General features: G+C 36.4%; 4 protein-coding genes and 1 long non-coding RNA gene across 7 annotated transcripts; 3 read left to right on the top strand and 2 right to left on the bottom strand.

Annotated features, from left to right (window-relative positions):
* Window positions 1–11,366: 11,366 nt before the first annotated feature.
* LOC124848050 (uncharacterized) lies at window positions 11,367–12,075 on the bottom strand. Its single transcript, XM_088107641.1, has 3 exons — window positions 12,058–12,075; window positions 11,651–12,007; window positions 11,367–11,552 (listed from the first exon to the last, which is right to left on the bottom strand). The coding sequence occupies exons 1-3, from the start codon at window positions 12,073–12,075 to the stop codon at window positions 11,367–11,369; spliced, it is 561 nt and encodes a 186-aa protein (XP_087963767.1).
* Window positions 12,076–34,430: 22,355 nt separating this feature from the next.
* LOC148203537 (uncharacterized) lies at window positions 34,431–37,604 on the bottom strand. The gene has a single exon (XM_088108002.1). The coding sequence runs from the start codon at window positions 36,837–36,839 to the stop codon at window positions 34,431–34,433; it is 2,409 nt and encodes an 802-aa protein (XP_087964128.1). The 5' UTR covers window positions 36,840–37,604.
* A 4,590-nt stretch (window positions 37,605–42,194) lies between these two features.
* On the top strand, window positions 42,195–45,288 carry LOC148203538 (uncharacterized). 2 transcript variants are annotated; one of them, XR_015784220.1, is made up of 4 exons: window positions 42,195–42,530; window positions 42,675–42,770; window positions 43,112–43,342; window positions 44,890–45,288. It is a non-coding gene; the product is annotated as an uncharacterized LOC148203538 (long non-coding RNA). The 2 variants fall into 2 exon arrangements; XR_015784221.1 differs by lacking the exon at window positions 43,112–43,342.
* A 13,507-nt stretch (window positions 45,289–58,795) lies between these two features.
* LOC148203539 (uncharacterized) lies at window positions 58,796–111,873 on the top strand. Its single transcript, XM_088107642.1, has 5 exons — window positions 58,796–59,265; window positions 69,005–69,077; window positions 85,453–85,782; window positions 85,876–87,104; window positions 111,468–111,873. Exons 1-5 carry the CDS (start codon window positions 58,796–58,798, stop codon window positions 111,871–111,873), a joined length of 2,508 nt encoding a protein of 835 aa, XP_087963768.1.
* An 18,635-nt stretch (window positions 111,874–130,508) lies between these two features.
* Window positions 130,509–136,546, top strand: LOC124819816 (UDP-rhamnose/UDP-galactose transporter 6-like). Of its 2 annotated transcripts, none has more exons than XM_047291402.2 (6): window positions 130,509–130,698; window positions 131,560–131,784; window positions 132,879–133,063; window positions 133,157–133,357; window positions 133,727–133,888; window positions 135,942–136,546. In XM_047291402.2, the coding sequence occupies exons 2-6, from the start codon at window positions 131,655–131,657 to the stop codon at window positions 136,263–136,265; spliced, it is 1,002 nt and encodes a 333-aa protein (XP_047147358.1). In that variant the 5' UTR covers window positions 130,509–130,698; window positions 131,560–131,654; the 3' UTR covers window positions 136,266–136,546. The 2 variants fall into 2 exon arrangements, with proteins under 2 accessions (XP_047147358.1, XP_047147359.1); XM_047291403.2 differs by lacking the exon at window positions 130,509–130,698 and adding an exon at window positions 130,721–130,875.
* The last annotated feature ends 7,633 nt before the right edge of the window (window positions 136,547–144,179 follow it).

Genomic DNA, 144,179 nt, shown 5'->3' on the forward strand with positions numbered 1-144,179 from the left:
CAAACAGCTCAACTACACCACCAGTTTTAAGTTTTATGGAGTCAATTGACAAATTATTGATGAAAATGACTTTAAAACAACAATTTGAAGCTTAAACACGACACAAGGAAGTTAATGCAAGATTTCCAGCATGATCTATATGCCAGAACAGATTTTAAAACAAAAAAAAAACTAGACTCAAACAAGACAATGCAGATCAGTCAACTGCAACTTTGATACTATTGGAGTGTTCACAAGATGCCACCAAGCTATTTGCTTCAGCAATTCATGGCTTAAGTGGTGTGCACCTGATACTAACTCATTCAAGCATTTTATCACCAAAATAATATGTATTGGCCATGACAATAAACGCAAATCAAAATACACATCAACAGTACGTTAAATCTGAGATTACGGTCAGTTTTGCATGCACCCGAGCTCACAATGAAGGTATCATAGCTCATATCGTGTATAGCCATTGATCATATATTCCAGAATCTCAGAAAAAACTCAACACAGCTTTGAACACAAAATTTATGACATTTTAAGCAATTAAACATGACTGTAAACATGACAGAATATGATTCATCAATGAAAATGACTCAACAAAAATTTGGACCGATTAAGATGATGAAAGACACAACCAAAACAAGGTTAGCATACAAGAAATGACTCAAGCAGAAACCTAATGAACAGATCAAGACCAAAAACACATGAATCAACACAAGACAGAAAAGGAATCATAATGAACAACACGAATATTGAAGAGATTCAACACGAATGAATAAGATCAAGACAGAATCGAAACAACTCGTGAATTTCATACAACGCAAGAAACTTAAACTCAGATCAGAGACGCGAATCAATGGAGAGATACTTAGCTTTCGAAGCGTGGAGACCCTGAGCTCTGATTACCACTTGATAGGCGACGACTTGAGCTGAATCGGAAGACGACGTGAAATCTGGATTCGGTCGAGATGAAAATCCGAGAAGCAGCGGAAGAACCCAATTTACTCGAGAACCCTAGGATTTGGAGTCAAAGATGAACAGCCATGAACATACCATAGATTCGAGGTTTGTTCGGTTGAAAACTTAGGGTTTGAAGCGGAAGCAGATTTGAAGGGTGGAGACGAAGATCTGACCGATGGAAATGAAGGAAATCTGAGAAATAACCTAGAGACGAAAGAAAACCTAGGCTCCTGATGATGTTCGGTGAAGGTTCAGCGATGATGAGGATGAGGTTTGTGGTTGAAGAGCTTCCGAGAGAGAAAACTTAGGTGCGGACGCGAACTGAGGATATGGAAGCTATGCTGATGGAATCTCGTGATGAAAAAGGTACGCGTGGCAGTAGACCGGATGCAAGCCACGAGGAAGCTAGCAATTAGTGAGAGTGGCGTGAGATGGATGGTATGGAGGAGAGAGAATCTGATAATGGAAAATGAGAGAATGATAACGTGAGATGGAAGGTGGCTAGAGGAGATCCTTTGGGATTCTCTAGCTTTGACTTTCAAGGGAATTAATTTCTGGAGTTCTCTCTACAGAAAGTTTAATTCATTATTCTCAAAAGTATCTTACAAGAGGTGGTGGCATGTCTATATATAGGACTAAAAGTTCCTCCTATCCAGCACATGCCTAACACCTTTTACACATGCTTTTAATAAAAGTAAAAGAAATACTACACTAAACTAATTAGCCTTGGTCCCCGCGTATCAGGGGTTGTGATAACAGTTGAAAAACTTTTATTTTTATACTTAAAATTGACTTCAATTACAACCTTTATGACTTAGAAATTAGCTTGAACTCATGATTTTGTTGAATTGTTGGAAATAACAGAGGTGGACAGGTTTTATGCTTGATTTCCTTGTTTTTTTAGGTTTAGAGATGAATTTGATGAAAGAAGTGAAGTAAGAAAGAGATAGAGACATAAAAGGACACAAAAAGTGAAAAACAAGAGAATCAACAAGTACCGCTCAACGCCAATTACCGCTGAGGGGAAGAATTGACAAGCGCTACTACCGCTGAGCGACACTTTTCTGGGCTTGGGCCTACTTTTCTGTATTTTTTAGAATAGTATATAAGCTTTAGGACGTCCTAGGGTTTGTATCTTTGGCTGGAACAAAGCAGAAACACACTTTTCACCCCTTGGGGGTAGAATTGGAGATGGTGACAGCTCTCGTCTTCTCTTTCTCAAGTTTTTCTATCTCTTCCATTCTTTCATTCCATTGTTCATCTAGTTCTTCCATGACGATGGAGAACGAAACTTATTTTGTTGTTGGGGGATTAATGTAAATCCTTAGAAACTCTGTTGTATTGAATTTGTTCTTCAAGATCATTTTTATGATACATGCTTTCTTTCATTAATAGTTAGGGTTTTTCCTCTTTGCTCAAAGCATGCATTGTTTAACTCATTCGATGTCATGATTATTGGTTTTGTCGATATGGACACATATGGGGAAATCTAGATCTGGGGAGTCTCTCACATCAGTATATTACAAACCTAGACATAGGAGTATGATAGTTGGTTGCCTTTAAGCTTCTGCTCACTATAATGCATGATTAATTGCTAGGGAGACAACACATTGTAAACTAGTGATTATGATTAGGATTTCTTCGCCGAGACATCGGGTTTAAAGTAATTTAGAAAGTGGCATTAACATGAATGAAAAAAATGATGAATTCCTAAATACAAGAGAGTGGATAGGATGAAATTGATAAACACCAACAACATATTCATCCATATATTTCAATTCACGTATTTTTTTTCTTCTTGCCCATTGATCATCACATGCATACATATTTACTTTTCAGTATTTTGCATTGGAAACTTACAACAATTTGTTCACAAGTCTTAATTCATCAATAAATCACATAGCTGTCTAGGTCGTGAGTCCTTTGGGACAACGATACTTGGTCTTACCAGGTTTATTACTTGATACGATTCGGTTACACTTGCCGAGGGTTAACAAGTTTTTGACTCCGTTTTCGGGATTGAAGATTTGTTCATCATCTTACCATTTTATATTACTTGTGCGATTCGGTACACTTGTCGATCCATCAATAGACCCATACGGGGAATGTGTTGAAAGAAAGAGTTTTTGAATGTGTTGAACCATTGTATTGATTGGTGGAAGACTGAGTTACATCTTGTTTGCTTGAGGACAAGCAAAGTTCTAAGTTTGGAGTTGTGATAACGGTTGAAAAACCGTTATTTTTATATTTAATTTTGACCTTAAAAACACCCTCTATGACTTAGAAACTAGCTTGAAATAATGCTTTTTCTTAGTGGAAATAAGAGAGTTGGATGGGTTTATGCTTGTTTTTCCTTGTTTTGACAGGAATTAAGATGAATTGGATGAAGAAGTTGAAGTAGTAAGGAGTTGGACTCAAGAAAGGAAGGAAAATTGCACAAAAGAAGAATCGCAATCACCGCTCAGCGCCATTTTCACCGTTGGGCGCAAAGCTTGTTGTTGAGTTCTCTGTTTAACTCTTAAGCGCCATCGCTGAGGGCTAATCCAAATATCACAGTCATCGCTAGGCGACATTTCTACCGTTGAGTGTCAGAGTCTGCTGTTAAGTGCACTGTTTCACTATGAGTGTCGCACTTACCGCTGAGCGTTATCTATTTGGGCTTGGGCCAGTTTTCTGTTATTTTTATAAACTATATAAGAGTTTAGTCGACCTAGGGTTGATATCTTTGGACAGAAAGAGGCGAAAATACACTTCTTTCACCCCTTGGAGGCGGATTTTGGATGCGGAAGCTCCGATCTTCAACTTTTAGGCTTCTATCTGTCATTCTTTTCATTCTTTTCATCTAGTTTCACCATGTCTATGGTGAACTAAACCTCCATTATTGTTGGGTAAAGGATGTAATCCTTTGAAACTCTCATGTATTGAATTGATTCTTGATTATATATGCTTTACTTCATTAATTGTTAGGGTTTTTCCTCTATACTCTGTGCATGCTTTGTTTAACTCATTCGATTGCATGATCATCTCTGTTATCAATATGGACAAATATAGGTAAATCTAGAACTGGGGAAATTCTCCCGAAAGCAATATTACCTAGACATAGGAATAGGAGAATTGGTTTCCTTTAAGCTTCTGTGCGAATGTAATGCATTATTAATTGCTAGGGAGAGAAGACATTGTGAACTAGTAATTAGGATTAGGCTTTCTTCACCGAGACATCGGGTTTATGGTAAATTAGAAAGTTGCATTAACATTAATGAAGAAAGATGAATTCATAAATACATGAGAGTGGATAGGATAAGTCAGAAACCCCAACAACATAATCATTCCATATTTTACATCAATCACCTTTGCATCTTTCAATCCTATTGATCAACACTTGCATTCATGTTTATTTTCCGCAATATAAACACAATGATTTCGTTTACAAGTCTTATTTAATCAAGAAATGACATAACTGTTTAGGCCGTGAGTCTCTAGGGAAATGATACTTGGTCTTACAATTTATTATTACCTGATACGATTCGGTACACTTGCTGAAGTGTTAACAAGTTTTTGGCGCCGTTGCCGGGGACTCGTGGTTTAACTATTCTATTCATGTGATTATTGATTATTTTTGACTTGATTTTTATTTTATTTTTGTTTTGTTTTGTTTTTTAAAAGTGCCTTTTAGGGTTTGTTTTCTTGTGTATGCAGGGTATAATTCGAACTAGAAGTTAGAAAACAACTGAACCTCTTATTGAGGATTGGACTGGAGTAGAAGGAGAAGGAGAATTCGAACATCTAGAGAATTATTTCCTTCTCTAGAGACACTTTTACAACCCTCACCACAAAGATCTTACCAGAGCACAGAAGAGATGGCTGGAAAAAATAATGGTAGATGCACTCTAGCGGATTACACCATTTTTGTTGGCCCTCATTGATAACGGTTGAAAAACCGTTATTTTTATACTTAATTTTGACATTAAAAACAACCTTTATGACTTAGAAACTAGCTTGAAATCATACTTTTTCTTAAGTTTTGGAAATAGGAGAGTTGGATGGGTTTTATGCTTGGTTTTCCTTGTTTTCGCAGGAATTAAGATGAATTAGATGAAATAAGTTGAAGTAGTAAGGAGCTGGATTGAGGAAAGGAAGTAAAAGTGTAAAAAAGAACAACTGAATTCACCGCTCAGCGCAACTTTCACCACTGAGCGGTGTTCTGAAGCACCGCAGTCACCGTTGAGGGCCAAAACTGCAGCTGAGCGTCATTCCGAAGAATCACACTTACCGCTGAGCGCCATTTAATTGGGCTTGTGCCTATTTTTTGTAATTTTTAATAAACTATATAGGGGTTTAGTCGACCTAGGGTTGGGATCTTTGGATAGAAAGAGGCGAAATCACACTTTCTTCACCCTTTGGAGGAGGACTTTGGATGCGGATGCTCCTTTCTTCAAATTCTAGGGTTATATCTTTCATTCCTTCATTGTTTTTCAACTAGTTTCACCATGTCTTTGGTGAACTAAACCTCCATTGTTGTTCTTTAATCTATATGCTTTCTTTCATTAATTGTTAGGGTTTTTCTTCTATACTCTATGCATACTTTGTTTAAGTCATTCAATTGCATGATCATTTGTATGGACACATATAAGTAAATCTATAACTTAATAAATTCTCCCAAGAGCAATATTGCCTATACATAGTGATGGACGAACGCCCGAGAAGATGACGATAGAAGCTTTGAGAGCTCGATTCGGACTCCTCGAAGCTTCTCCGACGAAGAAGGATGCAGCGGAATGTTGAGGAACTCGAAATCGAAGAATGACTCGAATGAAATCTAAGGAAACCGGGAGTAAACACAACGAAACCCTAGAATCTAGGGTTTAATCGGTGCAAGTTGAAGGTATGGAGGATGAAGATGGTTTGTTCGGTGAGAAACACTATGAGGACGAAGAACTCTATCTTGACTGATTTAATCGGTGGAACAAGGAAATGAACGGAGGAAAAGAGGGATAATCGGTGGAAAGTGACTTACAATCGGTGAAAATGGAGGAGAAAGGCAGATCTGTGGTTGGAGGATGGTTAGAGCCAAGGAAGAGAGCTCTCGAGAACGAGTGAGATGCCTCTCTTGCTCGAGAGAGAATGATCAGCAGTTGTGTAAAATGAGGATGCGGATTGGGAGAATGCGTGGATGCGAAGTGCTGATGAAAGGAATGAAGACGTGGCTGGCGCGAGAAGCTGATGTAACGAGGAGCTGACGCGTGCACGAGATGTGGCGGTGAGAAGTCAGCGTGGAGGATGAAAGAGAGAAAGCACCGTGGAATTTTGGAGAAATGGAAGAATGAGAGTGTGCTTGGAAGGTGGCTAGAGGGAGTCTTTGGACTCTCTAGCCTATCACTTTCAAGAGAGAATAATTTCTGATTTCAGAAAATTCAATTCTCATTAATCTCAAAAGTCCCCATTACAATAGAGAAGCTGGGTATTTATAGTAACCCATGCTCCTTACAAGCTAACCTATGAAAGGTAAAAATATAAAGAAGGACTACGTCGGGAAGGATTACATCATATAAGTAAATCTAGAACTTAATAAATTCTCCCAAGAGCAATATTGCCTAGACATAGGGATAGGAGGATTGGTTGCCTTTAAGCTTTTGTGCGAATGTAATGCATGAATAATTGCTAGGTAGACAATACATTGTAAACTAGTGATTAGGAGTAGGCTTTCTTTATCGAGACATCGGGTTTAAGGTAAATAGAAAGTGACATTAACATTAATGAAGAAAGATGAATTCTTGAATACATGAGAGTGGATAGGATGAATCGGAAACCCCAACAACATTATCATTCCATATTTTACATCAATCACTTTTGCTTCTTTCGATCCAATTGATCAACACATGCATTCATATTTATTTTTCAGTATTTGTATTTAAACCTACAAGATTTCATTTACAAGTCCAATTTAATCAACAAATCACATAACTGTTTAGGTCGTGAGTCCTTTGGGAAACGATACTCTGTCTTACCATTTTATTATTACTTGATACGATTCGGTACACTTGCCGAGGATTAACAAGATGCTGCACAGGATGCTTGATATACAGGTGATTGTACACAAACTTGTGAACAGATGCATGATGTTATGATTCTGGTTATGATGCTAAGCAGGATGTGTATTTGATGTATGTGGAACATGAATTAACTTGTGTGAGGTTTTGAACTCAAGAGTATTTGTTTGAATGATTGCTATTATTTTGAAAGCATGAATGAATTTACCCAGGTTTCTGTGATTTAATCAATTGCTTGCATGTTCATATGATCAAGGCCATTTATTGTTATCCCTTTTTAGCTAATGCATGATTTTAACCCAGTAAAAGAGAGCACAAGGTGTTTTATCCTTTGAACCTGTAGCCTTGAACATGATATGAAAACCCTTTTTGAAAATCTTCACCTTGAGTTAAGTTGAGAATATTTGTTGTATTGATAAAGGTTCAAGTTTGCGGTTGTTGGGAAATTTGAAAAGGGAAAATAAATAAGCATTGAAGTGTTGAGCAAATGAAAAACAAAAGAAAAAGGAAAGAAAAAGAAAAAAAAGAAAATCTCAATGCAAGGGAAAGTTGGGAGGAAGTGAGAATGGTTGTGAATGAATCTCCTAACTCAAGGCAAACAAATTTTCTTCTTAATCCAGCCACATTACAAGCCATAGAAAAGTCCTTGTGATGATGCTTGCTTGTGAATGTGTTTGATTGTGGTTAAATGAAAGGCAAACTTGATCCATGTGACATTGTGATAGTAGAGTGAATGAGTGACCTCTATATACACTTGTGTGATTGAATGAAAGACTTTATCTGGTGAGGAATGATTCCATGAGTGATGACAAATTTATGAACACCGAAAAACGGCACCACAAACTTGTTTAACAATCGGCAAGTGTGACCGAATCGTATCAAGTAATAAAACTAGGTAAGACCAAGTATCGTTTTCCCAAAGGACTCACGGCCTAGTTAGCTATATGATTTGTTGATTATTTAAGACTTGTTAACAATTGATTGTAGGGTTTAAATGCAAAAGACAGTAATTAAACATGTATGCATGAATGTTGATCAATGGAAAAGAGGAAAACAAACACTTTAATGAATTAAATGGATGAGTATGTTGTTGGGGTTATCAATTTCATCTTATCCACTCTCATATGCTTTTAGGAATTCATCATTCTTATCATCAATTGCTAATGCCACTCTCTAAATCACCTTGCAAGAAGGCCTATCCTTAATTACGAGTTCATACAATTCCTAGCATTCCTAGTAATTAGTTCTGAAGTGCAGGAGCTTAAAGGCAACCAATATGCTATTGGGAGAAATTCCCCGGATCTAGACTTCACCATACGTTCCCATATCGACAAAATCAATAATCATGGCAATGAATGAGTTAAACAAAGCAAGCATTAAGCAAGGAGGAAAATCCCTAACTAAAGATGAAAGAAAGCATATATCTTAAAATAAGATGTTAAAACACAAATTCCATATATGAGAGTTTCACAAGACTACATTGATTCCCCAAGAACAATACAAGGTTTAGTTCACCATATTCATGGTGAAACTAGATGAACAATAATGAATGAAAGAAAGATAGAACCCTAGAAAGAGGAGGAGGTAGCCTGAGCATCCAAGATCTTCCTTCAAGGGGTGGAAAAGAGAGTGTTTGCTTCGTCTCAGCCAAAGATACAAACCCTAGGACGACCTAAAGCTTATATATTATTCTAAAATATACAGAAAAGTAGGCCCAAGAGGAGGTAGCCTGAGCATCCAAGATGTTCCTTCAAGGGGTGGAAAAGAGAGTGTTTGCTTCGTCTCAGCCAAAGATACAAACCCTAGGACGACCTAAAGCTTATATACTATTCTAAAATATACATAAAATTAGGCCCAAGCCCAAAATAGTGCCGCTCAGCGGTAAACTACAGCTCAGCGGTAAGTGCGTGAGTTGTTTTCCTCCCCTCAGCGGATCCACCGTGATTGCCTGAGTGCCGCTCAACGGTAAACTGCCGCTGAGCGGCAGTTGCGGCTTCTCCTTTTGCACTTTTTTTATGTCTTTTCTGATTCCATCTCTATCCTTCTTCACTTCTTTCACCAAATTCACCTTAAAACCTGCATAAAACACTGAAATCAAGCATAAACTTGTCCAGCTCTCTTATTTCTAAAAATATACCCAAAAGCATGATTTCAAGCTAGTTTCTAAGTGTTAAAGGTTGCTTTTAGTATCAATTTTAAGCATGAAAATAACAGTTTTTCAACTGTTATCAATGAGCACTTGATTACATCTATGTTTAGTTAATTGATCATTCATGAGAATAGCATCTGTTGGAGAGTATGTGATTATGTGAACACCATGATGAGTAGTTGTGAATTAAGGCATGTGTGCACCTTGATTAAATTCTATTTGATGAGCTGATTTGAATATGTTAAACCATTGTATTAATTGGTGGAAGACTGAGCTACATCTTGTTTGCTTGAGGGCAAATAAAGTTCTAAGTTTGGGGTTGTGATAACGGTTGAAAAGCTGTTATTTTTATACTTAATTTTGACCTTAGAAACAACCTTTATGACTTAGAAACTAGCTTGATATCATACTTTTGCTTAACTTTTGGAAATAACAGAGTTGGATGGGTTTTATGCTTGATTTTCCGTGTTTTGACAGGAATTAAGATGAATTGGATGAAAAAAGTTGAAGTAGCAAGGAGTTGGACTCTGGAAAGGAAGGAACAGTGCACAAAAGAAGAACCATTGCCACCGATCAGCGCCATTTGCACCGCTGAGCACCAATCTGGCTGATGAGTACACTGTCTCACGCTTAAGCGCTACTGTTGAGGGTCAATTCAAGTATCGCACCTACCGCTAAGAAGTATTTTTACCGTTGAGCGCCAAACTGTGCTGTTGAATACACTATTTCGCACCTGAGCGTCAACGCTGAAAGAATGAAAAATAGTCTGAGTCCAACTTCTGACTATTTCACTTCTTTCAGTCAATTCATCTTAAAACCTGCAAAACAAGGAAAACCAAGCATAAAACCCATCCAACTCTCTTATTTCCAAAACATAATCAAAAGCATGATTCCAAGCTAGTTTCTAAGTCATAAAGGTTGTTTTTGATGTCAAAATTAAGTATAAAAATAACAGTTTTTCAACTGCTCTCACAACCCCAACTTAAAATTTTGCTTGGCCTCAAGCAAACAAGATGTAACTCAATCTTCCACCAATCCATACAATGGTTCACCACATTCAAAACTCCTTCTTTCAAGATAAGTAATTACTCAAATCAGCTCAACACAAAGAATTCAGTCAAGATGCACACATGCTTTAGTGTTCACATAATCACATATTATCCAACAAATGTTATTCTCATGAATGATCAATCAACTAAGCATAGATGTAATCAAGTGCTCATGGAATCTTTCCTCACCAGATAAAGTGTTTCACTCAAACACACTAGTGTATAAGAGGTAATTCCTTCACTTTACTATCACAATGTCACACGAATTAACTTTTCCTTTCATTTAACCACAATCAAACACATTCACAAGCAAGTATCATCACAAGGACTTTTCTATGGCTTATAATGTGGCTGGGCTAACAAGAAAATTGGTTTTTCTGGATCACAAAATCCTTGAGTTAAGTGAATCATCTAAACACAACCATTCTTCCTTCTTCCCAGCTTTCTTTTGCATTGAGCCTTTCTCTTTTTCTTTCTTTTCTTTCCTTTTTATTTTACTTTTCATATGCTTAGCTCAATGTTTTTCATATTCCCTTTTTAGACTTCCCAACAACCCCAAACTTGAACATTTATCAATACCATAAGATATTTTCAACTCAACTCAAGGTAAAGCTTTTCAAAAAGGGTTTTCTAACATGTTCAAAGCTAAGGGTTCAAAGGATAGAACACATTGTGCTCTCTTTTATTGGGCTAAAATCATGCATTTGGCTTATAAAAGGTTACCAACAAATGGCCTTGATCATATCATACAAACAAGCAAGTGATTCAATGATAAAAACCTGGGCAAAATCATTCATGCCTTCAATCTAATAACATTCAATCACAAAAATTATGGAGTTCAAAACCTCACATATAGGCTCATTCAACATTCCACATACACATCCTGTTTAACATCATAATCACAATCACAACATCATGCATTTGTTCACATAGCTTGTGAACAATCACCTGTATATGAGCATATAGTGCACAATCTCAACATCAATCAATATCCAAGCATCATCAAGCAATACTCATCATGCATAACAAGCAAACCATCATAGCAGATAAAGTTTCAAACTGAGTACATGACACACTATTCTAATAACATAAGCAAATAAGTAAAAGAGTTTAGAACACTGGGATGCCTCCCAGTAAGCGCTTATTTAACGTCACGAGCCTTACCCAATAAGCTCAAGGATCAACCAACTTCATCACTGTGGATAAACGCTCCACTTCTCCTCCCAGATAATGCTTGAGATGTTGACCATTCACTACCCAACTTCTCTGTGGATCACTAGCAACTGGATCAATCAATTCAATTGCTCCATGTGGACGCACACTTTTCACTATGAATGGTCCTAACCATTTTGACTTAAACTTTTAAGAAAAAAGCTTCAATCGTGAATTGAACAATAGCAGCTGCTGCACTGGATTAAAGACTTTTTTAATCAACTTCCTGTCATATAGAATTTTACCTTTTCTTTGTAATTACTGGATGAATCATATGCATGCAACCACATCTCTTCAAGCTCCAGCATCTGCCTTCTACGCTTGTGCTGAGTTTTAGAAGGATCAAAATTCAAAAATTTAAGAGCCCGCAAAGCTCTATGCTCCATCTCCACTGGCAAATGACATGCTTTCCCATAAACTAGTTGATAAGGTGATAAACCCATTGATGTCTTCATTTCAGTCCTGTATGCCCAGAGAGCATCATCCAATTTTTGTGACCAGTCGTTTCTTGATGCAGCAACTGTTTTCTCCAAGATCCTCTTGATCGCTCTGTTAGACACCTCAGCTTGCCCATTGGTCTGTGGGTGATAAGGTGCAGCTACCTTATGTCTCACACCATAATGTTTGAGTACTTTTGCGAGCTGATAATTACATAAATGAGATCCTCCATCACTAACAAGAAAATTGTACCTCCTGATTGGAATCAATTTTTCTTCTGCTCTTGATTATTTCATTTTCAATTATTCACTGTAATTTTGTTTTCTATATTCTGATTCTGTTCCAATATTCTGCAATTTAATGTTTTCTATTTTTCTATATTTTGTTTTTACTGTTTCTGTATTACTGCAATTTCTGTTTCTAAAATTTTGTATTTTCTGTATTGCTGTTATTATGTACTGTTGTAATTTCATTTTCTGTATTTACTATTTTCTGTATTTACTATTTTCTGTGTTTTCATTTTTTCTATTTTCGTTTTCTGTACTGAAGTTTTCTGTTTCAGATTTGTTTCTATTGATTTATCTTGCTGAAATTTCGTTTTTACTGTAGCATTTTCGTGTTTACTGTTTTAATTTCGTTTTCATGCATTATAATACGTTTTGCTACATCTAATTTCGTTTAATGGAAGTTTAAATCTATTTTGGTTGGAAACTAGGAAGATTACAATGGTTCCTTGAGATTTCTGCACCATTAATTGGTATTTTACTGTTCTTGCCTTGTATCATGTTTAATCTGATTTGAGCTTGCAATTAGGTACACCCTTAGTTGCCAAATTGTATTTAATCTCCTCTTAGTTGATTCGAGTCATAGATGCTTAATCTGTGGTAGCGTTAAATTGATTGAATGTGTGCACTGCGTTTGCTTAATTCGCTTTTATGAAAACTAAATTGATCTTCGCTTAGTTGATTAATTTGTGTGGGATTAGGGGTGAGAGTAGTGTATAATTGTTGTTAATCTGGGATTGGAAACATGGTAATTGAACTAGTGACCAACTGTTTTTAATCAACGTTTTATTTTCATCTGTGTTATTAATCTGTAATTCAAAAACATTCACAACGCCCCCCACTACGTGTTCGACCTATTACCTGAACCACATTTGATCCTTGAGAGATGACCTACGAGTCACTTCCTAGTCTATATTGCATTCTTAATTGCACATCAAATTTGTATGGGGTGCGACCCCCGTCAAATTTTGGCGCTGTTGTCGGAGACCAACGGTTCGGTCTTAGGTCTTTTGTTGTGTTATTGTGTGTTGTGTTTTGTCTTGTGTTGTGAGTGTGCTGTGTTGAGTTTTAGGATATTTAATTAGTCGTGTTTAGGTTTACCTCTTTTAGCATTTTTTGTGTGTTTAGGTTTTTATCATTTTGGTATTCTGTGCATTTAGTTGTTGTTTCTGGAAATTTTAAAATCTATAAATAGTGGTTTTCCTCCATGTTATGCTTCTTTATGTTTGGTGTAATCCTTGCTTGTAGTGGAAGTCCGGGTCTGAGACAAGTTTTGCACTAGAATAGAGGAGATGACAGATTCTCAAAATTGGACATATAAGCTGATCAAGAGGCACCTCAAGGAGTTTTGTTGGGTGTGCTCATCCATGAGGCCTGCTGGTGTTTCAGAGGAGGTAGTGTTGATGAGAGTGTTTCCAATGTCCCTTCAAGGTACAACAAGAGACTGGTTCCTATACCAGTATCCTTTTGATAGTTGATAGGAAACACAACAGATATTCCTCAACAAGTTCTTTCCAACAGCAAAGGTAGTCAGCATTAGGAGGGAGATCATTGCCATTGAGCAGTTTTAAGAAGAAAGCCTGGCAGATTATTGGGACAGGTTTAACAGGCTCTGCATAGCTTGTCCAAAGCACCAAATTTACGAGCATTTGCTCTTGATTTACTTCTATGAAGGGCTCCTGGGCAATAAAAGGATATTTGTGGATGCAGCTGTTGGTGGATCTTTGCTAGACAGAACTCCAACAAAGGCAAAGAAGCTGCTCTGCAAGCTAGCTTATGAAAATCCAATAGAGGGAGAAAAGGAAGAACCTGAGCAGGTTTACTCTAAACTTGAAATCCCTATTCATGTATCTGAGGTTCAAGTAAATTTTAATGCTTTTGAATTGGTAAAACTTGAACCCATAAAGCTTGTTCTGGATTCTGATATTGATATGCCTGTGCACACTCATGTTTTGGATTCATTATTCCCTATAGAGCACATTGACATACCTGATGTTCACTATCCTTGCACTGATCTTGTTTTATATGATAGCCTTGAGGATGCAGTTGATGACTTGGAGATTGGTAATAAAATTTTCAATGAGCAAAAACAGGTTTATTCTAAACCTGAGATTCCAATCACTTTACCTGATTTGCCTATACATTTAAATGCATGTGATTTGCTGCACACTAATTCTATAGGGTTTATGACTGAAACTGATACAAATTTGATTGACCATTCTAAAATTTTTGATTCAATATCAACCATTGAACCCATTGGTATAAATGTTGTTTTGAATGTACATGATTTCCGTGATGAAATTTTGAATGATAATAGCCTTGAACTGACCTTTGATTCTATTGATCATGCATATGTCAATATTGATTTTGAGGTAGAAACTGTGCAATCTGATAACTTTATAGAGTTCAGGCTGAACTTTGATCTAACACAGTTTTCTGAGAATTTTGAATGTGATTGTGAATGTGGTTCTTGCTCCATTTGTACTGAGATAAATTTTGTGATGCAAATAGATTCCAAAGTCCAGACAGATGCTACTAACTATGAACTTGATCTTTGTGCAGAATTAAAGAAAGCAAGGAATGCTGAAAACATTAAGGCAACTATTTAGGAGGAAAGAAGTGCAGAAATCTTGGAGAGGTCTCTATTCCAGTGTCACACACTCCACAACTGCCAGTGGAAGGAGAGCTACTAATGTAACAATTTTGCTTGGAGAAGAAAGAAGAAACATCTTGCTTTGGATGATAGGGCAGTACTGATGAAGCAGTTCCTCCTCAAAACTTCCTTGTTGGATCCAATGGTGGAGAACATTTCCCTGATAATCCAAAATTGGCAACTTCCACCTTGACTCAGGGGAGTTTTCTTTTTCCCTTCTCCTCCTTTCCACACTTTTATTGCACTTGTCCATGATCTGTTGACTTGTTCTGATTTCTGATCTTATGCTTATGACACATTGAGGACAATGTGTAGTTTAAGTGTGGTCTAATTGGGGACATTTTGATTTTCCTTTATTACTTTTTGTTTTCTTTGATTAAATTTTTTTCTTTTCTAGGTTGTTTTTGTAGTGTCTTGTGTACAGTTTTGCATGATTCTCTTCATTTATGGATTTTGTTTAAGTTGTAGACTCGTCTTTCGCTTCACTTGATTGATACTTATGGTTTGAAATTCTTGCTTTTCTTTGCTTGGAAAGATGATTATGATGTTTAAGAGGGTGATTTGATTGTGACAGTAATACACTGTGTGAGGTTTGAGCTACTTTATGTTCTTTCTTGTGTGATATATTGATAACAGTTGAAAAACTGTTATTTTCATGCTTAAAATTGATACTAAAAGCAACCTTTAATACTTAGAAACTAGTTTGGAATCATGCTTTTGTTCATATTTTTAGAAATAAGAGAGCTGGACAGGTTTATGCTTCATTTCAGTGTTTTATGCAGGTTTTAAGGTGAATATGGTGAAAGAACTGAAGAAGGATAGAGATGGAATCAGAAAAGAACTCAAAAAGTGCAAAAGGAGAAGTCACAACTACCGCTGAGCGGCAGTTTACCGCTGAGCGGCACTCTTGAAACCCCGTTGGCTCCGTTGAGGGGTGAAAAGGCCGCTTAGGGAAAGAATCAACTCACGCACTTACCGCTGAGCGGCACTATTTTGGGCTTGGGCCTAATTTTCTGTATATTTTAGAATAGTATATAAGCTTTAGGACGTCCTAGGGTTTGTATCTCTGGCTGAGACAAAGCAAACACTCACTTTTCCCACCCCTAGGAGGAAGATCTTGGATGCTGAGGCTACCTGCTCATCCTTCTAGGGTTCTATCTTTCATTCTTTCATTATTGTTCATCTAGTTTCACCATGAATATGGTGAACTAAACCTTGTATTGTTGTTGGGGAATCAATGTAATCTTGTGAAACTCTTATATATGAAATTTGCGTTTAAACATCTTATTTGAGATATATGCTTTCTTTCATCATTAGTTAGGGTTTTTCCTCTTTGCTCAAAACATGCATTGTTTAACTCATTCAATGCCATGATTATTGATTTTGTCGATATGGGAACGTACGGAGAAATCTAGATCCGGGGAAAATCTCCAAATAGCATATTGGTTGCCTTTAAGCTTCTGTGCTTCAGAATTAATTATTAGGGATGCTAGGAATTGTATGGACTCGTAATTAAGGATGGGCCTTCTTGCAAGGTGATTTAGAGAGTGGCATTAGCATTGATGAAAAAGAATGATGAATTCCTAAAAGTATATGAGAGTGGATAAGATGAAATTGATAACCCCAACAACATACTCATCCATCTAATTTATTAAAGTGTTTGTATTCCTCTTTTCCATTGATCAAATTCATGCATACATGTTTAATTATTGTCTTTTGCATTTAAAACCTACAATCAATTGTTCACAAGTCTTAAATAATCAACAAATCATATAACTAACTAGGCCGTGAGTCCTTTCGGAGAACGATACTTGGTCTTACCGAGTTTTATTACTTGATACGATTCGGTCACACTTGCCGAGGATTAAACAAGTTTTTTGCACCGTTTTTTGGTGTTCATAAATTTGTCATCATATATCTCTTCATTGCTTGCACATATGTCTTGTCTTTATTCTTTTTAATGATTGTTGATTGATATGCATGTTTGGAAGTGATAAAGGCAAATTTTTTTTCTTGAGCCTCTCTAGCCAAATAAGCCTACCCTATTTTGATCCTTTGATAACCCTTTGTTCTTTGTTTTCAGGATCATTAATTAACTTTATGTGAAAAACCATGATTACCTTTACCTTAGGGAATTTTGGAGCTTTTGAATTGTTTTGGGAACAAGTGTGGTCTTCTTGGGGATTTTGATGAATTGGCTAGTTGGTTCCTCTTCTTGTTTTGTTTTTGTAAATATGCATACATCTTGTCTCTTACAGTTGTGTTCTAAAAAAAGAGAGAGAAAAGAAAAGAGACAAGACAAGAAAAGAACGACAAATACAAAAAAATAAAAAATAATTTTTTTTTTGTTGAATAGTGGAGTTAAGAAGAGGATTGAATTAGAGGTTTTGGGCTAAATTGATTGTGATTTCACTTGTTCCACATTGCTCTTCTATTTCTTTTAGTTTGTAGCTTCTTATCCATATGTTATCCTCCATTGTCCTTGGCCCTATTACAGCCATAAAAGATCTTTTGATTTGAACATGCATATGCTTTGAGTGTTGATATAAGAGGTTTTCCAAGTCTGTTTGTTGCTTGCCTTCTTGAGTACATTGAAATGACATTGTTTACCCTAGACACTTGAGAGATAAAGTGATAATGCATTTGTGAGGTTTTGTTGTTTTTGATTCACCTCTTGAGCTGATTGATTAATTTACCATGTCTTGAATTACTTGGATGATTTCCATGAGTATCTGCTTCCTTTGATTATTTGTCTGATGGATGTTGTCTACTCATTTTCTCTTTCCAGGATTCATTGAGGATTGTGTAAACCTGTTTGATTTCTTGTGTGTCTTTTTGTTTCGGTGTGCGGATGTTGTCACTCTCTTGTGTCTTTTGAATTGTTCCTTGTTCTGCGTCTTGATTTTGACCAGGAGTGCAAAAGACTAAGTGTGGTCTATTTTGATGAATCATTATTTTCTACTATTCACTTAGCTTTTCGCACCGAATTATATGAGTGAATTGTGTTTAATTCTGAATTATTGTCTCATTTTCACAATTTGTGTTTAATTTGACTAATAATTCTTATTTTAATTAATTTGAATTATTTGAGCTTAATTATTCCTATTATTATTTTCAGGGTAATTTTGAAATTTTATTTTGGGACTTAAAGAAAGATGTCACATCATTTATATTGTAATTTTTGTTATTTTATTTCATTGTAATTTGCATTTGAATTCCATTTCAATGTAATTTGGGACAAATTAGAAATTAGGCAAAAATTGGAAGGGCAAAGTTGGAATATGGTTTTATAAGAACCAAAAATTAGATTGGGAAAGGCATCCTCTTCCTTTCACTTGCTCGACGTTGCTGAAATATAGAAAGGGGGCAACTTTCTTCTTCTCCCCAATTTTTGGGGACGTTCCAAGGGCTTTGTGGTTGGATGTTTAGGTTCTAATTTTGTTTTCCTCTTCTTTGTTGTAATGAATTCATCTACAATTTCACTTTAATTCACACTCTGATTTCATTTTCTGCTGCTGAAATTCCAGATCTGTTTTACTATTTTTGTTCTCCTGTGATTCAAATTCTGCTGCTGTAATTTAATTTCTGTTGTAATTTAATTTCTGTATTTTGTTTTTCTACAATTTAATTTCTGCTGTTGTTTTTCTTTTGCTGTTGATTATTTCATTTTCAATTATTCACTATAATTTCATTTTTTGTACTCTGCTGCAGTAATCCTGATTTTGTTCCTATATTCTGCAATTTACTGTTTTCTTTTTTTTCTGTATTATGTTTTTACTTTTTTTGTATTACTACAATTTGTGTTTCTGAAGTTCTTTATTTTCTATATTGCCGATATTATGTACTCCTGTAATTTCATTTTCTTTATTTATTGTTTTCTGTATTTTCGTTTTCTGTACTGTAGTTTTCTGTTCCAGATTTGTTTTTATTGTTTTATGTTGCTGAAATTTCGGTTTTACTGTAGCAGTTTCGTTCTTACTGTTTTAATTTTGTTTTAATGCATTATAATATGTTTTGCTGCATCTAATTTCGTTTAATGGAAGTTTAAATCTGTTTTGGTTGGAAACTAGGAAGATTACAATGGTTCCTTGGGATTTCTGCACTATTAATTGGTATTTTACTGTTATTGCCGTGTATCATGTTTAATCTTATTTGAGCTTGCATTTAGGTACACCCTTAGTTACCTAATTGTATTTAATCTCCTCTTAGTTGATTTGAGTCATAGACGCTTAATTTGTGGTAGCGTTAAATTGATTGAATGCGTGCACTCGTTTGCTTAATTCGCTTTTATGAAAACTAAATTGATCTTCGCTTAGTTGATTAATTTATGTTGGATTAGTGACCAACTCTTTTTAATCAACGTTTTATTTTCATCTGTGTTGTTAATTTGTAATTCAAAAACATTCACAGCCCCCGCCCACTACGTGTTCGACCTATTACCTGAACCACATTTGATCCTTGAGAGACGACCTAGGATTCACTTCCTAGTCTATACTGCATTCTTAATTGCACATCAAATTTGTATGGGTGCGACCCATCACTAAGTCATAAAGGTTGTTTTTAATATCAAAATTAAGTATAAAAATAACGGTTTTTCAACTGTTATCACTTATTACATGCTTTGTTTAACTCATTCATAGCATGATGTATGAATTGGATAAGTGTCGGGAGGTTCCTTACAATTCAAGTTCTTGTTGAATTCTCCCAAGAGTAATATTGCTCAGGGATGAGGGTATGATTCTTGGTCGTCTTAAAGCTCTTGATCTTCACATTTAATTACTAGGAATGCTAGGAATTGCATGAACTGGTGATTAAGGACAGGCTTCTTCGTTGAGGAATTGGGTTTAAGTGATTTAGTGAGTGACATTGACATTAATGCATGAGAGGGAACTTGGTGAAATCTAACCCCAACAACATATTCATCTCATATTAAACAACATCCGTTCATTATGCTATTCTGCTATTGATCAAACTGCATTCATATTTAATTTTGTCTTTGCATTTGAAACAAATGATCTCGTTTTCTTTAAGTCTTAATTAATTGAGCTATCACACGACTTTCTAGTTCCAAGAGTCCTTTGGGATACGATACTTGGTCTTACCATTTTATATTACTTGTGCGATTCGGTACACTTGCCGATCCATCAACAAGTTTTTGATGCCGTTGCCGGGGACTCTTGGTTTAAACAATTCTATTTGTGTGATTCTTTATTAACTTTGACTTTGTTTTTGTTTTTATTTTTGTTTAATTTTTAATTTGTGTCTAGTGTCATTTATTTTTGTTTTTGTGCTAACAAAGTTTTCAAGGATTTTGAGTCTAGTGATTACAGGATGCAATTTGGACCAGGTACTTTCAACCCCTGGTGGAAACAAAGTCAATATGGATAAGCTGCCGGACAACAACAATGGCAGCAACAACCCTCTCTTTCAGAAAGAATGGCTAAGATGGATGACACACTTCAACAGTTAATGCAGATGTCTGATTCTCATCATAAAAGCACTCAAGCAGCATTCACAAGGATAGGGAGCCAGCTTGGTCACATAATTCAGAAGCTGGATAATCTTGGGAGTAACTTGAAAGTTAACTCCAGAGAGGAATGCAAAGTTGTTGTTACTAGAAGTGGCAAAATTGTAGATGAGGGAAAAACAGAGAGAAAAGAAAAAGAGAGGTTGAGTGAAAAAGAAAAAAATGAAGATGAGAAAGAAAAAGAAGAGAGTGAGAGAAAAGAGAAAGAGAGAGAAGAGAAGAAAAAAAGAGAGGAAGAAGATAAAAAAAAAGAAAGAATTATATGAAAAACCCCTTCCTTACCCAAAGAATTATTCTAGGAAGGAAAAAGAAAGTTTGAGCGCTTCATGGAGATCTTCAAGAAATTGGAGATCAATATACCGTTCTCCGAAGCTTTGCAACACATGCCCTCATATGCCAAATTTCTGAAGGAGCTCCTCACTAAGAAAATGATGTACATTGAATTTTAAGGAAACTGCAGTGCTATCATACAAAAGCTTCTACCTCCCAAGTTGAAAGATCTAGGAAGCTTCACCGTTCCTTTCACTATAGGGAATATCTCTGTTGCAAAGGCACTTATTGATTTGGGAGCCAATATCAATCTCATGCCTGGATAATTTGAGGGAGTCAAAAGAAGTCCCTTTACATAAGATGGAAGAGATCAACACAAAAGAAAAAGTCAAGGAAAGCAAATTGGAGCTGAAGATGTTACCACCACACTTGAAGTATGTGTTCTTAGAAGAAGGTGGGAATAAACCAGTCATCATCGGAAATTCTCTCTCTCCCAAAGAAGAAGAAAAGTTGGTCGAGATACTAAAAGCAAACAAAGGAGGTATTGGATGGTCAATCTCAGATCTCAAAGGCATAAGTCCAACATATTGCATGCACAAAATATTTATGGAAGATGATTACAAACCAGTTGCCCAACCATAGAGGAGGTTAAATCTAGTGATGAAGGAGGAGGTGAGGAAAGAAGTGTTAAAGTTACTTGAGGCTGGAATTATTTACCCTATTCCTGACAGTGCATGGGTAAGTCCAGTACAGGTGGTGCCAAAGAAAGGTGGGATGACAGTTATTTATAATGAAAAAAATTAGCTAATACCTACAAGGACTATTACTGGATGGAGGATGTGTATTGACTACAGAAAGTTGAACAATGCTACTAGGAAGGATCACTTTCCCCTTCCTTTCATGGATCAGATGCTGGAAAGATTGAGAGGTCATACTTTCTATTGTTTTCTGGATGGATATTCTGGATATAGTCAAATTGTGGTAGACCCAAAGGACCAAGAAAAGACGACTTTCACTTGCCCATTTGGAGTTTTTGCTTACAAAAAAATGTCGTTTGGGTTATGTAATGCTCCAGCTACTTTTCAGAGGTGCATGTAGGCAATCTTTTCAAACTTAATAGAAAAATGTATTGAGGTCATTATGGATGATTTTTCCTTGTTTGGAAATTCCTTTCATGAGTGTTTGTCTAACTTGGATGTTGTACTTAAAAGATGCACCCAATCCAATCTTGTTCTCAATTGGGAAAAATTTCACTTTATGGTAACATAAGGTATTTCTTTTGGGTCATAAAATTTCCTCCAAGGTAATTGAAGTTGACAAAGCCAAAGTGGAGGTCATTAAAAAACTTTCACCACCAGCCAATGTGAAGGGAATCAGAAGCTTTTTGGGTCATGCTGACTTTTATAGAAGATTCATCAAAGACTTCTCAAAGATTGCCAAACCACTAAGCAGCCTCCTTGTTAAGGACACACCATTTGTGATGGATGGTAAGTGCCTTAAGGCGTTTGATGTTTTGTAGCAGAAATTAAATTACAGCAGCAAAATTTGAATCACAGCAGAACAGTAACAGTAAAACAGATCTGGAATTTCAGCAACAGAAAATGAAATCAAACTGTGAATTGAAGTGAAATTGTAGATAAATTCATTACAACAAAGAAGAGGAAAACAAAGTTAGAACCTAAACATCCAGCTACAAAGCCCTTGGAACGTCCCCAAAAATTGGGGAGAAGAAGAAAGTTGCCCCCTTTCTACATTCAGCAACGTCGAGCAAGTGAAAGGAAGAGGATGCCTTTCCCAATCTAATTTTTGGTTCTTATAAACCCATATTCCAACTTTGCCCTTCCAATTTTGGCCTAATTTCTAATTTGTCCCAAATTACATTGAATGGAATTCAAATGCAAATTACAATGAAATAAAATAACAAAAATTACAATATAAATGATGTGGCATATTTCTTTAAGTCCCAAAATAAAATTTCAAAATTGCCCTGAAAATAATAATAGGAATAATTAAGCTCAAATAATTCAAATTAATTAAAATAAGAATTATTAGTCAAATTAAACCCAAATAGTGAAAATGAGACAATAATTGAGAATTAAACAAAATTCACTCATATAATTCGGTGCGAAAAGCTAATTTAATAGTAGAAAATAATGATTCATCACATAGAAACTAGCTTGGAATCATGTTTTTGCTTAAGTTTTGGAAATAAGAGAGTTGGATGTGTTTTATGCTTGGTTTTCCTTGTTTTGGCAAGAATTAAAGATGAATTAGATGAAAGAAGTTGAAGTAGTAAGGAGCTGGACTCAGGAAAGGAAGTAAAAGTGCACAAAAGAAGAGCCACACCGCTGAGCGTAACCTTTACCGCTGAGCGGCATTCTGAAGCACCGCAGTCACCGCTAAGGGTTAAAACTGCCATTGAGCGTCATTCTGAAGAACCGCACTTACTGCTGAGCGCCAAACTGCTCCTGAGCTCCATTTAATTGGGCTTGGGCATATATTTTGTAAGTTTTAATAAACTATATAAGGGTTTAGTCGACCTAAGGTTAGTATCGTTGGACAGAAAGAGGCGAAATTACACTCCTTCCACCCCTTGGAGGCGAATTTTGGATATTAAGGCTCCGATCTTCAACTTCTAGGGTTCTATCTTTCATTCTTTTCATTATTTTCATCTAGTTTTATCACATCTATGGTGAACTAAACCTCCATTGTTGTTGGGGAACCGATGTAATCCTTTGAAACTCTCATGTATTGAATTGGTTATATATTTTATATGCTTTGCTTCATTAATTGTTAGGGTTTTTCTTCTAGGCTCTATGCATGCTTTGTTTAACTCATTCAATTACATGATCATTGATGTTATCTATATGGACACATATCACTAGTGCAGAAAGGGCTTTAGACGTCTGTTCTTTTGGCTTTTTGACGTCCGACCTGCACCCGACGTCTTTGTGGCTGACGTTAGTCAGACGTCTGTTGTGTCAGGCCGGATGTCTATATAGACGTCTATTCTGACGCAAATGGATGTCTATATAGATGTCTATTCTGGCACAACCAGACGTCTATATAGACGTCTGGTTGTGCCAGAACAGATGTCTATATGGCTGAATGGGTTGTTTAGGGTTTACGGGTTTGGACGTCGGTTTCTGCACTGCCAGACGTCTATAGACGTCTGTTTGTGCACTAACCGACGTCTAATGGGCGGTTTTTTTTTAAAAATGAATTTATTTTTGCATTAAAACCACACCTGAAAAGCATAAAATTGTCCCAGAACAATATATAGTATAGTATATTTGCGTTTCATATAAAGAAAGTTCTACTTAATGTACAAAATAATCCAATACCAAAACTATCAATATATAAACTTATAAAACTAAAATTAATCCATGTTCAACAATAAATAAAACTGTTCCTAACTCCATCTTTGCAGAAGATAAGCTGTCCACTCCTGCCTTATTTGCCTAATCGTTTCCTCTGGTATAGGACATGTACTCTTGAAGTGCTGCAAAATTGAAGAAAGATTCATTATGGTTTCATATATGTTTAAAACTGAATTTGATTTGTAATGTCTTCAAGGTATGCATCATTACCTCATTCCAATCATCTGTAATGGCAGCTCGAATGATGGTCTTAATCCAACACATGACATAGAAGCCACATTCCCATGAATCCTACTACTGGTTACACTAAATGAATTATAACTATAAATGACAATCAACCTTTGGATATAAAATTTGAACTAGTTGACCTCGAGATTTACGAATAACTCTGTACAGATTAAAAACACAAAGTAAAATTATCATAACTATATTTATCATGAAAGTTTAAGGTGAACATCAAATTCCAAGTCATTTCTGGAGAAACACTTACCCTTGAAGCATGGTCCTCAAGTCATTTCTCATCTTCCTATGCAACGAACAAAACCATATAATTTTACATTGTTTGGGAATGATGACCATCAGCTGCCAGTGCGACCTATCACAAAGGACAAATAGTTATTTAACTAAGTAATTAAGGAAACTTTAATAATGAACTTTTACATATAACAACACCTACCCATCAATGTATGGCACAAGGTATACGTCTCTTTTTGACTCATCCATCCATGTTTGCAAATAATGTTGTCTGTTTTGAAGTGTGTTACCAGAAAGTTGAATGGTCTGAGGTTCAACAAATCCGTACATGGAAGACCGACCTTGGTCTACAACGATTGTGTCCATGTACCTAAATGATCAAAGTTAAGTTGTTAGAAAGTATAGGAATCAAACAAAAAGACATATGGAAGACAAAATTAACTATCTTACATGCACCACAATTGAATGATGGAAATATTCAACATCCTGTCTCCCCCAATCACCTCCAATGCATCAGGCAATGTGATATATACTGGCACATGGGGGGGCAGACCAAATACTCTCAAATGCCAGTATAGTTCTAATGGTGCTCTCTTCAACCTGGGTAATCTTGTCATTAGCTTTGATAGAGGATCATCCTCTGCTTCAGCCATGTCATCATCTTCATGTATGACTTTGTCATGAATCGGCTGCTTCTAAGGACGTGTGAACTGAAGATAACAATTTCATCAAAGAGTTATCAACAAATATTTTTAAACTTAACATAGAAATACTAATAACAAAGACATTATACCTGTGGAGTAGCGATGTTTGACATGATCAATGCTCCAAGCTAGGCTATAAATGAGCCTATGGCCTCCCCCACAAAATTAATTTCAGGAGTGGGTACAGGCACCTGAGCCTGGGGATCCCGAATCTCGTCAATCGTCACATGCACGTGGTTGGGTAATTTGGGAACACCATGAATAGTGACCCCTCCCTCAAGCACTCGTCCGACAGCCACATGATGGACAAATTTGTAAGCACCAAAATATGATGTCACAAACTTGTTTCACAATCGGCAAGTATGACCGAATCGTTCAAGTAATAAAACTTGGTAAGACCAAGTATCGTTCTTCCCAAAGGACTCACGGCCTAGTTTAGTTATGTGGTTTCTTGATTAACTAAGACTTACAAACGAAATATTTGAGTTTAAAATGCAAGACAGAAAATAAACATGTATGCATGAATTTTGATCAATGGCAAAGACAAAAGATAAACACTTTCAATGAATATATTAATGAATATGTTGTTGGGGGTCAATTTCATCTCATCCACTCTCATATATTTTAGGAATTCATCATTCAAATCATCATTGTTAATGCCACTCACTAATGTACCATTCTAGATGGCTTCTCCCTAATCAAATAGTTCATACAATTCCTAGCATTCCTAATGATTAGTTCATTACCGCAGGAGCTTAAGGCAACCAATATAATATTGTCAGTAAAATATTGGGAGAAATTCCCCGGATCTAGATTTCCCCGTACGTGTCCGTATCAACAAAACCAATAATCATGCATTAGAATGAGTTAAACAATGCAAGCATTGAGCAAAGAGGAAAAACCCTAACTAATGATGAAAGAAAGCATATGTCTTAATTCAAAGATGTACTCAACAGATTCCATATATGAGAGCTTCAAGAGATTACATTGATTCCCCAACAAACATACAAGGTTTAGTTCACCATATTCATGGTGAACCTAGATGAATAACAATGAAAGTATGAAAGAATAAACCCAATAAAGGTGAAGAGGTAGCCTGAGCATCCAAGATCCTCCTTCAAAGGGGTGAAAGAGAGAGTGTTTGCCTCGTTTCTGCCAAAGATCCCTAACTAAAGGACGTGCAAGCCCTTATATACTAATCTAGAGTTACAAAAGATTACAAAAGCCCAAGCCCAAAAAGTGCCGCTCAGCGCCATTTACCGCTCAGCGGTGGTTACGCGTCTTCTTTCTTCCCCTCAGCGGCCATTTGCCCCTCAGCGGTTCCAACGCCACCTCTTGAGTGCCGCTCAGCGGTAGAATACCGCTGAGCGGTGCCTTCGTCTTCTCTTTTTGCACTCTTTCTTATCTTTTCTAATGTCATCTCTCTCATTCTTCACTTCTTTCACCAAATTCACCTCAAAACCTGCACAAAAACACTTAAATCAAGCATAAACCTGTCCAGCTCTCTTATTTCTGAAAATATAAACAAAATGCATGATTTCAAGCTAGTTTCTAAGTCTAAAGGTTGCTTTTAGTATCACTTTTAAGCATGAAAATAACAGTTTTTCAACTGTTATCACAACCCCAAACTTAGAACTTTGCTTGTCCTCAAGCAAACAAAATGTAACTCCATCTCCAACCAATTCATATGATGGTTCACTCATTCAAAATCCTCTTTTCAAGATAAGTAATAACTTCACTCAAACTTATGACCAAGAGTTAATTCAAGATGTGCACATGCTTTAGTGTTCACAAAGTCATTTAAGTTCCAACAAATGCTATTTTTCATGAATGATCAATCAATTAAGCATGGATGTTCATGTGCTTATGGAATCTTTCCTTACTAGGTAAAGTGTTTCACTCAACACACAAGTGTATAAGAGGTAAAGTGTTTCACTCATTCACTCCACTATCACAATGTCACATGAATCAACTTTGCCTTTCATTTAACCACAATCAAATACATTCACAAGCATGCATCATCACAAGGACTTTTCAATGGCTTATAATGTGGCTGGGCTAACAAGAAAATTGGTTTTTCTGGATCACAAAATCCTTGAGTTAAGAGAATCATAACAACACAATCTTCTTATTCATTCCCAACTTTCTTTTGCCTTTGCTTTTGCATTTGCATTGAGCTTTGCTTCTTTTTCTTTTCTTTTCTTTGCATATTCTTACTTTTTAGCTCTTAGCTCAATGCTTTTTCCTTTTTCATGTTTCCCCAATAACCCCAAACTTGAACATTTAACAATACCACACAAGATCTTCTACTTAACTCAAGGTAAAGATTTTCAATCAAGGGTGTTCAGTGTATATTTAAGGCTAAGGGTTCAAAGGATAGAACACAACGTGTTCTCTTTTAGAGGGCTAACTTTATGAATTTGGCCAATAAAAAAGGGTTTCAACAACACGGCCTTTGATCATATGATGCAAAACAAGCAATTGATTCAATCATAGAAAACCTGGGCAAAGTCATTCATGCTTTCAAAGTAATAGCATTCAACAATAACAACTCTGGAGCTCAAAACCTCACATATAAGCTCATTCACATTTGACATGCACATCCTGTTTAATTTCACAATCACAATCATGATATTATGCATTTGTTCACAAAGCTTGTGAATCACCTGTATAAGCATTTTAATGTGCACATCATCTCAACATCAATCAATCAATAAGCATCATCAAGCATTACTTATCACACAATCACAGTTAATAGCAAACCATCATAACAAATCAGGTGTTCAATAGAGTACATCAAACCCTAATCTAAAAACAAAAACAAATAAGTTCAGAAAACTTAAACCACAAAAGCATAATCATATGATAGCATTCATCAGTAAATGCTATCTCAGCTCCTCATCAGTCTGAGCTGTCCTCTGTATCTTCCTCTTCTTCCTCATCATCATCATCATCAAACGCATCCTCCTCCTCAGCTTCATCTTCTTCCATATCTCTAGCTGAAGCTTCAGCTGCTCCAGCTCCTTCTCCATGTACTGGTTCTTCTGGCCAAGCTACTACATTATGGAATTCATCCATAGTCCACCTGTGTGCTGGAGGGGTATCATACATCCCCACTATCATCTCAGCCGTGGCCACCTGCCCTCTGTGGATGGACTGCAACTGAGCACCTATAAGAGACATATACATGTCCCTCATCTGGAATGGTTCTGCCTCATGAGTATCAGCAGAAGTCCTGCTCTATGCTGGCCTTCTCTCTCTACGAGCCTGGCGTGGTGGCACTGGCTGGGCTGCCTCCTCACCTCCACAGTACTGTCTGTAATAGGCCTCATCTATAGCTTTTCTTGGCCTCTCAAATGGTGGAACAGAAGTGTCCACCCCAGCTAGCTTGCAAAGGTGAGTGATCAAAGAAGGATGTCCCAGTGGTGCTTTGTTGTTTGAAGTGTTAGCACACACACTAATCTCATCAGCTATCACCTGCCCAATATTAACATTCAAGTTTCTGATAGCACAGTAGATGAAGAGTGCCCTGCTGAGAGTAATATCTGACACATGTGAACATGGCTGAATGTTGGCATGAGAAAATGCCATCCAATACTTTGCAAGAGGAGTCAAATCTGTCCTCCTAATATTAACCACTGAGCCAGATCTATTCCTTTGGAAGTGTCCTCCAGGTATGCACAATACTCTCTCAACATCCTCAAAGTCAGCACCTTCCTCCATGCTAAGAGCAAACTGGCATTGCTCACCAGCCCACACAGTATCCAGAAAGTTATTGATGGAGTCAGGATCATATCTAATAGCATGGCCTCTAACATAGCCCAAATAATTCTCAGCTGGATAATCACCAATCTTCTTTGCATTGGTGTAGAATTCTTTCACCACAGCTATGTTGGCAGGTGATGGATAAGTGGCTAGCTTCCCCCAATCATTCCCTAACACTTGCTCTCCAAATTGAGGAGCAAAGTTAGGTATCATTCCAACCTTTCTCTCCATTAGAAGTCTCCTGTCCTGAACCACCCTAAAGTGCTTCTCATGTTTCCTAGAGAGGAACCTGCCATTATGGGGCTGCTCTGGTTCCTTTTCCTTTCTCTTGGTTGCCATGGTTTTCAATCTCTTTCCTGAAGAGGATGCCATTCCTGCATTCAAACATAAATCCAAAACCACAGAACATGATGTTAATCATTAGTAAACACAAAACAAAACTCCTTTTGAAGCTAAACCACCGCTGAGGGCCAGAATTTCCCCTCAGCGCCACCAGTGCCACATTCAAACACGCAACAAACCAGAAAAAGCAAATCTGGCAGAGTGCCGCTCAGCGGTAAATGCCGCTCAGCGGTGATCTGCAGATTTTTGCAAATCTTGTTTTTAAACTGTCCTAACTCCACCCAAATGCAATTTTCAGTTTTCCAGTTCATAATCAAGCAGTTTAATCGGTTCAAACATCAAATATATCATCAAATCATGCATAGAAATCAAAACCCCTAAATATTCATGCTTTGACAATCACAGTCAATTTCAAGAACCCTAGAATGAACAAAATGCATTTTACTTACTTGGGTGGAGATGCTAGATGATATGAGAATGCTTCCAAACTAGAATGCTCTCTTCCAACCCCAAACTTTGATAGCACACTAGTGTAAAAGTGAGTGGAAGAGAAATTTTCTAAAGAGGGAAGAGTAAAAAGATGTGGGAAACCTAAGAGAAGGTGTGTGGAAGTGTTTGTGCAGAGAGAAGTCTGGAAATAAACCCTAAAACGCAGCTTGGGGTATAAAAATACCCTAATGGGCTCGGGTCCCGCTAAGGGGAACTAAAGCCCAGTCTGCGAGAGTACCGCTCAGCGGTAATTGCCGCTCAGCGGCACTTTCTTGATGTGCTCCTCTCCTTCTTTTCTTGACCTACGTGCCTTCCCTACATGTCCCTCATAGGTTCCCTGCAATTCAATGTTAAAAATGCTTATGCAAACCCTAACTAAAATAAACAAACAAAAACAATCAATCAACTGGGTTGCCTCCCAGGTAGCGCTTGTTTAACGTCACGAGCCTGACCCAAATTCCACCAACACCCATCAGTAGGTGTTTCCAACTTACCAGCACCCATCAGTAGGTGCAAAATTTTCTCACCAACACCCATCAGTAGGTGTTACAAACCTAACATCCTTCAGTAGATGCTGGATCCAACAAAAATATTTACAAAACTAATGTTCACAAATTAAAAATTACAAAACCAAATCAAAAGTTTTTAAATTCACTGGGTTGCCTCCCAGCAAGCGCTCTTTTAATGTCATTAGCTTGACCCAGTAAAGCTCAAGTTCCTTCTTCTTTTTCTTCTTCTTCCTACTGAACTTCTTCAGAAATTTGATCAAACCAGGAACCTGTTGCAATGTCTCAATCATAGGAACTTTAATCTCCAATTTCTTGAAGATTTCCATAAAGCACTTAAATTTCTTTTCCTTCCTATGATTCTTCTTTAGATGAGGATGTGATTTTTCATGTGATTTCTTCTTCTTTCCTCTCATCTTCTTTTTCTTCCTTTTTCTCTCCCTAAATTTTCTCTTTTTCTCTTCTTTTATTTTTTTCTTCCTTTCTCTTTTTCTCCTCAACTTCTTTATCTTCACACAAATTTTCTTTCTCTCTTTTCTCTCAACCAATTCTTTTTCTTTTTCTTCATCTTTATCTTTCTCACTCAACTCTTCTTTCTCTTTTCTCTCTACCCTTTCCTCATCTCCCTCTAATTTTTCCTCATCAAGAATCTTGTCACTTTCAGTGATAATGACTTTCCCTTCCTCCTTAAGGTTAACATCAGTATTAACATCATCATTTAATATCTGACTAATGTGACGAAGTTGCATCTCCATTCTTTTACATGATTCTTCAATGCTTTTCTGAGTAGAGTCGGAATTTTTCAAAAATCGTTGAAGGGTGTCCTCCAACCTATCCAAACTTCCTGATAGAAAGGGTTGTTGCTGCCATTGTTGTTGTGGTTGGTTCTCAAATTGTCCAGCAGCTTGCCAAAATTGGCTTTGATCCATGCTTGAGTGAGGTTCCCACCATTGGTTGAGATTACTTTGGTAGAATTGAGTGCCCCTATAGTTAAACTCTTGACCAAATTGCATTCTGCAGACATTAGGCACAAAACCCTAAAAACAATTGTTAGCACAAAAAGATAGAGAAAAAACTAAAGATTTAAAAGATATAAGAAGATAAAAGATTTAGAAGATAGAATCAAATAAAATAGAATAAAACCTAATCTAAAAAATAAAATCTAATCTAAAAGATAAAATAAAATAAAATCTAACCTAACCTAAAAGATAGAATAAGAATAAAATAAAATCTAACCTAAAAAGATAAAAAAAATAAAATCTAATAAAATAAAATAAAATCTAACCTAAAAAGATAAAAAGATAAAATACAATAAAATAAAATAAAATCTAATCTAAAAAGATAAAATAAAATCAACTAAAAACCGAAAAATAAAAAAAAACAGAAAATAAAACAGAAAACAGAAAAACAGAAAACAAAAAAAACAGAAACAGAAAAATAAAATAAAATCAAATAAAATACAAACTGAAAAATATAAACAGAAAAATAAAATAAAATAAAATAAAAATTCGAAATTTAAATTAAAATAAAAAAATACGTCAAAGATAATCAATAATCACACAAATTAACCAGTTAAACCACGAATCCCCGGCAACGGCGCCAAAAACTTGATGGACAAATTTGTAAGCACCAAAATATGATGTCACAAACTTGTTTCACAATCGGCAAGTATGACCGAATCGTTCAAGTAATAAAACTTGGTAAGACCAAGTATCGTTCTTCCCAAAGGACTCACGGCCTAGTTTAGTTATGTGGTTTCTTGATTAACTAAGACTTACAAACGAAATATTTGAGTTTAAAATGCAAGACAGAAAATAAACATGTATGCATGAATTTTGATCAATGGCAAAGACAAAAGATAAACACTTTCAATGAATATATTAATGAATATGTTGTTGGGGGTCAATTTCATCTCATCCACTCTCATATATTTTAGGAATTCATCATTCAAATCATCATTGTTAATGCCACTCACTAATGTACCATTCTAGATGGCTTCTCCCTAATCAAATAGTTCATACAATTCCTAGCATTCCTAATGATTAGTTCATTACCGCAGGAGCTTAAGGCAACCAATATAATATTGTCAGTAAAATATTGGGAGAAATTCCCCGGATCTAGATTTCCCCGTACGTGTCCGTATCAACAAAACCAATAATCATGCATTAGAATGAGTTAAACAATGCAAGCATTGAGCAAAGAGGAAAAACCCTAACTAATGATGAAAGAAAGCATATGTCTTAATTCAAAGATGTACTCAACAGATTCCATATATGAGAGCTTCAAGAGATTACATTGATTCCCCAACAAACATACAAGGTTTAGTTCACCATATTCATGGTGAACCTAGATGAATAACAATGAAAGTATGAAAGAATAAACCCAATAAAGGTGAAGAGGTAGCCTGAGCATCCAAGATCCTCCTTCAAAGGGGTGAAAGAGAGAGTGTTTGCCTCGTTTCTGCCAAAGATCCCTAACTAAAGGACGTGCAAGCCCTTATATACTAATCTAGAGTTACAAAAGATTACAAAAGCCCAAGCCCAAAAAGTGCCGCTCAGCGCCATTTACCGCTCAGCGGTGGTTACGCGTCTTCTTTCTTCCCCTCAGCGGCCATTTGCCCCTCAGCGGTTCCAACGCCACCTCTTGAGTGCCGCTCAGCGGTAGAATACCGCTGAGCGGTGCCTTCGTCTTCTCTTTTTGCACTCTTTCTTATCTTTTCTAATGTCATCTCTCTCATTCTTCACTTCTTTCACCAAATTCACCTCAAAACCTGCACAAAAACACTTAAATCAAGCATAAACCTGTCCAGCTCTCTTATTTCTGAAAATATAAACAAAATGCATGATTTCAAGCTAGTTTCTAAGTCTAAAGGTTGCTTTTAGTATCACTTTTAAGCATGAAAATAACAGTTTTTCAACTGTTATCACCACAATGCGTGGGGGATCCCCATCAACCAACAGCTCATATTGACCGTTGTACTGAGTAGGTTCAACAGCAGAGCATGATCCTCTAGTGCTGACACGAGGTGGCGTGGAGTTTCACCGGGCCCCGTGTTGCCCTGCGTCATGGAATGCAGCTTCTGTTCAAGCACTTTTTGTATTTCTTTTTTTTCTTGTAGCTGCTCCATGAATCGTTGCTCCATTGATCTCATGCTTTGGTTGAGTCTTTCCTCCCACTGAAGATCCATCTGCCTCAGTGCCTCCTGACTCATTTATTGAGTGGTTTTTTGTGTGGGGCCAAAGTAGTCACGAAGACCAATCGCCCCAGGAACTCCACGTACACGTCCTGGGTGCTCGGCTCTTCCGATGGCCGTTGTTAGAATGTCGTCCCTACCTTGGCCAAAAAATGTTCCTTGAATCTGCTGCTCAACCAACTCATCCTGCACATACTAAAACGAAAATACTTAGAAGACATGCTGTGATAGATACACAATCAAACAATGTTTAGAATTTGAACTTACAATTCTTTGTGAGATCAAGGCTGCTGAGGAAGATGTCATGTTCCCATCAGATTTAGTCCGAGCAGCCTTCCACAGCTCGTACCTAGCAGGTGCAGGTGCTAGGTCCGGCGACTCAAGTCCCAAGGCATCCGCTCTAGACTTTCTAAGTTTTTTTTTTCCAGTTTTACATAACCACCTCGTGATAACAAGTGTGGTGCATCGTTTAGCCATTGTCTTTCTTGGGCGGCTAACCTTTTACCCTGTGAAACCATGTACATAAATAAGTGTAAAATCATAAGAAGTCAATGAAAGGTTTTAAGTTGTTAAGAAACAGACCTTCCATTCCTCAGTCTCTCTGGATGCACGAAATTGTATCCAGTCCTCCTTTGTGAAGGTATACTGCTGACATGGAATTTGATCTTGCCATAAGAGGTTCTTGTCGACCTCTGGGACGTCATCCCAAGTTGCATGAAGGATAGAGACATGGCTTTTTGCTAACTTACCCAGATAACTCCTAAAGCTATCAGCATTTGGCCCTGATGCCTGACCTGATCTGGGGTCAATATCAACATGTCTCCTCTACCCATCAATGCGTCCGGCTGTCACATCTGCCAATCGTGTGACGCCTCGACCATGTCTGGTCTGTCCCGATTCTGAGTCTGAGGCCGACATACCTGAAAAATTATACAAGGTTAGTAATAATTCAATTTTGATGAACATAAATATAAAGTCAATAATTAACTATCACAACCTATTAAGATATTGTTTTCTCCCAAATCCCTTCATTGTGATCACTACGAATTGCCTGGATGACATCGACAACGTCATCAACTGGGTCTTCAATGGGTCTAGATGCAACAGATGTTGTCTCAAGTATATCAAGAGAATCATCATCATCATGTCCATGCATGTTTTTTCCTTCTAAAACCACTGACAATTTTTTATTCGCTAGATCATTTACGTAAAATATTTGTCTTGCTTGACTAGTCATGATAAATGGTTCATCGGTGTAATTCATCTTGTTCAAGTCTACCAATGTGAAACCAAAGTCATATGTCATGACACCAGAATTTATATCAACCCATTTACACTTGAAAACCGGGACTCTAAAAGTGATGTAATCAACTTCCCATATTTCTTGTATTATTCCAAAATAACTCATGGATGCTGTGATTGGATTTTTGTCTTTAGAACTAGCAAAGTGGACAGCCTCAGCTTGCAGTGTGACGCCACTATTTTGAACTCTACTTTTGTCATCTTCTACCTTTGTCTGAAAAGAAATATTGTTGATATAATACCCACCATATGTAATGACATCTGCGTTCGGTCCACGAGATAACCTCAATAAACTTTCAGAAACATCTGGAGTCGCATAAATGTTTTTCTTAAACCATTGTAAGAAAGTTTTGACATGTTCACTAAGATGCCATTTTTCACTCATTCTTGGGTTTGCTGCCTTTATTTCATTAACGTGGTCAGAAATGTAAGGAATCAAATCAATAGTGTTGTTTAAGATGTACAAATGAGCTTGGTCAACTTCTTTTCTGCTAACACTTTGAATTCTCAGACCTCGAACACCCTTACCTTCACATTTTCCTTCATGTCTGCTCTTTGGAAGACCCACTGGTTCACAAGATGGCATATAACTTGAACAAAATTCAATGGCTTCCTCTGCAACGTATCGCTCTATGATTGAAGCTTCTGGTCTATACTGATTCTTTACATATCCCTTTAAGATCTTCATGTATCTTTCAACTGGGTACATCCACCTTAAGAAGACCGGCCCACATATTCGAATTTCTCTGACTAGATGAACAATCAAATGTACCATGATATCAAAAAAAGTAGGTGGAAAATACATCTCCAATTGACACAGTAGTCTTATTCCTTCATTTTCCAATTCATCTAAACCTCGAGGGTCAACAACTTTCTTGCAAATGGCATTAAAGAAAAAACTCAGGCGTGTCAGAATACCCCTAACTAAATGAGGTAATATGCCTCGAATAACAAGTAACAATTGTTGCATCAATACATGACAATCGTGGGACTTTAAACCAACTAACTTTAACTCTTGCATAGAAACAAGGTTACTAATATTTGAAGAATAACCTTGTGGAACCTTCACACTTCTTAAACAGTTACAAAAACTCTGTTTTTCTTTTTTAGAAAGTGTGTGACAGGCTGGGGGCACATAGGTGCATCTTCCTATTATCTGTGGATGTAACTCGGATCGGATTCCCATGTCAGCCAAATCTTCTTGTGCTTTTATTCCGTCTTTGCTCTTCCCTTTGACGTTTAATAAAGTTCCGATGACACTGTCACAAACATTTTTTTCAACGTGCATCACATCAATACAATGTCTAACATCAAGGTGACACCAATATGGAAGCGTAAAAAATATTGATCGTTTCTTCCAAATGTTTTTTGCAAGGGTACTTTTATGATGTTTTCCAAACACAATGTCAATGTTTTTGACTTCGTTGTACACCTCTTCACCATTCCGGGGTCTGCACACAACCTCATCCTCAGCACTTCCATTAAATGCTTTTTTCAATCTACGATAAGGGTGATTACGAGGAAGGAATTTTTGATATCTTGTATATACCGTCTTCTGTCCATGCTTCAATTGAAGGTAACTAGTGTTTTCTTCACACATGGGACATGCAAAATGACCTTTAACACTATAACCGCTCAAGTTTCCATACGCTGGGAAATCATTTATAGTGCAAAACAACATTGCACGCAAACGGAACTGTTCCTGAACATGTGAATCAAACACGTCCACCCCTTCTTCCCACAACAATTTCAAATCATCAATTAAAGGTTTTAAGTAAACATCAATGTCACTTCCAGGTTGTCTAGGACTCGATATCATCATGGACAACATCACATATTTTCTCTTCATGCACAACATAGGAGAAAGATTGTAAATCATCAACATAACTAGCCATGAACTGTGTTTGCTACTTAAGTTTCCATACGGATTCATACCATCAGTTGCAAGTGCAAGTCTTAAGTTTCTTGGATCTGCACCAAACTCTGGAAAGTTTTCATCAATCTTTTTCCATTGGGGTGAATCAGCAGGGTGTCGAAGAAGATTATCGCACTTTCTTTCGTCAAAGTTCCATTTAAGGTTCTTTGCATCTTCTTTAACAAAAAACATACGTTTGAACCTAGGTATTATAGGAAAATACTACATCACCTTAGCAGGTGCACCATCATTACCTTCATCGGCAGTGTTTCTGTCATATTTCTTTTTAAAACGGGATAAACCACATGTTGGACAATACTTTAGCGAAGCAAACTCCTTTGTGTACAAAACACAATCATTAGGACAAGCATGTATCTTTTGATATTCAAGACCCATTGGACATAAAATTTTGTTTGCCTCGTAATTACGAATAGGCAGAGTATTATTTTCTGGAAGCATCTCCTTCAATAACTCCAACAACTCGGTGAAACTTTTATCGGTCCATCCATTCCTTGCTTTTAAACTAAACGACTTTAAAGTTGCAGATAGACGTGTAAAGTTCAAGCATCTAGGGAACAACATTTGCTCTGAATCATTTATAAGAGAATCATACAAATTAGCTCTTCCAAAATTATCTTCACCGACATCACGTATCATGTCCTCTAAATGATCACTCATCCATTCTTCCACATAATATGTTCCTCGTGATGTGGTAGGCTGGTCCAATACTTCTCCATGCCAAGTCCAAACGATATAAGTCCTCATGATGCCGAACATGAATAGATGGTCACGCACATTGCCTAAGTCTTGCTGTATTTGATTAAGACAACGCACACAAGGACAAAAATATGTCCCGTTCACAGACTTAGCATTTTGTTCAACGTATTGCAAGAACTCCGAAACACCCTTATCATATTCTTCACTGATGCAACGTTCATTCATCCAGCTTCGATCCATTCTATGTTCGTGAAATCATCAGTTTAAGTTTTTAACTCTCATAAGGTTAGGCCCTACCCTTAATTTTCATAATTTGCTAAGACACGTGCATTGAAGTCTACATCATAAATTTGATAAAATTTCGGCAGCATTTCGCATTGGTCTCCGAAATACACGAAATGAGAGTAGTCAACGATGACCACAATCAAATATGCATCCGGAGAACAACACAAATACTGAACCGAAAGTTTATCAATCTTATCCATAGACTCCAACTTACATGTTATTGCAAATTATGAAAATTAATTTTCTCAAACTGTCCAATCGGACAATTAAAAATTTAACACAAACGATTAAAAGATTAATCGTTTGTGTTAAATTTCAAAAGAGAACTAAGGGTCACTCAACGATTTGATACTTATAATTTAACATGAAAATTATAATAACACAACTAATACATGCATATTCAAAAGCCAATAACACATGCAGACCTTAAAGTCAAAAACATTAATACACAAAACCCTATAAAAAATTATTAACGAAGAAACTAACCTGAAGAGCAGATTCAAAATAAAAATGGAGGGAAATGGAGGAGTGCACGACCTAAAATGTAGGCCAAAAAATGCCGCCCAAGAACACGCAACAAACTGCACCAAAACGCACCGAAAACGATTTTTAATCGGTCCAAATGAAAGATATTTCATCACTGAACAATTTAATCGGAATAAAAGTAAGATTAAATGGTCCAAAACAGATAAAAACCAACCTAGAAATGCAAGGCGCAGAGGGAAAATGAGGGGAAGACGATGAATAGTGAGCGTAACTCCTTGCGGGTTCGCGTTTTGGTATAAATGCCCTTAGACGTCCGTTACTGGGAGGCCCCAACGTCTATAATACTATAGACGTCGGGGCAGTCACTAATATGACGTCTTCTGGTTTTAAATATTGATATTCGCGGGGGATTTTAAACGTCTGTTAGAGGGGGTCGGACGTCTATAATATTATAGACGTCCGACCCCCTCCAAGACGGACGTCTAAGAGGCTGACATGGTAGTTGAAGAGTTAATTGCGTTCAGCCTTTTAGACGTCCGTCCTGGAGGGGCCCGGACGTCTATAATATTATAGACGTCGGGGCCCCTCTAACGGACGTTTAAAAGGCTGAAGCAATGAACTCTTCAACTTCCTCGTCAGCCTTTTAGACGTCCGTTAGAGGGGGCCGAAGCCTTTTAGACGTCCGGTAGAGGGGGCCGGACATCTATAATATTATAGACGTCCGACCCCCTCCAGGACGGACGTCTAAGAGGCTTACAGGGTAGTTGAAGAGTTAATTGCGTTCAGCCATTTAGACGTCCGTCTTGGAGGGGCCCGGACGTCTATAATATTATAGACGTCGAGGCCCGTCTAACGAACGTTTAAAAGGCTGAAGCAATGAACTCTTCAACTTCCCAATCAGCCTTTTAGACGTCCGTTAGAGGAGGCCGGACGTCTATAATATTATAGACATCTGGCCCCCTCCAGGACGAACGTCTAAGTTGCTGACAGGGTAGTTGAAGAGTTAATGTGTTCAGCCTTTGAGACGTCCGTTAGAGGGGCCCCGACGTCTATAATATTATATATGTCGAGGCCCCTCCAAGACGGACGTCTAAGAGGTTGACGGGGTAGTTGAAGAGTTTAATGCTTCAGCCTTTTAAACGTTTGTCAGAGGGGGTCGGACGTCTATAATATTATAAACGTCGGGGCCCTGCAAGCACGGACGTCTATAGTCCCACCTATTTACAATTATGCCACCAGTCAATTATTTACGTTGGGGTTTTTGTGGACGGACGTCTACTGGGTGACGTTAAAGGCCAATTCTGCACTATTGTATAGGTAAATCTAGAACTGGGGAAATTCTCCCGGAAGCAATATTACCTAGACATAGGAATAGGAGGATCAGTTGCCTTTAAGCTTCTCTGCGAATGTAATGCATGAATAATTGTTAGGGAGACAAGACATTGTAAACTAGTGATTAGGAGTAGACTTTCTTCACCGAGACATCGAGTTTAAGGTAAATTAGAAAGTGGCATTAACATTAATGAAGAAAGATGAATTCATGAATACATGAGAGTGGATAGGATAAGTCGGAAACCCCAACAACATCATCATTCCATATCTTACATCAATCTCATTTGCTTCTTTCAATCCAATTGATCAAAACTTGCATTCATGTTTATTTTCCGCAATTCAAACAAAATGATTTTGTTCACAAGTCAAATTTAATCAAGAAATCACATAACTGTCTAAGCCGTGAGTCCTTTGGGAAATGGTACTTGGTTTTACCATTTTATTATTACTTGATACGATTCGATACACTTGCCGAAGTGTTAACAATAAGCACAGATGAATTACTCTAACAATTAATGAAAAAGCATGTGTTATTAAGAATCAATTCAAATACATGAGAGTTCACAAGGTTACATCATCCCCCAACAACAAATAGAGTTTAGTTCACCATAGACATGATGAAACTAGATGAATAATGGAAAAGCATGAGATAGCAAAACCCTAAAAGTAGAGGATGGAAGCTCCCGCATCCAAATCCTCCTTCAGAGAGTGGAAGAGTGTGTTGTTGTGCTGCTCCAACCAGAGATACAAAACATAGGACACTTGGGTCCTTTAAATAGAGTGAAGATAGAACAGAAATAGAGCCCAAGCCCGTGTCGCTGGCACTCAAGCGCCACACTTAGGGCATTTGAAAGTATGATTTTGAATGAATGTTGTGGTCCAAGCATGATTCTTAAGGAATTTTGATATCTATGAATGATTTGGTGAAATAATCACTGTTTGGACCGATTAAAATATTTGATTGATGTTTGGAATAGTGAAAAATGCATGTGAGTAGCGTTTAAGGCCAGCTAAGGCCATTTTTCTTGGATGAATTGTCTGGTGCTGAGAGCCCTCTAAGGGGCGCTCAGTGCGATTTCTGCAGAAGTTGTTTTTCTGGTTGCTGGCCATTTGTTGCTGTTTGGTTGGATGTTTCTTGTTGCAGGTGACACTGAGGGATCCCGTTCTGCCCTCAGTGGTGATAAGAAGAATGGGTTTGGATTGTTCTTGATGGTTCTTATATTAATGCTTGATAATGCTTCTTGTGGTTTTGTGAATTGTTTTTGATGAAGGGATGGCCTCCTCCTCAAGGAAAAGAGTTAAAACCATGGGAAATAAGAGAAAGGAGCCAGAACGTTTCTACTCAAACAAATTCCTTTCTCATAAGCATGAGAGACACTTCCAAATAGTTTAGGATTGAAGGATTTCGATGGAGCGAAAAGTGGGGTGGATACCATCCTTGGCCCCACAATTTGGAGAGGAATTAGAAAGAAGAGGATAGGAGAATGTAGCTGGTTACCCTACACCAGCAAACATAACAATGCAAGGCCATTTGACAACACTCATACAAAGAGTTACATGAGCTATGTGAGAGGAAAGATTATTCGGTATGATCCTGATACTATTAACATGTTTCTTCATGCTGAGTGGGCTAGTGAACAGTGTCAGTTTGCACTGAGTATGGAGGAGGGAGCAAATTTTGATGAGGTAGAGAGGACATTGTGTGTATTGATAATGTTAGCAAAAATCAAAGATGAAGTTTTGATGATGAACAGATTTGCAGAAGTCAAGATCCATAAAGACAAATTGAAGATCTCTGTATTTTATAAAGCTTTTATATAATAATCAAAGTTGATGTAATAGTGCTCAAATATGTATTAGGGTTGATTCTTGTAATTTATATTTGATTTATTTACTGTTGAGAATCATCCACAAGCTGTTTTAATCGATTAAACCCAGTTTTAATCGATTAAAACGAGGCTGGCACTAAAAACCCAATTGCCCGTGTAATAATCGATTAAAGCTAATAATAATCGATTAGTTAATCGATTATTCCTGAGAATAATCAATTAACACTAGCCGTTGGGGGTTTCAGATTTGAAAACCTAGCCGTTGTACTCATTATTAATCGATTAATATTAATCGATTAAATGCGTTAGATGGCCCGTTTTCGAAGAATGGAAGGGTATTAGGCTGAGTCTATAAAATGGCTCACTCTTTATCTCAAAAATAACTCTTCCCTTGTGCTAAAGATCTCTGAACTCTTTGAGAACTCTGTGAGATTGTTGAAGCTAAGGAAACTCTTGTCTGCAAAGTCCTGAAGTGCTACTGCGGTGACAGAGGAATAGCTTGTTCATCCTTGGTGTATCTGAGGAAGTGCCTGGAAGAGAATCATCCTTCGTGAAGCATTCGAAGGAGGTGGTCATCCCACTAGTGGAAAAATAGTATATTATGACTAACTTATTATAACTGGTAAAAATAATCCATCATAATAGGTTGATCGGTGGCAAACTTGTAATAAAAGTTAAACATATTATAACGTAATTTTGTAAATCAGTTATAATATGAAACGCGGTGGCAAACTTGTAAATAAATTTAAAACATATTATAACGTAGTTATGAAAACCAGTCATAATATAAAATGCGGTGGCAAATTTGTAAATAAGTTTAAATCTTATTATTACAGAGTTATGGACACCTTAAATCTTTTTTAATGTATTATAACTTATTTTTAGAAACCAGTTGTAATATCCCAATCTGATTTTAACTTTTTCCCCCTAATTTCTCTTCCCTCTCTTCCTCGCTTTCGTTCCCCGTAATACACCACTACCATTCTTCCTCTCTTCTTCACTCTACATCATCCGCTGTTCACTCAACCATTCACTCAACCATTCACTCTCCATCAGTCGTTCATTAGCTGCCTTACGAGAGCGTTTCTCTCGTCTCCATTATCGAAAGGCTCTCGTTGCCTCTCCATCATCGAAGGCTCTTGCTGCCTCTCCATCATCGAAGGCTCTTGCTGCCTCTCCATCATCGAAGGCTCTTGCTGCCTCTCCATCATCTCGTTGAACCACAGTTCAAGCAGTAAGCACTCTCCTTTACCTCTCAGCCTTTTCACCTACATCTTTCACCCTCAACTGCTAGGGTTTCTTCGAATCTTCATCTTCTCACCTTTTTACCAATTGTTTTGACTTTTCCTACATTTTTCATTGAAATCGGTTCCCTCAGTGTTTGTCTAGGTAGGCTTTGAGATGATTGATGCAATTGCTGAGTCGTAGGGGATTCCTATGAACACTGCCCATTCCAAAGCCATTTTCGGAAAAGGTTTGCTTGTTCCCTTTCTTAGATATTTCTATTTTCTATTTCTCTCTCTATGTTTATTGTATTCATGAATTAGTAAGGAAACAGGATGTGCTGATTTTTTTCTCTCTGTTAACCATTTGAGATTTAACTTTAGATTGTGCAAGTTGTGCTATCTATATAGCTTGTCACTTGCCACTCTCAAAAATTTATTGACCACGAGTTACTTTAATCGCTTAAGCTTATAGTCTACTTTGAAGGGTAGCTTTTCTAATATGCACATTGAAATTTACTCTTATTGGTTGGAATTTTTGTGAAGTTATATGTACTATTGAAAGTATTTAAGTTTAATATTACAACCACAGGGATAGGAAAATCTCGAAATTGACAATGACTGCTAAAGGAATACCAGTATTTTCGGCAGTTTAAGCTCTGACAGAGTGGATGGTGTTTAGCTCCCTTAGATTCTTGGGAGGCTTTGCAGCTGCCCTGATTGATGATCCTCTGTGGGTCATGAACACTGTCCCTATTGAGGCCGAGTTCAACACCCTCGGTGTCATATATGAACGTGGATTGATTGGAACCTACCAAAACTGGTATGCCTTTCTTCCATAATAGTAAATTAGTAGAGGGACTCAATCTAGGAAAAGTAGAACATAGTTGGGGTAGAAAGTAGCTTTCTCATTGACTAATTAGATTAGAAGTATATCTCACTTTAGCTTAATTTCTGTTCATCACTGCTAAATGCTTAAACACAACTCAAGTGGTACCAACTTTTGTCCTTTACCATAGACAGGGCACTGTTATACAGATACACTTGTTTAGCTCCCTTAGTTTCTTCTCATTTGAATATTGGGTGTTTAGAAGAGCTTATACTGAGCAAGTGGCACCAAAAAGAATTAATGTTATTTACAAATCCTTGGTGATAGAATGTATATTATTCCGTGTGTAGAAAGTGAAGAATATCATCATATATATGTATACTCGTGTTGATTATAGATGTGAGGATAAGGAAATAAGGGAAATAAAAGCGCGTCCACAAGATTCTGCAGATAATATATGCCAAACAAACCCTTCTGGGACTTTCTTTCTGTCCTCAAAGCTGATATTAATTTCTGCTTTTTTTGTAAGATCCATTCACGAGGTGTTGCGTCAAAGAATTCATTAGATGCCATCGTGTTTCTTAACATTAAATTCTATGGAAGCACTTTTATTTATAACAAACACCAAACTTCATTGATAATTCATATATGTATATATCATATGGGTTCTATTAAAGCAAGTCATTGTAGTTTGAAACACTTGGAGCATAGGTAGACTAAAACTTGTCACTTTCTTTTATTCCCCTTTCAACCCATTTCGTGTCCCGAAAATATATATGCAAGTTTTATATGCTTTCTTATTGAATCTGTATTTAATCTTATATATAAAGTTGCTTTGACTTCATGTTTGAATCCTGTTATTGAATTCTTTGAAAAAAGACATTGATGATTTATGGTCTCAACGTTTTGAGGACATAAATTTTTCTTAAGAAATTTTCTTTTGTTGTAACTTAGTGATTTTAAGGAATTGGATTTAGTTGGTCAATTTCTTATGAATTTCACCACTTTAATGCATTACACATTTTTGCTCATGCATTACAGAACCTATCAAAACATAACCATTAATTAAGATATTTGTAAGTGTCATGGTTTGGAATACTCATTAATCTACTCATCCCAATAGCTCCAGCAGGAACAGATATTTCTGACTATCTGTCATATTTTTCTTCAATTTTATAGGAAACAGAGTGAGTCAAATTTTAAAAATTAATTAAATTAATATATGTTTTATATTATTATTTGGAAAGTTATACATTATCATTATTTTTATATATTACGTATCTTATCAAGAAATTGTTCTTAATAAAGTTGCTTACTACAAACACAACATGTTTCAGAATCTGACTATTACTTACCTCAGAGGCCTCGAGGCCTCAAAACTTTACACTTTTGGTGCATGAATTATATCATTTTTATAATATTGGTAATAGTTTGCGTCAATGGAGTATTCAATGTGCCACTTTTTCTGCTTCAATTGACCACTTTAATTGTTGTTTTGGTGTATTCAATTAAATTTCATTTTCAATTTTTTGTTAAAACAGGTTTATGGCTGATCCATCTACACCTACACGACCACAAAGTGAGGACCAAAGTCAATCGTCTACCCAACCCAAGTGTAGACGAGCGACTAGGCTAAAAGACTTGACTGTTAGTCGTAATGCTGATCAGAAATTGCCCATTCAATTTGATATGAGTACAGGAAAAGTTATTGGAGACAACCGTGCAAGATTCACTAGCTTGTGGCCTTACTTGGTAGAAGTATTGTTAGTATTCTTACTTGGTAGAAACTTGGCTACACTTAAATAGTATATGTACATTAATGTAATATTTGGATTTAATATATAGTTTCATGTATAAATGATGTATTAAATATTAGACTATTTAACTTTTGAAATGAATTCTATTTTGTTAGTTTCAATAAATTTGTTTATTTAAAGCTATATTTATTATAAATGGATTGGATGAGATGATAATACAGGAATATTATTATAATTTCATTGGATGGTCAAATGTAATAATCAATTTTTTTAAAAAAAACATTTATTATAACGTACTAAGCAATGTATGATATGGTACATTGATCACATATTATAACGTACAATAATATGTACGTAATAATATATAACATATTATAACGTACAAAATCTTCTACGTTATAATATCTTCCACTTATTACAACGGACAAACGAAAGATTTGTTATAATAAACTGTGTATATTATAACGTACTTCTAAAACTACGTTATAATATGTTGAACATACTATAACGTAAATTTTTGCTACGTTATAAAATGCGCAGACTTATTATATCGCCCAGAACTATGTCCCCAGTAACTACGATATAAAAGATCATTTTTGTACGTTATAAAAAGTCATTTTTCCACTAGTGTCCTTTGTGAAGATTCAAAGGAAGTGTAAGTTCGTCTCTTGCGGTTTCAAGAGAGGTGGTATTTCTAAACTCTTACAAATTGTTTTTCTTTGTGATTAATATTTGTAACTGTTTTGTGTTAGTGAAAAAGGTTTATCTTGTTTGAGATAAGCGACTGGACGTAGGATCCGAGTGATCTGAACCAAGATAAAATCACCTGTGCAATTTTTCTCTTTCCCTTACTCTGTCATTTATATTTAAGGGTTAAATATGTTTTTAGTCCCTAAACTATTGGCCGTTTTTGGTTTTCGTCCCTCTTTCAAAGTAAGGTACAATTTGGTCCTCATTCTTTTCGAAAACGTTCGTTTTAGTCCTCGAAAACTAACACCGTTTAAAAATTTGGTCCTCATTTAGCAACAAAATGAGGACTAAAACCAAAATTCCAAGGATTAAAACGAACGTTTCGAAAAAAATGAGGACCAAATTGTACCTTACTTTGAAAGAGGGACGAAAACCAGAAACGGCCAATAGTTTAGGGACTAAAAACATATTTAACCCTATATTTAATTATCTGCTCAGTAAGAAAAATTAAGAGAAAAATAGTAAAAGGCACAATAAAAGTATATAACCAATTCACCCGCCCCCCTCTTGGTTTGTTCCACGCTAATAATTCCGTTGCAGCGATTCTAACAATTGGCATCAGAGCTTGCTTTGATAGTCATTCAAATGGCAAGATCACATCAAACCTTTGCAGAGGGTGCATCAATCAATAGATCCCCACTATTCACAGGTGAGAACTATGCTTTCTGGAAGGTAAGAATGCAAATATTTATTGAATCTATTGATTGTGAAATTTGGCATGTTATTGCGTCTGGCTCTTCTGTTCCTACTAACAATACACAGGAACCAAAGCCCCGTGGTCAATGGACCATTGAAGAAAAGAAAAGATTTCAGAATGACGTAAAAGCCCGGAATATCATTGCATCAACGTTGACGGTTGATGAGTTCTACAGAGTCTCTGTCTGCAAAACTGCTCAAGAAATGTGGGACGTACTCAGAGTGACGCATGAAGGAACAGATGATGTAAAGAGGGCAAGGAAGAACTCCTTAATCCAAGAGTATGAAATGTTCCGGATGAAGCAAGGAGAAACAATTTCAGACGTTCAAAAACGCTTCACCAACATTGTCAATCATCTCATTGGACTGGGTATGTCATTTGATACTGATGAACTTAACATTAAAATCTTGAAGTCTTTAGACAGGTCGTGGCAACCAAAGGTGACTGCAATCTCGGAGTCACAAAACCTCAACACCATGACTATGGCGGCACTTTTTGGAAAGTTGAGAGAACATGAACTAGATCTTGGAAGACTTGATGAAGAAGAAGCAAAAGCCAAAAACAACAAGAAGAGTTTGGCATTAAAGTCGGAGGTTGAAAGAAGCAAAGGTAAATCGGAAGATGAAGACTCAGACGAAGAGGAAAATTTGAGACTCATGATAAAAAGGCTCAACAGGTTCATGAAATCAAAAGACAAAGGAAGATTAAAATTCGAAAAGAAAGAAAATCAAGGATCTTCCTCACACTATAAATGTTATGGTTGCGGAGAAAGGGGGCACCTAAAAGCAGACTGCCCAAATCAAAAGAAGAGTGAAGACAAAAAGGAGAAAAGATTCTTCAAGAAAAAGAAGGCCTACTGATAACAGTTGAAAAACTGTTATTTTCATGATTAAAATTGACACTAAAAGCAACCTTTACACTTAGAAACTAGCTTCAAATCATGTTTTTCCTCATGTTTTTAGAAATAAGAGAGCTGGACAGGTTTATGCTTGATTTCAGTGTTTTTGTGCAGGTTTCAAGGTGAATTTGGTGAAAGAAGTGAAGAAGGAGAGAGATGAAATCAGAAAAGACAATAAAAAGTGCAAAAGGAGAAGCCGAAGTCACCGCCCAGCGGCAGTTTACCGCTGAGCGGCACTCAGGAGCTTGCGGGAGGTCCGCTGAGGGGCAAAATGGCCGCTGAGGGGAGAAAACAAGTCACGCACTCACCGCTGAGCGGTAGTTTACCGCTGAGCGGCACTCTGGAAGTCACGTGAGGTCCGCTGAGGGGCAAAATGGCCGCTGAGGGGAGAAAACAAGTAACGTACTCACCGCTGAGCGGTATTGTACCGCTGAGCGGCACTTTAATGGGCTTGGACTTGACTTTTTGTAATTTACGAATGATATATAAGCTTTAGGGTTTCCTAGGGTTAGGTATCTCTGGCTGGAACGAAGAAAACACTCTCTCTTTCACCCCTTTGAAGGAGGATCTTGGATGCTGAGGCTTCCTCTTCACCTTTTTAGGGTTTATTCTTTCATTCTTTCATTGTAATTCATCTAGGTTCACCATGAATATGGTGAACTAAACTCTGTATGTTTGTTGGGGAATCAATGTAATCTTGTGAAACTCTCATATATGGAATCTGTTTTTACATCTTTTAATTAAGACTTATGCTTTCTTTCATCATTAGTTAGGGTTTTTCCTCTTTGCTTAATGCTTGCATAGTTTAACTCATTCGATGCATGATTATTGGTTTTGTCGATACGGGCACGTACGGGGAAGTCTAGATCCGGGGAATTTCTCCCAATATTATATTGGTTGTCGTTAAGCTCCTGCACTTATGAACTGATCATTAGGAATGCTAGGAATTGTATGAACTCGTGATTAGGGAGAAGCCTTCTGGAAAGGTACATTAGAGAGTGGCATTAACAATGATGATTTGATTGTTGAATTCCTAAAATATATGAGAGTGGATAAGATGAAATTGACCTCCAACAACATATCCATACATAAATTTCATTGAAAGTGTTTATCTTTTGCTTTTTGCCATTGATCAAAATTCATGCATACATATTTATTTTCTGTCTTGCATTTTAAACCCAAATTAATTCGTTTGTAAGTCTTAGTTAATTAAGAAACCACATAACTAAACTAGGCCGTGAGTCCTTTGGGAAGAACGATACTTGGTCTAACTAAGTTTATTACTTGAATGATTCGGTCATACTTGCCGATTGAAAAACAAGTTTGTGACATCATATTTTGGTGTTCATAAATTTGTCCATCACCTACATTGCATGGGAAGATGACAACGAAACAATTTCCGATTTGAGCGAATCTGATGAAGAAGCAAACATTTGTTTAGTGGTGAACGACGACGCTGGAAGCCAAGTAAGTACATCTACCGATTCTGATAATTATAGTCAAATTAGTGAAGATGAATTGCATGAAACTTATGCTGCTTTAATAGTAGAATCTGAAAAATTAGATAAAGCTCATAAGAAATTGAAAAAGGATTTCAAAAATTTAAAATTAAATTTTGAAAATATTCTTGGAGAAAATAAAAATTTAAAATTAAATTTTGAAAATATTTTTGAAGAAAATAAAGATTTGAAAAATAAAGTTTTGTTTTTTGAAAAGGGTAAATTTACTAGTAGTGATGAATGTGCTTCTTGTGAAAATTTTAAGAAACTACTAGAACACACAACCTTAGGAGAATGTAGTAAAAATAACGAAAATAAGGTTGTTAAAAATAAGTATGTTCCTAAAATTAAAAATAAACATAATAATAGAACCCGTAGAACATGGGTAGAAAAAGGAACAACTTATAGGAACACAAACTTTGTATCATGCTTTTATTGTATGAAAAAGGGTCATACTTCAAATAAATGTAAAATTAAGCATTATGATGTTCCAAGTGGTAGATATGTTTGGGTTGTAAAATGATTTCTTTTTTCTAAATCTAACCCAAAGGACCCATACAAGTAGTTGAGTACCTATTGTTTAATATTTAGAATTTCTTTAAAACAAAATTTTAGAAAATTTTATTCCAAGGCCGATGAAACTATTTTTTTTGGATATTTTCTAATATACAAAGCATATATAGTTTTCAATCGGAAAACATTTGAAATAGAAGAATGTGTGCATGTTGTCTTTGATGAAATTGTAGACCTTGAGGCAAAACCTCTTGAGTAAGTTGAATTAGATGCAGGCAATGATGAAGATTTGTAGAAGACAACAAATGAAGCGAAGAATGATGACAATCCTCAAGATGAAGATCTAAACAAAATGTGGAAACAACCTAGAGGATTATCATTACGAAGTTGGAGGCATATCTAAAGGGGTAAACATTAGAAGAGATCTAAGAATCTTTAGAAATATCTTAGGATTGAATTTTTAAATGCGTTCCAGTTTTGCAATTTTGAAAAACTAGCCATATTTTTGTGTGCTTTAAAATTCCTATCTTATATAGTTCAATGTATGTTTAAACAATGTTTTATAAGTTCTTCATCCTAAAATTATTTACTTTAAATATCCTATTGTGTATGTTTGAATGAATCTTTAAATTTGAAATATTTTTAGCTCATATGCATACATGCTTTTATTAAGGGGGAGTATTATCTTAGGGGGAGAACATCAAACACACCTTTTTAATTATGATCAAAAAGGGCGAGAAAGTGTTTATAAAGCTTATTTAAGCTTATTTGCTTATTTGTGTTTATTCACTAATGCACTTTTTCTTCCATAAGTTGTGGTTGTTTCAGATTATTAAAAAGCTTTAAACTCAGAAGAATTTTTGATCATCATCAAAAAGGGGGAGAATGTTAGCAAAAATCAAAGATGAAGTTTTGATGATGAACAGATTTGCACAAGTCAAGATCCATAAAGACAAATTGAAGATCTCTGTATTTTATAAATCTTTTATAATAATCAAAGTTGATGTAATAGTGCTCAAATATGTATTAGGGTTGATTCTTGTAATTTATATTTGATTTATTTACTGTTGAGAATCATCCACAAGCTGTTTTAATCGATTAAACCCAGTTTTAATCGATTAAAACGAGGCTGGCACTGAAAACCCAATTTCCCCTGTAATAATCGATTAAAGCTAATAATAATCGATTAGTTAATCGATTATTCCTAAGAATAATCAATTAACACTAGCCGTTGGGGGTTTCAGATTTGAAAAACTAGCCGTTGGGGGTTTCAGATTTGAAAAACTAGCCGTTGTACTCATTATTAATCGATTAATATTAATCGATTAAATGCGTTAAATGGCCCGTTTTCGAAGAATGGAAGGGTATTAGGCTGAGTCTATAAAATGGCTCACTCTTTATCTCAAAAATAACTCTTCCCTTGTGCTAAAGATCTCTGAACTCTTTGAGAACTCTGTGAGATTGTTGAAGCTAAGGAAACTCTTGTCTGCAAAGTCCTGAAGTGCTACTGCAGTGACAAAGGAATAGCTTGTTCATCCTTGGTGTATCTGAGGAAGTGCTTGGAAGAGAATCATCCTTCGTGAAGCATTCGAAGGAGGTGGTCATCCTTTGTGAAGATTCAAAGGAAGTGTAAGTTCGTCTCTTGTGGTTTCAAGAGAGGTGGTATTTCTAAACTCTTACAAATTGTTTTTCTTTGTGATTAATATTTGTAACTGTTTTGTGTTAGTGAAAAAGGTTTATCTTGTTTGAGATAAGCGACTGGACGTAGGATCCGAGTGATCTGAACCAGGATAAAATCACCTGTGCAATTTTTCTCTTTCCCTTACTCTGTCATTTATATTTAATTATCTGCTCAGTAAGAAAAATTAAGAGAAAAATAGTAAAAGGCACAATAAAAGTATATAACCAATTCACCCCCCCCTCTTGGTTTGTTCCACGCTAATAATTCCGTTGCAGCGGTTCTAACAGATAACAGTTGAAAAACTGTTATTTTTATACTTAATTTTGACATCAAAAACAACCTTTATGACTTAGAAACTAGCTTGGAATCATGTGTTTGCTTATGTTTTGGAAATAAGAGAGTTGGATGGGTTTTATCCTTGGTTTTCCTTGTTTTTGCAAGAATTGAGATGAATTAGATGAAAGAAGTTGAAGTAGTAAGGAGTTGGACTCAAGAAAGGAAGTGAAATTGCTTAAAAGAAGAGTTGCAGTCCCCGTTGAGCGCAATTATGCCGCTGAACGGCATTCTGAAGTCTCGCAGTCACCGCTGAGGGACAAAACTGCAGCTGAGGGTCAATTCTGAAGACCCGCACTTACCGCTGAGCGGCTAAAGTGCTGGTGAGCGCCATTTATTTGGGCCTGGGCCTATTTTCTATAATTTTTAGGAAACTATATAAGGTTTTAGTCGAATGAGGGTTATTATCTTTGGACAGAAAGAGGCGAAATCACACTTTCTTCATCCCTTGGAGGAGGATTTTTGATGCTCAAGCTCTATTCTTCAACTTCTAGGGTTCTATCTTTCATTCTTTCATTCTTTCATTGTTTTTCATCTAGTTTCACCATATCTATGGTGAAATAAACCTTCATTGTTGTTGGGGAACCAATGTAATCCTTTGAAACTCTCATGTATTGAATTGATTCTTTAATTTATATGCTTTCTTTCATTAGTTGTTAGGGTTTTTCTTCTATACTCTATGATGCTCTGTTTAACTCATTCAATTGCATGATAATTGATGTTATTTGTATGGACACATATAAGTACATCTAGAACTGAGGAAATTCTCCCAAGAGCAATATTGCATAGACATAGGGATAGGAAGATTGGTTGCCTTTAAGCTTCTGTGCGAATGTAATGCTTTGTTTAACTCATTCAATTGCATGATCATTGATGTTATTTGTATGGACACATATAAGTACATCTAAAACTGAGGAAATTCTCCCAAGAGCAATATTGCATAGACATAGGGATAGGAAGATTGGTTGCCTTTAAGCTTCTGTGCGAATGTAATGCATGAATAATTGCTAGGGAGACAAGACATTGTAAACTAGTGATTAGGAGTAGGCTTTCTTCACCAAGACATAGGGTTTAAGGTAAATTAGAAAGTGGCATTAACATTAATGAAGAAAGATGAATTCTTGAATACATGAGAGTGGATAGGATGAATCGGAAACCCCAACAACATCATCATTCCATATTTTACATCAATCACTTTTGGTTCTTTCGATCCAATTGGTCAACACATGCATTCATATTTATTTTTCAGTGTTTGCATCTAAACCTACAAGATTTCGTTTACAAGTCCAATTTAATCAACAAATCACATAATTGTTTAGGTCCTGAGTCCTTTGGGAAACGATACTTGGTCTTACCATTTTATTATTACTAGATACGATTCGATACACTTCCTGACTGTCAACAAGTTTTTGGCGCCATTGCCGGGGATTAAAAATTTGTTTATCATGTACTTGGAGGACACTTCCAGAGGAATGGGAATGATTCACCCATTCATATTAGGAGATCCCATTTGACTCCTTTGGCAAAGTACTGGATGACATTCACTCATGCCAACATTCAGTCGTGTTCTCATGTGTCTAATATCACTACCATTAGGGCCATCTTCCTTTATTGTGTGCTTAAAGGGTTCGAATAGTAATATTGGGTAGGTCATAGCAAATGAGATTCAGACTTATGTTAGTTCTGTGAACAACAAAGCACCTCTAGGGCATCCATCTTTGTTCACACATCTCTGTGAGTTAGCTGGGGTGAATACTTCCACACCGCTGATGGAGCGACCAAGGAAGGAGATTAAGGCTTCCTACTATAACTAGTATTGCATGCTAGATGAGGCGGCCCAGCAAGTGCCCCCAACACATCCTCTTAGAGTTCATAGGAGGGGACCACCACCAGCACATGCGCAGCCTCAGGATGCACAGCATTTTCAGATGAGGGACATGTATATGTCGCTGATGGAGTCTAAGATGCAGACATTGCATAGAGGGTAGGTGGCCACTGCAGAGATGATTATAGGGTTGTATGATACACCCCCTAGCCGGTAGTGGACGATGGATGAGTTTAACACTGTGGTGGGATGGCTAGAGGATCAGGCACATGCTAGTGGAGCTGGAGCAGCTGAAGCTTCGGCCATGGAAGATGATGATGAAGATGATGATTATGAAGATGGTGATGAAGAAGAGGAAGATGATGAGGAGGAGGATGACTCAGATTGATATTAGAGGATGATGATAGCATTTACTGATGAATATTAATTGCAGTAGAACAAGATGTTTCTGATCTTTGTCTTGTGAACTTTATTTTGCTTTTGTTTTTAGAATAGGTGTTGATGTACTCAGTGTGAGACTTATATCTGCTGCGATGGTTTGATATTGATTTGCTTGTGATGAGTATTGCTTGATGATGCTTTGATATTGATTGATGTTGAGATGTTGCACAAGATGCTGATATAGAGGTGATTGTTCACAAACTACATAAACAGATACATGATGTTATGATTGTGATTATGATGCTAAGCAAGATGTGTGTTTGGTGTATGCGGAACATTAAATTAGCTTAACTGTGAGGTTTTGAACTCCAGAGTATTTGTTGTGAATGATTATTATTCTTTTGAAAGCATGAATGATATTGCCCAGGTTTCTATGATTCAACTACTTGCTTGCTTGTGTCATATGATCAAGGCCATTTTTGATTACCCTTTTCTTAGCCAATGTATGATTTTAGCCCAAATAAAAGAGAGCACGAAGTGTTCTACCCATTTTGAACCTTAAGCCTTAAACAGATCCTTTGTGAAAATCTTTACCTTGAGTTAAGTTGGGAATCATGGTGTGGTATTGATAAAGGTTCAAGTTTCGGGTTGATTAGGAGAATTGAAAAAGAAAGTAATGAAAAGCATTGAGCTAAGTATTGAGCAAGTATGAAAAAGAGAAAAGAAAATAGAATGCAAAGAAAGAAAAGCTCAATGCAAAAAGGGGAAAGTTGGGAATGAGTGAGATTGGTTTGAATGATAAATTTATGAATGACTCTCTTAACTCAAGGATTTTGTGATCTTGAAAAACCAATTTTTCTTCTTAGCCTAGCCACGTTACAAGCCATGGAAAAGTCCTTGTGATGATACTTGTTTGTGAGTATGTGATAACAGTTGAAAAACTGTTATTTTTGTATTTAAAATTGACTTCAATTACAACCTTTTTGACTTAGAAATTAGCTTGAACTCATGATTTTGTTGAATTGTTGGAAATAAGAGAGTTGGGCAAGTTTTATGCTTGATTTCCTTGTTTTTGCAGGTTTAAAGATGAATTTGATGAAAGAAGTGAAGTAGGAAAGAGATAGAGACAGAAAAGGACACAAAAAGTGCAAAAGAAGAGAATCAGCAGGTACCGCTCAACGCTATTTACCGCTGAGCGGCACTTTTCAGTAACGGTTGGCACCACTGAGGGGAGAAATTTCGCTGAGGGGAAGAAGTGGTCATGCACTACTACCGCTAAGCGGTATTTACCGCACCATTCTGCTCTTCAGCCATATTTTTTGTCTCCTGGTCAGATATTTGAGGTGAAGGCTGTAAATGAATATCAGGAGAAGGGAACAGTTCTCTGGACATCCTGTTTCTCATTTGATGGAAAACCATCAAGAAATCACATTGGACCTCTTACTAGAGCCATGGCAAGGAAGATTCAAGAAGAAGAAGGATCGCCTAACATTTTACTTCTATGGAAGGTTACTTATAAAAATCCTTCTTCTCTTAACTAAAGCACTTATACTTTGTTTTGTAGGAACTAATAAATCTTGGAGACCATGATTGAGCCATCCAAGAAGTTAAATCAATAAAGGCAAGCAAAGGAGCCAAAAAGGGAGGTGCTTGCGAAATGGGAAATGCACCAGCATTTTTCACCCGAGAGAAGACCAATCCACGTGACTTGGCTAATTTGGAATGAAGCATGCACGTTGCTGACTGAGCTGGAATGAGGCATGGACCTTGCTAGATCAAAATGAATGTGCCTCTTATGCTAAATAATTTGAATTTAGGAGGGAATTAAATCAGAAATTAGGCTCCTCTTCACCTATAAATAAGAGGGCCTTTTCTTTGTATTTTCTCACTTTTGAGCTTAATGATATGCTGCAGAATTTGCTTTCTAGCTTTTGTGCTCTTAAGTCACCTTTGATTTACTACTTCTTCTCCTTTCCTCAAGCTTCCTTCCTCTGTAGGAAGGCCTCTAAGCTGTGAGGCTTCACTCATACACCTTTCCTCCATTAACAACCCTCAAACACTGCACCATTTCATCAATCTGTTGCACCATCATTCACTACTGGTTTCTTCTGGTCTGGAGCCTCTGTTTGCACGTTTCCAGTTGGGATTAGTTTCCATCAAGTGGTATCATGAGCTTAGGTCGTCCACGCACCAAGAGCTAAGCTATTTCATCCATTTTTATTCCAATTCTATTTTTGTTTTTGCATTCTGTCCAGTTTTTGTTCTAGCACTGTTTCCATTTTGTTTTGGTTCTGTTCTTCTTAATTTAGTGTGTTCAATCATTGTTCGGTGTGCTTCCATTCTGTTATCATGTTTATCCTTTATTTTAAATGGTGAATTTTCTTTGTTTGAGTCATTTCCAACTTTAATTTTCAATTTCAGTGTTGTCTTGGTCATGTGCAAGTGAATATTGTAGTTTTAATTTCTGTCGCTGCTTTGGTATTCTTTTCTGCTGGTTTAATTCGTTTTTCTTGAGTTCAAGTGCTAGAAAAGCTTTAAATCAACCAAATAAGGCAATGTGAACATGTTCTAGCCTTGGTGAGAGAAGCAAAAGCACTAGAAACTAATTCTGATTTCAAATCTGCTCAAGAAATTCAAATATGGTTTCATTTCAGTTTTGAATTCTGATGCAGAATTCTGTTTCTGATTTTAAATCTTTAAACCTGTTTTCAGTTAATTTCCTTTGATTCTGAAGCATTGTACAACTTTGTTTGATGTTGTTGGACATGGCTAAAAGTGTAGCAAACCATTACAAGCAATGAAATGCAATTTGCATAGCTTGGTTGTGCATAAACACTAGCATGTCACTGTTTCAGCTTTATTCTAGCTTTTCACCGTGCTATCATTCTTTGCTTAGTCCAGTCTGAGTTTATTCATACTAAGCACTTTTATTCTAGCTTAGTTCAGTGTAATAACATTCTCTGGAGTCATTGTGTGTGCTGTCCAGCCTTATCTCCACAAGTTTCTTAAATCTGGTGCAGTTTTGGTGGGAATTTGCTACATAAATAGGCTATAGCAAGGGTGAATTGTTGAATCTTGCTATTTCTGTGCATTTACAACATTTGAGCAAGTTTAAATTGTCATTCCAAAGTTGTTTGCACTGTTCATTTGGTCATTTTCTAGCCTATATGCAGATTTGCCTTTTTAAACCTTAAAATTGCCTTTAAAATGGAAGTGCACCAGTGAATTCACACTGCAATCTGTTTTTCAGCTGTTTCAATGTTTAAACATCTTTAAAATGATGATACAAAGTTGTTTGATGCATCAATTGAACTGCTGAATCACTTCCAATCAATTTTGGGTTTAAAAACACCATTTCAATCCACTTTTTTCTGATGCAGAAATCATTTTCCAGCAACTGTTTTGCTCATTCTTGTTCAAATTCATTTATGGATTGTAGTAAGAGCTGGTTCATTGTTTTAAATTGAAAATAAATTATCAAAATAAGTCAGAACAAGTGTTAAAAAGCCTGTTGAATCGTGCAATCCAGTTTCAGGCAGTTAAAAACGCCAAAACACAAAATCTGGTTTTCATTGGGGCATTTTAACAAACACTTTGGGAAAATATCAAACAGTTTGGTCTGGATGAGTTTGTGATCTTCTATTTCTGTTTTTGTTGCTTTCTTAATCTGTTCTAGTGCCATTATTAGGTTCCTTTTGAGTGCTTTCTGTTATTCCATCCCTGTCCCCATTTGATTTCCCCATTCTTGGCTTCCAAATTGTCAAACATTCAAAATTTTGGTTTGAAATTCTGGTGCAGTTTGCTAATTCTGTTTGGTGTGTTTTGAGTGGAATCTTGAGGTGTTGTGGTAACTATTGTGAGGCATCCAGAAGCAGAAACCTTCACCTACTGAGATAGCATATTAGGAAGTGAAAAGGGGGCTCAAGTGGGAACAAAAAGGGAGCTTTTGAGCAGCTATAACTCTCTGTTCCAGCAGCTAAAAATACACCAGAAAAGCTTGAAGTGCAACCTGTTTTGGAGTAGCAATCTGCAGCAGCAAGAGAGTGAAGCTTACATTAGTTTTAGGCCTTCTTTTAAGTTTGTTTACACCACATATCATGGAACCTTTGTTGTTTAAAGTTGATTTTCATTTCTTGGCTAAGTGACTTGGGAAAATGCTCTTGAAGCAATTCCAAGATCACATTTAAACATTGTAATAGTGCAATTTCGTTTTCTTAGTGTGGAAGTGTGTCAAGGGGCTCCAAGTGTCACTTGCACTTTCACTTAGGGTCGTCTAACATTTACATTTTGCATCTTTATTGTTTTCTTTAAATTGCTTGATTGATTTTTTGTTTTAAGTCTCCGTGGTGTATAGGGTTGTATAGCATATAACTAAACCTTCTTTTGGGTTTTAGGCGCATTTCATTATCATTTGAAAATATTTTGAAGAATTTCTACTTAGAAACTAAGGTAAAAGATAACTCTAAGGAAACTCTGGCTAAGGAAGAACTTGGTTTCTAAGCAAGTCCAATTATGACTCACCTCTTCTTCTTGGGAGCTACTTGGAAACAATTTTTTACCTCTAGAATCTTTTTAGAAAATTTTCACCAAAAGCAAGGAAAGTTTGTGAAAATCTTTTCACTCATTACTTGTGCAAGTCTTTCAAAACCTTGTGAAAATAATTTCTACCTACTTGTCAAGAATGAGTCAATCTAGTGTCCAAGGAAGTGTAAAACCTAAAAGTGAGAGCTTACAACTAAAAGAGGAATTTGAGCAAAAGTTCCAACAAAGGGACAAAGAGATTAGTGAGCTCAAGGATATGATTGGTCAACTTTTGATCAATCAAGACAAGGGTAAAAAGAAAGAAGGGTCTACACATAGAAAAAAAGAATACCTTGGAGATACATCCTCTCCACCTAGTGAACCTGAGTATTATAGTAGTCATCACAATGATGACCACTATCAATTACCTCCTAGGAGAAATAATAGAGTGAGAGAGCATCACCCAAGGGAACCCAAAATTGATCTTTCTCCTTTCCATGGAAAAGATGATGTGGAAGAATATTTGGAATGAGAGATGAAAGTTGAGCAATTGTTTGAGTGTCACCAAATAGATGATGAGAGGAGAGTAACTATGGCCTCTTTAAGCTTTCAAGGCTATACCTTATATTGGTGGACAGCCTTGGTCAAAGATCTGAGATTGAGAAACCTACCTTCCATTAGGTATTGGAATGAGTTAAGGTCTGCCTTAAGAAGAAGGCATGTGCCAGCTTACTATGATAGGGAGTTAATGGACAAGCTCCATAAACTCCAACAAAGAAACATGAGTGTTGAAGAATATAGGCAAAAAATGGAGTTACTCATGTTGAGAGCTGGGATAAGAGAGGAACCAAGGATAACAATTGCTAGGTTCCAAAGTGGACTTTATTATGACGCAAGAGATAAGGTAGAACTCTTACCTTACAATGATCTCAATGAATTAGTCCAACTTTGTGTGAGGGTGGAGCAACAACTCAAGAAGAAAAGCTCAACTAGAAAGGACTTCCCTACTAGTTCTAGCTATAAGAGAGAGTACAAGAGGGAGGGTAGTCTATCTAAATCAAGGTATGATGGGCCTAGGGAAAGAGAGAGAGAAAAAGAAAGGGTTAAAGAACCTTCAAGGGACCATAAAAGTAAGGAGACTAAGTGCTTTAGATGTGGGGAAAAAGGACACTATGCATCTGAGTGTCGAAATAGAAGGTCAACTTACATTCTTGAGCATGAGAGTGACAGTGAGGGTTCTTCATATAGTGAGTCTGAAACATCCACTTCTGAAGAAGAAGAAGCTTTACCTTGTGATGGTGACTTACTCATGGTAAGGAGACTCCTTGAAAATAAACATGTTGAGCTAGAACAGTCACAAAGAGAGAATCTATTCCACACAAGGTGTCAAGTTTTTGAAAAGACATGTTCAATGATTGTGGATAGTGACCCCCCGGTAAACACTTCTACTATATACTTCTCAATTTTAATATTTACTTCTTATTGACGTCAGAACATAACCATTTTTTCATGTAACAGCAGATACGTTAAGAAGGAAGTCCTACACCGAAAAAGACTCATTTATCTGAGGACGACCCTCTTGGTGCGTTACACGAGCTTGTTAACATCATTGCCGACGCGCCGATGATTGTACCATGGGATTCTACTACATTTGGAAGAGATGCTGAATCTTATTGTACTTGCATCCGTAAGATGTTAAGGAGTTACACCGAAGAAGACTCATTTATTTGAGGACGACCCTCTTAGTGCGTTACACGAGCTTGTTAACATCATTGCAGACACGTCGATAATTGTACCATGAGATTCTACTACATTTGGAAGAGAAGAAATTAATATTACACTCGTTCAATGGTGGATGATGTAAGTTTATGAGAACCTTTTTATATAAAATTGATTTATCAAGTTACTTATATCAGATCATTTCTTGATTTCAGGTATATGTGTGGTGTCAGTAACAAGATGGAGTTCAATGACGTATATGGGTTCATTGACCCCTATATGACTCATGAAAGAAATAAATTTGATGAAATCCAAGCATACATCACCACCTGCTTTGCAATGGGGAAGGACATATATTTTCTCCCTTATATACTTGGGTAAGTGAAGTCATTTAACTTTAAAGTTTCATTTATGAATTTTGGTATATGACAATTAAGTTATTACCAATTTCAGGCATCATTGGCAGCTACTTGTGATCTCCATACCGGAGAACACTGTTGTCTGGTTTTGTTCATTGCACAAGTCTCCTCCCAGCCCTCTTAGACAAGTAGTAAATTGGTAAGAACCTCAATGTTTCAAATTTCTTTGTTATATAAATGTATGCTAAAGCAATTTTTTTAATAGTTCCCTTGCAGCACATATGATGTTGTCTGGGAGATTTACTGCTACAACTAAAAAGCTTGCATGGATGAACCTTAAGTTTGGTATTTTAGTCCATAATTTTTTACATTTTGTACTATTCCAATGATGTTACTTAACATTTTATAATTATGATGATATATTGTAGTGTAATAGACAAAACGGGTCATATCAGTGTGGTTACTACGTCATGTATTGGATGATGACCACTATTCGTGCACATTACACCAGTGGATGGGAAACTGTAATATTTAGGTTTGAATTTTATTTTCTCTATAGTTTATATTTCATATATACTAATTGAAATCATTGTGTTTTATGCAAAGATTCAATATGACTACTCCAATTCCAGAAAAGTCACTTAAACTCGTTTGGAAAGCACTGGCTAAATATATAATTCAACTATATAATAGTATGTAGTAGATATTAGTAGATATTAAGTTCTAAATTTATGCTTCTAAATTATTTTATACTTTTGTACATTATTATTAGTTTGACTTTGTACATTGGATTGATTTTTGCTTCAAAGTTGATTTATGATTACATTGAATTGATTTATGCTTCTAAGAAGTTGATTTATGATTACATTGAATTGATTTATGCTTCTAAGAAGTTAATTTATGATTACATTTAATGTATTTATGTTTTAATATAATTTTTATTGAAAATATATGCTTCTAGATTCTTCTATATTGTTCTGACTGTAAATTATATGCAAGTCTGTTTTTACAGTTGGGAATGTTGCAGAAACATATATGTTTTCTTAAAAAAAACAGGGGAATACGCCTCGGTTTTGACCATAATCGAGGCATAAAGTCCCCCTATGGCATCGGTTAAGGTCACAACCAAGTCAGAAAGTCTGGCAAAAAAACAAAAAAAAAATATAAAACACTTTACTGCCTCGGTTCAAGTCCTAACCGAGGCAGTAGAGGTCGACATACTTTCTCGGTTCAAAAGGAACCGAGGCATAAAGTCTTGTGAAAAAAAAATTTAAAAAAAAACAAAAACGCTACAACTTTGTTACCTTTGAACCCAGGCAAAATCCTACACTTTTATGCCTCGGTTCAAAACTGAGGCATAAAAAGGTAGGGTAGACTTTTTGCCTCGCCTGTATATGCCTTGGTTCAGGAACCATTGCCTATGGGCGAAAATAACCGTTGTCGTTTCCCCTGACTGCACTAGTGTTTGATATACAAAAGCTCTAATCCAAACCTATTTACAAGTGCTACTCTAAGGAAAGCTACTCTACAGCATCACTTCCTTCAATAGCCGGCTCCAAGGTCACCTCATCTCCCTCTGCTTACACCCACAGATAGAAGGGTAAGGTAGAAGAAAAACAAAGAAAAAAATACAACACAAACACAGATAGAAGGGTAAGCTAGAAGAAAAACAAATAATGGTATATGAATATGATTTAAACATTTTAGTAAGATACATACACAAAGCATCAAACCAAATTAATTTTGTAATCGAACAACCCTTGACTCGACCATCCGGATTAGTATGAATATGTAGCTATGGCAGTTCGTGCACTTGTTGTGGTGAAACAGTTGGCCCACCCCAAGCTACCACATAAGGTTAGTTTGTTACCACTCACCTTAGGCCAAGGAAAAGGCCCTAGGCTAGGACCTCCTACTATTCTCACGACATGCCTCACCCCTCTCTACTTGATAATGAGTGACCATTAGAATGATAGGATGAACTCCAAGACTGAGCTTCCCATATTCATACTTACAATCTTTGACAATCACCACTGAGTAATTCCTCCTTGGAATTCTCTTCCATACCATTTTGAAATCATAAACCTTACTTTGATACTTATACATAGTCATACATTAACCACAACCAAATCACTTGCATTATTCCAACCAATAAAGAACAAAGAAGAAAAGAATGCATGATAACCTGAAACAGTCACTCAGCACATACCCTCGCTGAGCGAATACAAAGGTTTCTCACACAACGACCCAACTCGTTATGCAAATAAACTCCTAGTGGTACCAGACCCTGAACTTGCGCTTTGCGACATCTCTAGCTAAGCGAAACTCACCCGACAGTGGACCAGACCCCCTACTCACTCGCTTAGTGCACCTATTCGCTATTCAAATAAAACTGACAGTGTTCCCAAACTTCAGCAACTCGCTCAATGCACCCTCTCGCTGAGTGAAAGTCCTCAGACAGATGACCAACCCTACAACCACTCGTTGAGCGACTCTACTCGCGCAGCGAGTCTGCATAATTTGCAGCACCAAATCTGTAGAATTACACAACCTATACGAATTTTACCAATTCTAACTATTTTTTCCAACTTCTAACCTTCCTACATTGTATTATATATACTTAATTAGACTTGAACAAGTGTTGTTAAACATTACTACTATCATTCTAAAGAGTTTCCTAAGCAATTCACTGTTCAAAACTCACAATTCAACAACCTATGGACCCAATTTGTGTTCTACCACTTTTTACACATTTTAAAGCAATGTAGGTACTCAAACAAGTTACATTTGACTTACCCAAGCTGTCCCAACAGACTAATTGAGCATCTAACCTCTAATTCTCATTTTCAGTACCTCACTTCCTTAAAATGACTTACTACAAAGCAAAATTATCCCAAATCATGACTAACCAACCCCATCACATATTTCTAACCCCTTCCTATCGCCAAAACATATTCAATCATCATTCAAAACAGTTCAGAACATCAATTCATTTATTTACACTCAAAAACCATCACAATTCATCATACTCATATGCCACAAAGCATAATTTCAGTTCAAGCAGTTCAAAATCATCTTCTCTATAAATATACTCTAGTAATTACACAAATCAGAGAAATTACTAGCTTCCCTTACCTCAATCAAGCTTGTACCGTTCAAGAATTACTCCGATTGTGCTTTGGACCGCAAGGAAACTCTAGAAACATCTACAAATCACCAATCGGCTATAGAAAATGACTCTTAGAACTTAAATAGAACTAAGAATCACTAGAAGAGGACCCCAAACACTTGCAAGGCAAAATTTCTGTGTGATAACAAAATTAAAGAAAACCTAGTAAAGAGAAACTAAACTTACTTGCTAAAATCTAGAAATTAATTGGGTAGATAGGTAGACCTTGACGCTGTGATCGCCTAGGTATCTCCTGATTGTCAAACAGTGGATCAAGGAGTGAGAAAGAGTAGAGAGAAGTGAGAGAACTCAAGTAGGATAGTGTTCTAGAGAGATAGAGATTATTTAGATAATGAACCGAGCTTTAGAAAATTCTATTTATATTATAAGATTATTTTAAAATAAAATATTTGGTCTCATTATTTTAATACACCTATCTACTATAATACTCTATGATGGAAGCCTGTCTAGGCTTGGAACTTGCTGGTAGCAATCTCCAAACAGCAAGCCTTGATGGTGTAGCGGAATGAATGAAGATGAGTGGTGTTTTGGTGTGCTTTTAATGGAAGGAGTGTGTGTAGAGACCTCTCAGCTCAGAAGGCCTTCCTACTATGGAAGGAAGCTAGAGGAAAGGGTAGAGAAAGTGAAGAGAAGAAGTGACTCAAGAACAAATAGGGTTGGAATTAAAATTCTGCAGCATTTCACTAAAGCTCAAAAGTGAGAAATACAAATGGGAGGCCCTCTTATTTATAGGTGAAGAAGGGCCTCAATTTTGAGCTAATTTCCCTCCAAAATTCAAAATAAAAGATGAGCTTGGAGGCCAAGTCAGCTGGGTCACGGGAAGCATGCTGGGTCACATGGACAGTGTTGCCAAAACGTGCTTCAGGCTGCTTCGCTAGCGCTGGAGCTCCCCCTTTCTAAGGGCGCTGGAGCGCACGTGAGCCAGGAAGTCCATTTTGGTGCATCTGAGCTGGACCCCCCCCCCCCCCCTTGTTTGAGGGCGCTAGAGCAGCCTTGGTACTGTTTCCTTCAAGAATGTTTTTCCTAAATCTGATTGGTTGGCCATGGTTCTTGCCTTTATTGTATCCTACAAACAAAACAACCATATAGTATTAAAAGAGGAATCCTTCTAAGACACAGAGAAAGAAAATCAAGAAAGAGCCTTTAAAAGTTCTTCTTCAACTTTCCTTTCCTAGCCTTAGCATGAGTTAGTACTCTTTTGGATGGCTTGCCTAATTAGGTTTCCATCACTCTATTTTCTAGGTTCTTACAGTCTTAATTGCATTTTTAATTTTAAAAATGTGATGCAATTTAATTATTTGTGTTAAATTAACAATTTTAACTCAATGTCACGTGTTAGACAATGATACCTCTCACGATGGGAGAAAGTGTCATATGAAAAATCTCAAATTTAGTCTTTTTATTTGTATTTAATCCTTTTTTTTAAATTGTAGCAATTTTTTCCCTCTCTAAATTAAGACTAAATTTTATTAAAATTGATATTTTTTTAAATATTTTTAACAATATTAAATTTATATTTTACATTAAACTTTATTTAAATTTTGTTTCAAATATTTATATATTAATAATTTCTATATAAATGTTAGGACTTGTTTAAAAATAACAATATTATAAATTCAAATATAAAATTTTAAAATAGATTGATAACAATTTAAAATAAATATATTTAAAAATTAAAAATAAAATTTAAATAAAATTTAATATAAAATATTAATTTAAATATATTTAATCTTATTAAAAATATTTTTAACAATATTAAATTTATTTAGATTTATAGTTTACATTAAACTTTATTTAAGCAAGTTGTGTTGACTCGTTTTGTCACCTCTAATAAATGTTATAATTATTATAATGATATTTTTATTAATATTTTTCAATAAGATTAAGTTTATTTAAATAAATATTTACATTAAATTTTATTTAAAGTTTAAAAATATTTATTTTAAATTGTTATAAAAATATTTTAAAATATTATATTTGAATTTATAATATTGTTATTTCTAAACCAACTCTAATATTTTTATAGAAATTATTAATATATAAATATTTGAAACAAAATTTAAATAAAGTTTAATATATAATATAAATTTAATATTGTAAAAAATATTTAATAAAAATATCAATTTTGATGAAAATATCATTATATCTATATAAAATTCAAATTTAGCTATAATTTGGAGAGGGCTGAAATTGCTCCAATTTTAAAAAAAAAAGACTAAAGTGAGACCAAATACGTATAAAAGGATTAAATTGAGATTTTTAACATGACACTTTTTCAATAGTGTGACACGTTTCACTATCATTGGCAAATCACACTATTTCTACCACTTGGCAGGATTCTTATTTGACATGAGACAATTTTTAAAAATATAAATAAAATGTATAAAAAATTAAAATATTTGTGGGTATCCACAGGTATTTGCATGTTGTAAAATATTTGCGGGTAGTTTTTAAGTGGATTTCCAGGCAGGTAGCGAGTCGGATAACGAATGGATTTTATTTTTTGTCGGGTTGGTTTGCGAGTAGGCACTATCCATACCCGACCCGACCGGTTGTCATCCCTAGCTATGTGATAACGATTGAAATACCGTTATTTTTATACTTAATTTTGATAATAAATCAACCCTTTTTCATTTAGAAACTTGTTTTAACTCATGTTTTTGCTTTAGTTTTGTGAATAAGAGAGTTGAACGTGAATTTAACGTTTTTGTGCTAGATTCCCTTGATTTTGTAGGCTATTGGAATGATTTGAAAGAAGAGTTAGAGTACCGAATTGTTGGAATGCAGAAAAGTCAACCAGAATGCAAAAAAGTCAACCAGTAAACCAGAATGCAGAAATGTCAACCAGTCAACCAGAGTGCAGAAAAAGTAGGGCTGAGCGCTAGTTTTGGGCTGAGCACTAGTTGACTGTCGTACCTGCCCCTCAACACCATTTTGCGGCTTTGAGCGCTATCGACTTGGGCTTGGGCCTATTTTCTATATTTTTAATGAACTATTTAAGGTTTTAATCGACCTAGGGTTCATATCTTTGGACAGAAAGAGGCAAAATTACACTCCTTTCACCCCTTGGAGGCAGATTTTGGATGCGGAAACTCCGATCTTCAACTTTTAGGGTTTTATCTTTCATTCTTTTCATTATTTTCATCTAGTTTCACCTTGTCTATGGTGAACTAAACCTCCATTGTTGTTGGGGAAATGATGTAATCCTTTGAAACTCTTATGTATTGAATTGATTCTTGATTATATATGCTTTACTTCATTAATTGTTAGGGATTTTCCTCTACACTCTATGCATGCTTTGTTTAACTCATTCAATTGCATGATTATTGGTTTTGTCACTATGGACACATGAGAAAATCTAGAAATGGGGAAATTCTTCCAGAAGCAATATTACCTAGACATAGGAATAGGAGGATCGGTTGCCTTTAAGCTTCTGTGCGAATGTAAGGCATGATTAATTGCTAGGGAGACAAGACATTGTGAACCAGTAATTAGGATTAGGCTTTCTTCACCGAGACATCGGGTTTAAGGTAAATTAGAAAGTGGCATTAACATTAATGAAGAAAGATGAATTCATAAATACAGGAGAGTGGATAGGATAAGTCGGAAACCCCAACTCTTTACTTTATTAATTGTTAGGGTTTTTCCTCTATACTCTATGCATGCTTTGTTTAACTCATTCAATTGCATGATTATTGGTTTTGTTACTATGAACACATATGAGAAAATCTAGAACTGGGGAAATTCTCTTGGAAGCAATATTACCTAGACATAGGAATAGGAGGATCGGTTGCCTTTAAGCTTCTGTGCAAATGTAATGCACATGATTAATTGCTAGGGAGACAAGACATTGTGAACTTGTAATTAGGATTAGGTTTTCTTCACCGAGACATCGGGTTTAAGGTAAATTAGAAAGTGGCATTAACATTAATGAAGAAAGATGAATTCATAAATACATGAGAGTGGATAGGATAAGTCGGAAACCCCAACAACATAATCATTCCATATTATACACCAATCACTTTTGCATCTTTCAATCCAATTGATCAACACTTGCATTCATGTTTATTTTTCGCAATATAAACACAATGATTTCGTTTACAAGTCTTATTTAATCAAGAAATCACATAATTGTTTAGGTCGTGAGTCTCTTGGAAAACGATACTTGGTCTTAGCATTTATTATTACTTGATATGCTTCGATACATTTGCCGGAGTGTTAACATTAAGAGTGACATTTTTCTCGGTTGTTATGTTTTAATCCTAGTCAATTTATTTTGCCTGTCCTTTTAAGAAGCCTAATCATTTCTCTTTTGTTTCAATTGTTGTGTTGCCCAATAACTAGGATTTCAGTAATAGAAAATTCTTCTCCTCACGTTAATTTTTCAATTTTCCATCAATTTATGAAAAAACAGATTTACTCTATGGACTTGATTAATAAGAGACTCTCAGTTTTATGGACCTTTTTTTTAGTACCAACCACGTGAGCTAAGGACTGAATCATGTGATATAGATTTGTTTGACAATTGATTAGTAAAAGTTAATATTTATTCTTTGAATAATTTGTACACTACATTTTACCCTAGCATATTATTCTTATTGTTAGGTGTTGTTGAAACGTCCTCTTTTAAAGTCCAAGAATATATCAATGAAACATCATCTTTTAACCAATTATAAATTATATACCTGCCAGTTTATCAAAAATGAAAAATAAATTTTTAACGCCCCAGCAACTTACAAAAATGTGCCTTGTCCTCACTCGCACACTTTCCGGGAAAACTTCCCAAAAGGTCACCCATCCCTAAATTACTCTAAGCTAAGCACACTTAATCATAGAATTCTTATGGGTTAGGCTACCAAAAAGCAAATGCATTTTAATGATATGAGTAGCCAAATCAATCCCTTTAAGCTATCCTTCAACTGTATAGTCCCATACCTATACAGTCTCTAGATCCCTCTCATTCCGGTGTATGTTCGATTCGTCCATGTGCCCCTTCCACTAGAAGCCTGCCAAGAGCCGCTCCTTGTCAATGCCCCTTGCACTTCGTGCCTCTTGCACCGACGATCACTCCCCGCCCTCGTTAGTGCCCGTGTGTCACATGAATGTAAGGGCCTGTAAATGAATAAGGGGTCATTGGGCCTTATGTGGGGCAGCCAAGCCCATTAGCCTAAGGCCAGCTTAACCTTAGGAAGGGCTTCTCAGAGTTCTTTTTCACTGTCCTAAGCTCTTTCCCTTTCTCTCTCTAAAACTTGCCCTAAAGGTTTTCTTTGACTTCTCTCTAGATTCCCAGCTCCTTGAACCATAGGAATTCAATTTTGGTGCTACCCAAGCGTTCGCGGAGTAAAGGGCTTCATTTCTACCGAACATCCTCTTCATTCCGATCGGTAAGTCATTTATCCCCTTCTCCTTCACTGTCCTTGAACCTAGGGCATGCAACTTTACTGTTTGCATGTTACTAGTGGATTTCTCTTTCGTACGTTTCGCCTAATCAAACTCTAAAAGTTGTTGCGGTCACCACTTTGGTGGTTTGTAGGGGCAAGTTGAGTTCTTGTGCTGTCAAGGGTACTACTAGGGCAGTTTCAGTAGTTGTGCTTGCAGAAACCCAGGTAAGGGGAGCTAATTATTTTTCTTTGAATTATTTCTTGAATCTGCTTTGTAAATGAATGCATGTTGAATTTTGGACTATTATACGGTTTTGTACGGTACTTTGGATTTGAAGTATATAGGATGGTTTGAATTGAATGGTGTAATTGATGGAACTGTGATTGATTGCTTTATAGTGAGTTTGATGAACTTAACTATTGTATTGGATCATGTTAGAAGTGATTTGGAGTGTGAAATCTGTTGTAACTTTAGCTAGGTAGAAAACTTGGTGATTCGGTAGTGTTTTAGGTCCTTTTGGAGGAAGTGAGGTAGTGAATTTGAGAGTTAGGGGTTCTAAGTATAATTTGGCTATTGGGGCAGTCTTACCAAGTGGATTGTGACTTGTTTGAGTCACCAAATTGGTCAGAATAGGTACAAAGTGTTAGAATTGGGTTTGTGGTCCTCTAGTTATTAGTTAGATGTTTTGGAGTAGAAATTGAGTTGGTTTAGTACATCTAATTCCTATCCAAATGACCAATGAAATACTTTACTTTCATCTATAAACATGTTTCATATCCATATTAGTGTTACACATTTTAATTTGTTCATTTGGATATGTCTAAGATGCACCAAAACCAAAAAAATCACGTTGCTGTCAAAAACTGATAAGAATAATCGATTATCTCACTTGATAATCGATTATTTTAGTTAGAGAGTTGTATCCTCTTCAAAGCTCTCGCAAATAATCGATTATCGCATATGATAATCGATTATTGTCGTCGAAAAATCATCCAGGACAATTTTGGGGGGTTTTCGGGGTTCCAGATATGATTTTTAGACGTTCTTTAGGTCGTTTAAGGGGTTTTGGGCCTTTCCGGAACTGTTGGTGATAATTTCAAAGTTATTTTCCTGGTCTAAGTATGAGTTTAAGGGGTTTTGTGTTGTTTAGTGGGTCTTCTTGGATTGTTATTGTCTGTTAATGTACATGGAATGGTTTCATGTGATTTTTTATGACTTATTAAGTTGTTTGTGGTCTTTTGAAGTATAATTAGTATTATATCTATGTTTGTATGCAATGTAAAAGTGAAAGTATGTGATTTTCAAGGTATGTTTGATGGACGTAATTCCATGGACCTCATAGGGGTTACATGGTGGTGCCTCATGTTGTGATCCATAATGAATTCTCTTGTTGAGATTCAAGTATGTGTAGAATGATTGCATGGCAGCTCAGTCTTGAGGTTTTTCTTAAACTATAATGATCAATCATTCTCAAGTAGAGAGGATTGAATCATGTGGTGAGTAGTAGCAGGAGGTCCTAGTCTTGGAGGCTTTTAGTATGCTCCAAGGCGCGGAACAGACTAACCTCGTGAGTGTGGTAGGGTGGAACCCATTGGCAACGGCTTTGCAAAGCAGTAGAGGCCACCACGAGTGCATAAACTGCCATATCTCGGCAATCATTCTAGTCCGGACGAGTCGGTTTATAAAGTAACACGTCTTGTGATTGATGGACAAATTTATGAACACCAAATTATGATGTCACAAACTTGTTTTCAATCGGCAAGTATGACTGAATCGTTCAAGTAATAAAACTTGGTAAGACCAAGTATCGTTCTTCCCAAAGGACTCACGGCCTAGTTTAGTTATGTGATTTCTTAATTAACTAAGACTTACAAACGAATTAATTGGGGTTTAAAATGCAAGACAGAAAATAAACATGTATGCATGAATTGTGATCAATGGCAAAAAGCAAAAGATAAACACTTTCAATGAAATTTATGTATGGATATGTTGTTGGGGTTCAATTTCATCTTATCCACTCTCATATATTTTAGGAATTCAACGATCAAATCACCATTGTTAATGCCACTCTCTAATGTACCTTTCCAGAAGGCTTCTCCCTAATCACGAGTTCATACAATTCCTAGCATTCCTAATGATTAGTTCATAAGTTCAGGAGCTTAACGACAACCAATATAAAATTGGGAGAAATTCCCCGGATCTAGATTTCCCTGTACGTTCCCGTATCAACAAAACCAATAATCATGCATCGAATGAGTTAAACCATGCAAGCATTAAACAAAGAGGAAAAACCCTAACTAATGATGAAAGAAAGCATAAGTCTTAATTAAAAGATGTAAACACAGATTCCATATATGAGAGTTTCACAAGACTACATTGATTCCCCAACAAACATAAAGAGGTTAGTTCACCATATTCATGGTGAACCTAGATGAATTACAATGAAAGAATGAAAGAATAAACCCTAAAAAGGTGAAGCAGAAGCCTCAGCATCCAAGATCCTCCTTCAAAGGGGTGGTAGAGAGAGTGTTTGCCTCGTTCCAGCCAGAGATACCTAACCCTAGGAAACCCTAAAGCTTATGTATCATTCGTAAATTACAAAAAGTCAAGTCCAAGCCCATTAAAGTGCCGCTCAGCGGTAAACTACCGCTCAGCGGTGATTGCGTGACTTGTTTTCTCCCCTCAGCGGCCATTTTGCCCCTCAGCGGATCTCCCGTGACTTCCAGAGTACCGCTCAGCGGTAAAATACCGCTCAGCGGTGAGTGCGTGACTTGTTTTCTCCCCTCAGCGGCCAATTTGCCCCTCAGCGGACCTCCCGCAAACTCCTGAGTGCCGCTCAGCGGTAAACTGCCGTTGAGCGGTGACTTCGGCTTCTCCTTTTGCACTTTTTGTTGTCTTTTCTGATTTCATCTCTCTCCTTCTTCATTTCTTTCACCAAATTCACCTTAAAACCTGCACAAAAACACTGAAATCAAGCATAAACTTGTCGAGCTCTCTTATTTCCAAAAATATAAAGAAAAGCATGATTTCAAGCTAGTTTCTAAGTGTAAAGGTTGCTTTTAGTGTCAATTTTAATCATGAAAATAACAGTTTTTCAACTGTTATCACAACCCCAAACTTAAAACTTTGCTTGTCCTCAAGCAAATAAGATGTAACTCTATCTTCAACCAATTCATATGATGATTCACTTCATTCAAAAATCTTCTTTTCAAGATAAGCAAAAACTTCACTCAAACTTATGACCAAGAGTTCAATCAAGATGTGCACATGCTTTAGTGTTCACAAATTCATTTAAATTCCAACAAATGCTATTTTCATGAATGATCAATCAATTAAACATGGATGTTCATGTGTTCATGTGATATTTCCTCACTAAGTCAAGTGTTTCACTCACACTCAAGTGTATAAGAGATGATCACTCATTCACTCTACTATCACAATGTCACATGAATCAACTTTGCCTTTCATTTTACCACAATCAAAAACATTCACAAGCATGCATCATCACAAGGACTTTTCTATGGCTTATAATGTGGCTGGGCTAACAAGAAAATTGGTTTTTCTAGATCACAAAATCCTTGAGTTAAGAGAATTATACAACACAATCATCTTATTCTTTCCCATCTTTCTTTTGCCTTTGCATTGAGCTTTGCTTCTTTTTCTTTTCTTTTCTTTTTCTTTGCATATTCTTACTTTTTAGCTCTTAGCTCAATGCTTTTCATGTTTTCCCAACAACCCCAAACTTGAACATTTAACAATACCACACAAGATCTTCTACTTAACTCAAGGTAAAGATTTTCAACTAAGGGTTTTCAGTGTATATTCAAGGCTAAGGGTTCAAAGGATAGAACACAAAGTGTTCTCTTTTAGTGGGCTAATTGTATGAATTTGGCCAATAAAAAGGTTTTCAACAAATGGCCTTGATCATGTGATGCAAAACAAGCAATTAATTCAATCATAGAAAACCTGGGCAAAATCATTCATGCTTTCACAGTAATAGCATTCAACAATAACAACTCTGGAGCTCAAAATCTCACACATAAGCTCATTCACATTTGACATACACATCCTGCTTAATTTCACAATCACAATCATGATATCATGCATTTGTTCACAAAACTTGTGAATCACCTGTATAAGCATTTTAATGTGCACATCATCTCAACATCAGTTAATCATAAGCATCATTCAGAATTACTTATCACAACATCACAGTTAATAGCACACCATCACAAGAACCAGGTTTCAAATAGAGTACATCAAACCCTAATCTAAAAACAAAAACAAATAAGTTCAGAAAACTTAAACCACAAAGCATAAGCACATGATAGCATTCATCAGTAAATGCTATCTCAGCTCCTCATCAATCTGAGCTGTCCTCTGTATCTTCCTCTTCCTCCTCATCTGCATCATCTTCAAATGCATCATCCTCATCAGCTTCATCTTCTTCCATATCTCTAGCTGAAGCTTCAGCTGCTTCAGCTCCTCCTCCATGCACTGGCTCCTCTGGCCAAGCTACCACATTATGGAATTCATCCATAGTCCACCTGTGGGCTGGAGGTGTATCATACATCCCCACAATCATCTCAGCAGTGGCCACCTGCCCTCTGTGAATGGACTGCAACTGAGCCCCTATAAGAGACATATACATGTCCCTCATCTGAAATGGCTCTACTTCATGTGTCTCAGCAGATGTCTGGCTCTGTGCTGGTCCTCTCTCTCTACGAGCTCGGCGTGGTGGAACTGGCTGAGCTGCATCATCACCTCCACAGTACTGTCTATAGTAGGCCTCATCAATAGCTTTTCTTGGCCTCTCAAAAGGTGGAGCAGAAGTGTCCACCCCAGCTATCTTGCAAAGGTGCGTGATCAAAGAAGGATGTCCTAGTGGTGCTTTGTTGTTTGAAGTATTGGCGCACACACTAATCTCATCAGCTATCACCTGCCCAATATTAACATTCAAGTTTCTGATAGCACAGTAGATGAAGAATGCCCTGCTGAGAGTAATATCTGACACATGTGAACATGGCTGAATGTTGGCATGAGAAAACGCCATCCAATACTTTGCAAGAGGAGTCAAATCTGTCCTCCTAATGTTAACCACTGAGCCAGATCGATTCCTTTGAAAGTGTCCTCCAGGTATACACAGTACTCTCTCCACATCCTCATAATCAGCACCTTCCTCCATGCAAAGAGCAAACTGGCACTGCTCACCAGCCCATACAGTGTCTAGAAAGTTATTAATTGAATCAGGATCATACCTGATAGCATGGCCTCTAACATAGCCCAAATAATTCTCAGCTGGATAATCACCAATCTTCTTTGCATTGGTGTAAAATTCCTTAACCACAGCTATGTTGGCAGGTGCAGGATAAGTGGCTAGCTTTCCCCAGTCATTCCCTAAAACTTGCTCTCCAAATTGAGGAGCAAGGTTAGGTATCATTCCAACCTTTCTCTCCATCAGAAGTCTCCTGTCCTGAACCACTTTAAAGTGCTTCTCATGTTTCCTAGAGAGGAACCTACTAGAGTGGGGTTGCTCTGGTTCCTTTTCCTTTCTCTTGTTTGCCATGGTTTTCAATCTTTTTCCGGATGAGGATGCCATTCCTACATTCAAAACACAAAACCAAACCACAGAACATGATGTTAATCATTAGTAAAACACAGAACACAACTCCTTTCGAAGCTAAACCACCGCTGAGGGCCAGAATTTCCCCTCAGCGCCACCAGTACCACATTTCAGATCACAAAAAACCAGAAAAACCAAATCTGGCAGAGTGCCGCTCAGCGGCAGTTTACCCCTCAGCGGTAACTCTGCAGATTTTTGAAAAACCTGTTTTAAAGCTTTCCTAACTCCACCCAAATGCAATTTTCAGTTTTCCAGTTCATAATCATGCAGTTTAATCGGTTCAAACATCAAATATATCATCAAATCATGCAAAGAAATCAAAACCCCTAAATCTTCATGCTTTGACAATCATATTCAAAATCAAAAACCCTAGAATGAACAAAATGCATTTTACTTACTTGGGTGGAGATACTAGATGCAATGAGAATGCTTCCAAGCTAGAATACTCTCTTCCAACCCCAAACTTTGATGGCACACTAGTGAAAAAGTGAGTGGAAGAGAAATTTTCTTAAGAGGGAAGAGTGAAAAGATGTGGAAAACCTTGGAGAAGGTATGTGGGAGTGTTTGTGCAAAGAAAAGTCTGAAAGTATGAAAGAATGCGCAGCTTAGGGTTTAAAAATACCCTAATGGGCTCGGGTCCCGCTAAGGGGAACAAAAACCCTATTCTGCGAGAGTACCGCTCAGCGGTAAAGTACCGCTCAGCGGCACTTTCGTGAAGTGCTCTTCTCCTTCTTTTCTTAACCTACGTGCCTCCTAGACATGCCCCTCACTGGCTCCCTGCAATTCAATGTTCAAAATGCTTATGCAAACCCTAACTAAAACAAACAAACAGAAATATTCAATCAACTGGGTTGCCTCCCAAGTAGCGCTTGTTTAACGTCACGAGCCTGACCCAAAATCCACCAACACCCATCAGTAGGTGTTACAGCCATTGTATCCTTCAGTAGATACTTAACCACCTAGCATCCTTCAGTAGATGCTATATCCAACAAAATAAATACAGAAATAATGTTCAAAAATTACAAATTACAAAACCAAATTAAAAGTTTTTAAATTCACTGGGTTGCCTCCCAGCAAGCGCTCTTTTAATGTCATTAGCTTGACCCAATAAAGTTCAAGTTCCATCTTCTTTGTAATTGATGTTGTTATTCCACCAACTCCTCAACTGTTTTCTTTGAACTGTTTTGGTTCTTCTAGAACATGGAGACTCTATCTCTATCATCTCCTTCTCTTTAAAGCCCTTCACAACCCACAACTTGTTCTTGATTCTAACAGGTGTGCCAAGTTGGAGTCTTCTTTTCTTCCAGTCTCTAGGAATTTCTTCTCCTCTTCCAATCTCTTCTACCTTGGGTACCTGAAACAACAAACAATGGTTACCTGAAACCTCAAGATTTTCATCTTTACGGCTAGTCATGGGTGCATCTCGAAATGCAGCTTTATAACTAGCTTCTTCCTCCTTTGCTTGCATCTCATCTTTGAAAACATCTACCACCACTCTCTCCTCTCTATCTTGGAGCACCACTATACCTTCATTTACATCTATGATAGCCCTGGCCATTTTCATAAACGGTCTTCCAAGTATGATAGGTATCTTCTCAGTCTCCATCTTCATCACCACAAAGTCTGCCAAGAACTGAAGTTTGCCAACACAAACTATAATGTCCTCTACAATCCCACATGGATCCTTTGAAGATCCATCGGCCATTACTATTTTAATCTTTGCATGTTTCATTTTAACTTTGCCGATTTGCTCCAGTAAAGAATAAGGTATCAAGTTAACACTTGAACCTAAATCAAGGAGAGCTTTCTTTACCTTTTTCTTCCCTATAGTACAAGGGATAGAAAAACTACCTGAATCTGACGCTTTAGGAGGGAATGACTCTTTCTTAACAGTTATACACTCTTTTGCCCCATCATCTCTACATCTCTTCTTTGTAGAAATTTCTTCATCAGATTTTGTGTAAACTGCAATTTTCTGTAAAATCTGTTCCCAAGGTGCTTTATTATCCACCATTCTGAATAATTCTGTGAAATCCATTTGTTTCTCTTGATTTATTGGAAAAGGAAAATTATTTTTGCTCTCTATTTCTCTTCTTTCTTCTGTTTCTCCTTCTTCTAACTCAATTATCTCTTCATTCACACTCTTTACCACTTTGCACTCTTCTCTTTATCTCCAAATTCTTTATAGCAGCTTCAGTGCTCTTTTGAGAAGATTCGGTTTTCTGTATGAATTGCTGAAGAGTTTCTTCCAACCTTGTTGATTTTTCATTAAGCATAGATAACTGTTGCCAAAAGGTTGGTTGCTGCTGCTTATTATATTGATTTGCTTGCCCAGTTTGTCCTTGACCAATGCTTGGATGTGGTTTCCACCCTTGATTGTAATTCCCTTGACGGTATGGAAATTGATTAGCCATGAAATTAACATCCTCCAAGGCCTCCACTGGAAAAGCACATTGACCATTGATATGATCACCTCCACATAATTCGCACAACTGAGTTTGCACCTGTGCAGCAGTTTTCAACTCTTTAGGTAATTGTGCAAGAGTTTTAGTCAGAGTCTCCAGCTGTTAAGTTAGAATTTTATTTTGAGCTAGCAAGGCATCATGTGTCTGTAATTGGAGAACCCCTTTTTGTTGCATAGGAACTCCTCTTTCGCTGTTGAGCTCATTATCACTAGTAGCCATGTTGTCAATAATTTCTATAGCTTCCTCTGGAGTTTTCCATTTAATATTGCCTCCTGCTGAGGCATCAAGCATCATCTTGGTTTGTGAACCAAGCCCTCCAAGGAAAATTAAGACTACTTCCTGTTCTTCAAAGCCATGCGTGGGTGTTTTTCTTAGCAGACTTTTGTATCTATCCCATGCATGCCCTAGTGATTCTTCCATGCCCTGCTTAAATGAAGATATCTCTTGCTTGCCTTTTGTCACTTTTGATTGTGGAAAGTACTTGTTCAAAAACTTTGTTACCACTGCTTCCCACTCTGTGAAACTTCCTTCTGGAAAAGAGTTCAACCAAAGCTTAGCATTGCCTCCCAATGAGAAAGGAAACAAACTAAGTTTGATTGCTTCGTCTGGCACCCCATTGATTTTCACTGTGTTGCAAATTTCATTAAATGTAGTCAGGTGCTCATATGGGCTTTCATGAGATAACCCATTGAATTGATTACTCTTCACCAGTTGGATCAATGCTGGTTTGACCTCCATATTGGCTGCATTGACTCTAGGTCTAGCTATGCTGTTAAAATGTTGAGGTCCAGCTACATTAGTGTAATCAGCAAGAGTTCTTCTGATATGATTATTCTCCATATTTTCTATGCTATTGTCAGAACCTTGTGGTGATGGTTGCAACAGAGTTTCCGGAGGAGGGAAAAGTTCTCTAGATGTTCTGATTCTTCTCCTCCGTCTACTGTCTTCTAATCCTTCAAGCAACGGTTCTGTTGTCTTCTTGCTCCTAGTTCGAATTGCCTCCTGCATACACAAGAACACAAAACCCTAGAAGATTTGGTTAGCACAAAAAAATATAAAAGAATATAAGATTCAGAAAATAAAGACAGAAAACAGAAAAAATAAAATAAAAATTCGAAATTTAAAAATAAAATAAAAAAAATAAGTCAAAGATAATTAATAATCACACAAATTAACCAGTTAAACCACGAGTCCCCGGCAACGGCGCCAAAAACTTGATGGACAAATTTATGAACACAAAATTATGATGTCACAAACTTGTTTTCAATCGGCAAGTATGACCGAATCGTTCAAGTAATAAAACTTGGTAAGACCAAGTATCGTTCTTCCCAAAGGACTCACGACCTAGTTTAGTTGTGTGATTTCTTAATTAACTAAGACTTACAAACGAACTAATTGGGGTTTAAAATGCAAGACAGAAAATAAACATGTATGCATGAATTGTGATCAATGGCAAAAAGCAAAAGATAAACACTTTCAATGAAATTTATGTATGGATATGTTGTTGGGGTTCAATTTCATCTTATCCACTCTCATATATTTTAGGAATTCAACGATCAAATCACCATTGTTAATGCCACTCTCTAATGTACCTTTCCAGAAGGCTTCTCCCTAATCACGAGTTCATACAATTCCTAGCATTCCTAATGATTAGTTCATAAGTTCAGGAGCTTAACGACAACCAATATAAAATTGGGAGAAATTCCCCGGATCTAGATTTCCCCGTACGTTCCCGTATCAACAAAACCAATAATCATGCATCGAATGAGTTAAACCATGCAAGCATTAAACAAAGAGGAAAAACCCTAACTAATGATGAAAGAAAGCATAAGTCTTAATTAAAAGATGTAAACACAGATTCCATATATGAGAGTTTCACAAGACTACATTGATTCCCCAACAAACATAAAGAGGTTAGTTCACCATATTCATGGTGAACCTAGATGAATTACAATGAAAGAATGAAAGAATAAACCCTAAAAAGGTGAAGCGGAAGCCTCAGCATCCAAGATCCTCCTTCAAAGGGGTGGTAGAGAGAGTGTTTGCCTCGTTCCAGCCAGAGATACCTAACCCTAGGAAACCCTAAAGCTTATGTATCATTCGTAAATTACAAAAAGTCAAGTCCAAGCCCATTAAAGTGCCGCTCAGCGGTAAACTACCGCTCAGCGGTGATTGCGTGACTTGTTTTCTCCCCTCAGCGGCCATTTTGCCCCTCAGCGGATCTCTCGTGACTTCCAGAGTACCGCTCAGCGGTAAAATACCGCTCAGCGGTGAGTGCGTGACTTGTTTTCTCCCCTCAGCGGCCAATTTGCCCCTCAGCGGACCTCCCGCAAACTCCTGAGTGCCGCTCAGCGGTAAACTGCCGCTGAGCGGTGACTTCGGCTTCTCCTTTTGCACTTTTTGTTGTCTTTTCTGATTTCATCTCTCTCCTTCTTCACTTCTTTCACCAAATTCACCTTAAAACCTGCACAAAAACACTGAAATCAAGCATAAACCTATCCAGCTCTCTTATTTCCAAAAATATAAAGAAAAGCATGATTTCAAGCTAGTTTCTAAGTGTAAAGGTTGCTTTTAGTGTCAATTTTAATCATGAAAATAACAGTTTTTCAACTGTTATCAGTGATGTCATTTTACCATGTTTGAGTGACTTTTGCATGTCGGGTGAGGTTGAATAACATGCTTTTTATATCTAGCTCACCCTTGCTTGTTTGTGTTGTTTGTGTTGCTTTTTAAGACTCTAGACACGTCCGGACTTGGAATGAATGTAGAGCTGGGGCGGATTGTGCACTTGTGATGGCCCCTACTGCTTTGCAAAGCCATTGCCGAGGGGTTCCACCCGACCATACACAAGGCTAGTCCGTTACCGCGGAATAGACCTTCAGTGATAGCGCCTACCCTAGGACCTCCCACTACTCCCACCACACGCGTCAATCCTCTCTAAGTGAGAATGAAAGACCGTTGGAGTGTTAGGGATAACCCCCCATATGGAAGCCTCTCACATTCATTCAATACACTAACTGATCCCACCGAGAGATCTTAATTTCATATTCAATCCGACCACTTTAAATCACATGATATTCCTCTTGGATCAATAATGTACCTCATAAACCACTTTGATTCATCAAACATAAACTTTCATAGTCATTCAAGTGCATTCTTACTATATTGTCTCATACCAAACCCATACATCATCATACAACATCAACCATGTCATAAAAACAACTCATACATTACATACTTTCACAAAACCATCACTTATTAACACAAATTTCTTTAGGACTTTTAATTATCAATACTTAAGTAATTCAAACAGCTTGGAGACCCTCACCAATGGTTCCGGAAGGGTCAAAACCCCCCCCAGAACGACCTAAAGAACGTCCAAAACGGACATCCAGAACCCCACAAACTATCAAAAACTATCCTGGATGATTTTCCGACGACAATAATCGATTGTCATATGTGATAATCGATTATTTGCGAGAGCTTTGAAGAGGATACAACTCTCTGACTAAAATAATCGATTATCAAGTGAGATAATCGATTATTCTTATCAGTTTTTGACAACGTGATTTTTCTGGTTTTGGTGCATCTTAGACATATCCAAATGAACAAATTAAAATATGTAACACTAATATTGATATGAAACATGTTCATAGATGAAAGTAAAGTATTGCATTGGTCATTTGGATAGGAATTAGATGTACTAAACCAACTCAATTTCTACTCCAAAACATCTAACTCAATAACTAGAAGACCTCAAACCCAATTCTAACACTTTATACCTATTCTAACCAATTTAGTGACTCAAACAAGTCGCAATCCACTTGCTAAGACTGCCCCAATAGCCCAATTATACCCAGAACTCCTAACTCTCAAATTCACTACCTCACTCCCTCCAAAATGGCCTAAAATTGACCCTAAATACACTTGATTTCCTTTCTAACAGCACTACCACAAAATTTTCATGCCAAAACAGTTTCAACATACACAATTCCATCATTCTAAGTCATTCCAAACAGTTGATAGCCCTCAATCACCAAATTCACATAACAAACACTTCCATACATGCATTTCAAGTTTAACTAGAACCAAGTTCATGCTTCCACAACATACCACTACAAATTTTATCATGCATTCACTCCACACAGTAAAACCAAGAGTAGAACTAGCTCCCCTTACCTTAAATTTCCAGCACTTAAACTCAAGAGGAAATCCAAAGGTACTCTAGAAAAATTGACAGCACCTATATTTCACCAAATGGTGATAGAAATTAGTCTCTAAAATAATCTTAGGGTTAAGATTTTGGGGAAAAATCACAAGTGAACTACATGCAGCAAAATTTGCTACATGATCACAGTTCAAAAAGGGGAAAGTTACTTACCCTACGAAATCGCAAATGCAATCGGTGAAAATTGGAGCCCCTGATTCAAAGATCGCCTAGACGTCTGCGGAATGGGAATCCAGTGACTCAATGGAGGGGAAATCTAGAGAGAATAATGGGTTTTGGAGAGGACAATGTTAGAGAGATGTTTGAAGGAGAGAAAATGAAATGTAAGTTTCTGAAAATTTCTTCAGAAACTGTTTTTAAGTTTTATTTATTTATTATATATTTTTTTTTAAGGTTATTACATTTGTAACATCCCCAATTTAATAATATACAACTACTAAAAAGAACATCACACACAAAGAAATGAAAGAACATATAACTCAAAAAAATATGAACATATTATTACACTTATTTTCATACATAACTATAAGATAAAATTCACCTGTCATAAAATGTGATAACTGATAACAGTTGAAAAATTGTTATTTTCATGCTTGAAATTGATACTAAAAGCCACCTTTAACACTTAGAAACTAGCTTGAAATCATGCTTTTATTCATATTTTCATAAATAAGAGAGCTGGACAGGTTTATGCTTGATTTCAGTGTTTTTGTGCAGGTTTTAAGGTGAATTTGGTGAAAGAAGTGAAGAAGGAGAGAGATGAAATCAGAAAAGACATAAAAAAGTGCAAAAGTAGAAGCCGCAACTGCCGCTCAACGGCAGTTTACCGCTGAGCGGCACTCAGAAGCTCACGGGGGATCCGCTGAGGGGCAAAATGGCCGCTGAGGGGAAGAAACCAACTCACGCACTTACCGCTGAGCTGTACTTTACTGCTGAGCGGCACACTTATGGGCTTGGGCCTAAATTTTCTGTAATTTTAGAATAGTATATAAGCTTTAGGACGTCCTAGGGTTTGTATCTTTGGCAGAAACGAAGCAAACACTCTCTCTTCCACCCCTTTGAAGGAGGATCTTGGATGCTCAGGCTACCTCTTCACCTTTCTAGGGTTTTATCTTTCATTCTTTCATTATTGTTCATCTAGTTTCACCATGAATATGGTGAACTAAACCTTGTATTGTTGTTGGGGAATCAATGTAGTCTTGTGAAACTCTCATATATGGAATATGTGTTTAAAAATCTTATTTGAGATACATGCTTTCTTTCATCATTAGTTAGGGTTTTTCCTCTTTGGTCAATGCTTGCTTTGTTTAACTCATTCAATGCATGATTATTGATTTTGTCGATACGGGAACGTACGGGGAAGTCTAGATCCGGGGAATTTCTCCCAATAGTATATTGGTTGTCGTTAAGCTCCTGTGCTAAAAGAACTAATTATTAGGAATGTTAGGAATCGTATGAACTCGTAATTAGGGATAGGCCTTCTTGCAAGGTAATTTAGAGAGTAGCATTAACAATGATGAAAAGAATGTTGAATTCCTAAAGTATATGAGAGTGGATAAGATGAAATTGATAAACCCCAACAACATACTCATCCATATATTCCATTGAAGTGTTTGTATTTTGTTTTAGCCATTGATCAAATTCATGCATACATGTTTATTTTCTGTTTTGCATATTAAACTCCACTTATTTTGATCTTAAGTCTTAAATAATCAACAAATCACATAACTAAACTAGGCCGTGAGTCCTTTGGGAGAATGATACCTTGTCTTACCGAGTTTATTACTTTAAACGATTCGGTCACACTTGCCGATTGTTAAACAAGTTTGTGGCACCGTTTTTCGGTGTTCATAAATTTGTCATCAAGTTTTTGGCGTCGTTGCCGGGGACTCGTGGTTTAACTGGTTAATTTGTGTGATTATTGATTATCTTTGACTTTAATATTGAATTTTTGTTTTTATTTTTCTGTTTTTATTTTTTCTGTTTTTATTTTATTTTATTTAATTTTATTTTATTTTATTCTCTGAATCTTATATCTTCTCCTATATCTTTTTGTGCTAACCAAATATTCTAGGGTTTTGTGTTCTTGTGTATGCAGGAGACAATTCGAACTAGGAGCAAGATAGCTGCAGAACCTCTTCTTGAAGGTTTAGACGAGAGTAGACGGAGGAGAAGAATCCGAACATCTAGAGAACTTTTCCCTCCTCCGGAAACTCTGTTGCAACCATCACCACAAGGTTCTGACCATAGCACAGAAAATATGGAGAACAATAATATCAGAAGAACTCTTGCTGATTACACCAATACAGCTGGACCTCAGCACTTTAACAGTATAGCTAGACCTAGAGTCAATGCAGCTAACATGGAGGTCAAACCAGCATTGATCCAACTGGTGAAGAGCAATCAATTCAATGGGTTATCTCATGAAAGCCCATATGAGCACCTCACTACATTTAATGAGATCTGCAACACAGTGAAAATCAATGGGGTGCTAGATGAAGCGATCAAACTTAGCTTGTTTCCTTTCTCATTAGGAGGCAATGCTAAGCTTTGGTTAAATTCTTTTCCAGAGGGAAGTTTCACAGAATGGAAAGCAGTGGTAACCAAGTTTTTAAATAAATACTTCCCACAATCAAAGGTGAATAAAGGCAAGCAAGAAATTTCTTCATTCAGGCAGGGCATGGAAGAATCACTGGGTCATGCATGGGATAGATACAAAAGCTTATTACGAAAAACACCCACGCATGGATTCAAAGAAGAGGAAGTAGTCCTAACCTTCCTTGGAGGTCTTGGTTCACAAATCAAGATGATGCTTGATGCCTCAGCAGGAGGAAACATTAAATAGAAAACTCTAGAGGAAGCAACAGAAATTATTGAAAATATGGCTACTAGTGACAACGAACTTAATATTGAAAGAGGATATCTTAGTCAGAAGGAGTTGTTACAATCAAATGATGCTTTGCTTATTCAAAATAGAATTATCTCTCAACAGTTGGAAGAAGTAATTATGAAGCTTTCTCAAATACCACAAGAAATACAACAGGTCTCAATGATTCAAGGGCAACAGCAAAAATGGCAAATGCAATCTACTCCATCTGAGAAGACAACAAAACTTGACGAGACTTTCCAAAGATTCTTGAACACGAATGCATCTTACTGTCAGAATGTGGATGCTGCATTTAAAAATATGGAGATCTTTGTTGAACGAATAGTTGACAAGATGAAACATGATAATCTCAGAAAGGAGTGTAAAACTGTTGTGACCAGAAGTGGTAAATTGTTAGAGGAGAGAAAAAAAGGAAAAGAGGAGAAAGAAAATGAGAGTGAGAGTGAAAAAGAAACATGTGAGTGGAAGGAAAGGGTTGAGAGAGAGAAAAAGAAAAAAGAAGAAGATGAGAGGAGAGAAAAAAAAGAGAGAGAAGAGAGAGGAGAGACAAAAAGAAAAAGAGGGTGAAAAGCCACTTCCTTATCCAAAGAGTTATCAAAGGAAGGAGAAAGAAAAGCAGTTGGAAAGATTCATGGAGTTGTTTAAGAAGCTGGAGATCACTATACCATTTTCTGAAGCATTGCAACAGATGCCAGCATATGCAAAGTTTTTTAAGGAACTTCTTACAAAGAAAAACAAGTACATTGAAAAGGAAACTATCAATGTACAGGGTAACTGCAGTGCAATCATACAGAAACTACCTCCTAAACTTAAAGATCCAGGAAGCTTCACTATTCCATGCACCATAGGAGATTTGAAAGTTGGAAAAGCGTTGATTGATTTAGGAGCTAGCATTAATTTAATGTCGCTATCCATGTGCAGAACAATTCAGGGTTTGGAAATCAAACCGACCAGAATGGCTCTTCAACTGGCGGACAGGTCTCTTAAATATCCATATGGAGTGGTTGAAGATGTTCTAGTGAAGGTTGATAAATTTGTATTCCCAGTGGATTTTATTGTGATGGAGATGGAAGGAAATAGTGATGTTCCTCTTATTCTTGGGAGACCTTTTATGAAGACTGCTAGAGTTTTAATTGATGTAGAAAATGGTAAGCTTAAATTGAGAGTTGATGATGAAGAAGTCACTTTTGACGTATCCAAGGCCATGACATATCCAAATGATGACAAAGCATGTTTTCAATTTGATGAACTTGATGAAGTTTGTATGGTGCAAGAAAGGATGGTGCAAAATATTTCTCCATTAGAGAAAACTCTCATTGATGCTTGTGAAGATTTAGATGAAGAAGAAGAGAAATTAATTGATGAATGTCTTATGGACTTGGAAACATTGAAAAAGAGTCCAGTGGAAGATCCAATCTTTGAAATAATTGATAAGGAAGAAGAAGTCAAAGCAAAGACGCCAAAATTAAAAAGATTGCCATCACATTTGAAATATGTTTTTCTAGAAGAAGATGGAACAAAGCCAGTCATCATCAATAACTCTTTATCTCTACAAGAAGAAGAGCAGTTGATAGAAATTTTGAAAGCCAACAAAGAAGCAATTGGGTGGTCAATATCAGATCTTAAAGGTATTAGCCCAACTTATTGCATGCACAAGATTTTTATGGAAGAAGATTATAAACCAAGTGCTCAACCACAGAGAAGGTTAAATCCTATGAAGGAAGTGGTTAGAAAAGAAGTGTTGAAACTGCTAGAAGCTGGTATCATTTATCCAATCTCTGATAGTGAATGGGTGAGTCCAGTACAGGTGGTTCCAAAGAAAGGTGGGATGACAGTAATTCATAATGATAAAAATGAACTTATTCCTACTCGTACAGTTACTGGCTGGCGTATGTGCATTGATTACAGGAAGCTGAATAAAGCTACTAGAAAGGATCATTTTCCTCTTCCTTTCATGGACCAGATGTTAGAAAGATTATCAGGTCAAGCTTTCTATTGTTTTCTAGATGGATATTCTGGATACAATCAAATTGTGGTAGATCCAAAAGACCAAGAGAAGACGACCTTTACTTGTCCTTTTGGTATCTTTGCATATAGAAAGATGCCATTTGGATTATGTAATGCTCCAGCCACATTTCAAAGGTGTATGCAGGCAATTTTTGCAGATCTCTTAGAAAAATGTATTGAAGTGTTCATGGATGATTTCTCAGTTTTTGGAAATTCTTTCCAAAGATGTTTGGCTAATTTGAACATTGTTCTCAAAAGATGTGTTCAGACAAATCTTGTTCTTAATTGGGAGAAATGTCATTTCATGGTAACTGAAGGAATTGTGCTGGGGCATAAAATCTCTGCTAAAGGAATTGAGGTAGATAAAGCTAAAGTAGAAGTCATTGAGAAACTGCCTCCACCAACAAATGTAAGGGGGATTAGGAGTTTTCTCGGTCATGCTGGGTTTTATAGAAGATTCATCAAAGATTTCTCAAAAATTGCTAAACCATTGAGTAATCTTTTGATGAAGGATGCTCCTTTTGTGATGAATGAAGATTGTTTGAAAGCTTTTGACACCTTGAAGAATAAATTAGTGTCAGCTCCAGTAATTGTAGCGCCAGATTGGAATAAAAATTTTGAATTAATGTGTGATGCAAGTGATTATGCAATAGGAGTTGTTCTTAGCCAGCGAAAAGAACAAAAGTTTCATCCAATTTATTATGCTAGCAAGGTTCTAAATGATGCTCAACTGAATTATGCTACCACAGAAAAAGAATTCTTGGCTATTGTGTATGCTTTAGAGAAATTTCGACCTTATCTTATTGGATCTAAGGTGACTGTCTATACAGATCATGCAGCTATCAAATATTTGTTGACAAAGCCAGATTCTAAGCCACGTCTGATTAGATGGGTACTACTGTTGCAAGAATTTGATATAGAAATTCGTGATAAGAAAGGAAGTGAGAACTTGATTGCTGATCATTTGTCACGGTTAAGTAACAATGAGGTCACTAGCAAGGAATCCGAAATCTGGGAATCTTTTTCAGATGAAACACTCATGTATATTCAGCAGAGGCCCTGGTTTGCTGATATGGCTAATTTCAGAGCTGCAAGGGTCATGCCAGAAGACTTAACTTGGCAACAAAGAAAAAAAATTTTGCATGATGCCAAGCAGTTTGTTTGGGATGATCCTTATTTGTTCAAGATTGGAGCACATAATCTTTTGAGGAGATGTGTGACAAATGAAGAAGCAGAAGGAATTCTCTGGCATTGTCATGATTCACCTTATGGAGGACATTTTAATGGAGAAAGAACAGCAGCAAAAGTCCTTCAATCAGGATTTTATTTGCCAACTTTATTTAAAGATGCCCATAATCATGCCAGAAATTGTGATAAATGTCAAAGAGCAGGGACGATCACTAAACGTCATGAGATGCCATTACAGGGCATTTTAGAGGTTGAGGTTTTTGATTGTTGGGGTATTGACTTTGTTGGACCCTTTCCTCCATCTTTCAACAATGAATATATTCTGGTAGCAGTGGATTATGTGAGTAAATGGGTGGAAGCATTAGCTTGTCCTAAAAATGATGCTAGCACGGTAATTAAATTCTTGAAGAAGCAGATATTCTCACGTTTTGGCACTCCAAGAGTGTTGATTAGTGATGGAGGATCTCATTTTTGCAATTATCAGCTAGAAAAAGTACTCAAACACTATGGAGTGAAACATTAGGTAGCTGCACCTTATCATCCACAAACCAATGGACAAGCTGAGGTGTCTAACAGGGAGATAAAAAGGATCCTGGAAAAAACAGTGACTTCATCAAGAAAGGATTGGTCTCTCAAATTGGATGATGCTCTTTGGGCTTATAGGACGGCAATGAAGACGTCTATGGATTTATCACCATTTCAATTAGTCTATGGGAAAGCATGTCATTTGCCAGTAGAATTGGAGCATAGAGCGTTATGGGCTTTGAAATTCTTGAATTTTGATCCTTATGAAACTCAATGCACACACAGAAGGCAGATTTTGGAGCTTGAAGAAATGCGATTACATGCATATGATTCATCCAAGGCTTACAAAGACAAGATCAAATTTTATCATGATAGGAAGTTGGTGAATAGAGTTTTCAATCCGGGACAACAGGTACTATTGTTCAATTCAAGATTGAAGATATTTCCTGGGAAGCTGAAGTCAAAATGGTCAGGACCATTTGTGATAAAAGAAGTGCATCCGCATGGAGCAATTGAAATATTTAATCCAGCTGCTGATGATCCACAGAAAAGTTGGGTGGTGAATGGTCAACGTCTCAAGCCCTATCTAGGGGGAGAGGTGCAACAATTGTCCACAATGATGTTGTTGGTTGATCCTTGAAAGTTTGGGTCAGGCTCGTGACGTTAAACAAGCGCTTACTGGGAGGCAACCCAGTGTTCTGTACGTATTTATTTTGTTTTAGACTAGGGTGGATGTACTCTATTGGAAACCTGGTTTGTTATGATGGTTTGTTATTGACTGTGATTGTGTGATAAGTAATGCTTGATGATGATTATTGATTGATTGATGTTGAGATAGATGTGCACATTAAATGCTTATACAGGTGATTCACAAGCTTTGTGAACAAATGCAGGATATTATGATTGTGATTGTGAGATTAAGCAGGATGTGTATGTCAAATGTGAATGAGCCTATTTGTGAGGTTTTGAGCTCCAGAGTTTTTATTGATTTAATGTTATTACTTTGAAAGCATGAATGATTTTGCCCAGGTTTTCTATGATTGAATCAATTGCTTGTTTTACATCATATGATCAAGGCCGTTTGTTGGAACCTTTTTATTGGCCAAATTTATGAAGTTAGCCCACTAAAAGAGAACACTTTAGGTTCTATCCTTTGAACCCTTAGCCTTGAACATAAATTGAAAACCCTTGTTGAAAAGCTTTACCTTGAGTTAAGTAGAAAATCTTTTGTGGTATGGTTAAATGTTCAAGTTTGGGGTTGTTGGGAAAGCATGAAAAAGAAAAAGGAAAAGCATTGAGCTAAAAGTTAAGAATAAGAATGTGAAAAGAAAAGAAAAGAAAAAGCAAAGCTCAATGTAAAGACAAGTTGGGAAAAATAAGAATAATTGTGTTGTTATGATTCTCTTAACTCAAGGATTTTGTGATCCAGAAAAACCAATTTTCTTGATTAGCCCAGCTACATTATAAGCCATTGAAAAGTCCTTGTGATGATGCATGCTTGTAAATGTTTTGATTGTGGTTAAATGAAAGGAAAAGTTGATTCATGTGACATTGTGGTAGTGGAGTGAATGAGTGATTACCTCTTATACACTTGTGTGTGAGTGAAACACTTTACCTGGTAAGGAAGTATTCCATGAGCACATGAACATCCATGCTTAATTGATTGATCATTCATGAAAAATAGCATTTGTTTGATATTAACTGACTATGTGAATACTAAAGCATGTGCATATCTTGATTGAAATCTTGGTCAAAAAGTTTGACTCAAGTCTTTGCTTATCTTGAAAAGAAATTTTTGAATGAGTGAACCATCATATGAATTGGTAGAAGATTGAGTTACATCTTGTTTGCTTGAGGACAAGCAAAGTTCTAAGTTTGGGGTTATGATAATAGTTGAAAAACTGTTATTTTCATGCTTGAAATTGATACTAAAAGCCACCTTTAACACTTAGAAACTAGCTTGAAATCATGCTTTTATTCATATTTTCATAAATAAGAGAGCTGGACAGGTTTATGCTTGATTTTAGTGTTTTTGTGCAGGCTTTAAGGTGAATTTGGTGAAAGAAGTGAAGAAGGAGAGAGATGAAATCAGAAAAGACATCAAAAAGTGCAAAAGTAGAAGCCGCAACTGCCGCTCAGCGGCAGTTTACCGCTAAGCGGCACTCAGAAGCTCACGGGGGATCCGCTGAGGGGCAAAATGGCCGCTGAGGGGAAGAAACCAACTCACGCACTTACCGCTGAGCGGCACACTTATGGGCTTGGACCTAAATTTTCTGTAATTTTAGAATAGTATATAAGCTTTAGGACGTCCTAGGGTTTGTATCTTTGGCAGAAACGAAGCAAACACTCTCTCTTACACCCCTTTGAAGGAGGATCTTGGATGCTCAGGCTACCTCTTCACCTTTCTAGGGTTTTATCTTTCATTCTTTCATTATTGTTCATCTAGTTTCACCATGAATATGGTGAACTAAACCTTGCATTGTTGTTGGGGAATCAATGTAGTCTTGTGAAACTCTCATATATGGAATATGTGTTTAAAAATCTTATTTGAGATACATGCTTTCTTTCATCATTAGTTAGGGTTTTTCCTCTTTGCTCAATGCTTGCTTTGTTTAACTCATTCAATGCATGATTATTGATTTTGTCGATACAGGAACGTACGGGGAAGTCTAGATCCGGGGAATTTCTCCCAATAGTATATTGGTTGTCGTTAAGCTCCTGCGCTAAAAGAACTAATTATTAGGAATGCTAGGAATCGTATGAACTCGTAATTAGGGATAGGCCTTCTTGCAAGGTAATTTAGAGAGTGGCATTAACAATGATGAAAAGAATGTTGAATTCCTAAAGTATATGAGAGTGGATAAGATGAAATTGATAAACCTTAACAACATACTCATCCATATATTCCATTGAAGTGTTTGTATTTTGTTTTAGCCATTGATCAAATTCATGCATACATGTTTATTTTCTGTTTTGCATATTAAACTCCACTTATTTTGATCTTAAGTCTTAAATAATCAACAAATCACATAACTAAACTAGGCCGCGAGTCCTTTGGGAGAACGATACTTGGTCTTACCGAGTTTATTACTTGAAACGATTCGGTCACACTTGCCGATTGTTAAACAAGTTTGTGGCGCCGTTTTTCGGTGTTCATAAATTTGTCATCAATAACCCATGAACATAGAACCAATAATAAATTACTTCCAACATGCAAGGATCAGAAAATAACAGAAAACCACACTAACACACATATTATAGCTTAGTGCAAAACCACTCGCAAAAGGGAGCGTTCAACGCTAGTTCTGACGCTCAGTATCAGAGTTCTCACAAATTGTCCTCCTCAGCGAGACTAACATGTTGCTTAGTGAATTATGAGGAAACATGTTTCAAACCTGCAGAGAAAAGTGGCATCAATGGTATTTTGTCATTGCTCAATGCTAGACCATTTACATTTTTTGGTCGCTCAGTGACATAAACCTAGCACCCAGTAGTAGTCTAGATCTTAAATGCTACCATACCTTCACAACCAAGCTTGCGTTCAATGCCACACCAATATTGGTCAATGTCATATAAAAAAATAGTAAGTTCAAAATTATAATTTGTGGAACGAGGGACTTGTTCGGATCATCATACACTAGTGCAGAATTGGCTTTTAACGTCCCCCCATAGACGTCCATCCACAAAAGCCCCAACGTAAATAATTGACCGGTGGCATATTAGTAAATAAGTGAAACTATAGACGTCCGTGGGAGGGTCCCAGACGTCTAAGAGGCTGAAAAAATGAACGATCAACTCCCCTGTCAGCCCATCAAACGTCCGTGCAGGAGGGGGACGGACGTCTATAATAGACGTCCGTTCCCCTCCACACGGACGTTTAAGTGGCTAAGAGACAATTAATTCTTCAAATACCTGTCAGCACCCGAAACGTCCGTTTTGTAGGGGGACGGACGTCTATAATTATATAAACGTCCATCCCCTCCACAATGGACGTTTCGGGTGCTGATAGGTATTTGAAGAATTAATTGTCTCTCAGCCACTAAAACGTCCGTGTGAAGGGGGACGGACGTCTATAATATTATAGACGTCTATAATATTATAGACGTCTGTGCCCCTCGTGCACGGACGTTTGATGGGCTGAAGACAATTAATTCTACAACCACCCTGTCAGCACCCGAAACGTCCGATATGGGGGGACGGACATTTATATAATTATAGACCTCCGTCCCCCTCCACGATGGACGTTTCGGGTGCTGACAAGTATTTGAAGAATTAATTGTCTCTCAGCCACTTAAACGTCCGTGTGGAGGGGGACGGACGTCTATAATATTATAGACGTTCGTGCCCCTCCTGCACGGACGTTTGATGGACTGAAGACAATTAATTCTTCAACCACCCAATCAGCACCCGAAACGTCCGATATGGGGGGACGGACGTTTATATAATTATAGACGTCCGTCCCCCTCCACAACGGAGGTTTCGGGTGCTAACAGGTATTTGAAGAATTAATTGTCTCTCAGCCACTTAAACGTCCGTGTGGAGGGGGACGAACGTCTATAATATTATAGACGTCCATGCCCCTCCTACACGGACGTTTGATGGGCTGAAGACAATTAATTCTTCAATCACCCTGTTAGCACCCGAAGCGTCCGATATGGGGGGACGGACGTTTATATAATTATACACGTTCGTCCCCCTCCACAACGGACGTTTCGGGTCACTTATTTAGAACCCAGCCCCCCCTTCTGATCCATTCATTTCTGCAAGCAGGGGGCGATCTTATGGCCTCTCTTTCTTACCGGGAGGGCAATCTTATGGCCTTCAACCGCAGTTTCACCTCCCAAAAAGCAAAGTTGGCTTGACGAGCGCAGATGCGAGGAAGCGGGAGCAAGATAAGCGCTTTTGCTACTGAGAAAGCGAACGCGCGACGGTTCAAGACTTAGTCGAGCGTTATCGAAGCTAGATTTACCGAGAGGCTTCGAGTTAGCGAAGTGCTGTAGTAGCGCCGGCCGATGCTGAGCCAAGGACGCTCCGCCTTATCTATAGAAGCAGTCAACCGAGTGGCAGTGCACAAACGAACGAACGTCCAACCCCAACCCTACCACAAAACAATTCAGGCAGGTGGTCGTCGCAGGACGTCTGACGGGCACGTGGGACGTCTACGTGGACGTCCGAGGGTGTACACCGGACGTCTGGATAGGCGTCGGGCCTGACAAATCGGACGTTTATGTACACGTCCGATTTGGACCCCCGACGTCTGAACAACGTCACCTACAAAGACGTCGGGGGAAGGTCAAACGTCAAAAGGCCAAAAGAACAGACGTCTAAAGCCCTTTCTGCACTAGTGATATTAGTTTTTCTTACTTAATACTTGGTTCAAAAACAATTTTCAATGTAAAAGTGTCTACCAATTTGCTCAAATGATCAGATCCTCATTTTTTCAACTCAACACCAATTCAGACAAGATCAAGCAACATACAACCACCAAACACAACATAATTTCAATATGCTCAAATACCAATATTAGCAACTCAAACATGCAAGTTCATATTATCAACTCAAACATGCAAGTTCATATGCTCAAATATCAACATAATTAACTTCCCTTATCTGACAGATAACCAAACCGTCCTAAAAGGCCTAAGACAACTCCAAACGCAGAGGAAGGCCTATCAACTTCTACGAACAACAGAAACATGATCAATGTACACCGTTAGAACCACCAATTAGCATAGTCTTTTCAAAGACTCGGACATTACATGCAATCACAAATGGTTTACAAGCAAAGAAAGACAAAACCGACCAAGGAAAATGAGCAGAAAACCAACTTACTCTATCAGATGAAAGTAGAGAGTTCGCCTCAAGGACTTTTATGGTGGTCTCTGATATTTAAATAGTTGAACAGAGAGTGGGAACTTCTAGAGAAGTTAGAGAACTCTAAAAAAATGATTTATAAAGAGATAATGTGTTTTAAAATAATGAAACTTGTTCATAGTCAAACTATTTATATTAAAACTTTTTAATATATTAAAATAGTTGAGTCTTACTTTTCTAAATCACTATCACTTATAAAATATAATTTTCTAGGTATTTACAATTTTTATTCTATTTTATAATATAATAGTCAATTTTGCATTCTTACTCTATTACCATCAATAATTACATTTAAAATTATATTTTAGAAAAAGAATATACATCATAATTAAATTATAAAAAATTACTTGATAAAGAATAATTCAACATTTATTAATTTTATCATATATATATATATATGTATATATATATATATATGTATATATATATATATATATATGTATATATATATATATGTATATATATGTATATATATGTATATATATATATATATATATATATATATATATATAAAAGATAATTAAAAGAAACTGTTTTATTAAGAGTAACTTAACCCGTGTGTTTTAAATATTAAAATGGACATTATGATTAAACTTATATAAAAATGAATTTATTTCTAACTCTGTAAGTTGTGTTTTTTATCATTCTCTCTGAATAGATATTGAAACAGACGAGAAAAACAGAGAAAAATGGACATTGTCGTATATATTTCTATGTATACATTAAAATATTCCTCTGCGACTATGATGTTTCCTAGTCAATTTTGAAATCACATTAGAAAACACTCGTTTGTTGGGACAAGTTATGAATATAACGAAAAGTCGTGTCAATATATCTTGAAGGTGATTTAAAGTTATTAAAAAATAGATTTTTGAACCTGTTAAAAAATAAGTATCCATAAACCTTTGCGTGAAAAGGATACATTTCTGTCATTAGATCCTTCAATCAAGGTTCTGCACGTGCCCTTCAGTTCAAATATATGCATTTAAGGAGAAAACATTATCTTATTGATAAAGATTTTTTTTTTATGACAGAAAAAAAAAGTATGTTGTATTCTCTAATCATGTTTAACTTTTAAACCATTAGAATAACTTTCATATAAGCGCTTTTAAACTATGTAAGATCGGTGTTTAATAATGGTATAAAAATTATACACAATTAAGATGACATGCATCAGAGTGTATATGCAGCTGCATGGAATTTAAAATATAATATATATTTTATTATGAACTGGAAGTAATCTCAAAATTAATTACTCTGTAGTAAATTGCCGATAAAAGAAAAAAAAATTATAATTTTAAAATTTATATGATAACAATTAATAATTAAATTCACAAAAAAATTATAAGTGACTGGTAAAATCTACAATTAAGTGTTTTATTTATTTTTTATTCAATTCTTGATCAACTATATTCAATTTAATATTAATAGAAATGGAAATTGTCTTTTATACAAATACAATAAGTGATTAATACTAAACGTGTTTTATTAGATATTAAAGAAATTATTTATGAATAAAATATTTTAAATTTAGGTGACATTTATTTATTTTAGAGATATTAACTATCTTTTGTTACAACATAAAATTATTTTTTATCTATAATGTTTTTTGAGGGGTTTGAGACATTATTTAGGTGTTATTTTTAGAAATTGATAACATATTTTTAAGGAAAATCAATTTTATATATTAAGAAAAAAAATTATACGTGAGAAGTTCAATAAAATATTTTAACACGTTTGGTAAACCACATAATCCTATAATTTGGTTAATCTTATTATTAAGAATAGCATATAACTTTTACGAGAAGAATTGTTGCAATAAGGATAACATGATGCAATATCTAGATTCCAAAATCATTAGTGTTGAGTTGGACTACAAGAGATATTCACTTTTGTGTGAATAACATCAATTAGCTCCTTAAATAGTCGCTAATCGAGCCATACCTTTTGTTGGTCATGCTCAAACACAATTTCTTCACCTACATATTTGAACCATTGTTGCCATAAATCCAACCTTGTTAACATCACAAGTGATTCATAATGCTTAAAGATTGTCATTTCAACAATTTAAACTTTTTTATTTATTTTTAAAATGTTAAATTACAGTGGTCTTAAAAAAATAGTGTTAAAGTTACAACAATCTTAGTTAGCACAATCAATCTATGAGAAAATAATATCAAGCCTATAATGATTTTAGTTATCACAACCAGCTAACAAAAAAATATTTTTTAAAAGTACAATATTTTTTAGTTTGTACAATTGGCTTAAGAGGAAATAGTGTTAACGTTACAACAGTCTTAGTAAGCACAATTGGCCAACAAACAAATCATGTTAAAGATCCAACTGTTTTAATTTGAACAACTTCGTACACAAGAATATAATATCAAAGCTACAATGGTCTAATTTACACAGACAAAATAAAATTAAAATTATCATGTTTTAATTGCAAAACTAATATGAAATAAAGTTAAAATTACAATAAAAATAATTACTTGGTACGGTAATTGGATCATAAAGCTAAATATGTGAAATATGATTATAACAAATAAAATTAAAAGTCATGTGTGAAATCTAATTATAACTATTAGTGTTTATGATATAGATAAAAAGAACAAAATATTCTTAACTCAATTGTACAAGGCAGAAAAAAACTTTTTATAAAACTATATTTACAAGGCTGTAGACTAAGAAAACAACTAAATAAGAGCTGACACCAACTTTTCTTATATAAAAAAAAACTATTTTCTAATTATAACATATCTCTCAAATTGGGTGATGTATGTTTATAAACTTAACTTGAATATCTTTTCAGCCAAATGGTGATGGATACAAAGGACAATAAATCCTTTAGTAATATTGACATGAATGAGATGTGAATCCACCTCATTGAATAGTGGACTAATTGTTACAAAAATTGGAGATTGGCAAAGAGATGTTGAGAGAGAGATCATTTGTAATACATTTGAGCCATTGTGCTCACAAGCCACAGTGGCTAAAGCCTTGTATTCGGCTTCGATGGAACTGTGAGAAATTGTGTTATGATTTTTGGACTTCCAAGATATGAGGCAATTACCATAAAATACAAAATAACATGTTATTGATCATCATGTAATGTTGCAAGTGGCCTAGTTTGAATCAGAGAAGGCTTGAAGTCTATGGGCATTTTGAATTGGATAGAAAAGCCCCTGTCTTAGAGCACTTTTTAGATATCTTAGAATTCAAAAAGTAACATTTAAATGAGAGCTTCTAGGAGATGCAATGAATTGACTGACATGTTGCACAACAAAGCTCATTTTCAGTCGTGTGTAAGATACAACAACTTTCCAATTGGTAGAATTAGGAAGAGGAGCCCCATCTGATTCATGGAGTTGAAGTTTCACTAGTACAGTCAGGGGAAACGACAGCGGTTATTTTTCTCTATAGGCAGCAGTTTTCGAACCGAGGCATATTCAGGCGAGGCAAAAAGTCTAATACTTTTGGCCTCGGTTAAGACCCGAGGCATAAAAAGAGAGCATTTTGCCTCAATTGATCCTTAACCGAAGCAGTACAGTTTTTTGTTTTTTTAATTTTTTTTTTCGTAGGAATTTATGCCTCGGTTGATCCTTGAACCGAGGTAGTATGTCCCCTTCTACTGCCTCGGTTGTACCCTGAACCGAGGCAGTAGGCCTTTTTTTTTGTTCTCATCCGCAAGACATTCTGCTTCGGGTGTGACCATAACCGAGGCCGTAAGTGGTCTTTCGACTTCGGTTATGACCTGAACCGAGGCATATAAGTACGTTTTTTTTAAAGTGAGGTCTGTTTCTGCAACATTCCTAACCACAGAAACAGACCTGCATATATTTTTAGAGCCAGAACAGTCCAGAATAATGCAGAAACGTATATTTTAAATGAAAATTATATTAAAACATAAATATATTGAATGGAATCATGAATCAACTTCTTAGAAGCATAAATCAATCCAATGTAATCATAAATCAAGTTTCAAGCATAAATCTATGCAATGTACAAAGTTAAACTTATAATAATGTAGAAAAGCATAAAACAACTTAGAAACATAAACTTAGAACTTACTATATCCTAATATCTACTACATACTATTATATAAATGAATTACATATTTAGCAAGTGTTTTCCTCACAAGTTGAATTGATTTATCTGGAATTGGAGCAGTCCTATTAAATCTCTGCATAAAACATAATGATTTCAATTAGTGTATATGAAATCCAAACTATAGAGAAAATAAAATTCAAAGCTAAATATTACCGTTTCCCATCCACTGGTGTAATGTGCACGAATGATGGTCATCATCCAAAACATGACGTAGTAACCACATTCATATGACCCCATTTGTCTATTACACTACAATATATCATCATAATTATAAAATGTTAAGTAACATCATTTGAATGGAACCAAATGTAACAAAGTATGGACTAAAATACCAAACCTTAAGGGCAACCCATGCAAGCTTTTTAGCTGTATCAGTAGATCTCCTAGATAACATCATATGTGTTGCAAGGGAACTATTGAAAAAAATTCCTTTAGCATACATTTATATAACAAAAAAGTCGAAACATTGAGATTCTTACCAATCTACTACATGTCTAAGAGGGCTAGGAGGAGACTTCTGCAATGAACAAAACCAGACAGCAGTGTTCTCCGGTATGGAGATCACAAGTAGCTGCCAATGACACCTGAAATTGGTAATAACTTATGAATCATATACCAAAATTACTAAATGAATGTGTTGAAGTTAACAGACTTCACTTACCCATGTATATAAGGGAGAAAATATATCTCCTTCCCCATTCCAAAGCAGGTGGTGATGTATGTTTGGATATCATCAAATTTATTTCTTTCATGAGTCATAGAGGGGTCAATGAACCCATATACATCGTTGAACCCCTTCTTGTTACTAACATCAAACATATACCTAAAATGAAGAAATAATCTGATATAAGTAAGTTGATAAAATAGAATTATATAAAAAAGTTTTCATAAACTTACATCATCCACAACTGAATGAGTGTAATATTAATTTCTTCTCTACCCGACACAAGCTCCCTAACATCTTGATGATGCAAGTACAATGGGATCTGAGCTTCTCTTCCAAATGTAGTAGAATCCCAGTGTACATTCATGGGCACATCTGAAATGATTTTAGCAAGCTCGTCTAACGCACCAAGAAGGTCATCCTCAGATAAATGAGTCTTCTTCAGTGTAGGACTTCCCTCTTGACCTATCTGCTGTTAAATGCAAAAATGGTTATGTTATAATGTCAATTAGAAGTAAATATTAAAATTGAGAAGTATATAGTACGAGTGTTTACCGGGGGATTAGATACATCACCAACCAAATGTTTAGGCCAGGCGACAAAGGACTTAAATGCTTCTTCCACAGTGAAGAACTCATCTGTAGGCACAGGAAGAATGACATCCGCTATGACAACTTCATCCACCGTGACCTTGAAGTCATCTTCTGAAAGTTGTACACCATGCACTATAGTGGCTGTCTCATAAACTGTACCACGAGCCACTAGCATGGTCCCAGTATCAGAAAGAATATATAACTGACATGGACGAGTTTCATCCATGTCGTCCCCTGGGGCACCGGTAGCTGAACAACTTCCTTTACCACTTCTACCTGTCAAATTAAATGTTAGGTTATGCAAAAAGTAAATTAGTAACAAAAAGTAAATAAGTTTACTTGTAGGGAGAACAACATGTTCCGCTACAGGAGATGGCGGAGGATGATTGCCATAATCCTCATAATGCTGCTGGAACTGGCGCGCAACCATTTCAGCAACTTCATCATACAACTCTGCTCGAACCTTCTTTGTGATCTCCTGCGTCATCTCTTTTCTTATTTCCTCCTTCATCTTTTCGTATGAATATGGACGCGAGGAAGACCCAAAAAATTGTCGTATGTCTATGCCAGTCCCAGCACCACGCACCCGTCCTGGGTGCTCAGGTCGTCCAATAGCTGTGGCAAGAATATCTTGACGACCTTCTTGTGTGAATTGACCTTGGGAGCTCTGCTCAACCAAGGAGTCCTGTCACATAACAAAAGTTCAAAATCATTTGAAAGATCTATGTAATATATATAACAAAATTAATGTAAAAATATAAGAAATGACATCTTACAATTCTTTCAGATATTTCTCTAGTAGACTCGGAAGTGTAGGAGCCTGATGGTCTTATACGGGCTAACTTCCACTTGTCGTGCCGAGATGGTGGTGAAGGAGGAGGAGGAGGGTCACCACCCTCAGAAAGTGGAAGTCTACTCTCTGACTTCTGCTTCATTATTTTTTCTTCAAGCTTCCTACATCCACCACGAGACAGTAGGTGTGGATTTTTATTCTGAGCGCTTATTCCCTGTGCTTTTGACCTTTTTTCCTGTGACAAAATGAAACAATTGTCATGGTAGAGAATTATGAATGATGGATTGAATGATTTTACTGCACTTACCTGCCACGCCTCGGATGAACGAAGCTCTACAAACTAACGCCATGTTTCTTCGTCAATTGCTGAATATTTGGAACATGGATTTTCATTACTTTTTGGTTCAAATATATATCTAGACGTCAATTTTGTCTTAAATCCTCGAAATCTTTCTGCAATTGCAGATAAACACTTATTCCTTAAGCTCTCGATGTTTGGCATATCAAATGTTATCTGCAACAAAGAAAGTAATAACCTTATATCAATACAGATTTATCAATATAATGAATATAAAATCTGGAGCAATATTGCTTAACTTACCAATAGATCTTGCCAGATGAGATTCCGATCAGCCTTAGAAACATGGTCAAAGGATGGAGTAAGTATAGAGATACGATCACGTGCTAGTACTCCAAGGTAAGACCTAAATACATCTGCATTTGGGCCAGATGCAACTCCAGTGACCACATCAATAATTACAGGTGTCCTCTCACCTGCATTTCTTCTAAGTATTAGCTGTCGTAACCTCGTTGCTCCTCTCGTCCGTCTAGAAGTGGTGGGGACTTCATCGCCTGACGAATGAGGTGACTCAGCCATATATCTGTCACAATAAATAAGATGAAATATAAATAAAAAACTTATAAAATAACATATATTATTTAACAAAAGCCATACATATTTACACAAACATGAAATTCATACATAATCATATGGATTGGTCATATATATATTCCCTCATTGTGATCTTCTCGTATTGCTTGTATATCATCAATTAGAGGGTCGTCATCCAAATTTATTGTCATTTTAAATGGATGGTTGTCAGTGATATGAAGATTACTTAGATTCTCTTCTTTATCTTCAATTTGCCTTTTTCCTTGGAGAGCGACATACCAATGGTCAGACGCAGGATCTTTGACATAAAAGACCTGACTTGCTTGATATGCCATGATGAACGGTTCGTCTTTATAACCAACCTTTCAAAAATCAACAAGTGTCATACCAGATTCATCTATTTTGACACCACTCTTATTGTCTACCCACTTACATTTGAAGAGTGCAACGGAAAACTTAGTGTAATCAACTTCCCATATCTCTTCAATTCTACCATAATATCTCATGGATCCAACTATAGGATTTTGATCTTTGGATGTGGAAAACTGTAGCGACTCAGCTTCTAGACTAACGCCACTATTTTGTACCGTGCTTTTATCATCCAAAGTCTTTGTATAGAATGTGCAATTATTGATTTCGTAGCCTGTATAACATACAACATCAAACTTCAAGCCATTTGCTAACCACAACAAAGTCTCAAAGGACCATGATTCTTTCGAAACTTCAGATTTGAACCAAGAGAAGAATGTTCTGTTATGTTCCATCAAGTGCCATTTCTCTGATTGTCGTGGATAGTTGTCCTTTACAACGACTTTGTGTGCTTCCAAAAATGGGATCACTTCATCTGTGTTGTTTAATATGTACAGATGTGCTTGCATCAATTCTTCACGACTTTTCGTCACCACATTCACACCTCGGATGCTTTTACTTGTAGAATATCTACTCAACCATGATGTCCGAGGGACTCCTATCGGATTTGCTTTAGTCATATATTCAGAGCAAAACTCAATACTTTCTTCAACAATATATCTTTCAATCATTGAACCTTCTGGACGATATTGATTTTTGACGTACCCTTTCAAAATCTTCATATAACACTCAATAAGGTACATCCATCTTAAGTATACTGGTCCACACAACTTTATTTCTCTGACCAAATGAACAAGTAAATGCACCATGATGTCAAAAAAGGATGGAGGGAAAAACATTTCTAGTTGACACAAGATGATGATAATTTCGCTTTGAAGTTTATCTAACTTTGTAGGATCGATGACTTTACTACAAATTGACGAAAAAAATGAGCACAATCGAGTTATGGTCTGCCTAACTTTTTTAGGCAAAATTCCACGAATTGCCACTGGTAACAACTGTTGCATTAAGACGTGACAATCGTGAGACTTCAGTCCAACAAGCTTTAAGTCTTGCATTGACACTAAGCTCTTGATATTTGAAGAGTATCCTTGTGGTACCTTGATACTCTTTAAACAAAGACAAAAACTTATCTTCTCTTGTTTGGACATTGTGTAACATGCAGGGGGCAAATAAGTACGTTTACCAATCTCTCTTAGTGCCAACTCTTCTTGGATCTTCATGTCAACCAAATCCAAACGCGCATTCACTACATCTTTTGTTTTTCCCTGGATGTTTAGTAGTGTACCAATCAAGCTATCACAAACATTTTTCTCAACATGCATGACATCTATGCAATGTCTAACATCTAACTTTGACCAATATGGAAGATCAAAGAATATTGATTTCTTCTTCCAAGGAGTCGTTACAGAAGACTTCTTCGACGTTTTCCCAAATATATGATGTACTCTATTAACTTTCTCAACAACTTCAAGTCCAGTAAGTGGAATGGGTGCATTGTTTTTCTCTTGTTCTCCATTGAATGCTTTCTTTAACCTTCGATATGGATGATTAGATTGTAAAAATCGTCGATGATGCATATACACTATCTTCCTTCCGTGTTTTAATTGTTGAGCTGTAGTGTTTTCTTCACATATAGGACATGCTTTATGACCCTTCACATTGTACCCCGACAAATTACCGTAAGCTGGGAAGTCATTAATGGTGCAAAATAACATGGCATGCATCATGAAAGTTTCTGAAGCAAAGGCATCAAATATTTCAACCCCATCAACCCACAACAACTTCAAGTCTTCAACTAGTGGCCTTAGATAAACATCAATGTCATTTCCAGGCTTCTTTGGACCAGATATCAACATTGACAACATCATGTACTTTCTTTTCATGCACAATCTAGGAGATAAGTTGTAAATTATCAGTATAACGGGCCAACAACTGTGATTGGTACTTAAATTACCAAATGGATTCATTCCATCAGTAGCTAAGCCAAACCTAAGATTTCTACATTCTTCACCAAATTGGGGGAATTCTTGATCAATAATTTTCTATTGCTTTGAATCTGCTGGATGACGAAGCAGCCCATCAGTTGTTCTCTCATCTGCATGCCATCTTAGGTTTTTAGCGTCTTTGGGATTCTCGAACAAACGCTTAAGTCTGGCAACTAGTGGAAGGTACCAAACTACTTTCAAAGCAGAACCATTCTTTTTTGTGTGACCACCATCTTCACCGTTGTTTTTTGACTTGTATCGTGATAACCCACATTTTGGACACTTTATCAAAACTTCATTCTCATTCCTATATAATGTGTAATCATTCGGACATGCATGTATCCGTTTATATTCCATACCCATCGGAAAAAGAATTTTTTTTGCATCATAATTACGATTGCGTAACGTATTTCCATCTGGCAGCATTTCATTCAACAACGACAACAATTTTGTAAAACTCTTATCACTCCATCCATTGCTCGCCTTTAAATTCATGAGCCTTAACACCGCTGACAACCGAGTGAACTTAGTTGAACCCGCATACAAGGGAGTCTCTTCATCAGTGGACATCGTTTCATACACATGCGCTTGGGCAAAAGCTTTTGCGCCAACATCGCGGATCATGTCCTCTAAGTTGTCTTCTTCTGCTTGATCTTCCATATCCATTGTGGAATCATAAACATTTTCAGTTGGAGAGACAGTTGGAAAGTCTGTTAATTCGTCGTGCCATATCCATGTTGTATAACTTCGTATGAAACCATCACAGATAAGATGTTCCCTAATATCAGTTGCGTTCAACTTCCTCCCATTCAAACAGTTCACACAGGGACATCTGAACTTGACTTCATCATCACCACTTGTACTCGCATTACGTTGCGCAAACTCTATAAATTCTTCTACCCCTCTCTCGTACTCAATGCTGATGCGTGGTAAATTAATCCACCCTCTATCCGTACGCATGTTTACTGAAATTGTTTACACAATTTCAATAATCTTGAATGATCACTTTGATCGTGTTTGTATTCAAGGTGTGACCCTATCCCATTCAAGAAGATTCACTTTTTTTAGTTTATTAAACATATCAATTTTAAACAACATATCTTAAATTTCACTAAATTTTGCCAGCATTTCGCATTGGTCTTCAGGTTACACGAAATGAAAGTGATTATAAATCACAATCAAATATGCACCCTGATGAGAGGGTCGCACCTCCCAACAAAAGTTGTGCATAAAAGAATGCAGTATAGACTAGGAAGTGACTCCTAGGTCGTCTCTCAAGGACCAATTTGGGCTCAGTCTCAGATCAAACACGCAGTGGGGGGGGGGGTTTGTGAAAATGTTTTTGAATGCAATTCAACTCAACTTTAAAACACGATTGTAAACACAAGATTAAAACAGTTAAACTAACATCAATACTAAAATATCACAACCAAGAAAAATAGAGAACATTAAATTGAAAAGTACTTTAACCAAATTAAAAGTGCAACCTTTAGCCAAACAATTAAATGCAAACTGAGAATGGCGGGAATTGAAAATGAATGCTTAAAGAAATTTAACATTAAATGTTTGAAGAAGTAAAGAAAACTAAACCCGTTACTCCATTAAACTGTGACAACACGCCACTTCCGAGTGCATCCCCTTCTTCACCGTGCAACCCTTTTGTCAAGCCAAAAAGAAAATGAATTTCACTTAGGTGGCAGCCGGTCCTGTGTGAAGCCATGCGTGTTGTGCTTCCTAAAAGCCAACAAGACCGTGACACCTCTCTTTTCTTCTCCGTTCCAGCAAGAAAAAAAAATTAAAGCTTTAATAAAAAAAATATTGGGATGTATGCATCCTAATTAAAGAGAAATCAATCTCCGTTCCAGCAAAGAAGTTGAGTGCAGCCGTGACACCACACTCTTTCAATATCCATGTGCCTCCATTCTTTCCCCTTCAAATCAGCGTTCAACATACTTTGACCGTGCACACCCTTGCAACATGTGCGTGGCCTCCCCCTTAGTGGCTAGACAAATCCCAACAAAACAAAGGAATACGGTTACTGGACGCTAATAAAGAAAGCTTGCTGGATGGGAAAACTTCCAAAAGATTCCACTAATGTGCTGAAAAGAAAACCAAATTAAATCACGCTTCTCCTATACTCCACGTAACCTTGTGCGTGTCAAAAGCCATCCCGTGAGCTTCTCTTCCTCTAAAGCAATTGAGGGCGGCATGTGTTGCCTCCCTTTCCGTGACACCACACCCTTCAAATGAAACCAGCGCCTCTCACAATGAAGCAGCGTTCCAATGCTTAAGCTGGACGTGGCAATGCTGGACCGAAGCTTCCCTCAATAATTTCATGAACCAAAATAAGATTAAATGGCAAATGGAAAGCGTAACAGCATGAAGAAAATGCTCAAAAACATAGAAGGTCCAAACAACGTTAAACAACAAAAGCTAATATAGGCGGCTGGACAAATCCCTTTAACTAAATGAAATAAATTTTTGAAAATGTGCTCTCCCATTCCATGAAAAATTGCGTAAACATCCTCCTCCCCCCAAGAACACAAGCCGAGAGAGAAAGAAACTAAAAACAGTGGCCAAAACCAAGTGCAAGTGGCGGCCGTGAATCACATGTGTTCCCTAAAGAAAGAAAATCTACATCCTTTGCTACTGAAAAACAACCGAGAGTCTCTGCCTCAGCCGTAGCCTCCTGGCCGAGACACCCTCTCCCCTTTCTCCTCCAAGGGTTTTTAAACCCCCGTGTGCGATCTGTCCAAGCACACCTCTATTGGACCTGCTGTCCGCGCCTCCCTCTCAAGCTGCTGGATGTGCTACGGGAACCAGCTGGGAGCGTGAAGTCCAGCCCGTTGAGATCAGTGTGTTGCTGCTGTACTTCATGGGACCAGCCCACTTTTCTCCTCTCATCCAGCGTGTTTCATTCTGTGCGTGTGCGACAGCTGGACGTGAAGGCTTTCCCAAAGCTTGCTGGACGTGCCAAGTGTGGGCTGCTGTACCACCTTCAAAAATGCTGGACACACCTACCTCCACGCGTGATGCTTCCAAGCGGGCCGTGAATGTGCAGCTTCTTTGCTTTTTGGACCGCTAGTCGTGTGGTGTTGCTGCTGGGCTTCTCTATTTGCTGTGTGCACCGCTTACTGCTGGACCACTTCTCCGTAAAAGCCAAAACTAAATTGCTTTTCTCCAAATTGGAAACCACGTTCCAGCCAAGAAAGGGTGTGGTGGCTCCCACTTTTTCTGTGTGCACCCCCAAAAATAAATCCATACCTCCTTTCTCTTTTTAGCTTAAAATAAAATTGATTTGGTATTATCTTTTGACCTCCAATTGTCCCAAATATTTTCCAATAATTTCCCTACAATTAATAATGCAAATAATTAGTCTCAGATAATTCAAATTAATTAAAATAAGAATTTCTGATCAAATTAAGCACAATTAAGAAAAATGGGAAAATACTGGACATTTAAGCACAATTCCCTGATTAAATTCGGTACAATAAGCTAAGTGAAATTGAGAAAATATTGACTCATCAAAATAGACCACACTTAGTCTTTTGCACTCCTGGGCAAAATCAAGACGCAAATCAAGGAATAGTTCAGAGGACATCCAGGGAAATGACACAACTCAGCAAACACAAAAACAAAGACTAACAATGACAGAAACAGAATTACACAGTTCTCAAGGAATCTAGACCAAGAAAGGAAATAGACAATATCCAACATAAAATCAAAGAAAGCAGATACTCATGAAATCATCCAAGCAATTCAAAACATGGCAAAATGATCAATCAGTTCAAGAGGTGAATCAAAAGTAACAAAACCTCACAGATGCACACAATCAGTGTTTCTCTCAAGTGTTTAAGGTAAATCAGTGTCACTCAATGCACTCACAAAAGCAAACAACAACAGACTTGGCAAGCCTCTAATATCAACACTCAAGCACATACGCATGTTCAAATCAAAAGGTCTTTTCATGGTTGTAATGGGGCCAAGGACAAGGGAGGATATATCTGGGTAAGAAGCTACAAACCATAAGGAACAGAGGAGCAATGGGGAACAAGTGTAAACATATTCAAACACACCCACAACCTCTAATTCCATCCTCTTCTTGACTCCATTATTCACAATTATTCACATTTTTTTTTTTCACTATTTTTCTGCTTTCTTTTTTTTCATCCTGTCTCTTTTCTTTTCCCTCTTTTCAAAACAAAACTGTAAAAGACAAGATACACATATATTTACCAAAACAAAACAAGAAGAGGAACCAACTAGCCGACTCATCAGAAACCCCCAAGAGACCACACTTGTTCCCAAAACACTTCCAAAGCTCCAAAATTCCCTAAGGTTAAGGTAATCATGGTTTTTCACTTAGGGCTAGTGTATGAGCATTCGAAATAAAGAAATGGGGGGAAGTATAGGCTCAAAAATGGTTTTCAAAGGATTAGAACAAGGTAAGCTTATTTGGCTAGAGAGGCTCAAGAACAAAACTGCCTTTATCACTTCCAAACATGCATATCAATCAAGAGTTGTCACAAGAGTCAAGCCAAGGCATATGCGCAAGCAATCAAGAGACATATCACACACAAGAAAGAACATAAAGTGGCTCAAATTCTCACGCAGGGCATTGTGTCACAATCAATTCAACTCTCAAACATCATGATCATCTTCCAAGCAAAGAAAAGCAAGGAATCCAACATCTCAGAGTATCAATGAAGTGAAGGAAAACTGACAACCTAACCCCAATCCAGAATTCACGAAAAGCATGCAAAACTGTACACAAGGCACGACAAAAAAAACTACCTAGAAAAGAAAAAATTTAACCAAGAAGACAAAAACTAACAAAGAAAAATAAAAATCTCCCCCAATAGACCACACTTAAACTACACAGTGTCCTCAATGTGTCATAAGCATAAGATCGGAAATCAAAACAGTCAACAGATCATGGACAAGTGCAATAAAAGTAGGGAAAGGGGAGAAGAGAAAAGGAAAACTCCCCTGAGTTATGGTGGAAGCTGCCAATTTTGGACTTTCAGGGAGATGTCTTCCACCATTAGATTCAGCAAACGAGTTTTGAGGAGGACCAACTTCATCAGTACTGCCATATCATCCAAAACGAGATGTTTCTTCTTTCTTCTCCCAGCAAACTGTTCCATCAGTAGCTTTCCTTCCACTGGCAGTTGTTCAGTGTGTGACATCTGAATGGAGATCCCTGGCTCAATCAAAGAAGTAGCAGTACACTCTCCTTCATTAATCACGATTTCCTTAATGTCAGCACCTGTATTCTCATTTAATTCTGCAGCATGGTCATCAAACTCACAATTAATAGCATCTGTTATACGCTTAGAATCTGTCTGTAACACATAATCAATTTCAATACAAATCGGGCAAGAACCAGATTCACAATCACATTCAAAGTTCTCAGAGAACTGTGTCAGATCAAAGTTCAGTCCTAACTCTATAGAGTTATCAGATTGCACAGTTTCCACCTCAAAATCAATATTGATATATACATCATCAACAGAATCAAAGGTCAGTTCAAGGCTATTATCATTCAAAATTTCATCACGGCAATCATGTCCATTCAAAACAACCCTTAGACCAATGGGTTCAATGGCTGATACTGAATCAAAAATTTTAGAATGATCAATCAAATCTGTATCAGTATCAGTCATGAATCCTATAGAATCAGTGTGCATCAAATCACAGGCATTTGAATGCATAAGCAAATCAGGTAAAGTGTTTGGAATCTCAAGTTCAGAATAAACCTGTTTTTGCTCATTGAAAATTTTCTTACCAATCTCCAAGTCATCAGCTGCATCCTCAAGGCTATCATTTAAATCAAGATCAGTGCAAGGATAGTGAACATCAGGTATGTCAATGTGCTCTACAGGGAATAATGAATCCACAACATGAGTGTGCACATGTGTATCAATATCAGAATCCAGAACAGGCTTAAATGGTTCAAGTTTTACCAATTCAAAAGCATTAAAATTTACTTGAACCTCAGATACATGAGTAGGGATTTCAAGTTTACAATAAACCTGCTCAGGTTTTTCCTTTACTACCTCACTTGGATTTTGACCCGCCAGCTTGCAGAGCAACTTCTTTGCCTCTGTTGGAGTTCTGTCCATCAAAGATCCACCAGCAGCTACATCCACTAATATCCTTTCATTGTCCAGGAGCCCTTCATAAAAGTAAATCAAGAGCAAATGCTCTGAAATTTGGTGGTTTGGACAGGCTGTGCAGAGCCTGTTAAACCTCTCCCAATAATCTGCCAGGCTTTCTTCTTGAAATTGCTCAATGGTAGTGATCTCCCTCCTAATGTTGCTTACCTTTGCTGCTGGAAAGAACTTGTTGAGGAATCTCTGTTGTGTTTCCTGCCAACTATCAAAAGGATACTGGTATATGAACCAGTCTCTTGCTGCACCTTGAAGGGACATTGGAAACACTTTCGTCAACACTGTCTCCTTTGAAACACCAGGAGGCCTCATCGACAAACACACCAAACAAAACTCCTTGAGGTGCCTGTATGGATCTTCATGTGCCAACCCATGGAATTTGGGAAGACTCTGGATCAGATCATATATCCAGTCTTGAGAATCTGTCATCTCCTCTATTGTAGTGCAAAACCTGTCTCAAACCTGGACTTCCACTTCAAACAAAGATTAAACCAAACATATAGAAACATAACATGGAGAAAACCATTATTTACATAATTTGAAACTTCCAGAAACAACAACTAAATGCACAAAATACAAAAATGATAAAAATCTAAAAACACAAAAATCGATAAAAGAAGTAAACCCAAACAAGACTAACTAAACATCCTAAAACACATCACGCAACACAAGACAAAACACAACACACACTGACACAACAAAAAGACCTAAGACCGAACCGTTGGTCCCCGGCAGCGGCGCCATTTTGATGAGAGGGTCGCACCTCCCAACAAAAGTTGTGCATAAAAGAATGCAGTATAGACTAGGAAGTGACTCCTAGGTCGTCTCTCAAGGACCAATTTGGGCTCAGTCTCAGATCAAACACGCAGTGGGGGGGGGGGGGGGTTTGTGAAAATGTTTTTGAATGCAATTCAACTCAACTTTAAAACACGATTGTAAACACAAGATTAAAACAGTTAAACTAACATCAATACTAAAATATCACAACCAAGAAAAATAGAGAACATTAAATTGAAAAGTACTTTAACCAAATTAAAAGTGCAACCTTTAGCCAAACAATTAAATGCAAACTGAGAATGGCGGGAATTGAAAATGAATGCTTAAAGAAATTTAACATTAAATGTTTGAAGAAGTAAAGAAAACTAAACCCGTTACTCCATTAAACTGTGACAACACGCCACTTCCGAGTGCATCCCCTTCTTCACCGTGCAACCCTTTTGTCAAGCCAAAAAGAAAATGAATTTCACTTAGGTGGCAGCCGGTCCTGTGTGAAGCCATGCGTGTTGTGCTTCCTAAAAGCCAACAAGACCGTGACACCTCTCTTTTCTTCTCCGTTCCAGCAAGAAAAAAAAATTAAAGCTTTAATAAAAAAAATATTGGGATGTATGCATCCTAATTAAAGAGAAATCAATCTCCGTTCCAGCAAAGAAGTTGAGTGCAGCCGTGACACCACACTCTTTCAATATCCATGTGCCTCCATTCTTTCCCCTTCAAATCAGCGTTCAACATACTTTGACCGTGCACACCCTTGCAACATGTGCGTGGCCTCCCCCTTAGTGGCTAGACAAATCCCAACAAAACAAAGGAATACGGTTACTGGACGCTAATAAAGAAAGCTTGCTGGATGGGAAAACTTCCAAAAGATTCCACTAATGTGCTGAAAAGAAAACCAAATTAAATCACGCTTCTCCTATACTCCACGTAACCTTGTGCGTGTCAAAAGCCATCCCGTGAGCTTCTCTTCCTCTAAAGCAATTGAGGGCGGCATGTGTTGCCTCCCTTTCCGTGACACCACACCCTTCAAATGAAACCAGCGCCTCTCACAATGAAGCAGCGTTCCAACGCTTAAGCTGGACGTGGCAATGCTGGACCGAAGCTTCCCTCAATAATTTCATGAACCAAAATAAGATTAAATGGCAAATGGAAAGCGTAACAGCATGAAGAAAATGCTCAAAAACATAGAAGGTCCAAACAACGTTAAACAACAAAAGCTAATATAGGCGGCTGGACAAATCCCTTTAACTAAATGAAATAAATTTTTGAAAATGTGCTCTCTCATTCCATGAAAAATTGCGTAAACATCCTCCTCCCCCCAAGAACACAAGCCGAGAGAGAAAGAAACTAAAAACAGTGGCCAAAACCAAGTGCAAGTGGCGGCCGTGAATCACATGTGTTCCCTAAAGAAAGAAAATCTACATCCTTTGCTACTGAAAAACAACCGAGTCTCTGCCTCAGTCGTAGCCTCCTGGCCGAGACACCCTCTCCCCTTTCTCCTCCAAGGGTTTTTAAACCCCCGTGTGCGATCTGTCCAAGCACACCTCTATTGGACCTGCTGTCCGCGCCTCCCTCTCAAGCTGCTGGATGTGCTACGGGAACCAGCTGGGAGCGTGAAGTCCAGCCCGTTGAGATCAGTGTGTTGCTGCTGTACTTCATGGGACCAGTCCACTTTTCTCCTCTCATCCAGCGTGCTTCATTCTGTGCGTGTGCGACAGCTGGACGTGAAGGCTTTCCCAAAGCTTGCTGGACGTGCCAAGTGTGGGCTGCTGTACCACCTTCAAAAATGCTGGACACACCTACCTCCACGCGTGATGCTTCCAAGCGGGCCGTGAATGTGCAGCTTCTTTGCTTTTTGGACCGCTAGCCGTGTGGTGTTGCTGCTGGGCTTCTCTATTTGCTGTGTGCACCGCTTACTGCTGGACCACTTCTCCGTAAAAGCCAAAACTAAATTGCTTTTCTCCAAATTGGAAACCACGTTCCAGCCAAGAAAGGGTGTGGTGGCTCCCACTTTTTCTGTGTGCACCCCCAAAAATAAATCCATACCTCCTTTCTCTTTTTAGCTTAAAATAAAATTGATTTGGTATTATCTTTTGACCTCCAATTGTCCCAAATATTTTCCAATAATTTCCCTACAATTAATAATGCAAATAATTAGTCTCAGATAATTCAAATTAATTAAAATAAGAATTTCTGATCAAATTAAGCACAATTAAGAAAAATGGGAAAATACTGGACATTTAAGCACAATTCCCTGATTAAATTCGGTACAATAAGCTAAGTGAAATTGAGAAAATATTGACTCATCACACCCGAAGATCAATACAAAACACAACGACAAATTTTCGTGAAATTTAAGACATGTATATTAAAATTGATATGTTATAATAAACTATGAAAAAGTTATTACTCTTCTTAAACTGTCCAACCGGACAATTCAAGATTCAATTCTTGTAAATTATTATTACAATCTCCTCTATTTTCATTTCTAAAAAGTACGTTTGTTAAAAAAATATGGAGATAGTAAATAATTTTTGTAGTGAATCTTAAACGGGAAACTAAGGCTAATTCACAATAACAAACAATATATTCAAGCATATCATAAGGTTTTAAGAATATATATCTCTAATTAAATCAAGTTTATCAATAATAAACTTTTCTACACTAGCAATAATAATCTACACATTAAAATAACCCTCATATTTATCTCATACCACACGTGAAGCATTCATTGCTTTTGATCCTTAATTCTTCCTTATCCGTCACCACTTACTCACTGTTTTTCTTAATTCATATTTATCTTAATGTTGTAATAAAAGACAAAACAAGAGAATTAACATAATGTATACAAATAATTCAGTGAGGCTTCATTTTTCTTCCGCAATTTTCTATTTTTTCCTTAGTTTTGGTCACTTTTAAACAAGCAATGAATTAATTTGGTTAATTACGTACTCTTTTTCATGCCAAATTTTCTATATCAATACCACAAATTACACAAGCAATGAAGATGGAGAAATTTTTAGGATCAACTACCTGGGAGCGTGGCAGCAAGTTTGCGAGAATGAAAGCCGCGACTGAAATGGAAGCACCGGCGACGGAGATGGAAGCAGAGGCAGATGCAACACCACCAAAGCTGAGACGCGACGGAGATGGAAGCAAAGCGGAGGAAACACCAAAGCACACGCGAGAGGTCACCGAAAAGGAGGAGACGACGAAGATAAACTGTGGTGACCACACGGAGAGGAGGAGACGACGACGATAAACTAGGTCACTGGCCGTGGGAGCAAACGCGATGGAAGCAATGGAAGCAAACGGAGATGGCAGCGTTTCTGTAGCGGCGCGCTGAGAAGAAGATGAACGAAGGTGGTTCTGTTCGCGGAAGAAATTTAAACACCTTACTGCCTCGGTTCGTCACTTAACTGAGGCATAACACCCTTACCACCTCGGTCAAAAAGCCAACCGGTGCATAAACAGCAGCTGAAACGTCTGAAACGTCAGAGGTTGGCAGAGGTTTTTGCAATGGAGCAAACGTTTACGCCTCGGTTCTCATCAGAAACGAGTTAGCAGCCTCGCAAGTCTTGTCTGGCAGGTGGGGACAAGTCTGGTGGCAGGTCTGAAGCAAAGAGATATGCCTCGGTTCTTCTTAAAACCGAATTGGAAGGTGAGTTTAGGCATCGGTTTAGTGTCAACCGAGTTAGTAAGGTGACCTTTACGCCTCGGTTCTCATCAGAACCGAGTTAGTAGCGCGTGGCAGGTGGTGGCAGGTATGAGGTAGAGACATATGCCTCGGTTTTGCTTAGAACCAAGTTAATATCGTGCTTTAGGCATCGGGGTTTGGAGCAACCGAGCCATATAAGGTAGCTTTATTTACGGTTCTGCCACCGCGTTTTTATACGCTTCGGGTTTGCTTAAACCGATGCGTATGTGGCGCTTTCAAATCCTCTTTTTTTACTAGTGTTTACTACCAATTAAACCAAACGCAGATAAAATATCAAGACAGTACTTTCATTGATTGAAAACTAAACTACGTTGAGAACGAGCAACCTTAAATCCTAAGAAATACCTCAAATCACCTAGGTCCAATGTGGAACTAATCATGAAGATAAGATTTGATATGTCCTATGTATGATATTGAGATTATTACCAATAATAACCTTGTTATCGATATAGACTAAGAGGGTTGTAAACTAATCAAGAGTTTGTTACACAAATAAAGAGTAATAAACTCTACTTTGAGTGAAACCATAATTGAGCAAGGTAGTAGTGAGTTTTGATATTCCACTATTTGCTTGCTTGTCACAATCCATATAAGGATTTATGAAGTTTGCAAACTAATTTTGGAGAAGAAAGTTGTAAACCAGGTGGTGGATTCCTATAAACCTCTTGATCCAACTCTTCATGTAGAATAGTGTTATCAACATCTAGTTGATGTAAAAACCAACCAAAAGAAATAGCAATGGAGAGAAGAAACCAAATAGTAGTTAGCTTAACTATAGGAGATTTTTTTTGAAAACACGAACCCCCTTTATTTAAATGAAACCCTTTGCCACAAGCCTTGCTTTATGTCTTTCTATTGAGCCATCTTTTTTGAATTTGGTTTTGTAGACCCATTTACACGTTACAGCTTTCTTTCCCAGAGGAAGACTTATTAATGACTATTAATCCTCGGCAAGTGTAACCGAATCGTATCAAGTAATAATAAAATGGTAAGACCAAGTATCTTTCCCAAAGGACTCACGGCCTAAATAGTTATGTAATTTGATGATTAAATTAGACTTGTGAACGAATTCTTGTAGGTTTAAATGCAAATACTGAAAATTAAATATGAATGCATGTGTTGATCAATTGGATCGAAAGAAGAAAAGGTGATTGATGTAAATTATGGAATGATGATGTTGTTGGTGTTTTCAATTCATCCTATCCACTCTCATGTATTCAAGAATTCATCTTTCTTCATTAATGTTAATGTCACTTTCTAATTTACCTTAAACCCGATGTCTTGGTGAAGAAAGCCTACTCCTAATCACTAGTTTACAATGTCTTGTCTCCCTAGCAATTATTCATGCATTACATTCGCACAGAAGCTTAAAGACAACCAATCCTCCTATCCCTATGTCTAGGCAATATTACTCTTGGGAGAATTTCTTCAGTTCTAGATTTACTCATATGTGTCCATACAAATAACATCAATGATCATGCAATTGAATGAGTTAAACAAAGCATGCATAGAGTATAGAAGAAAAACCCTAACAATTAATGAAAGAAAACATATAGATTAAAGAACCAATTCAATACACGAGAGTTTCAAAGGATTACATTGATTCCCTAACAACAATGAAGGTTTAGTTCACCATAATCATGGTGAAACTAGATGAAAAATAATGAAAGAATGAAAGATAGAACCCTAGAATTTGAAGAGTGGAGCTTGAGCATCCAAAATCCTACTCCAAGGGGTGAAGAAAGTGTGATTTTTCTTCGTTCTCGCCAAAAATACTAAACCTAATTTGGCCAAAACCTTATATAACTTCCTAAAAATTACAGAAAATTGGCCCAAGGCCCAATAAAGTGGCGCTCAGCGGTAAGTGTGGTTCTTCTATTTGATGCTCAGCTGCAATTTTTCCCCTCAGCGTTGACTGCGGGACTTCAAAGTGCGTAAAAGTGGCGTTGAGCGGTACTTGCGGCTCTTCTTTTATGCACTTTTTCTTCCTTTTTTGAGTCCAACTTCTGAATACTTCACTTCTTCCATTCAATTCATCTTAAAACCTGCAAAAACAAGGAAAACTAAGCATAAAACCTATCCAACTCTCTTATTTCCAAAACTTAAACAAAAACATGATTCCAAGCTAGTTTCTAAGTCATAAAGGTTGTCTTTAAGGTCAAAATTAAGTATAAAAATAACAGTTTTTCAATCGTTATCAATGACCAAGTCTTATTTCTTTTAAGAGCTTCTATCTTAACAATTATAGCTTTCCGCCAACAATCAAAATGATTGGCTTCTTTGAAGGATGTAGGCTCAAGTGTATCATAAGTAAACAAACAAAAAATAGCGTGAGAGTTAAAACATTTTGAATAAGAGAGATAGGAGTATAAAGAATAAGGAGTGCTTTCAGTTAGGGGTGGGTAAAATCAATTGAACTACATTGAACTATTAAAACTTGTAGTGAACTAAAAAATGCCAAGATAAGACAAGCTCGTCTAATAGGTTGTCAATATAAGACATGATCGTCCAATAGAAACCTTGATCTTGGTTTTGAAGTTTAACTAAATAACATGAAATGAAAAAGTCTTTATGTCTGGAAAGCTAACCTTAAAACCAAAAAAACACTTAGCAAACCACATAGGCTAAAACATCTAGGCTAAGGAAATGAAAAACCTTAGGATAGTAAAACATTAAGTCAGAAAACCCCAAACCTAAACTAGGAAACCAACCTTTATAGTTAGACACTAGGATAGAAAAACACTAAGTCAGAAAACCCCAAACCTAAAGTAGGAAACCAACCTTTAGTTAGACACTAGGATAGAATAACCCAATCTTAAGATAGAAAATCAACTCTAAGCCAGAAGAAATAAGAGAACCCTGGATAAATGAACACAAAGTCATAAGCCAAGAAAGGGAAATGAAAATACAACTACCCAGGAAATAGAGTAGAAAAAAAAAGGCTTGAAACAATAGGATACAAATCTAGGATAAAACCTTAGTTAGGAAGAACATAACCAAAAATTGTCAATAATCATCTAAGAGAAACAATTAATCAACAAAAAGCTAAACTAAGGATTAAGACAAACAACTCAAGACTCTAGAACACAACTTAGAATAACAATCACAAAAACATAGGGTGGTGATAACGGTTGAAAATACCGTTATTTGTGATGTAATTTTAATACTAAATGCACACTTTTCTGCTTAGAAACTTGCTTGGAATCATATTTTTCTGTTAAGTTGTGTGAATGAGAGAGTTGAGGTTGAATTTGATGATTTTATGAATAATTCCCTTTGCTTTGATAGAAAATGAGCTAATATGGAAAGCAGGGATAAAGTGCTAAGGAGATAGAGCTCAGAAAGGTCCAGAAAAAGAACCAAAAGAAAAGAAGCTCGAGGCTTGGGCGCCCTTTTTGGAGGCTTGAGCGCAACAAACCGCCGTTCGCCGCCCGGGCGCCCCTTTTTGAGGATAAGCAAAGTTCTAAGTTTGGGGTTGTGATAACGGTTTAAAATACTGTTATTTGTGATGTAATTTTGATACTAAATGCACCCTTTTTGATTTAGAAACCTGCTTTGACTCATGTTTTTGCTTTAGTTTTGTGAATAAGAGAGTGGAGCTTATACTTGAAGGTTTTATCACCAAATTCCCTTGACTTTGTAGGCTATTGGAATGATTTGAAGGAAGAGTTAAAGTACCAAATAGTTGATATGCAGAAAAGTCAACCAGAGTGTAGAAAAATCAATCAGAGTGCAAAAAAGTCAACCGCGAAGCTTGGGCGGCCAGAAATCGACGCCAACCGCCCGGGCGCCCAAAAAGGGGTGCCCGAGCATCGTGCTTCGTGAAGTAGGCCCATTTTTTGCTCTGTTTTGACTCTTTTGGACCGGGTCCTGTTTCTACTCTTTTTCGACTCTATTTAAAGGATCCCGACGCTCTAGGTTTGGTATCTATAGCTGGGGCAACACAACAACACACTCTTTTACTCTCTAAAGGCAGATCTGGAGGCGGATCTAGAGGCGGAAGCTTCCTCTTCTACTCTTAGGGTTTTACTATCTCATGTTTTTCCATTGTACATCTAGTTTCTTCATGTCTATGGGGAATTAAACTCTATTTGTTGTTGGGGAATGATGTAACCTTGTGAACTCTCATGTATTTGAATTGATTCTTAATCATATATGCTTTATTCATTAATTGTTAGGGAATTCATCTGTTTTAATGCTTGCTTTTTTTAACTCATTTAGTTGCATGATTTATGAATTGCATGAGTGTCAGGAGGTTCCTTACAATTTCAGGTTCTTGTTGAATTCTCCCAAGGGTAATATTTCTTAGGGATGAGGGTATGAGTACTTGGTCGTCTTAAGCTCTTGATCTTCAGACTTAATTTTCTAGGAACGCTAGGAATTGCATGAAATAGGAATTGGGGCAGACTTATTGCGCCAAGGGATTGGATTCTAAGTACTTTAGTGAGTGACGTTAACAGTAATGCATAAAGAGGAATTCTTATATACATGAGAGGGAACCTGGTGAAATCTAACCCCAACAACATATTCATCTCATATTAAACAACATTCGTTCATCTTTGTGTTACTCTACTATTGATCAATTTTTATTCATATTTTATTTTATGGTTTTGCATCGCAAACCAATGATCTTATTTCTTTTAAGTCTTAATTAATTAATTTATCGAACGAGTGTTTGGTGCCGAGAGTCCTCTAGGATACGATACTTTGTCTTACCATTTTATATTACTTGTGCGATTTGGTACACTTGCCAATCCATCAACACCATCCTCCCTAGTTTGTAAGGGAGCTGAACAATAGAGACTGGGGCCACCTGACAGTCTACCCCTCTCCCGCCAATGTTGACATAGTCAAAGAGTTTTACACAAGTGCCAAAGCATTGGAGGGAGAAGATGATACGTACTTCAGCTACGTGAGGGGTAAGATGGTTATTTTTTATGCTGATGCTATTAACTGCTTCCTTGGTATAGAGTGGGAGGAGGAGCCATGTCAGTTTGCCTCATCCATGCTGGAAGGGGTGGATTATGAGGATGTGGAGCGGACCTTATGTGTTCCTTGAGGGCATTTTCAGAGGAACAGGTCTGGGGAACCCATCCACCTTACTAGACCCTATCTGACACCTCTGGCGAAGTATTGGATGACATTCTCTCATGCCAACATCCAGCACGACTCCCATGTTTCAGACATCATTGTTCATAGGGTTATCATCCTCTACTATATTCTCAAGGGCCTTAACATTAACATAGAACAGGTCATAGCCGATGAGATTCAGAGTTGTGCCCGTGGTGCAACCAGCAAGGCACCTGTGGGACATCATTCATTATCACTGGTAACACTTGAAAAAACGGTTATTTTCATGCTTAAAATTGATACTAAAAGCAACCTTTAACACTCAGAAACTAGCTTAGAATCATGCTTTTGTTCATATTTTTAGAAATAAGAGAGTTGAACAGGTTTATGCTTGATTTCAGTGTATTATGCAGGTTTTAAGATGAATTTGATGAAAGAAGTGAAGAAGGATAGAGATCGCATCAGAAAAGAACTCAAAAAGTGCAACAGAAGAGAAGCCACAAGTACCACTCAACGCCAGTTTACCGCTGAGCGGCACTCAAGAACACCCGTTGGTTCCGCTGAGGGGTGAAAATGCAGTTGAGGGGAGAATTGACAACGCGCTGGTACTGCTAAGTGGTAGTTTATTGCTGAGCGGTGGTCTTTTGGGCTTAGGCCCACTTTTTTTTAATATTTCGAATAGTATACAAGCTTTAGGACTTCCTAGGGTTTGTTTCTTTGGCAGAGTACGAAGCAAACACTCACTTTTCCACCCCTTGGAGGAAGATCTTGGATGTTAAGGCTACCTACTCATCTTTCAGGGGTTCTATCTTTCACTCTTTCATTATATTCCATCTAGTTTCACCATGAATATGGTGAACTAAACTCTTCTTGTTGTTGGGGAATCAATGTAATCTTTTGAAGCTCTCATATATGGAAGTTGTGTTTAAACATCTTATTTGAGAGACATGCTTTCTTTCATTAATAGTTAGGGTTTTTCCTCTTTGCTCAAAGCATGCATTGTTTAACTCATTCGATGTCATGATTATTGATTTTGTCGATATGGGAACATACGGGGAAATCTAGATCAGGGAAAATTCTCCCAATAGCATATTGCCTAGACATAGGGATATGAGGGTTGGTTGCCTTTAAGCTTCTGTGCTTCAGAATTAATTATTAGGGTGCTAGGAATTGTATGAACTCGTAAATAAGGATAGGCTTTCTTGCAAGGTGATTTAGAGAGTGGCATTAACATTGATGAAAAGAATGATGAATTCGTAAAATATATGAGAGTGGATAAGATGAAATTGATTACCCCAACAACATACTCATCCATATAATTCATTCAGTGTTTGTGTTCTTCTTTCTCATTGATCATCACATGCATACATGTTTACTTTTTGTCTTTTGCATTTGAAACTTACAACAATTTGTTCACAAGTCTTAAATAATCAATAAATCATATAACTAACTAGGCCGTGAGTCCTTCGGGAGAACGATACTTGGTCTTACCGAGTTTATTACTTGATACGATTCGGTCACACTTGTCGAGGGTTAAACAAGTTTTTGGCGCCGTTTTTCGGTGTTCATAAATTTGTCATCAATCACCCACCTTTGTGAGGCCGCAGGCATTGATGTTTCTAGACCACCACTGTAGCGTCCAAGAAAGGAGCTGGACGTAGCTTACTTTACTCACTATTGTGCAGTGGATGAGCCAGGCCATCCAGAGCCACCACCACAGCAACCTAGGGCACACAGGAGGGCGCCACCACCAGCTCAGGAGCCGGTTCATGAGGTCGTTCCTTTCTAGATGCGGGACTGTACTATTCTCCACTAGATGCTAGGATGGCTGCCGTATACAGGGGCGAGCAGGCGCTGCTTAGGACACTGATGTTCGCATTCCCTAAGAGACAGTTCATGTCTTAGGATGAATTTGCAGCTTATGTGGCATGGCCCGCTGACCCAGCACAGGAGGGTGATAGAGCTAAAGCAGTTGAAGCTTCAGCCATGGATGAGGATGCTGAGGATGAGGATTCTGAAGAGGAGTGATGATTTGTATCTGGCACCTACTGAAGGGTGCCATCTTTGTTTTGACCAGGATTTATTTTATTTTTCTATTTTTGTGTTATTTGCTTTGATTGATTGTATTTTGTTTCTGTTTTATTAGTTTCCTTTTTAATTATTTGCTTTGTATTGTACTTTGCTTTAATGAACTACACTGCTTTGGTTCACCTGTGATTGTTTTGTGATGAGTATTTCTTTGTGATATTCTAGTGTGTGGATTGATGTTGAAGTAATGCATGATATGCTGATATACAAGTGATTGCTCATAGAGTATGAAATAGGTGGTTGAAGTAAAGTTTGATTGAGATACTGAGCATGTTGTTTTTCTGAATTCTGGGACTTGAGAGTTTACCCGTGTGAGGTAAAGTTTGATTGCTATTACTTTGGAAGCATGAATAATTTTGTCCAAATTTTCTGTGATTGAACTACTTGCTTGCAGGTTTCATATGATCAAGGTCATCTTTTGTTATCCCTTATTCTTTTAGCCTTCACATGAATTCATCCACTGAAAAGAAAACAATTTGTTTTACCCTTTGAACCTTGAACCTTATTCATGTTTTGAAAACCCTTCTTAAAAAAATCATTACCTTGAGTTAAGTTGAGAACATTTGATGACGTATTGATAAAGGTTCAGCTTTGGGGTTACTGGGAAAATTGAAAAGAAAAAGCATTGAGCTAAGCAATGAGTACTTGAAAAGCAAAAGAAAATGAAAAGAAAAGCTCAATGCAAGGGAAAGTTGGAAAAAAGAAAGAGAGTTTGTGCTTGAATGATGAAATCATAAATGTCTCTGTTAACTCAAGGACTTTGTTGACCAGAAAAACCAATTTCCTTCTTAGCCCAGCCAAGTTACAAGCCATGAAAAGCCCTTGTGATGACAACTTGCTTGTGAGTATGTTTGATTGTGGCTAAATGAAAGGAAAAGTTAATTTATGTGACATTGTGATAGCATAGTGAAAAAAAGACACCAACACCTCACTATACACCTGTGAGTTGAGTGATACACTTTTGAGTGCTTCAGTGAACCACTTTCTTTGGTGAGGAGTAGTTCTCTGAATTTCTGATTGCATCTCTGCTTGGTTGATTGATCATTCTTAAGGATAACATCTGTTGAAGTACATGAGCATTACACTAATTTTAATTGATTAAAGCATCTGTATATCTTAACTGACATCTATAGGCTGAGTTGACCAAAGTGATTTCTTCTCTGGAAGAAAAAGTTTTTGAAAAAGGTTGAGTCATTGTAGTGATTGTTTTGAAAAGCTGAGTTACAATCTATTTTGCTTGAGGACAAGCAAAGTTCTAAGTTTGGGGTTATGATAACGGTTGAAAATACCGTTATCTGTGATGTAATTTAAATACTAAATGCATCCTTTTCTGCTTAGAAACTTACTTGTAATCATGTTTTTCTGTTAAGTTGTGTGAATAAGAGAGTTGAGGTTGAATTTGATGATTTTATGACTAATTCCCTTTGTTTTGATAGAAAATGAGCTAATATGGAAAGCAGGGATAAAGTGCTAAGGAGATAGAGCAATAAAAGGTCCAGAAAAAGCACCAGAAGGAAAGAAGCTCGAGGCTTGGGCGCCCTTTTTGGAGGCTTGAGCGCAGCAAACCACCACTCGCCGCCTGGGCACTCCTTTTAGGGCGCTTAAGCGCCAACAACACGAAGCTTGGGCGTCCTCTGGAAGGCTTAAGCGTAGGAAGTGCCGCTCATTACCTGGGCACCCCTTTTTCGGGCGCTTGAGCGTCGGATGCACAAAGCTTGGGCGTCATCTCTGAGGCTTAGGCGCAGAAGACCACCGCTCACCGCTCGGGCGCCCCTTTTGGGGCGCTTGAGCACCGGAGGCTCGAAGCTTGGGCATCTTCTGAAAGCCTTGAGCATGGAAGACCACCGCTCGCCGCACGGGCGCCCCAAGTGGGGCGCTTGAGTACCACTGACTCGGGCTTGCGCTTTTGTTTTTGTTCTGTTGTCGCTCTATTTAAAGGACCCAAACATCCTAGGTTTGATATCTCTGGCTAGAGCAGTAAAATAGCACACTCTTCCAATCTCTGAAGGCGGATTTGGATAGGAAAGCGTCCTTCCTCTACTTTTAGGGTTTTGCTATCTCATGCTTTTCCATTATTCATCTAGTTTCTCCATGTCTATGGGGAACTAAACTCTATTTGTTGTTGGGGAATGATGTAACCTTGTGAACTCTCATGTATTTGAATTGATTCTTCATTCCATATGCTTGTTCATTAATTGTTAGAGTAATTCATCTGTGCTTATAACATGCTTTGTTTAACTCATTCATCGCATGATTTATGAATTGCATGAGTGCCAGGAGGTTCCTTACAATTCAGGTTCTTGTTGAATTCTCCCATGAGTAATATTTCTCAGGGATGAGGGTATAAGTCTTGGTCGTCTTAAGCTCTTGATCTTCACATTTAATTGCTAGGAATGCAAGGAATTACATGAACTGGTGGTTAAGGACATGCTTATTTGTCGAGGGATCGGGTTTACGTGATTTAGTGAGTGATGTTAACATTAATGCATAAAGAAGAATTCTTACATACATGAGAGGGAACTTGGTGAAATCTAACCCAACAACATACTCATCTCATTATAAACAACATTAGTTCATCTTTGTGTTACTCTGCTAGTGATCAAACTGCATTCATATTTAAATTTATGTTCTTGCATCTTAAACCAATAATTTCACTTTATTTAAGTCTTAATTAATCGAGTCATCACACAACTATTTAGTGTCGAGAGTCTTCTAGGATACGATACTTGGTCTTACCATTTTATATTACTTGTGCGATTTGGTACATTTGTCAATCCATCAACAGGTGAAAACAAAAGACTTAGAACTTGAAACCTAAAACACATAACTAGAATTCCCAAACATAGAAAAACAAAAGAAAACACTTAGGTCTTAGGAAATAGAAAAACATCTAGGCTAAAACACCCAGATGCATGGCTAAACGATTTTCTGCATAAATCGTCAAAGAGAGATTGAGTTAAACACCTAATGCTTCTCTAAAAAACAAATAGGTCAAGACAATTGATAAGTTGAAAAACTGTTATTTTCATGCTTAAAATTGATACTAAAAGCAACCTTTAACACTTAGAAACGAACTTGAAATCATGCTTTTAGTCATATTTTTAGAAATAAGAGAGCTGGACAGGTTTATGCTTGATTTCAGTGTTTTATGCAGGTTTTAAGGTGAATTTGGTAAAAGAAGTGAAGAAGGATAGAGATGAAATCAGAAAAGACATAAAAAAGTGCAAAAGGAGAAGTCGCAACTACCGCTCAGCGGCAGTTTACCGTTGAGCGGCACTTAGGAACTCACGTTGGATCCGCTAAGGGGTGAAAATGCCGCTGAGGAGGAAGAATCAACTCACGAACTTACCGTTCAGCGGTAGTTTACCGCTGAGCGGCACTATTTTGGGCTTGGGCCTAATTTTCTGTATATTTTAGGATAGTATATAAGGTTTAGGACGTCCTAGGGTTTGTATCTTTAGCTGAGACAAAGCAAACACTCAGTTTTTCCACCCCTTGAAGGAAGATTTTGGATGCTCAGGCTACCTCCTCATCTTTCTAGGGTTCTATCTTTCATTCTTTCATTATTGTTCATCTAGTTTCACCATGAATATGGTGAACTAAACCTTGTATTGTTGTTGGGGAATCAATGTAGTCTTGTGAAACTCTCATATATGGAATTTGTGTTAACATCTTATTTTAAGATACATGCTTTCTTTCATCATTAGTTAGGGTTTTTCCTCTTTGCTTAAAGCTTGCTTTGTTTAACTCATTCAATGCCATGATTATTGATTTTGTCGATATGGGAACGTATGGGGAAATCTAGATCCGGGGAAATTCTCCCAATAGCATATTGGTTGCCTTTAAGCTTCTGTGCTTCAGAATTAATTATTAGGAATGCTAGGAATTGTATGAACTTGTAATTACGGATAGGCCTTCTTGCAAGGTGATTTAGAGAGTGGCATTAACATTTGATGAAAAGAATGATGAATTCCTAAAAAGTATATGAGAGTGGATAAGATGAAATTGATAACCCCAACAACATACTCATCCATCTAATTCATTAAAGTGTTTGTATTCCTCTTTTCCATTGATCAAATTCATGCATACATGAATTACTGGCTTTTGCATTTAAACCTACAATCAATTGTTCACAAGTCTTAAATAATCAACAAATCATATAACTAACTAGGCCGTGATTCCTGTAGGAGAACGATACTTGGTCTTACTGAGTTTTATTACTTGATACGATTCGGTCACACTTGCCGAGGGTTAAACAAGTTTTTGGCGCCGTTTTTCAGTGTTCATAAATTTGTCATCAACAATGTCTCTGATAAAATATATTAAAAGCCTTAATTATTAACAAGCTAAACACTATCTAATTAAAAAGAGACAAAAACTAAAGAAGTGTTCACTTGACTAAACGCTACCTTGAACTTAACAAGTACCTAATCTTATGATGAAGTATATATCTATGCTTCGTATCTTGAAAGAAAAGAACTTAATTGCAAAATGATACCTTACGATAAGAAATCAAAAGCACTTTGTTGTTCTGAGCAAGCATTAAATAACATTAAATGCTCAATGTTCAAAAACAACAAAAGTGATATATAATTAGGAGTAGGTGATGGAAGAACACCCGAGGAGATGACGATAGAAGCTATGCGAGCATGATTCGAACCTCCTCGAAGCTTCTCCGACGAAGAAATAGCAGCGGAATGTAGACGAAGCTCTAGATCGAGAGCTGACTCGAAGGAAACCAAGAGGAAAGCTCGAAACAGAGAATAAACTCGATAGAAACCCTAGAACGGTGCGGAATCACTAAACTGACCGATTAATCGTTGGGAATGATGTTTTAAACGGTGAAAAGGGAAGAACGAACGTTGGAGAGGTGTTAAATCGGTCAAAACTCTAGATCAATCGGTGAAAATGAAGAAAATGGTGAAAAAAGAAGGAAACCCTAGCGGAAGGCAAGAAGAATGGCAGATTTGTGATGAACTGGTGGATAGGAGCTCTTCAGAGCGTGAATGGAAAGAGGTTTGCGAAGGTGCTCTCGCAAGAGAGAAAATGTGGTAAAAAGAAAAGATGTACCTCTGATGCGTATGAGGAAAAATGATGTCGCGAGGCACAGGACGCTGACGCGAGAAGGGAAGATGTGGCTTCTGACGAGTAGCTGACGCATGCAAGCTGATGCGGATATGGAAGCAGCGTCGGGGGTGAGAGAAAGCACAAAGGAAAATGGAGAAATGAAAGAACGAAGGTAGTGTGCAAGGAAGGTGGCTAGAGAGAATCTTTGGACTCTCTAGCTTGACTTTCAAGGAGAATTATTCTGGTTTCAGAAATATAATTCTCATTCATCTCAAAAGTCCCATTACAAGAGAGGAGCTGGGTATTTATAGTAACCCATGCTCCTTGCAAGCTAAGCTACATATACAATGAAATGTAAAAATACAAAAAAGAGAACACTAAGAAAGGTACGTCAGGCAGGATCCATAAGTAGGTAATAGGAAAGACCTTCACAAAATGTTCTCTTCCTAGAAAACAGTGCCATAAAGCTTGTGTAGATACAAACCTCAAAGAAGTAAAATACTAAAAACCTCTCAAGCAAAAGTAATAACAAGACACATGGAAACACAAAAACCCTAAAACGAAAGATAAAAACACTAAAGAAAAATAAGATCTGCTATATATGTAGTGTAGGACCATCACTACAAACGTTCATCTTATAGATGCCAGAAGGAACGTTAAGTAAAAGACAAGCTTCGTCAAACGGTCATATTGTCAAATCTCAAACAAGCATCGTCATAACAGCTATATCCTCAAGGTGTATAAATAAAAGACCTGAAGAAAGAAGATGATGATGATGTAGAGGAGAGATGATATGAAGATGTAAAGATATCTCATCATCCATTGAGCGAAGAAATCTCTTTGTGCTATAAATGCCAAATTTCTACTATCAAAAGGAAAATAAAAGAGTTCAAGAAAAGAAGCACTCTCAAGCTTCATTAGAATATTCACTTGAAGAAAGAAGAGAGAGTGAAAGAGTGAAATACAAAAGAGAGTCTCTCAAGCTTCATTGTAATATTTGCTTGTGTTTATCACATGAGAGAAAGAGAGAAAAGAGAGAAGTAAAACATCCCTCTAGTACTTCAATGTATCACATGCTTACTTATGTAAGGAGAGAAAAACAGAGATATGAGAGAAACACTTGCGAGTGTTTAAACTGTTTTATATTGTAATCAAATCCTCTTTGTGAGAGTTATGGTTTGAACGACTTGTAAGCAATCTATGATTGCAATTTTGGAGAGAATCAAAACACTTATAACTTAACTCTGAAAGGTTAAGGAAATCTAGGCGAGATCGTCCAATACCAAGAGTGGTGCAAATACTTAACTGATCTAGAGTAACTAGAGGTTATTCGTGGATTAGAGATAATAGGAGAAGTGAATAATAATGCACAATCATTAGTGGGTGAAACTCAACTAGGCGGTATCGTGGATACCAGGTTTCTTAGGGATACCAGGAGTGGTGCAAATACTCAAGGAAATCGCGGCGGGTTGTTGAGTACCAAGAGTGGTGCAAATACTCAAGGAAATCTCAACAGGTTGCTGAGTACCAAGAAAGGTGTGAATACTCAACTAATCTAGGATAACTAGAGGTTATTCGTTGATCAAGGATACCAGGCTTGGTGAACAATACTACACAACTAGAAGTGAGGAAACTAAACTAGACAGGTTTCTCAAAGGTACTAAGAGCATCTAGGGATACCAGGAGTGGTGAATAATACTATGCAATCAAGAGTGATTTAAACTCAATTATACTTCATTGAATATCTAATGGAATCTTCTAAGTTAACTTAGAGGAGAACTGGACATAGCCTTAATAGGTGAACCAGTATAAAACATTGTGTATGTTTTAATATGTTGATAAATGATGTAGTTTATTAACTTCTTTATTCTCTCTAATATTATGGTATGCGCTACTTAAGACTACTGCCTACGCTCAAACTTGGATATGTTGAATTGGCTAAGTAAACAATCTCCTTAGGTATGCTTTTACCAACCAAGTTTCTCAACTCATAAGTATCACGTGCATCGGGATCAGAAGGCAAGATGCGAAAAAAGCTACGGAAACACTATTCAACCCTCCTTCTAGTGTTTCCCCACACCTTCAAAAAATAGTTCGCTTGTACTGAACTGAACTAAAAGGTAGTTCAAACGAACAAAATTGAACTACTTTTTCTTTTATCAAACTACACTGCACTGAATTGCATTGAAGTACAAAATAAATTACACTCAACTACTAATTGTACTAACTTTGAACTAAACTATACTAATTTTAAACTAAACTATGCTAAATCACTATTTACTCTTCTATAACTTATTTCAAAATAATTCAATAGTGACATGAATTGCTTAAAACTACACCATGTTGTAACAACTATCCAAAACTAAATTTGTAACTCTGTGAGATACACATCTAAAACAATGAATACCTTATATATGTACCCAAATGTCTATTTTGTATAAGAATTTTTAATAAAAAAAATTATCCCATATGAGTGGTGCTACAGGTTCATCACTAAACTTTTTATTCGTAATAGATAATAATTAAATTAAGAAATCATTATTTAACATTTTACAACTTATTTCAGGTTAATCCAATAGTGAACCAAATTGCAAAAACTGCCATGTAGCAGTAACAACTATCCAAAACTAAATTTCTAATCCCATAGCATAACCATATGAAGCAGGTGGATGCCTCATGCATGTGCCCAAATTTCACACCAAATTCCCCATCCAACTTTTGCCCACATCATATACACATAGTTCCAAACGAGCCAGGATGCACACATAAGATGAAAATTTGTATAAGAACCATAATAATAGTTATACCAACTTGAGAAAGGTTGTGCATATGAGTCATTACAAATAAGTATAAAATCAAGTTATTTTTAATACCAAACATATTCTCTTGAAGGTACATGTAAATCATAGATACAATGAGGATTCCCTTTGGATAATATGAGTCTCATTGTCTCGGGATAGACAAAGGTAACAAACCCAAACATCCATTTCTGTTGATAGGAAATTCTCACATATTGAACAAGTCCGAATTTGATACAAAGGAAAAAAAAAATATACTCATGAACCTGTGATACCAAAGAAATTCTACGAGATTTAATTATAAAACTAGCCTCAAATATTAGATTGATTGTGGTCAAAATCATGCCTAAGTCATAGAATCGTTCAATTCAATGTGTTACACCAAATTCTTTGAGCTTGGTCCCAGGTAGAACACAATTACCCAATTTTGTGAAAAAAATTGAGAAAAATAGAGAGGTAATTTATCTGATCTGAAATGTCAATACATTGATACTGAGTTTCTAAACTTGGAGACTCATATTTATAAGATACTAAAACATAATTTTCTAACAAACCAACAAATATATGGTTACATTAATTACTTTAAAAAAAGTACAATTGTATAACTGAATGTAAAGTTGTTATATCATAAACCTAACCAGCACATACACAGTAATTAGTCCATACTAGACATGTTCTGTCAATATGTTGCTATGAGTATAAGAAGTGAATTGTGTGCTAACATGTAAATGTACGCTAAATCACATACTGTTGCTAACAATTTTGATGATATGATGAAAAAGTGACCAAATTAAATATAAATTACCAAAATGGAAATCACATTAAACATTTTAGAAAAATGAGTTTCACATCAAACAAAGTCCACAAAAATATAGATCAAAATAATATTTAAATTTTTTTTAAATACTTGCTATGTTTATATAATGTAAGGACACTTAACTTACAATGTACATATAACAAAATGAAGAGGAATTTAAAAAATTAGTGTACATCCAAATATTAAAGATATGAGAAATCAGAAACGGATAAAACCAAAAGAAAAAAAAGAAATGGGAAAAGATTATATGAAATTAATTTTCTTTTTGTTTATGTGATTTAAAAAGTAGTACAAGATGGCAATGCTTACATGATCGACACATAGCAACTAATTATTTTGCTCTGAAAACGTATTTCTAACCACAAAATGAAATCTCCCCGTAAAAATGACCATCACTTTGATTCCAAAAGAACCATAAATAATTTGTTGTAGATAAAAACACACGCTAGACACACAAGAACAGGGGAAGCAGTGGGACCGGGAAAAATAACCTTAAAAAATAGGTTTCACGATCATGCCCACACCAATTGAAGAGACGGCCAAATTTTTTTGCACCAAACACAAATGAAACAACACCGATAAAATCAAATTTTTATTTTTATTTAATCAACTTTTTTATTTTTCAAATATTGTAATTATACTATTTTAGCATCTGACAATATAATCGCGCCAATTGTTAAACAACTAAAAATGTAAATGTATGACTTTAATTTATCTAGAATAAACTTTGATATTATGTGTTTGCATGATTCAGATTTTACCACTATAGCATCTTGGATTAGGTGATTAAAGATGTGGTTCAACTGTAATAAGTATAAATGTTCTGATAAATCCGATTTAGTGTTAATTAAGGAAATGCAGTAAAAAAACACAGAAAAATGGTGGTGATTGAAGGATAATTGTGCGAGTGAAGTTGACTAGGAGTATTAATTAGCGATGACATACCGTTTACTTTGCAGTTGTTGCTGCTTTCCCCGCAACTCACCTTTTCTCGGCCACTGAATCTGGACGTTAACAATCCAGCCCAGCCACGCCACGCTCCGCACCACACAGCGCACCAATTTTCCATTTTAAAAGCCAACGCGGAAAGGAAACAACCAAACACCATCACCACGTTCTCCCTTCATCTCAACGGTGCGTTCCTTTAACACCTTCACGCAATATATTATCACCAACCTTTTTTCCTTTCTTTTTTTTCTTTCTTTCGTTCTTTAGAGATTTCTGAGTCTAGGGGATTCATCTGCTCCTTAGTTCTTACTGCCGCGCTCTCAAATTAGGGATCGCGGATCCACGTTCGAGATTCCGTTTGAGGTTGCTTTTTCCTCGTGCTCTTTCTTTTGCTAACGGATTTTTTGGAATTTCGTGATTTTTGTTAGCTTGGAGCTCCAATCTGCTTTCAATTACTGTATATTGTTGAAAATAGTAATGGATCTGATGAGATTGTGCTGTTCTGGTTTGATTTTGCTTGGTATTGTTTCCTATTGGCTGAATCGTGTCTTTCGGGATTTAGGATTATGGTTGTAGTTAATCGTAGTTCGCTGTGTAAGTGAGCATTTCGTCAACTTCAATATTCATTGTCCCTTTCCTCATGTCTCTTTGTATTTTTTTGCTTGCCCCTTTTTGGGATGTCTTGAACTATAAAACAAGAGCTTCTCGTAAGAATCTCAGAATCAGTTGTTTTTAACTTTATATATATCCGTATCTGTGTCTATATTTGTGTATATAGTGGAAGATTCCTCTGCTGCAGATGTCATGTCAACTCTATGGACGGAGATATCAATGAAGGGTGGATAGCATTTTTATATTTCTTGTAGATTTCCTTTGTTTTTAAGTCTCCTTGTATACTATTATAAATTTCTACTGTTTACTTGGTTATGGTAGACCGCATTTTATTTCGTTTTCCTCTCTGTGAAATGTGGAGCAGTGTGAGAATTTTACTCTATTTATAGGGAATTAGGAAGGCGCTTCTTCTCATTATTTATTTTTTCTGTACAGATAAAGCTGTACGATTCTGAAACTAGTCATTCACTTATTGCATGAAGGCAGAGCTGTGAGAAATTAAGTTTTTGTATTGGAAGCTCTAGTTCAACATGTCTTCTGTAAGCAAGGGTGATCGGAAGGCTTCTCTTGATGCAGCATCATGGTTGTTCAATGTGGTCACGTCTGTGGGAATAATCCTGGTGAATAAGGCCCTAATGGCTACATATGGTTTTAGTTTTGGTAGGATCTCGCCTTTACTTTTCCCATTCCCTCCGTTGAATCTTTGATCTGCATGCCTTTGATTTAAAAGATCCCATGCTTCTTTTTCTATGCGTTGTTGCGACAAACTACCTATCTTGTGCATTCTTTTGGTGTCTCACATGTATGTATTTGAAGGTGTAAAGAAGGGGAAAGCTTTTTGGTATGATAAAATTGCATGTTTTATGACCGTAACTTCATTTTGATATTATATGTTTTGCATAATTCCGATTGCACTACTGTGGCATCTTGGATTAGGTCCTTGAAGATGTGGTTCAATTGAAATAACTATAAAATGACCTAATAGACTGGATATATGATATAGCGTGGAAGTGAACTAGAAAAAATCCTATAGGATGGGCATTTGACTTGGTGGTTTGTCAGAAACTGTAATATAGAGATTTTGAATAGTTTACTCCTGACTTTAATTTCAATCTCTAAATTCTAATACTTTAAGTTGATATGTTTTGATTTGTGTCTACCTCTTAATGATGCTGTTCGGCATAAACTTTTCCTATGATTTTGAAGAAGCATCCATTATTTCTAGGTGGTAGTTGAATAGGAGATAAATTAGCACCACAGATGCTGTAAGCAATACTATGTTGTTCAGTGAAAGTGGCTAGAAAGAAAATCTGAGCAGAAGGTATGCATTTAGACAACAGGCTGTGGTGGTACAGACTGCAAACATTTTATCAGTGATGCGAATTCCAAAAATATGCACAAAATCTGCTAAAAGGGAAAAACTTCTCATAAAAAAATTAATTGCGAAGTTCAAGATAGGCATTCAAAGTTTCCACTAGGAAAGTATTTTTTTAACAATCTTTCCATTTCCGTGGTTTTCGGTTTAGATCAGTAACGGCAGTATTATCATTTGTATATCTGAACTAAAATAACGTAAACGATCGTACTGAGATTAGAATTGGAGGATAGATTTAAAATCTCTTCTATTACCAGTCAAGCAAAGAATAATTTGGTTTATGGTTTCTTTTTATGTAACTTGTAAGGAGTACAAATTTCTGAACTTCTATACCGCTCCTGAATCCTGACCTTCTGTATTATATAATGCTATTATGCAGCTACTACTTTAACTGGTCTGCATTTTGCCACGACAACTTTGTTGACACTCATTCTTAAATCGCTGGGATATATTCAGACCTCTCATCTTCCATTATCTGATATTATCAAATTTGTCTTATTTGCAAATTTCTCCATCGTTGGGATGAATGTGAGTTTAATGTGGAATTCTGTTGGTTTTTATCAGGTAACAATTAGAGAATTACAGCAACATTTTGAACTCTCTTTATACTAAAGTTAGATATTTATAATAATTCCTCCTTGAAATAAAATTTGTCAGATTGCTAAGCTGAGCATGATTCCAGTATCTTGTTTTCTGGAGGTTGTCTTGGACAATGTACGATATTCAAGGGACACAAAGCTTAGTATTGTTTTGGTTTTGCTTGGTGTAGCTGTCTGTACAGTCACCGATGTCAGCGTTAATGCAAAAGGTTTTATTGCTGCTTTGATAGCAGTTTGGAGCACAGCCCTGCAACAGTATGTAAGTAACATAGACTAACATCGAACCTGAATCTTTAGTTGTGAGATACAAACCAATCAAATTGAATTTCATTTTATAAAGGCAGTTTTGGATTGGTAAATGTTCACTTTCTGGTACATGATACTTGTTTGCAATAATTCATTTATTTAACAATGAACTGTCTTCGTTATAGAACTTTAAATTATAAAATTGGGAAGCCTGCAATAATTTTTCTGTTTTTTCTGCAATTGTATCACAAATAGTATTCTCGGGTGCTTCTATAACAGACTTCGATGATTTAGTTTACAAAACTTCTAAGCATTCTCGCTTTTGTTGGTTTCATGACCTCACTCTTGTTGGGATGATATTTAAGAATAAACTTTTGTGCAGTATGTGCATTATCTTCAGAGGAAGTATTCTATTGGATCATTTAACTTGTTGGGCCACACAGCACCAGCACAGGCAGGAAGTTTACTCCTAGTAGGCCCCTTTCTGGACTATTGGTTGACAGGCAAACGAGTTGATGCCTACGGATATGGCTTGACATCCACTGTAAGTTTTCTCTATTTCTTTTCTAGTTTTTTTTTTTCTCTTTTGAATCTTTTGCTGTGATTAGGGAGAGAAGTGGATACTAGTTAAATTTATTTTATATCAGGTTTAGGATGGCTTATTTTCTAGTAAGAAGTTTAAAATAACTCTAACTGTAAGGACTATTCCTGATTGCTGTGTATTTCTTCTAAATGGATTTCCTATTTGTTACGCAAGTTAATATATACTACATATTGCTTATCATAGAACTGAGTGCCAAATTCTGCTGCCCAAAGTCAGTGTCAGGTTGCTGCATAGAAACATTGAGAAAGCATCCTCAGGTTGTCTAAGAGTACTCTTAATCTTAACTAATTCATACTTCTGTTAAACTGTTTTCTATTCAATTTATATAAGTCCTCTAAGTGTTGCTTGCAGCTTGAAGTTCTAGTAGGTTCCTTAAGAATTTTTCAAAACTTCAAATTTGCTTTTAGGGTCAGTAAATAGCTTTTGAAGTTCAAAGTGTCATAACAATCCATATAACTTCCTCTAGTGCACGTTATTTTTTTAGAGGGAAACGACCTTCTCAGTCTCTTTCAAGAGATAGACTTTCTTTTTTACGAAGGCGTTCATTGTGCCCTTTTTATTACTCCTTATAGTGGATATTCAGTTAACTAATAACGTCTATGAAATCAAATGCATGTTCATATCTAATTTTCTCCTCTTTCAAAATGTTTAGAGTATAAAAGAAATAGTATTTCTGAAAAGTGGCACATAGTTATTTCTGTATTTGGTGCAAACTAGTAGTGCTTGGGTCGTTAACTTATCCTTTAAATTCATTTATATACTGAAACGTTTGGCTCTGTGTTCATAATTTGACCAATCTATTTTAAAATATGATGATGTTATGAGAAATTTTCTTTAGGGGAAGATCCGTTAGATTTGTTTATGTACGTCTGAAGGAAAAAGTATCTTTTTCTGAGGTTGTGTAAATGTTGAAGGTTTTAATTATATGTATACAATCTTGTTTCAGTTGACCGCTTCCCTATTTTTGTATTGGAGATTTTTATTTCGTCCACCCCAGTTTTCCAGTAATACTTCTACAATAATTTCCTTTGTCTTTGTTGTTGCTTCAAACTAATGCTAAATATAGTTGGTAGCGTGCCTATTCATACAGTATCAGTAAAATGTTGGATAAACTTTAAAGCTAAGGGGCACAATTATAATTTTGTTAGTTTTAATTGTGCTATGCGTTTCATGCCCAGTCTGTCACAGTTTTGAGTTCATTTTTGTTTTTCCTTTCTGTTTATATTCTGCTGGTGCGTTCAGTTTTTCCTGCTGGGTTGGGTTCTGGTTTTTTCGTTATTATTCTGATTCAAGTTTTATTTAGTATCAGTTGTTAGGCTTTATTTACTATGTAAACTGTTACCTTTTGTGGCTATTTAAAGGGCCACGTTCATTCAATAAAAGTACACATTAGTTTTGCACTGCGTCTAGCAGGCTGTTATTTTTAACATAAAAGGCATGAACAACTTTCTTACATCCATGTAAATTTTTTATTTTATCTCTATACTACTGGCGGCATCCATATGCATGAAATACTCACTACATCCATATAAATTTGCTTGTCTCACTATACTGGTTAGCAACAGCATGCATATAGCTCTTTTGATTCGTAAATAAAAGCGGTGTATTCTTGACGGTTGGTTGGTATGCACATAATGTGGGAGGGTTCCCTTCCTTGGTCTCCCTTTGAACCAAATGTTGTAGTTGTCATTTTCTTTTCTAAATGATTTGGATCCTATCCCTTCTTTACCTTAGGAAAATACTGTTATTTTTTTAAGAAACATATATTCTGTGGAGGGACCAGTTTCCTGTGTATGGACTGTGAACGTTTTGTTTGTCTTTCTCTGGAAAATGACACGGGCATTTTCATAAGAACAGGGGAGAATCCAAATATGTATACAGTTTATGTCAACTTTATAAAACTGTACAGTGTAGTACCTTTACTCAAGAAAATAATGAATACTGTGACTACTGGAACACTATTATTAAACTGAGCTCCTCGTGCTTTCTGCAGTTGTTCATCATTCTGTCTTGCACCATTGCAGTAGGGACAAACCTCAGTCAGTTCATCTGCATCGGTAGGTTCACGGCTGTATCATTCCAAGTCCTTGGTCACATGAAGACTATTTTGGTCCTAATCCTGGGCTTCATTTTCTTTGGAAAAGAGGGTCTCAATCTACATGTTGTTCTGGGTATGATCGTTGCGATAGCAGGAATGGTCTGGTATGGCAATGCTTCTTCTAAGCCTGGGGGGAAAGAGCGTCGTAGCTTTTCTCTTCCCAAAACACAAGATTATAGTTCACTACCTGTGTCCTCTGAACCAGACACGAAGGCATAGAAAATAATAGAAATTCACTAGAGAGGAAGTGCTGCAACTCTTGGTTAACTGTGTGGAAAATCAGGTGTCCAGCGAATTGGATTAATTTTCATTATACCTGGAGTGAATTCCCCAATTATTTATAGATCATAGTCATATCTTGTGTTAATGAATTGTTTGGGAGGGAAATGGGAGGAAAAAGCGTTGTTAGACGAGGAAAAAATCTATGCTATGTTCCATTTTTTTTATTACAGATAATGTTAGTGTCACTTTTATAGTAAAGTTTAATTCCATTTTTGCCATTTGGAACGGTTCTGTTGTTAACTTTCTGCTCATGCCAACTACTAGCATGTTTGAATTGCATTCCTTATGTGTCAAACATACTTTTGAATAATGAATGATATGGTTTGTACCTAATAATCTAATCGTACTTTTAGATGCTTTACCGTGGTAACCCAAACATGTTATACGTTATTGGGTTCAAAGGGAACGTGTTGGGTTCAAATATAGGAATGTGTGTTGGTAGATGATCTATAATCCTTGAGTGATTCACTTTGGCTCCACCTTAGAATCAATAGAACCTTTCATAAGTAAACAAGTGTCAATTTCCTTGTTAAATGGATTGCTGTGCTAAAACAAGCAACAAGAAAGCAAACACTCAACAAAGAAACCGACATATGGGGAATAAACAGGAAATAAAAGTTATACATTGCCTTGACCACTCTGGCAATATGCATGCATAATAAATGGACCGTGTTTGGACAGATGGATTATCAGCGGACTAATTTACCTATCCAATTAGGTTTAATACTCTCCCCAGTTAAAGTAAAATTTATATCTGTGATAGGCGGAAATGTATTAGGCACTCATTTGTTTGTAGGGAAAAAACAAGAAAGGTTCAAGTAAGTTGTGGCAGGGATTGGCAGAGCTAAATAAAAGAGCATAGTAAATGCCTAACGTTATGTTAGGTGGGCTTCCCAGTAACCTAATCCTGAATAATTGAAGTAGCTTTCTGGAAGGTTTTTGTAGGATTCACTTGCCATGGTCCCAACAACAGCTAGATCTGCATATTTTACACAGCACTTTTGAGACAATGGGAGAGCAGGACCTGTAATAAAAGCCTGATTTTCTGAGACATGGGGAATGATGCATTCATGCAAAACAGTAAAAATTAGGTTAAAACTTGACATTTATGGCGTCACGTACCAGCACTTCTGTAGTAGCAGGTCAGCACCTGGCTCTGTCCAACGTAAAATATTTGGGTTTTTCCCCTTCTACTATTCATTTTCCACCTAAATTTTCAATGTAAATTGCTCGGCGTGCTACTTGCTTGCTTGTTTCTGATACCTCCACTGTGCATTGTTTTTATTTTGGAGAATAAATTGTAGACCGTAAAATGCTTCTTTACTTGATAATTACTTTAACAGGATAAGTTTGAGTTTTGGCTAAGAACGTTAAGATAAATTTTGGTGAATTTTCTTTTCTATTTCCTAATGCAATACTTCAATGTTTTCTGTTACAATAAAGAATTTGTCTTTATCAAAATATTGATAACCTTTATTTTAATAAACTAATTTTAATTCATGAAATGCTTTTGAGTAAGAATAATTTATACTGATATAATAGTTAAAAGACTTAACTTTTAGGAAATATTTAATAAATACTTAATTTTATAAAATGTTTTCCACAATTAATATTTTTTTCTGAAGAGTTTTGAACTAATTTCACATTTTTTCAGAAAAAAAAAAATACCACTTCTCGGAATATGGGTATAGTGACTTTTGTAGGGTGATGGAGAAATTGGTTGGTTGCTGAGGACAATATGGAGGAATCAAATGGGTGAATTCGTTATAATTGCAGAATGAGATACCAATGGAAAGCCTGTGCTTTCTGGGCTTATTATGTTTGTTGTTGAGATACTACTGACTCAATGAGAATTCCCACTATCATTATCTTCTTGCTACGATGTCAATTCTAAAGAGAAGCGTATTTTTTTATGTACCATGATCCTAACTGTTATCATATATATATATATACACATATATATATATATATATATATATAAAATAATAAAGACAATTAAAATAAAAAGGAAACCACTTCGAATCATAGTTTAGAAAAAAACACTTGGGGTCATATTTTGTGAACAAAATTATGGTTCTATAAGATATTTAATAGTTTGTATATACTTTTTGTCATTATTAAATATTATATATATATATATATATATATATATATATATATATATATATATATGTGTGTGTGTGTGTTTTTGTGTGTGTGCACAAATTTAAAAATTAGGAAGTTAGTACATCATCAACATTATTTTAAAACAATAACAAAATCAATTGTATTATATAGTATGTTTGATTACTCTAACAGTTTCTTATATGAATGAAAACAAGTAATATAAAGCAATAATTTTTTCAAAAGTTATTTGGAATATACTAATGAATAATTTTTTATAAAAATATCTAACAACATAAAAATATACTAGAGTGTATACTATAATATAATTTGTTTTTATTTTATTTTAATTGTTATATAGTTTGTTTTGATTTTATTTTATTTGTTTTTATTAGAGATTTTGTATCGATTCCAAATATGATAAAATCAAATCATAATATATAAGTTAGTGCTGTTAAAACGGATCACCAGGTCCAATCTGTCATGACCCACCACGGGTTGGTCACTTAGTAAGTCAATTCAAATCGGCTCATTTATTAGCAAGCTGAAAAAATTCGAGTGTTGCTCCCTCTATCACCACGACAAGTTCCCTGCACCTCCTCAAATTTTTTTATTTCCAAAACTATGCTTATGTTAAAGGTTAAAACTTTTTTACTTTTACCATGAATTTTTAATTTATTTCCAAAACTCTAATTTTACCTTATTCATATTTCGTGAATGCAATAGCTACACCTCACTCCCATGTCAAATCAATCTTCTTCTACCTACTTGTATACACGTCATATATGAATTTTTAATTATCTTTTGTTGATGAAGTATAAAACTATCATGTATTCGATTATACCTAATACTTATTATTGAATTTTATTTAATTAATCTTTTAAATTTGAATGATGAAAATCCATATCTATGGTGGATACAAGTAAGTAGAAGAAGATTGAGTTGACATGAGGGTGGGGTGCAGTTGCAGCGTTCGGGAAATATATGAATAAGGTAAAATTAGGGTTTGGGAAATAAATTAAAAATTCATGGTAAAAGTAAAAAAAGTTTTAACTTTTAACCTAAGGATAGTTTTGGAAACAAAGGAATTTGAGGAGGTGCAGGAAGCATGCTGTGGTGGTGGAGGGAACAACACTCAAAATTCGAACTTGATTCAGTCCACCACGGATTGATGGACTAAATAGTTTGACTCATTGACTCACTTAATTACAAGTTTTTTTCTTAAATCCAAAAAGAGTTACAATTTTTTTGTAATTCAAATTTAAATAATTTCACTCTAAAATGATGTTAAACTCCAAAAACAATTCAAAATAAAAAATTAACATAAAACTCAAATATAATCCAAAAGCAAACCCAAAAAGTGAATAAATAAGTTTTTAATATTGATAATTTTTGTGTCATTTATCTATTTATAAGATTAAAGTATTGAATAAATAAATTTATAATATTTTGCTCTCTTGAAACATATTTTTCTTTATTCTCATTTACAATACAATAAAAAAATGTTAACTAATAATATTGAACCACAAAATAATAAATAATTAAATTAAACTAGGTGAGTTAGGGAACCGAGTTTCAAGTGAGTCGAGTTGAAAATTAGCCCGTATAAAAAAATTCATTTTTTTTCAAACTCAATCTGACCTGAATCCGTGGTGGACCGGATTGGCCCACAAGTTTGACAACACTAATATAAGTGAAGTAAAATTTTAACTTTACAAGTCCACTATACAAAGACAGCCGAAGGGTTTGAAAGGTCTACAACAAACTTTTAAAAATGAAGTCTTTCATTTAAAATTTATTTTTCGATCTTTTTTATGCAAAATGATCTATTAAATTGTCATATCATTAATTTCATTTAACTTTCATATTGTTCTTCAATTTCATCTCATATTCATTGTTTATTTCATTAGAGATTTCATCTTTATTGTCCACCAAAAATTAAATCGTAACCTAGTTAATAGTTATGCAATTCAATCCAAGCAAAATTTCTAGTTACTCGCCAAAATATATGTAAAAAAACTCTTAAAAACGATAAATTGAAAAATACTAAAAAGAAAGCATTTCTAATCCTAATGCAAATTCAATAAATAAAATAAAAGCAACAGCGACAAAAATAAAAAGAAAAACATACAAACTAGAAATGATATACTAAACAAAAATGAGAATAAAAATATGGGTACACACAAGCAATATAAGATTCAAAAATGAAATATGCTAAAATCCTCAAAAGAAGAACTCTAGAATAGGAAAAGCAAGAAGCAAGAGTGGAATTAGTATAAGAGAAGACACGTAAAAAAAAAGAAGGAAATAGAAATAAAAGATTATAAGAGAATAAAGATAACTAATCATTCTTCTTTTCCTAAACAAAATTATAATTTATTGAAAAAAAAAATTAGCTCATTAAATATAATTTTTAAATTACAATAAAAAATTAACATACACAAATAATAATTTAATTAAATTTTAATTTAATAGAGGTATATTAGTACTAAAAAATATTTGAGGTCTTTTGTTTTCTTAAACATAATTTTATAATTAATTTAATAGAGAAATATTAGTACTAAAAAAATTTGAGACCTTTTTTTATTGGAGGCCTAAAGTAAGTGTTTTACCAGTTTTACCATTAAGCTAGCCATTAAGCTAGCCACATGGTAAGGTTAAATTGACATAAATTCATTTATTAAGCTAGTATTAGAGTTATCTAAAGTCACTAAAGTGGAATTTGCCTTCCACATTAGACAATTTATGTCAAACTCGAAGGAAAACAACCAAAAAAAAATGTGTGATGATATATTTGTAAATAAGTGGCGCTTGTTTACGTCGGATGGTTTAGAGTTGGATGTAAAACTCAACATTTATGTCAAATTGTGTGTGAAATGTCAACTTTTACGTTAGACCCTAAAATGTGTAACATAATACTATTTAAACTAGGGCTCTCGACTTTCTTCTTCCTTACGATTCTAGTGCAATTTCTCCAAATCAAGTAAAATGTGTAACATATTACTTGATTGAAGTTTGTACTGGTCCAAGTGAGTCATTAAGGTAGGTTCATATATCCATTGTACTATTGAAATTGAAATCATGGTTATTTTTGGAATTTCAATCACAAAATGCATGAAAAAATAGAAACTCCAAGTTGTTAACACATTGGCAAATGTATCAAATTGTATCAAGTAATATAAAATTGGTAAGACCAAGTATCGTTTCCCAAGAGACTCATGTTTACTTAACAATTATGTAATACCTTAATTAATCAAGACTGAAAAGATATTTTGTTGGTTTTTTAAATGCAAATGCAAATGCAACAAAAATAAATATGAATGAAAATTGATTAATTGAGGCTTGTGATGACAAATTTATGAACACCGAAAAACGGCGCCACAAACTTGTTTAACCATCGGCAAGTGTGACCGAATCGTATCAAGTAATAAAACTCGGAAAGACCAAGTATCGTTCTCCCAAAGGACTCACGGCCTAGTTAGCTATATGATTTGTTGATTATTTAAGACTTGTGAACAATTGATTTTAGGTTTTAAATGCAAAAGACAATAATTAAACATGTATGCATGAATTTGATCAATGGAAAAGAGGAATACAAACACTTTAATGAATTAGATGGAGGAGTATGTTGTTGGGGTTATCAATTTCATCTTATCCACTCTCATATACTTTTAGGAATTCATCATTCTTTTCATCAATGCTAATGTCACTCTCTAAATCACCTTGCAAGAAGGCCTATCCTTAATTACGAGTTCATACAATTCCTAGCATCCCTAATAATTAATTATGAAGCACAGAAGCTTAAAGGCAACCAATATGCTATTGGGAGATTTTCCCCAGATCTAGATTTCCCCGTACGTTCCCATATCGACAAAATCAATAATCACTGCATTGAATGAGTTAAACAATGCATGCTTTGAGCAAGGAGGAAAAACCCTAACTAATGATGAAAGAAAGCATATATCTCAAATAAGATGTTTAAACACAAATTCCATATATGAGAGTTTCACAAGATTACATTGATTCCCCAACAACAATACAAGTTTTAGTTCACCATATTCATGGTGAAACTAGATGAACAATAATGAAAGAATGAAAGATAGAACCCTAGAAAGAGGAGTAGGTAGCCTAAGCATCCAAGATCTTCCTCCAAGAGGTGGAAAAGAGAGTGTTTGATTCGTCTCCAGCCAAAGATACAAACCCTAGGACGTCCTAAAGCTTCTATACTATTCTAAACAATACAAAAAATTAGGCCCAAGCCCAAAATAGTGCTGCTCAGCGGTAAACTACCGTGAGCGGTAGTTGCGACTTCTCCTTTTGCACTTTTTGAGTTCTTTTTTGATTCCATCTCTATCCTTCTTCACTTCTTTCACCATATTCACCTTAAAACCTGCATAAAACACTCAAATCAAGCATAAACCTGTCCAGCTCTCTTATTTCTAAAAATATGAACAAAAGCATGATTCTAAGCTAGTTTATAAGTGTTAAAGGTTGCTTTTAGTATCAATTTTAAGCATGAAAATAACAGTTTTTCAACTGTTATCAGCTTGACACAAGAATGAATGGATGAGATTGATAATATGAGATAATGATGTTGTTGGCGTTAGATTTCACCTACTTCACTTTCATGCATATTAGAATTCATCTTCTTCAATGGAATGTTAATGTCACTTTCTAAATTACTTAGAACCCGATGTCTCGGTGTAAAAAGCCTAGTCTTGATTATTAGACAATAATCCCTTGAAAAACCTAACAATCAATTTCGCATTAAGAAAAGAAGCTTAAGACAACCAAACGTCCTATCCCTATCCCTAGGCAATATTCCCTTTGAGTGAAATCCTCTAGGTCATGATTCATAAGATATTTCCCAATACTCAAATAAATCAAACATTAAGTCATGAGTAGCCAAAACATAACACGCATTAAGAACAAGAGAAAATCACTAACATTCAATGAAAGAAGCATAAAATGTTTAAACCATATTCAAATACATGAAAGTTTAGAGCTTACATCATCTCCAACAACAAATGAGTTTAGTTCTCCATTGTTATGGAGAACCTTGGCTTACAATAGAAGAATGAATGAATGACAACCCTAGAAAGTGAGAAGGAAAGCTCCTGCATGCCTAATCTTTCTCTAAAGGGTCGAAATCAGCTTTTCTGTGCTTCAGCCGTGCAAAGATTGTGAACCCTAGAGTGTAGAAACCCTTAAATAGAACCAAATTGGATAATGGGCCAACGTTGTTGGCGCTTAGCGCCCCAGCTAAGGACGCTCAGGCGTGACAGTGAAGATTTTTGCCATGAGCGTCCTGACTAAGGGCAACCTGGCGTCCTACTTGAAGGTTGGCTGGCGCTCAGCGCCCCAGGAGGGGGTGCCCAAGCGTGACTACGAGGATAGTGGTGCTCAACGCCCCAAATGAGGGCATCTAGGCACCCTTGCGAGACTTGTGACGCTGAGGGCCCTTAAAAAGGGCAACGAGGCGCCCTACAGTCCTTCTTCAGCCTTCTTTTCTAGTGCTTATACTGTCTCTCTTGGGTTCCAACTCCTTGATACTTTTGCTCCTTTTCCAATCATACCAATAACCTACAAAATTGAGGGAATTAGTGATCAAATTCATAAAGTATAACCTCTCTTCACTTATTTATCAAATTTAACCAAAACAAGAGTTTAAGCCAGCTTCAAAGTCAAAAAGGGTTAATTTAGTATCAAAATAAAATCACAAATAACGGTAAATTCCACCATTATCAC

This window comes from Vigna umbellata, chromosome 2, assembly GCF_029865625.1.
Source record: "Vigna umbellata cultivar VRB3 chromosome 2, Vumbellata_1.0, whole genome shotgun sequence".
NCBI lineage: Eukaryota > Viridiplantae > Streptophyta > Magnoliopsida > Fabales > Fabaceae > Vigna > Vigna umbellata.

Bases quoted from the DNA above. Each gene is read 5' to 3' on its own strand.
- LOC124848050 (XM_088107641.1), bottom strand. The intron at 11,553-11,650 runs GTAAAATTCTAT...TTTTCTTAAAAG, and splicing joins CCAGTAATTACAAAGAAAAG to TTTAAGTCAAAATGGTTAGG.
- LOC148203537 (XM_088108002.1), bottom strand. From the start codon at position 36,839: ATGTTTTTTGTTAAAGAAGATGCAAAGAACCTTAAATGGAACTTTGAC.
- LOC148203539 (XM_088107642.1), top strand. From the start codon at position 58,796: ATGGCCTCTTTAAGCTTTCAAGGCTATACCTTATATTGGTGGACAGCC. The intron at 59,266-69,004 runs GTATGATGGGCC...GGTGGTTTGTAG, and splicing joins GGTAGTCTATCTAAATCAAG to GGGCAAGTTGAGTTCTTGTG. The intron at 85,783-85,875 runs GTTAGAAAAGAA...GTGGTTCCAAAG, and splicing joins TAAATCCTATGAAGGAAGTG to AAAGGTGGGATGACAGTAAT.
- LOC124819816 (XM_047291402.2), top strand. From the start codon at position 131,655: ATGTCTTCTGTAAGCAAGGGTGATCGGAAGGCTTCTCTTGATGCAGCA. The intron at 133,358-133,726 runs GTAAGTAACATA...ACTTTTGTGCAG, and splicing joins GCACAGCCCTGCAACAGTAT to TATGTGCATTATCTTCAGAG. The intron at 133,889-135,941 runs GTAAGTTTTCTC...TGCTTTCTGCAG, and splicing joins GATATGGCTTGACATCCACT to TTGTTCATCATTCTGTCTTG.